A 144179-nucleotide genomic window follows, 5' to 3' on the forward strand; every position below is an offset into this window, starting at 1 on the left:
TCTGTGTAGTGTGTGTGTAGGGTAATAGGGTAATATGTGGGGGGGTGGGTTGTAGGTCTCAGTGCAGGACAGTGTTGTTTCTGGGTTAATCAGTGAGCCGTCAGCTCTCATTACAGCGGTACGCGGGACACGTCCTCGGTCCTGCAGCGTTACAGGAATCAGTCCGGGTTTAAAACCCCACTGACCGGAGAAATCACACTCCTTTATTCCTCCATTTAACAGGATTTGTGGTGCTGGAATTGGGAAAGAGTTCAGGGTTCAGGGAGCATGAGATCATCATATTTATCATTTTCACACATGGATTGAGAGAGTTTACCACAGAGTTCAGACCTTAAACCTCATTGAGAATCTTTGCCTAATTGAAAAGCTCTGGAATATAATCAAGAGGAAGATGGATGATCACAAACCATCAAACCAAATTGAACTGCTTTAATTTTTGCACGAGGAGAAAAAGGCATAAAGTTATCCAAAAGCAGTGTGTAAGACTGGTGGAGGAGAACATGATGCCAAGATGAATGAAAAAAAAAAAACTGTGATTAAAAACCACCAGGGTTATTCCACCAAATATTGATTTCTGAACACAGGTCTAAAGTGACTAGACAAGCTGTGAGTGTGTGTGTGTGTGTGTGCATTTGCACATCTTTATCAGCAACTGATGACACCTTAAACTACAGCTGGGTACAATGCATTTGTTAGAATGGGTGTCCACAAACATTTGGACGCTTTATAGCATCGCTTAAAGAACAACATCCCACATTTTTAGGTGTGATGCTTCCCTCTACAGTCTGACAGAGGTAACACACACACACACACACACACACACAATACACACTCTTTTCGTCTCTCTTTCTGATTTCACTTTCACTCACTTAAACACTTTCGCACACACACTCACACACACTTTCTCTCTCTATCTCTCTCTCTTTCTCAGAAACGCAGTCCCTCACTTTTTTCAACAATCACACGCTCACACTTACACACACCTTCTCACCAACACACACACACACACACACACAAAACACACACACACTCTTTTTGTCTCTTTCTGGCTTGTGTAAACACACTTTCACTCCCTTTTACTCTTTCTCTCTCTCTCTCTCTCTCTCTCTCTCTTTTACAAACTCAGACCCTCACTTTCTCAAACACTCACACACACTTTCTTACCAACACACACACACACACACACACAGAAAATACACACTCTTTTCGTCTCTTTCCGATTTGTTTAAACTCACTTTCACTTTTTTTAACACTCTCGCACATGCACACTCGCACACCTCTCTTTCTCTCTCTATCAGAAACACAGTCCCTCACTTCTTCCAACACTCACACACACTTTTTCACCAATACACAAATACACAGACACACACACACACTTTTTGTCTCTTTCCGGCTTGTGTAAACACACTTTTACTCCCTTTTACTCTCTCTCTCTCTCTCCCAGAAACACAGACCCTCACTTTTTCCAACACTCACACTTACACTTTCTTACACACAAATACACACACACACACTTTTTGTCTTTTTCTTGCTGGTGTAAACACACTTTCACTCCCTTTTACTCTCTCTCTCTCTCCTAGAAAAACAGACCCTCACTTTCTCCAACACTCACACACTTACACACACTTTCTCACCAACACACACACACACACACACACACACACTCTTTTTGTCTCTTTCTGGCTTGTGTAAACACACTCTTTCTCTCTCTCTCTCTCTCTCCCAGAAACACAGACCCTCACTTTCTCCAACACTCACAATTACACACACTTTCTCACCAACACACACACACACACTCTTTTTGTCTCTTTTCGGCTGGTGTAAACACACTTTCACTCTTTTTAACCCTTTTTCCTCCTTAAACTCACTTTCTCCCACACTCACACTTACACACACTTTCTCACCAACACATAAATACACACACACACACACACACACACACACACTCTTTTTGTCTCTTTCTTTCTCTCTCTCTCTCTCTCTCTCTCTCTCTCTCTCCCAGAAACACAGACCCTCACTTTCTCCAACACTCACAATTACACACACTTTCTCATCAACACACACACACACACACACACACACACACACAAAATACACTCTCTTTTCGTCTCTTTCTGATTTTTTACTTTAACTCCCTTTTACTCTCTCTCTCTCTCTTTTAGAAACACAGACCCTCACTTTCTCCAACACTCACACACTTACACACACTTTCTCACCAACACACAAACACACACACACACTTATTGTCTTATTCCGGCTTGTGAAAACACACTTTCACCCTCTTTAACCCTTTTTCATCTTTAACTCACTTTCTCCCACACTCACACTCTCACACTTACACACACCTTCTCACCAACACACACACTCTTTTTGTCTCTTTCTGGCTTGTGTAAACACACTCTTTCTCTCTTTCTCTTTCTCTCAGAAACACAGACCCTCACTTTCTCCAACACTCACACACTTACACACACTTCCACACACTTTCTCACCAACACACACACACACACACACTCTTATTGTCTCTTTTCGGCTGGTGTAAACACACTTTCACTCTCTTTAACCCTTTTTCTCCTTTAACTCACTTTCTCCCACTCTCACACTTACACACACCTTCTCACCAACCCACACACACACACACACACACACACACACACAATCATAAATCCTGAATGGGTAAGTGGATTATTAGATAATGTGGTTTATTCCCCACCCTGAGCGACGGAACAAACTGGTGCAATAAAGCGCTTTAGCCGGCGCTGTATCTAATAAGAGCGTGATGTTTAACTGGGCGTCCAGAGTGATGACACAATCTCGCCCAAACTTGCGCCAATTACAGCCTAATGAATCAGTTCACATTACAGAGAAATAACACACATTTATCACACAGAGCGCCGCAAAAAACACCGCACATAAAACCAGCACACCATACACACAGATATACAGTCCAGGAACAGCCATTAGACTGGGTGATTGGCTTTTCTTTTTTTTTTATAAAACGGGCAATTAAAGATATTTTATCGTATTTTGGATAAATCATAAATGTTCTGATTGGATTGTAGTTTAATGCTAAAGTCATCCAAACTATGAAAAACAAACAAACAAATGGAATAAACAAAATAAATGTGTTAAATAATCAAGAATATGCAAATATGTCTGTGGCCTGTCTCCTCATTAATTATGTTTATTTATTTTTTTATTTTAATATAATACGGGACATTTACGTGAAAATACTAATACATGAAAATGGCGGAAAAGACGGGTAAAATACGGAGACTTTACACATATACTAAAAATTACTTTAAGACAAAATGAAAGTAATATAATCCGAAAAGAATGAGGATTTTAAGAACTTTGAAAGTATCCTCATGTACCATGTCACCATCAAGACCATCAAAAACATTACGATGATGAAACTGGCACTCATCAGGACCGCCTACTTTAGACAGATCTGGAAAAGTTAAGAGAGCACTTCAGCTTCTAAATCAATCCGTTTCTCTGATTTTTATATTTTTATAGTTTTATGTTTGAGTTAAATGAACATTGTTGTTTTATTCTATAAACTACAGACAAATTTTCTCTTAAATTCCAAATTAAAAAATTGTCATTTAGAGCATTTATTTGCAGAAAATGAGAAATGGCTGAAATAACAAAAAAAAGACGCAGAGCTTTCAGACCTCAAATAATGCAAAGAAAAGAAAAGTTCATATTCATAAAGTTTTAAGAGTTCAGAAATCAATATTTGGTGGAATAACCCCAGTGTTTTTTTTTTCCATTCATCTTGGCATCATATTCTCCTCCACCAGTCTTACACACTGCTTTTGGATAACTTTATGCTGCTTTACTCCTGGTGCAAAAATTCAAGCAGTTCAGTTTGGTTTAGTTTAATGGTTTGTGATCATCCATCTTCCTCTTGATTATTTTATTCCAGATGTATTCAATTTGGTAAAATTAAAGAAACTCATCATTTTTAAGCTAATTGTAAATTCTATTCTATTTCTTAGTGTGATAATTAAAAGAATGCATTTATTTGATGGTATATAGAATTATAGTGTATTATACAACAGTAAGTTCCGACCTCACAATCTGATTGGTTGAGAAGTGATCTAGCCGTGATGATATTTCGTGATAACATCACAACCTTCTCAAACTAAACTTGTATCACTCCGCCGACGCGTTGCCAAGTAACGGCGTATATACACAGTACAGTTTTGAATCATCGCCTCCACCGGCACCAACAGCAGCGTTAGCTTAGCACAGGCTAGCGCTCAGCCACGGCACGCTCGCCCGCAGGAAAAAAGGGATGGAAAATCGCTCGGCTAATTCCATCTGACAGCCAGAACGATAACTTAACCAGCCAGGCTAGGCTAAGCTAAGTTAATGCTGAGCTAAAGCAAGCTACGCTGACTGGGAATTTCCGAAGCGCGGATAGCTTGACTCCGGTCACCTAACCACAGTCCAGCCACACCGGCAAGCTAACCAACACCACCCAGCAAAACAAACAGAAATGCTCAAAAAATGCGCAGCGTTCACCTGAAGACGACTCCACGGAGCAGGAGAGGAGAGTATTAGCGTTATTTCACCCTCCTAACGTTACCATCTTCACTTTTCACTTATTCACAAGTTTGATTTCAAGCTAACTTTCATGGTGTTACTCTGTATGAACCAAACACTGTTTTGTAGTTAAGTTTCAGTTCTGTTACAGTTGTGGTGGAACTACTTTTTGGCGGAAGGCACAGTCCATAATAAAGCATATTCAAACTGAATTTCTTAACCCTTTCATGCAAAGAGGTCACTACAGTGTACAGCTGTTTAAAGTGTTTTTTTCTCTATATATGCATCATCCTTTAGCAAAAAATTCTATTGGTTGGTCATTGTGCCGACAGACAGGGAGAAACTGTTTCTCTTTTAATTAAAAATATATATATATATATAATTACTTCAAATAACATCTAAGGTGACATGTTATGTAAAGATTTTCATTTTTTTATTTTGAACTGCTTGAATTTTGCACCAGGAGTAAAGGAATAAAGTTATCCAAAAGCAGTGTGTAAGACTGGTGGAGGGAAAACATGCCAAGATGCATGAAAACTGTGATTAAAACTCGGGATTTTTAACCAAATATTGATTTCTGAACTCTTCATTTGTTATTACCGCCATTTCTCATTTTCTGCAAATAAATACTTTAAATTACTTTTTTTTTTTTTTTGAATTTGGGAGAAACGTTGTCAGCATTAAATATTTATTTATCGAATAAAGATAGAATATATATTTTTTTCAAACCTTGTTTTACATCCCTAAGGATGTATAAAACACTTAGTAAAAAAATCCTGACTGAGTTTATTATAATTTATGCATGAGAGGGTTAAAGTTCTTTGATTTATTTTGTTTATTCATTTTGTAAAAAAGAAACTGTTGTATAAAAGCAATAGAACACTCGAGGTCGTGTGTTATCACGAATAACATCACAGCTGTGATGATCTGCGACCGGATCACAGCCGTGATGTTTTTCGTGATAACACACTCCCCCTTGTGTTCTATTGCTTAATTGAAAACAGCAGGCAGCAGCATTTATTAAAACACAAGTTAAACAGTTTTATTTTTATTTAAAATATATAAATATATTAATTTACAACACATTTTTAAAAGTGACGATATTCAATTTTATGATGGGAAGTCTCTTCTCCGCGTCCTCACAAGTTCTCTGTTAGTTTCTCTTTTACCTTCTCCTCCAGATTAGCGAAATACTTCATTCTGGCCAAAAGTTCTCTGGCGGACTGGAGGTCTCCTGTGCAGAGAAATAAAAAAATAATAATAATAAAAAAAGAAGAAAAAAAAAATATATATATATATATTAAAAAACAGGGTCGGAAGATTGCCACGGAAAAAAAATAAACTAAATAAGCACCATTTTTACCTCCGCTGAGTCAAGGAAACGCGGGGAAGCGCCTCCTCAAACACTTAACAGTGACCTTGGCACAGTGTACCGGTGTCAAATTTGAGGGGAGCGCGGAATAAAAGAGGGAGATACCTTTGTTCAGAGCTGTATTCATCTGTTCCGTCAGGTCTTTCAGCGTCTCTGGAGGAGGGAAAAAAAAAGGATGACATGTATTTACAGCAGGAAACGGGCCCGCGCTTTTAAACAGATGAAAATAGAAGGTGCCAAAGCTCCTCACGAAGGAGCGCAACCTGTGCAAATTAATAACGGAACAGCGCGGAAAGGAACAAAACGCAGGAACAAACTGAAAACATGACCAAACGTAGCCTTGAGCTTTTCTACAGCGCGTGCTTCAGGCCACAGGAAGTCAAACAAGCAAGGTTGACGGGTGAAAGACACGAGCGCTCTGGATATACCCGGAGTGGTAGTTTCTGTCGAGTTTCTACAACCACAATCAGGAAAAAAAGGTCGGAACTGTATGGAAAATGATCAAACTTAAATTTACTTTAGGTTTTATTTGACTAAAGACATGTTTTTCTGATTAATTTAAGCATTTGTGGTAGTGCTGGATGACACGGCCAAGATTACTTTTTATATTATTATTTTTATTCTAATGTTTATATTTTGATTATCTCCTTAGGTCATTATTATATTATATTATTCATTTTATTATCATTCTTATCATTTTACTTTACTTTTACTATTAATCTTTTTCTTTATTTTATATTTTATCAATTTGTTTTTATGGTCTTTTAATTGTTTAGTATATATGTTTTTTATTCATATATATACACTTTTTTATTTTATTTTTATTTTTCCCTTATTATTCCCAATTTCTTATTAAGCATTTTCAATACCTTTTATACTGTAAATGCTCTGCACAATGTAAATGAGGGTCGCCCTCAATGCATTGCAGAGTGAAAATAAAGGTTGATTGATTGAAGATGTGTTTGTAAAAGTCTTATATTGTATTAGACTTCTTAAACATTTAAAACGTTCCTCGTTAACGAGTGGTCCAGCAGTATAAAGTGCTGCCATTATGATCGGGAGATATCTAGTTCGAATCCCGGTCCCGGTTAAACGTTTGGTGAAATAAATCAAATGGTAGAAAAACAACACTAGAACTCAGGGATACCTCTAATAGTGAAAGTAAGAGCTTTTCCACATCCACAATGCAGTGAAGGAAATTAAAGGGACTAAACAGCTGTGTAGCTTTAAGGCAGGGGCGTCCAAACTACGGCCCGTGGGCCATTTGCGGCCCGTTTCCTTTTTTGGAGCGTCCCGCGAGGTATTTTAGAAATAGAACGAAAGTTGGCCCGCTGTTAAGCAGGTTTTTATAATGTGAGATTCAAAGTTTGAACGCTAGGTGTCAGAAACGGGCCAAAGAGTCTAAAAGCGGAGAGAGTGCGCATTTCTAGTGCAGAAAAACGGGGCAAAGAGTCTAAAAGCGGAGAGAGTGCGCATTTCTAGTGCAGAAAAACGGGCCAAAGAGTCTAAAAGCGGAGAGAGTGCGCATTTCTAGCGCAGAAAAATGGGGCAAAGAGTCTAAAAGCGGAGAGAGTGCGCATTTCTAGTGCAGAAAAACAGAGCAAAAGAGTCTAAAAGTTGCCGTTAAGGAGTTTAATATTAAGAGACATCATGAAATGAAACATCAATTTGAAAAATCTTAGTTTACACAACACTGTCAAAGATAAAGATAGTTAGTCAAGTAAAATGGTGTGTAAATGAAAGTAATCAGGAAAAAGTATTATTTAAAGTGGTATATTTCATTATTTGTTTTATTATAGAGTCTGTGGCCCATGACTTCAAATGTATTTCTCCTTCTGGCCCCCAAACAAAAAAAGTTTGGACACCCCTGCTTTAAGGAAACCACTTATTAGTGAGGCTAACCAGCAACCACCTTAAATGCTGCCTTTTTATTCTCACAATCACACTTACAACACCGGGCTTATTTGATGTTTTACTGTAGTTACACCTTAAACAGTAAAGATGCCTAAAACACTGATGCACTTTATTTATTATTTATTTTACCTTTTTATTTTATTTCTACCATTTTACTTATTCTTTGTGATTCGTATTATTTATCTCTTTATTTGACTGCTTTAAAATGTTAGCCTTTTATTCTGAAAGATTTTTTTTAATTAAATCATAATTTAAATCATAATTATAATGCTTTTCCCATTTAATTTGTATTGTTCTGTTTATGAAATTCCTTTTTTAGCTTAACCTGATCAAAAATGTACTATTTTAATTTTATTTTATAGTGTTATTTTATTCAGTTCCTTTAAGTTGTAAATGCTCAGCTACATTAAAAGTATGTTGCATTGAAACAAATAATAAAGGCGTCTAATTTTAGGGCTATAACTTGGATTCTTACTCTTACAGTTATTCCACCTTAAATTCTACATCTGCACAATTAAATGTGCTTTAACTACATTTGAACTGCAATTTCAGCTTCAAAACCTGGTTCACACAGTATCGGACCCAGGTACATTACCGTATACTAATTGCACACACCTCGCACTGCCTGCCCGATGTCGTCCACCTCCTCCGGGCTCCGGCTCTCCGCCAGCTTCTCGTTGGTCTCCATGACCTCCAGCAGGAAGTTTGGGTCGGCCGTGGCGTCGGTTCCCTCCTGGAGCCGGACTCCGTGTAGCTGCAGCTGGGGTTAATCACGTGGGCGACAGGGGAGAGTTATTATATCCTTAACAACAGACCACCTTAACCACAGACCACCTTAACCACAGACCACCTCGACCACAGACCACCTCGACCACAGACCACCTCGACCACAGACCACCTTTAAAACAGACCACCTTAACCACAGACCACCTTGACCACAGACCACCTTGACCACAGACCACCTTGACCACAGACCACCTTGACCACAGACCACCTTGACCACATACTATTAAGTTTTAAGATGGTTATTATGGCATTGTTAGGTGGTTGACATAATATTGCCAAGTGGCTGTTATGCAGGTTGACGCTATAGTGTTGCTTAGTGGTTGATATGGTGTTGCTATGAGGTTGCTTGGTTATAGATATGATGCTGCTTAGTGGCTGTTGATGGACGCTATAGTGTAGGTGGTTATTATGATGTTGTTAAATGGTCGATATGTTGGCTGCTAGATGGATCCTATAGTGTTGCTAGGTGGTCGATATAGTGTTGGTTAGTGGTTGTTACAATGTTGCTATAAGGTTGCTTAGTGATTAAAATTATGCTGCCTAGTAGCTACTAGATGGATGCTATGTGTTGCTAGGTGGTTTATATGATATGGTGTTGCTTAGTGGCTGCTAGATGGACGCTACAGTGTTGCTAGGTGGTCTATATGGTGATTCTTAGTGGTCGATATGCTGTTGCCAAATGGCTGCTAGATGGAGGCCAAAGTGTTGCTAGGTGGTTATTATGGTGTTGCTTTGTGGTCGATGTGATGTTGCCAAGTGGCTGCTAGATGGACGCTATGGTGTTACTTGGTGGTTAATAAAGTGCTGATAAGGTGTTGCTTAGTGGTTCATATGGTGTTGCTCAGTGGTTAATAAGGTATTGCTTGGTGGTCGATACGATGTTGCCAAGTGGCTGCTAGATGGACGCTATAGTGTTGCTAGGTGGTTAATATAGTGTTTTTGAGTGGTTGAGAAGGTGTTGCTTGGTGGTTGATAAGGTGTTGCAAAGTGGCTTCTAGACAGATGCTATAGCGTCACTAGGTGGTCTAAATGGTGTTGCTTAGTGATTGTTATGAGGTTGCTATGAGGTTGCTTAGTGATTGATATGATGCTGCTTAGTGGCTGCTACATGAACGCCAGTGTGGCTAGGTGGTTAATATGATATGTTGTTGCTTAGTGGATTACATGGTTTTGCTTAGTGGTTTATATGGTGTTCCTAGCAGATGTTACGGTAACCCAGGTGGTGGCTATGGGGTTGCTAGTGTAGTTGCTTGGTGGATGCTCTTTTGTTGCTTGGTTGTTGCTATGTGAGTCTTGCCAGCTAGACACTATGGTATCCCAGGTGGTTGATATAGTGTTGCTAAGTGGGTGCAACAGTATTGCTAGGTGAATGCAAAAAAAGTTGCAATTTTATAATATCTCAGGTTGCTATGGTGTTGCTAGGGAGATGCTATGGGGTTTAAAACATTGCAATGGTAGTAAACATGGTTATACATGTGGAAATTCATTAAACGAACATTCATCCTTCTTTGTAAGTTATCTTACCATGTACACGGCACGTGGAACGGGTTTCTGCAAGGTCCTGTAGGCTTTGTTAACCAGCGCCGACTGCTTCTCTGAATATTCCTGTTCCGTCTGGAATGAAAGAGCACAAACCCACGCAAATTAATGAACCGTTTCTCAAAGCGGCGCTCAAAAATAACCCTCCCTCGCCGGCAACAGGCGATCTTAAAAATAGCCGACATTACAGTAAATGGCAGGACGTGAGCGGGGAGCGGCTGTTCGGTGGGCCGGCTGTCATAATGAGTGAAGAAAGGAGCGTCTTTTTATAAAAATCCTCAAATTTCAACTTCACTGAAAGTGTGATTCAGCCTGCAGTCAGTCACTTCCCAATATCACACCAGGCTGACTCGGCTCAGTTCGGGAAGAATCCCCACGGCACGCAGCTGCTTCCCTGAATCATGGCTTCTCCGCAATGCTGATAATTGGATTTAGAACACCCCACCCGCCGCCATCTTTCTCGGGGGTCCCGGTGTTGGGTATCAGTGCAGAGACGGGATGTTAGTTAGCTCTCGGAGGGAGAGAGCGTCGGGTAGAATAACAGGAGAGGAGTGGAGGGGAAGCAGCAGTGAGGAACATTTTCAGCCATTAGGCTGTCAAACTGAAGACCATCAATACCCACCTGCCACGGCGTGAGGGGCATCGCTGCCAGAGACATGCTGCCACCAGACACACTGGCCACACTAATATACACTAGGGCTGCACGATATTGGAAACATTTTTAATTGCAAATGTTTTTGGACCAATCAAGAGCTGGACCAATCAAGAGCTGAGTCAGCGCTGAGCTCTCAAAACCTGAGGAAAACAGCTAAACAACAGTAATCGGCCCTTTAATCAGGCATTTAAATGGACTTTAAAAAGGTAAATAAGAGCGTTTTCTGTTTTTCTGGTATTAAAAGCGTGAATTCAGCTGTAACTGGAAACATCTGCACTTTTATAAAACTGCGCTGGACTGAGCTGCACAGCTTTCCACACGTGCTCACGTTTACAAGCACGTACCCAACCATGTGGATAGAGGCCATGCGTGCGGTTACCTCCTGTTTACTCCTGCCCCCCTCCCCCTCACACTTCTCAGGCAGCAGCAGCCTGTCACTCACACAGACACAGAGACAGCGCTGTGTATCTACATCCTGTGTCAAGTATCAAAACATTGCAACATGATGTGTTTGATTTAATTGCCTTAAGTGACATAACAAGTCCTGCAATGTGACTACTGTGCATGCGCACATCGCGATGACTATGCTTAAATGATGTATCGTGCAGCCCTAGTTTGCATGCTAAAGAAATGCAACCTCTAGCAGTTACCTATAAACACTTATAGAATTCAACTTGCAAAGATTAGCTACTCTGAGAATCAGCTCGTATTAGTTTATCAGTCACTACCTGTGTTAGACTTTGCAGTTTTGATAGCTGCAGTGGACCAGTGTGATATGTTAATCCCCGAAGGAGGTTAACCCAAAGCTTTTCTTTACACAGCTCTCTATATGATAGAGTTATCAACTCTATTGATCATGTGAAGTCTGTCAATCAAACAGTTCAGTTTAAGATTTATAGCTTTTCTATACCTCTCCAGAACAAATGTTGCTTATTCTTCAGCCAGCATTTCTCACCCATTTTACTTGTATTAATTCACTCCATTTTGGAAAAGCACTTCAAAATGTTAATTCCTGTTTAGAACGTTCCTTGTTGTGCCTTCTTTTTGCTAGGATTGCATGCTTTTAGCCATAGGGATGCTGGGCATTTTAGTGGCTTCTTCCATGTGGATTAGCCTAACATGCAGAGATAAAGATGGAGATATAGGATGATGAGTTGATATGTGGCTTTAAGTATGTCTTATAATTAATGAACTAATTTGTGGACAAATTCTAATAAAAACAGCCTCGATTTTATATAGTGTATACGTTTTTACACGTATAAAACACACACTGGAACATTTTACACACAAGAAACACCACCCAGAGGTCACCAGGTCAAGCAAACCATGTCCAGGATATGCTGTTAATTTCTCTGCTGAGGCTCTAAGATGCATAACTCATCCTGAGGGAGGGATGTGGGCATCTGATCATATTTTTATTTTTTTTTTGGTTGGTGGAAACGACCCTCGGGGGCACTCTCCTGCCCGCTGAGGAGCAGCTTGTGGACCACGCAGAAATGCTGTATCTCAGCGCACTCTGGATACAGCAGCTGCTTCTCAGCCAGGTGGTTAACGACTCCAGACCTTCTCAAACTTCTCTTTATTCATGATTATCCACCAGCGAGGCAGAACTCTGCAGCAGAACTGCTGAGTGAGACGTTTATGTTTTAACCCTTAGCGTGCCAAACTGTTCTCAGATACACAAATGCAGGAAGGAAGGAGAAGAAAGTGTGGGAATGTAATGCTGCACTGATGCAGGACAAAAGTTACCAGGAGCAATACATTATGAAACATTTCATTATTTACATTAAATTGTATTTAAAATTAGTGTAGTGTTGCTAGCTGGAGGCAGGGGAGTTCCTTAGTGATTGATAAGGTGTTGCTTGATATGGTGTTGCTTAGTGGTTGATATGGTGTTGCTTAGTGGTTGATATGGTGTTGCTTAGTGGTTGATATGGTGTTGCTTAGTGGTTGATATGGTGTTGCTTGATATGGTGTTGCTTAGTGGTTGATATGGTGTTGCTTAGTGGTTGATGAGGTGTTGCTTGATATGGTGTTGCTTAGTGGTTGATATGGTGTTGCTTAGTGGTTGATATGGTGTTGCTTAGTGGTTGATATGGTGTTGCTTGATATGGTGTTGCTTAGTGGTTGATATGGTGTTGCTTAGTGGTTGATGAGGTGTTGCTTGATATGGTGTTGCTTAGTGGTTGATATGGTGTTGCTTAGTGGTTGATATGGTGTTGCTTAGTGGTTGATATGGTGTTGCTTGATATGGTGTTGCTTAGTGGTTGATATGGTGTTGCTTAGTGGTTGATGAGGTGTTGCTTGATATGGTGTTGCTTAGTGGTTGATATGGTGTTGCTTAGTGGTTGATATGGTGTTGCTTGATATGGTGTTGCTTAGTGGTTGATATGGTGTTGCTTAGTGGTTGATGAGGTGTTGCTTGATATGGTGTTGCTTAGTGGTTGATATGGTGTTGCTTAGTGGTTGATAAGGTGTTGCTTGATATGGTGTTGCTTAGTGGTTGATAAGGTGTTGCTTGATATGGTGTTGCTTAGTGGTTGATATGGTGTTGCTTAGTGGTTGATAAGGTGTTGCTTGATATGGTGTTGCTTGATATGGTGTTGCTTAGTGGTTGATATGGTGTTGCTTAGTGGTTGATAAGGTGTTGCCTAGTGGTTGATATGGTGTTGCTTAGAGGTTGCTTAATGGATGCTCTAGTGTTGCTAGGTGGAAGCAGCGGAGTTCCTTAGTGGTTGATCTGGTGTTGCATAGTGGTTGATATGGGGTTGCAGGATGGATGCTGTAGTGTTGCTAGGTGGAGGCAGGGGAGTTCCTTTGTGGATGACATGGTGTTGCTAAGTGGTCGATATGGTGTTCCTTAGTGGTTGATATGGTTTTGATAAGTGGTTGATATGGTATTGCTTAGTTGCTGCTAAATGGATGCTACAGTGTTGCTAGGTGGAGGGAAGGTGGTTCCTTAGTGGTTAATATGGTGTTCCTTAGTGGTTGCTATGGTGTTGCTTAGTGGTTGCTGGATAGATGCTGTAGTGTTGCTAGTTGGAGGCGATTGCTATTGGACACTTTATCAACACTCTATCAATACATCTTGGGATGCTCTCCTCCACCAGTCTTATACACTGGTTTTGGGTGACCTTTAAAATTCAAGCAGTTCAGCTTTGTTTGATGGTTTGTGCCCCTTCACATTGTTTATAAATAAATATGCATTATTTGAGCACTAAAAGCTCTGCATTTCATATTTTTTTGTATTTGGCAGAAGTGTTTTCACTAGTTTATAGAATAAAACAACAATGTTAATTTTACTCAGAAATGCACTTATAAATAGTGAAATCAGGTAAACTGATTAATTTTTTCAGAGCTCTAATAGTGCACAGAGCTTGTTCTAAAAGAGCTGTGATTCAGGCATTGCACCACCAGAGGTCCCTGTTGTTCTATTTTATTATTACTACATCTGAGTGGTAGTTTATCATACAGGCTTCAAATCTGCTCTGGATGAAAAGGTTCTGGTCTCGGGATGAGTGTGAATACTCCTGTAAGAGAGCGACACAGAGCAATAGAGTTATCTGTACAGAGCAGTACCGGTGATTTGAGGCTGAAGTTGTCTGGATGTAGAGATCTCTGCAGCTCTAGGTATCTCCTCTGAAGCTCTGGAACGTCCACAGCAAACGTCTGATCACTAAAGAGAAGAAACTGTACTGTTACAGTGCATCAGTGAATTATTTCACATACATTATAATATAGTAAAATCTGCCATAACATAAATACCACTGACAAATGTAGTGTTTTTTATTTCTTTTTTAGACTTTTAATATCGTCCCTTTTCATTTGTTACTTCTTTCATTGTGTCCCCTTTGTTATTTGTCTGTACTGTAAAGATGCTGCTGGAATATTAATTTAATTCCCTAATGTAACCCACTTAAAGGGATCAATAAAGATCGATCTATCTGAAAACCATTTCTTGGCTGGGTCAGAGCATCTCCAAAATATATAACTAGTCTTGTGAAGTTTTTCTGAGCATTTATTGGTCAGTATATATCAAAACTGCCCTTACAGTATCTTGGTTAAAGATTCCACTGAACTCCTTCAGTAGTGTTGGGGAATCCAATATTAAAGACATATGGGACTATGTAAACAGTTTAAAAAATATAAAAAAATAAAAAATAAACCTTTTGTCCTCCACAGCACCGTGTGATTATTTCATAATATTTTTTAAATGAATCATAATACCTTGTGAATAAAATTACAATATATTTTGAGAATAAAGTCATAATATGAAACTAGGAACTATTCGACTCTACTTCATGAAGACACTGAGAAAATACAAAAAAAAAAAAAACATTGAATGAGAAGAGGTGTGTCCAAACTTTTGGCTGGTACTGTATATATAGGACTATTCGAAGTGGATTTATGGATTTATATCTCTATATATCTTATAATATTACTAGAAAGTTACGAAGGCAAGCGCTGATCGGTCTGCGCAGCACTGCGTGAAGTCGAGCAAGCCTAATATATTTTGTAATTAAACTTATATTACTTTGAGGAAAAAAGTCTGAATATTTTTTCAATTATGCTGTAATATCTCATTAAATAAATGTGTAATATTTTGCAAATTAAGTCTGAATATTTTATGAATTAAGTCATATAAAGCTATAATATATTTTGTGATTAAAGTCATAATCATATGAAAATAAAGTTGTAATATTTTAAGAATAAGTCATAACATTTTTTTGGACCTGTCCTCAAAAATAAATGTGATACTTTAGAAGAATCTAAAGTATAAAACATATTCTGGTTTATTTAACACTTTTTCTTTAAAAAATAGCAATTCTACATGTATTCACCAGTATAGCTTTAATATAGTCTTCAATATTCAATTTACAATGTTTAATAAATCATAAAAATAAATAAAAAACACATTGAATGAGAAGAGGCGTGTCCAAACTTATGACTAATATTGTTTATATAAGACTATGCAGAGTGGATTTACAGATCTGTAGATCTGATATTAGTACTAGAAAGTTATAACAACAATATAGACAACTGTAATTTTAGGTTTTTATCAGTATAAACTGAGTTAAAGCTAAAAACGATTCGGTGGTGTCATGAGATGAATCGACACAGCCAGAAACTGAACCGACTCACCAGTTGAGTATCTGAAAGTAGGTGGCTCCGTGGTTTGGAGGCTGGATGATTTTACAGGCTGAGCAGAAAAAAAGCTGGGCAGGAGATCCGCAGCTCCAGCAGCTCCTCATTTCAGCTGAGGAGGAGCAGAAGTTGCTGGTTGGATGCTGAAGCTTTAGGATTCGGTTCGGGATTCGGTTCGTGTGAACTTGTAGATAGTCCCGGTTGTTTTTAGCGCTGTTTGAGATAAAGCGCGCTCTCGCAGCGGCGCACGAGCCCACGCTGAGGCTCTGCAGCGAAGGTACATATCTATGAACCCCGTGAGAAACGCAGAAACTCCGGATAGAGTTCATATTCCCTTTAATTCGGATTAAAACCGGCTTTACACCACATTCAGGAATGACAGGAGTAGCTACGACTCCAAAGCGGAAGCTGCTTCAGTGTGTACATCCGGTTCTCTCTCCTCCGGCGGTGTCCCATTTAGCGCACTAGCACACTCTGCATGTACACTCGTTCACTGTAAACACTGAATAGCAGAAGTAATAGCATACTGCAATCACACTAACTATATAAATAATAAAATTAAACAGTATAATAAATAATAATTCAAACTACAACAGTTGACTTTCAGAATAAACTACATACAAAACAATAAAATACACACGATATGGCATTTTACAAATAAAGTAAAATTTTAATATGTTGTGAATAAGTCGTAATATTTCAAAAGAAATACGGACAGTATGGAATTTTGAGAATTAACCTGTAATATTTCGAGATTACAGTCGTACTTTTTCGTAAATAAATCTTTATCTTGACATAATATTTTGTTATTAAAGTCTGTTAAAAAAAAATATTTACCGAAAAATGTCGCATTATTTCGAAAAAAAAAAAAAATACAATATGGCATTTTAAAAATAATATAAGAGTAATATAAGTAATATAAGAATAAAGTTGTAATATGTCATGAACAAAAAATTATATTTTATGATTAAAGTCGTAACATTTTGTGATTATAGTTGTATGATTTTAAGAAAATTATGTACAGTGTGCCATTTTGAGAATTAAGATAAGTTACTTTTTCATAAGTAAAGTCATAAAGACATAATATTTTGTGACTAAAGTAAAAAAAAAAAACTCTATTGTACCTCAATATAGGTACCCATGGTTTTATAGCATTAAAGGTTATTAAGATTATGAACATTATCATCAACTGAATTATGTGTTAAAAACGTGATGATCCAAAATATATATATATATATATATATATATATATATATATATATATATATATATATATATAATTATTATTATTATTATTATACAATTATACAATTTTGTATAATCTATATAATTTATATATATCCTCTTGAGGCCCTTTGTCCTTATATGAGGACATTACATTTCTGCATGTCTGCATCATGATTGAACATTTTTTTAAATGCTAACCCTTTGTCCTCATATGGACATATTACCTATACCATCTGGTGGTCACATAACAACATTATTACTCTTAAGCAATTAAAAATAAGATGGTGGGAATCCCAGTCACGTGTTTTTACAGCCAGTCCAGACAGAAACATGTGCCAGATAAAATTTCTCATGCATTTTTATGTTTGAAACTACTTTATTTACTTACTATAGAAAGTAAAAATGTTGTACTTTTAAACATGCACTTTGGTGCAGTCTCATTTCAGAGATCTCTTCAATGCAGAAAAGTACATTTAAAACATGACTTTTGGTGCAGCCAAATGCACACATTTTGGTGCAGCCTCCTTTTAGAAATCTCTACAATGCAGAAAAGGGATTTAAAAATGTGCATTTTGGTACAGAGATCTTGTAGAGATCTCTATAATGCATAAAAGTACTTTTAAACATGAATTTTGATGTAGGCTCCTTTTGAGATCTGAAGTTGACAGCATAGCAATTGCAGCCCATGTGATTTTATTTTTATATATATATAATTACTAATCTCTTGGGTGATTTTTGTTTTGATGTGTTTGTGTATTCTGTGAACTTTTCTACCCAATCTACCAATTTATGCCCGATTTTCACACGGTTTGGTTTGTTAAACATGCATTTTGGTGCAGTCTCATTTCAGAGATCTCTTCAATGCAGAAAAGTACATTTAAAACAGGAATTTTGGTGCAACCAAATGCACATACACATACTACACATGCTTTTTGGTGCAGCCTCCTTTTAGAAATCTCTACAATTCAGAAACGTGTTTTAAAAACATGCATTTTGGTACAGAGATCTTGTAGAGATCGCTACAATGCAGAAAAGTTTTATTTTATTTTTTTTACCCGCCACCACCCCCCCTCTCCGGAGGACCAATAAAACTTTATTAGGGGCTATAAAACTTTGCCCCCCACCCCCAAATGTATTAGGGGCTATTTATTTATTATTATTTATTTTATTGATTGATTAATTTATTTTTTTTTGCCAGCCCCCACCAAATTTGTAAATGTATTATTTAATTATTGATTATTATTCTTAATTAATAATTATTATTTAGTTTTTTTCTTCTTCGTTTTAGCCGCTGCGGTTTTATTCGGCTTCTTTACAGGCGGCGCTGTTCCGGGAAAACGCTTCTTTTGTGCGTCGGTGCGAGGCTCGATCAGAATGCGGCGGCACGAGGTCTTGAAAGTCACCTTCTTTTTTTTTACTGCCTTAACCATTGTGGCTGAGCTCGTTGTGGTGCTGTGCTGAAAGCTGTCCTCTGCGCGCTAAGGCACCGCTATATATATATATATATACATATATACCTCGGCCGATGACGTCATCGCGCGTGTCGCTCGCGAACAGTTAGCAGTGTTCGAGAGTCAGCTGCGCAATATACACTATACAATATGTGTGTGCGTGCGCGTGCGCCTGCGTGCGCGTGTGTGTGAAAAAAAAGAAAATAAAATGTAAAAAAAAAGGTTATAAATTAATGAAAAGATCTTTGAAAAATAAATTGAAAAAAAAAACGAAAAAAAAACTAAAGTACGTAATTGTGTATTAAACAAAAATGGGTATAATGTAAGTCAATTTATCCTGAATATTTATCATTACTATATAAAAGTATAGCATTGCTCACATGCAAATATGCTACCATTTGCATTATTTTTCATTATTTAAACACATAAATATTCAAACACATTTAATCAAATTCTTTCAAAATACTTTAAATTATTTTAGGAATACCCTTTTATAAAAGTACCAAAATTCTTGTAACCTTTGCTGCCACTATTCCCCATCTGTCATATTAATGATTTAGCTTTGAGGGCTTATACAAACAATTAATTTTATTATGGTTACATTACTCATACATAAAGCATACTATAAAGCATCTAATCAAAAATAAATTAAATAACCTTCCTGTTTAGCTTAGCTTACTACTAGCTTCTGTTTTGCTTATAATTAAAAAAAATTATTTGATTGATTTTGTTGTTCTTATTTTTATTTTTACTTTTTTATTATTTTTCTATCTATAATATGTTCTATACTTTATTTTAATATGAATTACTTATTTCCTACTATTTTATTAAATATTAAATTTGTATTAAATGTAATTGTTTTATTTGTTTTATATTACTTTAAAATTTTTCTGTTTTATTAAATTTTATTGTAAAGCACTTTGAGCTATATATTTATGTATGAAAGGTGCTATATAAAAAAAGTGTATTACTGTACCGGGCGGAGCCCCGCCCCCACCTCGCTTTCTCGGACCACATGTGTGTGTGGCTGACTCCAACAGGACTGTTTTGAGTGCACTGCATGGGACATGTTTAGGGAGGCTGCTACTGAAGGCGATTCTGTTGATTTGGAGGAGTATGCAGCATCAGTCACTGGCTACATCAGCAAGTGTATTGATGATGTCACTGTCTCCAAGACCATCACCACACGCCCAAACCTTCTGGTCACTGCCCTCTTCACTGGTCTCCTTCAGTTTGCGTATCGTCCCAATCGCTCCACGGACGATGCCATTACCACCACCCTTCATCTCTCCCTCACCCACCTGGAGAAGAAGGACACTTACGTCAGAATGCTGTTTATAGACTTCAGTTCAGCATTCAACACCATCATCCCACAGAACCTCATCAGGAAGCTAAACTCGCTCGGCCTCAACACCCCCCTCTGCAACTGGATCCTGGACTTTCTGACGGGGAGACCCCAGTCAGTCCGGTTCGGGGGCAGCACCTCCAGCACCATCACACTGAACACTGGGGCCCCCCAAGGCAGTGTCCTGAGTCCTCTGCTGTTCACCCTGCTGACTCATGACTGTGCAGTTCTAACAGCTTTATCAAGTTCGCCGATGATACAACCGTGCTGGGTCTCATCACCAAAGGCGACGAGTCAGCACACAGAGAGGAGGTGCAGCGGCTGACAGACTGGTGTACAGTCAACAACCTTCACCTGAATGTGGACAAGACAAAGGAAATGGTTGTTGACTTCAGGAGAGCACAACACACCCACTCTCCACTCAACATCGACGGGTCCTCTGTGGAGATTGTTAAGAGCACCAAGTTCCTTGGTGTCCACTTAGCAGATAACCTCACCTGGACCCTGAACACCAGCTCTACAGCCAAGAAAGCCCAACAGCGTCTCTACTTCCTCCGGAAGCTGAGAAAGGCCCGTCTCCCACCACCCATCCTCACACTCTTCTATAGAGGGACCATTGAGAGCATCCTGAGCAGCTGCATCACTGCCTGGTTTGGGACCTGCACCGTCTCTGACCACAAGACCCTCCAGCGTATTGTGAGGACAGCTGAGAGGATCATCGGCGTCTCTCTCCCCTCCATCATGGACATTAACACCACCCGCAGCATCCGCAAAGCAACCAGCATTGTGAATGACCCCACCCATCCCTCACACGAACTGTTCTCCCTCCTGCCTTCGGGAAGAAGGTACCGCAGCATCCGGTCCAGCACCCTGAACACCAGCTCCAGTGCGGGACCGGATGCTGCGGTACCTTCTTCCCGAAGGCAGGAGGGAGAACAGTTCGTGTGAGGGATGGGTGGGGTCATTCACAATGCTGGTTGCTTTGCGGATGCTGCGGGTGGTGTTAATGTCCATGATGGAGGGGAGAGGCCTCTCTCCCCTCCATCATGGACATTAACACCACCCGCAGCATCCGCAAAGCAACCAGAATGACCCCACCCATCCCTCACACGAACTGTTCTCCCTCCTGCCTTCGGGAAGAAGGTACCGCAGCATCCGGTCCAGCACCCTGAACACCAGCTCCAGTGCGGGACCGGATGCTGCGGTACCTTCTTCCTGAAGGCAGGAGGGAGAACAGTTCGTGTGAGGGATGGGTGGGGTCATTCACAATGCTGGTTGCTTTGCGGATGCTGCGGGTGGTGTTAATGTCCATGATGGAGGGGAGAGAGAGATGCCTCTCTCCCCTCCATCATGGACATTAACACCACCCGCAGCATCCGCAAAGCAATCAGAATGACCCTACCCATCCCTCACACGAACTGTTCTCCCTTCCTGCCTTCGGGAAGAAGGTACCGCAGCATCCGGTCCAGCACCCTGAACACCAGCTCCAGTGCGGGACCGGATGCTGCGGTACCTTCTTCCCGAAGGCAGGAGGGAGAACAGTTCGTGTGAGGGATGGGTGGGGTCATTCACAATGCTGGTTGCTTTGCGGATGCTGCGGGTGGTGTAAATGTCCATGATGGAGGGGAGAGAGACGCCGATGATCCTCTCAGCTGTCCTCACAATACGCTGGAGGGTCTTGTGGTCAGAGACGGTGCAGGTCCCAAACCAGGCAGTGATGCAGCTGCTCAGGATGCTCTCAATGGTCCCTCTATAGAAGAGTGTGAGGATGGGTGGAGGGAGACGGGCCTTTCTCAGCTTCCGGAGGAAGTAGAGACGCTGTTGGGCTTTCTTAGCTGTAGAGCTGGTGTTCAGGGTCCAGGTGAGGTTATCTGCTAAGTGGACACCAAGGAACTTGGTGCTCTTAACAATCTCCACAGAGGACCCGTCGATGTTGAGTGGAGAGTGGGTGTGTTGTGCTCTTCTGAAGTCAACAACAATTTCCTTTGTCTTGTCCACATTCAGGTGAAGGTTGTTGACTGTACACCAGTCTGTCAGCCGCTGCACCTCCTCTCTGTGTGCTGACTCGTCGCCTTTGGTGATGAGACCCAGCACGGTTGTATCATCGGCGAACTTGACAAAGCTGTTAGAACTGTGTTTTGCAGCACAGTCATGAGTCAAAGTTTTATAGCCCCTAATAATATATATAATATATATATATATATAATATATATTATTAGGGGCTATAAAACTTTGCCCCCCACCCCCAAATTTATTAGGGGCTATTTATTTATTATTATTTATTTTATTGATTGATTGATTGTTTTTTTTTTGCCAGCCCCCACCAAATTTGTAAATGTATTATTTAATTATTGATTATTATTAATACTTAATAATTATTAATTAGTTTTTCTTCTTCATCTTAGCCGCGCTATGCTGCTCCTTTACAGGCGGCGCTGTTCCGGGAAAACGCTGCGCGCTAAGGCACCTATATATATATAAATATACTCTCGGTCGATGACGTCACAGTCACTGGTGACGTCATCGCACGTGTCGCTCGCGAACGGTTAGCAGTGTTCGAGAGCCAGCTGCGCAATATACATTATACAATATGTGTGTGTGTGCGTGCGCGTGCGCCTGCGTGCGCGCGCGTGTGTGTGAAAAAAAGAAAAAAAAGTTTATAAACTAATGAAAAGATCTTTGAAAAATAAATTGAAAAAAAAAACGAAAAAATAAATAAGTAGTAGTACTACTATTTTTTATTTATTGATTTAATTATTTTATTTATTTTTTTATTTATATATATTTTTAATTAATTCATTAAATTTTCTTCTTTTTCAATTTTCTTTTTTTTTGATAATCACGTGGCCTTAGTGTTTTATATCTACTTGCCATGACACATTAAAGGCTTTTAGTTATTTTTCCTAACAGTGTGTTTTAATGTGTTTGTGATGTTAGTTGTATATGCACTGAATTTGACTTGTTATTGTGTCTATTACATGCTGTTGGATTGTTGGTGCTGCTAACATAAAAGGATATATGATATATGATAATAATACTATAGCATGAAACTGCATGGATATAGGCTAGAATAACAGCTGTGGATAACAGTACTGTGTATTATTTATATGTGAGGAAATTATATCCCCCCCCTAACTACAAATCCACCCCATAACTACACCTCTATAGACGATTTTATATTGACAATTATTACATTTTGTATTTTATAGTCAATTTAAATTTGTATATTAACTTACATAAGTTGTGTTTATGTCCACAATTGTTATAGCATATTTTCTTTTATATAAATTTTTTGTGTGCTAATTTTATTTTTTATATCTGCTGTTTTAATTAAGTTCAACGTGCTGTTCTTTGTAATCTTCTTCTCATTATTATTATTCCACACTTTTAGCTGTTAATATTTGCACTTATTGATTTTAAACACATTTATTATTTTATACCCACTATTATTGCTTTATATCGGCTGCATTTGTTTTATATCTGCTTTTTGTTGTTTATATTTTCAGTTATTATTTTTATATCTGTTTATTTTTATTTTTTATCCACTGTTCTATTTTTTGCTGTTAGTGTTAAGTACATATTTGGGACACAACCTAGGCTTAATCCTTGTATTGGAAACTAATAAAACCTTAAAATGTACAGTTTTCCCTTTTAATTATTAAACATAAAAATACTGAAATACCAGATATTTTATTATAGATTGTGTATTTAGAAAAAATACCACAAAGCGGCGCTGTTTAGACATATTTATTCATTCATTTATTTATTAATACAAGAAAACTACATTTCCCAGCAGTCTTGTCTCCTACATCTCCCAGTTCTGTGATCTGATTGGTTGCCGCGCTGCAGAGTCCGGCACATGTGTTTCGGCTGCGAGCTGGAGTCCGGATCACCCCGCTGAAGTTCTGCAGGTTCGGTATGGCGGTAATAACGCGTGTGTACGGGCTGAGTCTGGCTGTGTTTTTAGGGTCCTGCTGGTTCTGAGGGTTCTCTGTTCTTGTATTATTAGTTTAACCCGGGTTTTCTCAGGTAGGCGAGCTGCTGCTTTAGCCCGGAGCTTCACAACCCGCCTAAACGCGCCGGTTCCGGATCCGATTTAACTCTGATTCAGGATAATATTCTTTTATTTATTTAAATGTTTAGGGTTTTAGTGTTTTTTAGCTTCTCTGTCAGGAATATTTTCTATTTATTTCTATTTACCACGTTAGCTACCACGTTAGCTATGAACTCGTGACTCTGATTTATTTATTTATTTATTTGGATTTGGACCTGATATAGAAAAAAACAAGTTAAAATGGGTGTGAATCCGATTTAGAATGCGGATTGTTTAGGATAGGAGTTCAGACAAACATGCTAATCCGGTTTAATCCTGGGTTTAGGTCTGGCTTTTTTTTTTTTTTGCTTTCTGGGAAAAAAAAGTGGGAGGAGCCTTTTTGTAGCTACAGGTGCCACCCTCTTTCTTTGACCAATCAGATCCCTTCATGTTATATATGCAAATACATGTATATGTATATTATTGGTGTACACAGTAATTTCACCAACAATCTTTGAACATAGTAAATTATATCATACCCTGAAATATGGTGCCATATCACCTGTTAACTCTTGCTCTTTTATGGGGAGGTCCTGATGAGTGCCAGTTCCATCGTTCAGCGTTTTTGATTGCCTTTGAAGATACTTTTTTTTAAAGAGCTTTTTCGGTTTGACTGACCGTTTTTTTTTTTTTTTTTCATTTTTGTCCTTACTTAGCCATAATCTAGATTAGAACATTACTCAAATATTCACTATTTACTGTATACCTGTAACTCTACCTCTTCACTACTTTACAACTGATGCTCTCAAACACTTTATTAAGAGGCAAGAAATTCAAGTAATTAACTCTTGACGAGTTCAGCACAGCTGTTAACTGAAAGCCATAAAGCTTGTTACTTTAGTATTAATTTACAATGCAGATTTTTGTTTTAAATACCCTGGATTTCAGGTGTGTCCGAACTTGTGATTGGTACTGTACCTGGAGTGATCTAATGTTCCTGTGTGTGCATACCATGACTAGGCCTGTCACGATTTTTTGTGGACGATATATTGTCCCAAAATTTTTTACGATACATGATATTTTTGTAATTTTAATTTTATTGAATAAAATGCCACTGACATAATGATAAAAGAATAGCATAAAAAACAATTTATCACTTTTTAAAAGACATCAACAATTTAATTAATCATTTATTATAATTAGTTTGGAAATTATATGCTTATTTCTTTACCTACTTTAGTCCACACTGTGGTATTGAGTATTGTGACTGGCTAAAATACTGTATACTGTTATATATGTGAACAAACATACAAATAAACACAATAGACGATATCATGATTATTGAAAAAGATTGAAGTCCTGTTCATTTATTGTACGATAAATCAATGTTGCAAATATTGTGACAGGCCTAATAAAATGACTTTTATTGTAATTTGTCATGATAATCGTAACACATCATCGTTTCGTTCACCTCCTACAGAGCAGCATGTCGGAGGAGGCAGGACCAAGTGGGCACTCCCAGTCCCAGACCCAGTCTCAGCCTCAGTCCAGCTCATCCTCCGGACCCACCTCGGCCAGCCAGTCCTCCTCAGGCTCTGGAACATTGAGTTCTGTGGACACCGTTCCTGTGGCAGACCTTTCCTCCATCCCTGAGGAACCTGAAGAACCTGAGCCCAAGTACTGGGGGCGCATGGTTCCGCTAATCAGGGGATTCAACCTTCTGAGTAAGTCTGCTGTCCACCACAATACCACTATACTGACATTTATGCTGGGCGATATGGTCAAAATTGGTTTATATCAGGATATTTATTAATTGTGTTTGATACTAGGACTGCACAATATTGAAAAATTGTTTTTGGCGATATATATATATATATATATATATATATATATATATATATATATATATATATATATATATATATATATATATATATATATATATTGCAATATTAGACAATTTAGGGCCCATGACGTTGCCAGCCCCGCCCCAACCCGCGTGCTCAAAACTCAAAACCCAAAACCCGAGCACAACAACAGTAATCTACCCTTTAATCAGGCATTTAAATGTTTTTTTAAAGGTAAATAAGAGGGTTTTTCTGGGATTACAAGCTTAAATTCTGCTATAACTGGAAATATCTGCCCTGCAAAACTGTGCTTCTCAGGCAGCAGCAGCCTGTCACTCACACAGACACAGAGACAGCGCTGTGTATCGACTTCCTGTGGCAAGAATTAAAATATTGCAGCATGAGGTGTTTAATTTAATTGTCCATTTTTCTGGAATTGCAAGCATGAAATCAACTGTAACTGGAAATATCTGCGCTGCAAAACTGTACTTTTCAGGCAGCAGTAGCCTGTCACTCACACAGACACAGAGACAGCGCTGTGTATCTACTTCCGATATATTGTGCGGCTCTATTTAATTCGATTTAATCCCGATATCGAAATGAACAGTATAAAAACCTGTGAAGTACAACATTGTGTACTGACACTGCTGGAAGTATTGTTGTACAAATTAAATCCTATTGTATTGATCTTACATTGATTTATTTCATTAACGTTTGAATATATCGGTTAATAAAAGTTTCAGTGAAGGAAATGAAAAAAAGAAAAATGTTTAATTTTTATTAATTACAGCAAATTTTGTGATACATGTTTTGTCCTGCAGTGTGACTGTTGTGCATTTTGCAATATTGATGCTAAAACGGCCAATGATGCTGAAACTACCACCACCATGTTTAGAAGCAGCTATACTTTAGGCAGGCTAGTTCTCAGTGTGTGCTGTATATTGCCAAGGGCTTTCTAAATGTTTATAAATGGTGTTTTTAGTTAAGAGTAAAGGCCAATTTATACTTCTGTGTCAAACCTACACTGTAGCCCACACTGCCCTGGTGAAAAAAATATAAATACATAAAAAACAGTACTTAAAACATATTGAGAAATGTCTTTAGTTTGCTGTAAATATACTAAAAGATTTATGTACTTCCTTAAAATATATTAAAAGTACATTAATATTATGCTTTTATCAAATGTTTGAAAGTCAAAACTGTGATTATACTTTTTAAAAAGTACAATATAGTGTATTAAAAAAAATACACTACTTTGAAATACAGTTTTAGTTTAATGTAGTTCATTATACTTCTAATATACGTATTTCCAAATATACTTTTGTACATTTTTAGCAAAGTTTGTTAAAACCAGCTGTTACAGCAGTTAGCTTTTTAGAAAGTAAATCAAGTTACTACATTCATAAAAATTAAAGTAAAAAAAAAATGTAAAATGCTAAAAACTGTAGTACAGTATATTAAAATATATTTTTTACCCAGCAAAGTATACTAGAAGTGTGCTACCTACAAAAGACAGGAACAAGAAGCATATTTGTTCTCTTATTTGTAAATAGATCACATATATTTAACATCAAATTTTAGTACATTTCTAATATACCTGGTGTATATTAAATAGTGATAGGCTTACCTTTTTAAAAGGTAAAAGGAAATTACAAGCGTAAATTCATCTGTAACTGGAAATACCTGCACTGCAAAACTGTGGTTCTCAGGCAGCAGCAGCCTGTCACTCACACAGAGACGGAGACAGCGCTGTGTATCTACTTCCTGTGTCAAGGATCAAAACATTGCAGCATGACGTGTTTACTTTAATTGCACGTCCTGCGATGTATACTAGAAGTGTGCTTCCTACAAAAGACAGAAACAAGAAGCATATTTGTTCTTTTAATAAATAGTGATACAGTTTTTAAAACATGCATTACATACATTTAATAAGTAATATGTTTAAATGTTACATTTGGTATATTTGAAATAGTTCACCACTGTGCTCTTTTTTTCCACCAGAATATACCACACTGTTAATTTCACCACTTGTAGCATTTTCACTACTTTATTTGATCGATTACTCCTTTTTTTAGCCTAATTATGAGTCCACAGTAACAGCTTTCAAATGCAAGTGCCACACCTGGAATAATCTGCAGACCTTTTACCTGAATAAATGAAGAATTAACGAGGGAATAGTCCATAAAGCTCATAAAATAGCTTTTGAGATCATTTTTCCAATTACTTTTCCAATTATTTTTGAGCCGTTGAAATGACGAGGCTTTGTCTTTTGACTGGTACTGTATTAAAATGGTGAGTTATCCATTTTTTTTTCTTTTCTCTGCAGATTGTGTGGATAACGTGTACTGTTTCGGAAGGGACAGCCGATGCGACTATGCTTTTAAAGATCCAGCCATTCTCAATTCTCCACGCTATAAAACCTATAGCAAAAGACATTTTAAAATATTTCGGGTGCTGTGTTTAAATGAGTAGATTTCTTACATTGAATATTTCATGTTGAAGAAATTGAATGATTTCATAACAGAATGTTCTGGTTTTATTATTTTATTACTACAGGACGGGGATTTAGCTTATTTGCAGGACCTCAGTGGGAATGGTACATGGGTAGATGACACTGAAGTGGGAAAAGGGAAAAAAATCCCTCTTAATAACAACTCTGTTGTTTCTCTCGCCGACCCGAAGCATAAAGGTAGGAATTAATGAGAAAATTAGAATATTATATACGACCAATTGGTACTTTATGATTGTGGCTTACAGTCAATGAAAACCAAAAAATCAGTCTCTCAGAAAATTTTAATATTATATAAGAACAGTTGGAACTTTTGGCAGTGTGGGCAGTGTACCAAATCCTGCTGGAAAATGAAATCCACATCCCAGTCATGGCACCAGCAGAAGACATGTCTCTCCAAACTAGGGGTGGGCGATATGGGGCTAAAATAATATCACGGGTATTTCAGGGTATTTTTGCGATAACGATATACTTGGCGATATAGGAAAACTAAAATAATTCATTAATTTCAGGAATATAGTATAATAGTATAACAGTATAATCATAATGTGGCAAAATAAATAATATAGAATAAAATAATATAATGCAGCAAAAAATATTGCAGAATATTTAGTGCATGCATATAAACTGCAAACTAAAACAATAATACAATAAATACACCTAAAGCTTCACAGTAAATAATAGACTACTTTTAAGACAGAACAGCCCTTTTATCACGATATGGATTTTTAATATCACGATATTTCTGTGTCACGATATATTGTATACGATATAATATTGCCCACCCCTACTCCAAACCATCACTGATCATCAGTAAATTTTGCATTTCATTTATAAATCAAGGGAGCAGAGTCTGGAGGAAGAGTGGAGAGACACACAGTCCAAACTGCTCGAGGTCTAGTGTGAAGTTTCCACCAATCAGTGATGGTTTGTTTGGAGAGCCATGTCTGTCATCTGCTGGTGTTGATCCACTGTGTTTTATTATCAAGTCTAAAGTCAGTGCAGTTTTTTTTTTCCCACAAAATCTTACAGCACTTGCTTCCCTCTGCTACTGACAACTTTTATGGAGATGCAGATTTCATTTTCCAGCAGGACTTGGCACACTGCCCACACTGCCAAAAGTACCAATTGGTCTTATTTAATATTCTAATTTTCTGAGACACTGAGTTTTGGGTTTTCATTGGTTGTAAGCCATAATCATCAGCAATAAAAAATAAATACTTAAAATAGATCTCTCTGTGTTTAATACATCTATATAATATATTATATTTCACATTTTATATTATGTTTCACATTATGAACTGAATTACTGAAATAGAGTATCTTCTTAATGATATTCTAATATTTTGAGATTCTCTAGTGTGTATATATAAATATATATTTATAGATATAAAAATACAGGAGTTAAAAACACTCACTGACAGATATCTGATCTTAACAATATTAATTAAAAATAATAAAAATCATTTTTTCTCTCTCTCTTTTTTTTTTTTACCAGTTTTTATGTATGTAGACATGAACCACGATGAGCAGCCGAATTTCCCCAAAGAGTTCAGAGAGAAATATCACGTCACACGGAAGATCGGCTCGTAAGTGCTCTCTCTGTTATCTGATCAGATGAGCGTCTGAAGTGGATTATGTGAGATAGAGAAGTAGAGATTTGGTCAATGTTTGATTTCTTCTTTAGAATCAACGTCATCTGCCTGATGCCTAGATGTAGACGATATTTTAAAATGATACTTGCTGATAAGTTTATTTAAAGTATAAAAAAAGTGTCTGCAACATAATAAATATTACATTTGTTTCTAAAGTTTTACTAATGTGTCTGTCTGTTAGCTATAAATGTACATTTTTCTGCTTTATAGATTAACACTTAAATCATCCAAACTATAAAGAAAAACATATGGAATTATTTAGTGACCAAACAAATTATTATACAAACCAGGATATGTTTTAGATTTTAGATTCTTTAAATTAACACCGCTTGAGTTTTTCACATCTCTGCTGGATTTTCTCAGTCAGTTTTATGAGGTAGAGTCACCTGGAATTCAGGCTTTCAGTTAACAGCTGTGCTGAACTCATCAAGAGTTAATTACTTGAATTTCTTGTCTCTTAATAAAGTGTTTGAGAGCATCAGTTAAAGTAAAGTAGTGAAGAGGTAGAGTTACAGGTATACAGTGAATAGTGAATATTTGAGTAATGTTCTAATCCAGATTATGAGAAGCAAGAACTACTCAACTAAGTAAAGAATAAAACAACTTAGAATTATACGAAAGAAGAATTATAAGAACTTTAAAAGTATTCTCAAGTGCAGTTACTGCAAAGACAATCAAAAATATTATAATGATGAAACTGGCACTCATTAGGACCGCCCCAGGAAAGGAAGAGCAAGAGTTTCCTCTGTTGTACAGGATAAGTTCATCAGAGTAATAACAGAGTATTTTAGTTTATAATTTTTAAGTTACTACTTGATTCCTCATGTGTTCCTTCATAGTCTGGATCACTTCACTATTCATTTACTTACAATGTAGGAAAAAAATACAAAAATAAAAAATTGAATGAGAAGGTGTGTCCAAACTTTTGACCGGTACTGTATGTGAGCATGAAGTATGGTGGATATATCGGGACCTAATTTGCATATATTTTCTTTGTCCACAGTGGGGTGTGCGGGGAGGTGAGGCTAGCGATCGAAAGAGAGACGTGCAAAAAAGTCGCTTTAAAGACGATCAACAAAAACGACTTTCCTTCAGTTGGGGTAGGAGTTCATTTATTCATTAATAAATACACAAATATCTCAGGGATCCGAGTGGTCAAGCGGGCTAAGAATCCACCTATTCCACTATGATCAAGAGATTGCTGGTTCGAATCCCAGTTATGCAACTTGCCATCAGCTGCCGGAGCCCTGAGAGAGCACAATTGGTCTTGCTGTCTCTGGGTGGGTACAGTACAGTAGATGGCGATCTTTCCCCTCATCACTCCTAGGGTGATGTGGATCAGCACAAAGCTGCGTCTGTGAGCTGATGTATCAGAACCGAGTCGCTGCGCTTTCCTCCAAACGTTAGCACTGTGATGCTACGCTGTAATGCTGCATTCTCATCAGTTAAAAAAAAGAGGTGGAGTCTGATTCACATGTATTGAAGGAGGCGTGTGCTAGTCTTTACACTAGCACACGGGGGGGGGGATTTGAACTTTTCCACATTTTGTCACTTTATAGCCACAAACCTATGTATTTTACTGAGATTTTATATAGATTTATATAAATGTGATAGACAAACACAAAGTATTGCATACGTGTGAAGTGGAAAGAAAATTATGCATGGTTTTCAAAATTTTTATCAAATAAAAATCTGAGAAGTGTGACGTGCAAAATTATTCAGTCCCCTAAGTATATTAATACTTAGAGCCACCATTCGCTCGCACCGTTTCTCTTTATAAAACAGCTGAAGCTCAGAGTCAAGTTGGATGGAGAGCGTCTGTGAAAAACAGCAGTTTACATGTCTTTCCACAGAAGCTCAATGCGATTTAGGTCGGGCCATTCTAACACAAGTCAAGTCAAGTCAAGTCAGCTTTATTTATAAAGCACATTTAAAAGACACAAAGTGCCGACCAAAGTGCTGTACAATAAGATCAAATAACACAACCTAATTTAAAAACCAAGATAGACCAAGACAGAACAACAACTAACATCATCAAACTCCGCTCAGGATCCAAATGCCTGAGAGAACAAATAGGTTTTCAAATTAGACTTAAAAATATCCACTGTGGCCGATTCTTTTATAAAAAGTGGAAGATTATTCCAAAGTCTTGGAGCGGCTATAGAAAACGCCCGGTCACCTTTGAATTTCAGCCGAGACCGAGGAACATCTAGACACAACTGGTTGGAGGAGCGTAAAACACGAGGGGTCGAGCGAAGGAAAAGGAGGTCAGAAATGTAACTCGGAGCCAAACCATGAAGAGCTTTAAAAACAAACAATAAAACTTTGAAATCCACCCGGTATTTTACTGGAAGCCAGTGCAATGAAGCCAGTACAGGGGTGATGCTCTCCCTTTTCTTGGTACCAGTCAGGAGCCGTGCAGCTGCATTTTGGACCAACTGCAGACGTGACAGGCTCGACTGACAGATACCCAGGTACAGTGAGTTACAATAGTCGACACGAGAGGAGATAAAAGCATGTATAATTGTTTCCAAGTCCCTAAAAGACAGAATGCTTTTGAGCTTAGCTATGTTTCTAAGGTGATAAAAACTACCTCGAACAACTGTGCTAATTTGTTTGTCGAAATTTAGGTTGGTATCAAAAACGAAACCAAGGTTTCTTACATGGTCATGTACATTGGTACTCAAAGGCCCCAGATCATTAGCTATAACACTAGCCGCGTCAGGATTTCCAAAGATAATAATGTCAGTTTTGTCTTGGTTTAGCTTGAGGAAATTTTTTGACATCCAGCATTCAACATCCCTCAAACAATCAAATATGAGACGCAAAGAACAGTTTTTTCTTGGATTAAGTGGAAGATAAATTTGTGTATCATCTGCATAGCAATGGTATGAGATGTTGTACTTCTGGAAAATAGATCCCAGAGGAAGCATATACAGGGAAAAAAGGATAGGTCCCAGAATGGATCCCTGGGGAACACCACAGGTGATAGGTGCAGAAAAGGAAGAGAACGATTGACCCAACTTAACAGAGAAAGTGCGATTTTCTAAATATGAGGCGAACCACTTTAATGCTACACCCTGAAGGCCGACACCAAACTTCAGACGATCTAGCAGGATGGTATGGTCGATAGTGTCAAAGGCTGCGCTTAGATCTAAAAGAATAAGAACAGCACAATTCCCAGAATCCACAGCTAAAAGAAGGTCATTTAAAACCTTAAGAAGAGCAGACTCTGTACTATGCTGAGCTCTAAAACCTGACTGAAATTTGTCCTGGATGTTAAATTGGCTAAGATAAGAGCACAGTTGATGAAAGACAACTTTCTCTAAAACTTTTGCCAAGAAAGGAAGCTTAGAAATTGGTCTAAAATTCCCCAAAATTGTTAGATCTAGGCCAGGTTTTTTTAAAAGAGGGTGAACAACTGCATGTTTAAAGGAGGAAGGGACGACACCACTGGTAAGACTGCTATTTATTACGGACTGAATGCTGGGGCCGAGAGATGACAAAACATCTTTAAATATAAAGAATATAAAATATTCTTATATAGAATATAAGAATATAAGAAATATAAATATTATGTGTTTAATATAAATATTAAACACATAAATATTTGTCTTTGATCTAAACCATTCCACTGTAGCTCTGGCTGTATGTTTAGGGTCATCGTCTTGCTGGAAGGTCTGGAAGTCTTTTACAGCCTCCACCAGGTTTGCTTTTTCCAGGATTGCCCTGTATTTAGCTCCATCCATCTTTCTACTAACTCTGACCCAGCTTCCCTGTCCCTGCTGAAGAAAAGCATCCTTACACCATGATGCTGCCACCACCATGTTTCACAGTGAAGATGGTGTGTTCAGGGTGATGAATTTAACAATGGATTTTTCTCTGGATTTTTACACTATTACATGAAGGCCTTATTTGTGGAGCGCATGACTTATGATAGTTGTCCTGTAAACATTGTTACACTGGCATGGCAAAAGTCATGGGACAGCAGTATTGTGACTGAGATGTCAGAGGCATGTATTATAGAAATATGAAGGTTAATGAATTGTTAAAGGTTCTTACATGTTGTATGTTGTTTTTTCAGACTGCCACGAGGAATGCGGAACGGGAGATCGAGATACTAAAAAAAATTGATCACGTGAGTGTTTTTCCGATTTCTATCGATAGCAAACTGAGAGACACTAAAAACTAATTCAGCTTCATCAACTAATCAAATTTCCCTTTTTTTTATTTTATTTTACAGCCTTGTCTGATTCGTACCGAAGATTTTTACCAGACAGAGGAGTCGTATTACATCGTTTTGGAGTAGTGAGTGTTAATCAGCTCTGCGGTTCAGTGATGATTGTAGTTTAAGCAGTTCTGGAAGTGAAGCATTACATTAAATATGTTTTAGAAAAAAAAAAACAATAGCTGTGTAAAAAGAAACCCTTATAATCCCACTATAAAGCGCTTAAAATCCTTTAACTTTCCCAAAAATCATTAGTGTGCCTTATAATTTGGTGCATTTTAAGAATAACTTATGAATTATATCAGTCAGGTATTAAGGAGCAGTAAAGCTACTCCACTGAAGTACAGAGTTACACAGTAGTATTAGCATTAGCCGCTGACCGTGCTAAGAAGAAAGGTTAGTTCGCTGTTTAGAGGTAAGTATTATTGACCTGTAAACTGCTTCTAACCCTGGCTGCCACTGCTGGAGCAGCATTAGCATTAGCCGCTAGCCACGCTAAGCGCTAGATCTTTCTCCATTCAGAGGCGAGTATATTCAGACTGTAGTCTGCTCATTAACTGTGTTAAAACAAGCTACGTGGAAAAAAAACTCCTCAGTTTAGCGATGTCGGGTGCTGCAAACGCTAGCAGTTAGCTGCTAATGCTAATGGATCTGCTAATGCTAATGCTGCTGCACCCAGCCTTCTAAGCTTAATCTAAGTTTACTGTAAAAAACTTAAGCCCTGTCAGGAAATGATTAATCAGGCACTGAAGAACCTGATGTCCTGTTTTAATGTGTTTAATTATTTTTGTCTCTATGGTCTCTCTCTCTCTCTCTCTCTCTCTCTCTCTCAGCGTAGAAGGTGGGGAACTCTTCACAAAAATTAAGACAGAAAAGCAGCTGAAGGAGGAAATTGCCAAGTTATATTTTTATCAGATGCTGAAGGCTGTAGAGGTGAGTCAGATCTTTTATCATTGTCTTAAAGCTGTTCTTTCATAGGACATGTGCTCTGTGTAGAGGCTTATGTAATATTTGAATCAACTGTACTATATCTACGCATTTAAAACCAAGTGTATGCCACAAATAGCCAAATTTGTGCTGGAGTGGTAATAAAACCCCAACAACCAACAAACCTTGAGGGCACGGCCATATTCCAAAATGACAATGACAAAGCCCTATTCTGAAAGGATTAGTTTCTCCTGGGGTAATTTTCTCTTTTATGGGGGGGGGGGTCTATCCTCTGTGATTTTATTCCCGTCCAGAACGACCATGTGTGTGTTTTTCTCAGACGTCCTCTGAGAAAATTACAGGCTGAATATCTACTGTTTTTCGCTGAGCTCTTTTCGTGGTCCTCAGGTAATTTTAGTCCTGTCCGGATTCACATCTCTGAGTTTCGTCTCCTCACGTTTAATAAAATAGGTATTTGTCCACTGCTGCACACCGTAATTACTAGGGGTGTGACAAGACACTAATATCACAAACAGAGACAGAACATGTTTTAAATACAGTACAGAGCTAAGGGATTAGTACAGCTGCCTATGAAACAGTCACGTGTAGGATTTACTTACAGTATTTATATATGGTTTGTGTCTTGTTGGTCACTCTGTTACCGTTTATTGTTTCCACTGGAGCCAAAATGCAGCCAGATATACAACTTAAAAGTGGGTATGCAGCCTATCGACGCATAGGGGCGCTGCACTAAAGAGGGCACCAAATGAAAGCCCCAAATAAATTCAGCTTGCTGGTTTTGCGGAGCGCGGTGGGCTAGTAATGACAGAACGTATCTCCTCCACCCCCTCCCCCCCGGGGGCGCTGATACTACGTTTGCATACACCACAAACAGTACTGCTGTGTTGCCAGATCCTGCTTAAAAATTCCACACTAAACTATTTTTTTCCACGAGATCTCGTCACACCCCTAGTAATTACAGTTTGGGCGCTTTGGCGTTTCCACGGAGATCAACGTCAAAAACACAACAGTGAGTGGAAATGGAGGAGCTACTGAACGCCGTGATGTCATGTGACAGAGAAAAAAGCCTAAAAACTCACTGGTCCTCCTGTTTTTTTAATTGCAGTCCGGATGCAGGAGTTTTATCACTCTAGAGTAGAAGTGTGAAATATTTTTCACAGACGCCCCCATGAGAAAATAAACTCGTTCGGATAGTGCTAAAGAGTGCAGGGTTCCAAATCTCCCATCATCCATACAAGATCTTGGGTGAAAATGAATGCAATACTGGACAGAAATGAATGTTAAATGTGAAAAATGTTGTCCATCTAAATATATGACCAGGCAATGTACTGTATGTGTTAATGTTCTGCATTATTATTCTGTAGTATCTACACGAAAATGGAATCATCCATCGGGATCTAAAACCTGAGAATGTCCTGCTGACCTCTCATGAGGACGAGTGCCTGATCAAGGTCAGTTTTTCTTTTTTTTTTCTTTTATTTTATTTTTTAGTAGTTCATAGTGGTCTTAATGTTTTGGCTGATGGGTCTAACTGAATCTAATGGTTCCAGATTACGGATTTTAACCAGTCCAAGATCCTGGAGGAGTCGTCTCTGATGAAGACGCTGTGCGGGACTCCCACGTATTTAGCTCCTGAGGTTTTCACCGCAGCTTCCACAGGCGGCTACACGCGAGCGGTGGACTGCTGGAGCCTGGGAGTTCTCCTCTTCATCTGGTCAGCCTTCACATCTATATGTGGGATTATTTATTGTATTTTTTGCACTATAAGCTGCAAAAAAATATGCTTTAATTTTCCCAAAAATCGTAAGTGTGCCTTATAATCGGGTGAGCCTTATGTATGAATTTTACAAGTCAGGTATTAAGGAGCAGTAAAGCCACTGTGCAGAATAACACTGTTATACAAGAGAGTTTCAGTTTAGTTGTCCAGCAGTATTAGCATTAGTCGCTAACTGCGCTAAGCACTAGCTCTTTCGCCGTTCAGAGGCGAGTATTGTATCGGCATGTAGCCTGCTTCTAACTCTGGCTAGCACTGCTGGAGCAGCATTAGCATTAGCGCTAACTGCGCTAAAATATTTTCACGATAACGATACTTTTGGCAATGTTACAAAACACTAGAATACACTAGTAAAAAAAAAATTAATTTTATTATTGAATACGATATGATATGGCACACCCCTAACTGGGAGATTAAAAAAATATGTCATGATACTAATAATGCTAATAATAATGATAATAATATCCAGGATTAAAGTAAAATAAATGACACTGGACAGATATAATCTGTCTCTAGTAGATATATAATGGGAAATGAGAACAGTGTGAATTTTTATTTTTTTTGTTGTTGCTAAAAACAGGAAAAAAATAGTATCCTGATTTAAAAATTATGGGCAGATAATGTGCCACGATAATTCAAGATATAATATTGTTCACGATATTCAAAAATATTGGCACACATGTATTATTGCGCACGATACGATATGGCACACCCCTAGTGAGTATATCACAGTGTAGCCTGCATGTTTACCACGGCTGCACCCAGCCTTAGTGGAAATCTAAGCTTGCTGTAAACAAATTAAAGCACTTTACTCACTCAAATAAACAGTTTTCAGGAGAGGAATCTGTGTTGATTAACATCTAGTGCTCGTTTATCTTTAAAAGAAAATGTTTTTCTTAAGAATTACAGTTTTGTTTATTTAGCTTAGCTTTACAGCTGAGCTTTACCACTGGGTGGCGAGACCTGCTGAATAGACATTTATTGAAAGTGCACCGTACAATCTAGCGCACTTTATAGTCCGCAAAAATACGATATCTAAATATCTCTCTCTCTTTCTCTTATTCTCTCTTTTCCCCAGTTTGGGCGGGTATCCCCCTTTTAATACGGAGAGCAGCCCCCTCCCCGTCCGGGAGCAGATAATAAATGGACAGTACTGTTTTATTCGCTCTCAGTGGAAGTCTGTGTCTAACGCGGGTAATGCAATACACACACTCTGCATAGTTCTGTAATATTAATTTAAATATATATATTTTGTATTATATGTATGGAAGTGCTGTAGTTCTGGGCAAAAATTGAGACCACTTCAGTTTCTGAATCAGTTTCTCTGATTTTGCTATTTATAGGTTTATGTTTGAGTAAAATAAACAAAATGTTGTTTTATTCTATAAACTACAGACAACATTTCTCCCAAATTCCAAATAAAAATATTATTATTTAAAGCATTTATTTGCAGAAAATAGATGAATAGATGCAGAGCTTTCAGACCTCAAATAATGCAAATAAAACAAGTTCATATTCATAGATTTAACATTTTTAAGAGTTCAGAAATCATCAGTATTTGGTGGAATAACCCTGGTGGTTTTTAATCACAGTTTTTTTTCATGCATCTTGGCATCATTTTCTCCTCCACCAGTCTTACACACTGCTTTTGATTAACTTTATGCCTTTACTCCTTAAAATTATACAAGCAGTTCAGTTTGGTGGTTTGATGGTTCTTAATCATCCATCTTCCTCTTGATTATATTCCAGAGGTTTTTAATTTGATAAAATCAAAGAAACTCATCATTTTAAGTGGTATATTACATTTTAATGGGGTTATATGAATGCTATGGAATGGTTATGGCAAGGTTATACACCTTTTTAAAGGGTTTAGTCATGCCAGGGTTATGGAATGTAGTAAAGTAGGAATATGTTGGGCTTATAGTAGAGTTATGGATGGGTTATATATGGGATCTGTCAGAATTATACAGATGTTATTGGAGGGTAATAGCAGGGTTATTGTGGGTATATGGCATGATTATGGTGAGTATATATATAAAAGCAAGGGTTATAGCAGCGTTATAAGGTAGGGTTATAGCAGATATTGATTTTATTGATTGATTTATAGTGGGGTTGCACTGGATTGTTATAGGGTTATGCTAGGGTTATATCAGGATAATAATAATAATTTAGTAATTTTATTTGATGAATTTGTCTGTTTGTTTGTTCATCTTCAGCTAAAGACTTGGTGAAGAAGCTGCTGGTTGTGGATCCTGTGAAGAGGATCAGTATATCAGAAGCTCTGCAGCATCCGTGGCTGAACGTAAGAATGTTTTTTTTAAGCCATATTAACCAGAGTAACTGGACCAGGATTAGTAATTGTTTTTATTTATTTATTTTTATTTCTTTAGAAAAATAATAAAAATGGATTGTTTTGGCTCGTATTCTGCAGGACGTGGAGATGAGAAGAACGGCACACACACTGATGAACCTTGAAAACACCACCCAGGCCACCAATCCAGCCACGGCAGCTACGGCAGCATCTGTAGAACCCACACGACCAGCTAGAGTGAGATATTAATGTTATTTAATAGGGGCTATCAACATTAACATCAAGTGTTAATGCATGCAATTAATTAATTTGAAATCAGTAATGCATTACTATTATTTTTTTAATGCCAATTAATTACGTCCCCAAGTTTGACCCCAAATTTCGGTGCCCAGGAGCAGGTCTCGGTTCAGACTTACAGCTCCGACCCAGATAGATAGCTTTGGGGAAGGTGAAACATGAAGCACACGGAGCAGCTAGGACACGCAGGCTCAATCTGGGCGTATTACACTTTCTTATTTATTAACCCTTTCAGACCTGAATTACGTTCCACCGATGAGAAAAATATATGAATATAAGCAGTGATGTCAGTAACGCGTTACTTAGTAACGCGTTACTCTAATCTGACCCTTTTTTTCAGTAACGAGTAATCTAACGCGTTACTATTTCCAATCCAGTAATCAGATTAAAGTTACTTATTTAAGTCACTGTGCATTACTCTCTCTCTCTCTCTCTCTCTCCCTCTCCCTCTCTCCCCGCTCCCTTACCCATTCCCCCTCCGCTCTTCCCCAATCACACGCGTCTCACTTTCTCCCCTGTCTCTCTCTCTCTCGCGCTCGGCGTGTCTTTAGTTTCCGCCCTTTTTTCGTTTTTCGCCAGTTCTCGGGTTTCGCCAGTATCTCTTTATAAAGGCGTTTTTTTTGCGGCCGCGTCCCAATTCACTAGCCAGGGCAGCGGTCTGCCACAAAGTTCCGGTGCTTTAAATGAACACTGTCAGAATTAAATCTTTCTCAGTAGTTGGGTCCGGTATGGGTCCGTATTGGACAACGTCTGAAAATATGTGATCCCTGGTCTAGACCATATACACGGTTCTGTTTTATAAAACCACTCCTTGCTGCCCTGCAGAGAACAACAAGTTCAATGTTCAGTTTTACTGTGTTAAATATGTCAGCTCAAAAAAGACTTTCTTTATTTTATATATTTTTTATAAAAACAAGTATTTATGTTTAGTAAAATCAAGAAAGACCATATATATATATATTTTTTTTTTATATGTTAAGTTAATTTTTTTTTTTTTTTTTTTTTTTTAACTTATTTTTTAGGAAATAGTTCAACTTAATAGAGATAAATTGTTGCTGTTAAAAATGCATTTTCCAATAAAGGGAGTTTTGGCAAAACTGGTTATAGTTTTTAAGTTAAGGCGGCGGGAGGTGGTGTCTGCAGCTGCTGAAAGTAACTAATAAAGTAACTTGTAAAGTAACTTAGTTACTTTTAAAATTAAGTAATCCATGAAGTAAGTAAGTTACTTTTTAAAGGAGTAATCAGTAATCAGTAATCGGATTACTTTTTCAAAGTAACTATACCATCACTGAATATAAGATATATAGAATATATGAATGCTGTCTGTAGTGCCGACTCGAATATTCAAAAAAAAAAAAATAAAATAAAATTTGGTTGCTTCTTATTGGAAGCCTTTTTATTTCACAAACCATCTCTAAACAGTAAAATAAAAATGGTTAAATGTGTTTTAAATCACATACATTTGGTACATTTAGTTAAATTTGGCTCAAGTCCTGCCATGCTCTACTTTGTGGTCTGTTCTGCACTGTAAAAAAGTTTTTTGTAAATCTTGACAGCAAGTTAACAGCCAAAACGTTGTTAGTAAAGATTGTAAAATTACAAAAAGATTATTAGAATATTAAACATATTATTGTATAATAAGAATAGTAATTAATGCATTATTAGAGATTATTACAGCTTTTGTAGAGTAAGCTTTGGCCTAAATATATATATATATATATATATACCAAAGCACATTTATGTTGTTACTTATTACAGAAATAAAATAAATAAAAGAAAGGAGCTCAGTCCAAGTAAGGGGCTTTTAAAGGGACAGTGTACAAATTACTCAATTCTGGCCGTTACATACAGTATCTCCCCCAGGCCATTTAAATGGTCATCCCCCATATTGTGGGCATGTTTGCAATTATTTATACTTTTTTTTTATACTTAGCAAATTAAATTGTAATTTAGAAATCCTTAAAGATGTTTACAATAAATTTAATAAAGGGTACCTCTATACATTTGATCATGTATTCTTTATTCCAGTTCCCCATGTCCAGGGCTTTATCTCCCCTTAAACATACAAACACAGTATATACTAGTATTTTAATTGACAACACTAATGTAATTAATTACAGAATATTGTTGTGATTAATCTGATATTAAATATTATAAATATTATGTATTTATGAATGAAGAGAGAGGTTATAAAACTCAGTAAAGCTTTATTAAATTTCTCTCAGCTGGATAAACCAATTTGTGTGTGTGTGTGTGTGTGTGTGTTTTATAGGCTTCTAAACGAAAAGCAGAAGGAGGAGCAGAAGGAGGAGACACTAAAAGGCGTCCAGCTCCAGACTCTGCACCATAACCGTCCTAAAACTTCTTATGTATAAATGTAAATACGTCTCTGTGTATTTAGTGTTTTTCCAATAAACTTTTTACACATTTATTATTTTCTGTATTTATTGTCTGAAAAAAATCACTTAATTCATTTAATTTTTTTGTTTAAGTCCAAACAGAATATGCTGTTCTCATTCAATTACAGTCTTTTTTTAGTTACTGTTAGCTGCTATTAGGCTGGTAACACTAAAGAGTTCTTGCTCTTCCTTTCCATGGGCGGTCCTGATGAGTGCCAGTTTCATCATTATAACAATTTTGATGGTTCTTTTTTTTTTTTTTTTTCTTCTTTTTTTTAGAACATTACTTAAATATTCACTATTCACTTTATACCTGTAACTCTACCTCTTCACTACTTTACTTTACAACTGATGCTCTCAAACACTTTATTAAGAGACAAGAAATTCAAGTTTAATTAACTCTTGATGAGTTCAGCACAGCTGTTAACTGAAAGCCTGAATTCTAGGTGAATTCCAGCCAATATGCACTAATTTGAGGAATTTCTAAAATATTAAACAATTCCATATGGTTTTCTTCATAGTATTATTTTACAATGTTAAACATGTTAAAATAATGAAAAAACACTCAGGTAAATCAAAGACTTGTCAGTTTAGCATTTTATTAACAATTAATTAGTTATTTCAGTCATTTTAGGCCATTGTGACAAAAAAAATCACATTCAGTAGTGATCAATTTGAACCTCATTCTAAATAAACATAGAACAGTTCTAAAGGCACACCAGAACCACTGCAGTGTCAGCTCAATTCCTCAGCTCAAACCGAACAGAACCGGCTGCTTTATAAAACCAGCCCATCAGTACTGAATTAAAAGCTTTATAGAAGCTGCTAGCTCTGCTAGACGCAAAGCGCCTACAGTAATTCTTGCTCCACCATAACTGTAACTGAAGCCCAGTCCCAAATGGCGCTCAGGTCCCCTTACATTGCTACTTATACGTTCACAAATAGGTGGAAATAAGTAAAGTCATGATTTACTCAATGAAAGTCACGTTATAAAAGGAACCAATCACCCAACCGCACACATGGCACAGGGAGCAGATAGCTTCAGGTATATTCCACTTAAGCAATTATTCCACAAAACCAATTATTTCAGTATTTGCTACTCCAGACCACTACCAGACATGAAAACAGCGTTCACACATGATCATACCTTCCCAGATCTAAACCAAACCCAGTCCCAAGTGGTGCTCAGGATCTCGAATCTGGACCTTAAATCCAGTTTCTAGTCTTGGATCTTGTTCTCGCTGGAATTTAATAGAACTATTAACGTAACTGATTGGTCAGTGTCACAAACACCAACACAAGCTTGCTGAAAACTCAAGAGCCTATGCTGTAGCATGTCCCAATTCTTCATTCTGCCAATATAAATTGTGTACACTAGCGCCCTCTAGGTGCCCTTTTTAAGCTTTTCAGCAAGGGTCACTATCAAGTGAACTTGACTTAACAGGTACATCACCTGAGTGCATACGTAGGGTGTTTGCACGCTTGTATAAAAATATTAATTATTCGCACCAAGGACAGAATCTTGCGCTTATTATCAGTCTTTATCACGGATCGAATGCGCAATTCTATTAGTTAAATTGCTACTTGTATGTTCACAGTACGATGGAAATAATTAAAGTGATGATTCACTCAATGAAACTTTGTCTTGTTATAAAAGTAACCAATCACCCAACCACACACATGGCACAGGGAGCGGATAGCTTCAGATATAGGCTACTTAAGCAAACTCCAAACCAATTTTTTCAGTACTTGACCACTACCAGACTCGAAAACATCTTTCACATTTTTTAATTTGTGGTGCAAACACTCCAATTAAAACAGAAAAAAACACTAGTGTGTGTGTATGCTCTTGGTGTACGACCACAGGTTATATAGGGCACCAATTGGGACCAGGCTTGCTTTTAATTCTTTTCTTGATTCGCTCTAGAATCAGTCCAGGATTCCTTTTAAAGGCTTCATATCCCACTTTTTCCTCAACCCATATTTTATTGAAGTTTAGTTGCTGTATTATAGATGCATGGTCTTATCTGAAGATTGTATATTTTGCATGTAAACACAAAGCATTAAACAGAGCACCCTACAGATGCATCAATCACGGTGTAGACGCCACTGTTCAGTAGAAGAAACACCAGATAGAAATGAAGAATACAAAACAGTTTTAAACTAATGAATAATGATCACACTGAGTAAATAAAGTAATAAAGTTGAGTGATTAAACCCAAATTAACATGAAAAGGTGCTTTCTGGGGCATTCCCTGGGATTAGTCAGTTAGCCAGATAACCTGAACCTAAACTCCGACTGTTCCAAAACAGGACAGGTTCACTGTGTTATCGGAGACCCTGTTCACACTGATCACTTCGCTCAAAATCGTATCAGACCACCTCCTAAAGTGCTTTAACCACAGAATGGTATTTGGGAAGTAACCACATTGAGAGTACTGACTTTGGGTTCAAGTTATCCAGCTTTACTGAGAAATGCGCTTTTACTAAACTGGTTTATTTTACAGCTTTGGCTTTTTCGCCCCGAGTTTGAACAGGAAACTGTGAGCTTCGTTAAACGGCTCCCCCAGAGCCGACTGCACTCTGGACTTCCAGTTCTGGAGCTGCTCATGATTCTTCAGGACGTCCCGACCAGCGCCGAGAGGCTGGAAAACACAATGGAAATCATTAATATTATCATCAATTAACATACAACATAAATTATGCACTATGATTAAAAAATATAATAAAAAAATAGTCATAGTAAAATATTGCTTTGCATAGTATATCTGTGCAGTGTGAAGCTGTTTTAACACAGAACGCTGACATTTTTTCTCCTGCACTTTCAAACTGTTTTAAAGGGATGTGCAGAGCAGATTTGAGCAGTGAACGCTGCACAGACTGTGCGTGTAAACAGCATGGAGCAGCAGAGACGGCGTTTGTTCATAGCAGTATATCATCTGGCTTATGCACCTTATCAGCAGTTTAGCTTAATTAAAAAGAAGTATATTTGATAGCTGGGTCAGATCGAGAACCAGATTACGTTCCGACCACAAGCGAACCGCTCCAGATTTTTTTTGGGACCGGTCCCGAGACCAAAATCCAATTACCAAATAATTAATTTGCGTAAAAAGTAAAAAACAACAACAACAACAAAAAAAAAAACGCATTACTGATTCCAAATGAATTCGCGTGTTAATGCTTTAACATTTACAGTCCTAACATTTATCTAACTATTATCCACTATAGTGATGAAAAAAGTGATAATAAAATATTGCCTAATATAATATGTACATTACAAACAGTGCTATAATGGTGATAAACAGCTATTTCTATGACTACTAATAGTAATTTATAAATTTTAATAGAGATGTATATCCAAATCAATCAATCAACCTTTTTTATAACTCTGATGTACATTAAGGGCAACTCTCATTTTCAATGTAGCCGAGCATTTACAGATAAAGGGATTGACATGACATATAAATAATTTTCTCTATATTTAATTATTTTAAAATAACAGTAAAAAATAAAAATAGAATAAAATAGAAAAAAAAAATAAAATTAACGATTATAATAAAGTAGGCCTGGACAATAATTCGATATCGGTATTTATCGCGATAAGAAATGTTTCAATAACGGTGATATCACTTTTGTGGTATATCGATATGTATTATGTACAGAATCTGTCACGGACAGGCGTTTTTTACTGGCGTCAGCTCGCCGCAGAGCCAAACACATTCAGCCCCCATAGCCAATAGTATAAAGCTGCAGACCCGGAGACTGCAGTTTTAGGACCGCTGCAGATTCAGGACCGCTGCAGTTCTAGGACCCTACTCTGCCGCCTAGCGACATAAGCGAAATGAATGACTTAAAGGCTTATTTCAATGTTTATTTCACCCAAATATCACCAATTCAGCTATTTACACTTTATAATGTTTATTTCACCCAAATATCACCAATTCAGCTATTTACACTTTATAATGTTTAACGTTGTTTTTTTTATCCAGGGACTTGGATCGCAACGACTTCTGTAAGAGAGAGAAAGAAAGAAGAGATAGAGAAAGAGATACAAAAGGTGTTAGTAGTGTTAGGTGCTTGTAATTGATTTAGGCTACATATACACTCACATCCTGTGTAGATTACATTGATATCTAATTCAAAACATCGGAATATTTTAATACATTTAGGCTATAAAACTTGATTCAAATTCCGAACTCACATTCCGACTGTACTCCATCGTGCACCAAACTGTGCCACACAATTCGACGACGACAACAGCTATGAGGAGAAAAGCCTTTAGCATACACCTGCACCCCACTCACTCCCTCTCTCGCTGGTCCCGCCTACTGTGTAATAATCACTCATGTCGCTAGGCGGCAGAGTAGGGTCCTAGAACTGCAGCGGTCCTGAATCTGCAGCGGTCCTAAAACTGCAGTCTCCGGGTCTGCAGCTTTACCCTACTCCCCATAGCTGTGCTACCTCAGTGCGTGATGACGCAATCACACAGGCACGTAGCCAGATAGGCTAGGCTAGGCTAGGTTAAAATGGCTAGGCTAGGCTAGGCTAGGTTAGGTTCAGGTCCGCTCCGCTACGCATCTAAAATGTCTCGAAACGGAGCCGGGACGAGCGGATCCAAGGCTAGGGTAGACTCGGTTCGGTCAGCCGCTGTTTCGCTGGCCCATTCGCGCGTCCGCTCGCTCATCCGCGGCTCCGCTCGCTCGTCCGCTCGCTCATCCGCGGCTCCGCTGGCCCAGCCGCGGGTCCGCTCGCTCATCCGCGCCTCCGCTCGCTCATCCGCGGCTCCGCTCGCCCAGCCGCGGGTCCGCTCGCTCATCCGCGCCTCCGCTCGCCCAGCCGCGGGTCCGCTCGCTCATCCGCGCCTCCGCTCGCTCATCCGCGCCTCCGCTCGCTCATCCGCGGCTCCGCTCGCCCAGCCGCGGGTCCGCTCGCCCAGCCGCGGGTCCGCTCGCTTGCCGCTTTGCTGCAAATTGTGCCGGTGAGTGGAGCCGACAAGCAGCGTAACGTTAATACATCTATTCTGTTCCACCACCTCAAGCATCTTCACTACATACAATATTTTCCTTATACTGACTGAAGCACTTTAATAGATTATGTTGAAACTAAGTTATTTAAAGTTTATGAATCCTTTAGGTTTGTTTATTTGCCGTTGATATCATGTTGAATACCTCTTGTATTCTGGCTGAAGCACTTTAATAGATTATGTTGTCACTAAGTTATTTATAGTTGAAAAATCCTATAGGTTTGTTTATTTGACGGGAAAATCTTGTTGCTTTTATGTATATAAAGGCTTCTTGTATTATATATCCTAGTTAAAACACTTTTGTTTTAATCTGTTAATTTGTTTACAATGAATAAGAAGCTCTGCCTCTGTTGTCATTTAAAGTTATTTTTATTTGTAATAGTTATATAGGCTTATGTTTGACAGGGATGTCATGTTATTATTTTGCTATATGCAAATAAAATTGAGCATTGATTTATTTTGACTACTTTTATTTCTAAAGTATTAAAGTTTTTGTGAAAGGAGGTTTCAAAGACTTAAAAAACATTTTCATACAGTAGTAGGTACAGATTTCCATTAGATAGATTGATACAAAAAGTGCAAATACACAGTTAAATAATAATTTAAATTCGCAGTGCTGCAGAGATTGCAGGGATTCTTTTTCTGAGGCCTTCAAAGTATTTATCGATATCGAAATTATATCGTATCGACCGAAATTTAAGGAATATATCGTGATATAAATTTTGGCCATATCGTCCAGCACTATAATAAAGTATGGTTTAATTGATAAAACAATTAAGATCAAAAGAAAATAAGACTAGTTCGACAAAAAGGAGTTAAAATTAGCTAAAACTAACTTTTACATAATACAATAAAAATACAAATAAATAAATAAATAAACTAAAAAAAAATAAAAATCAGCAACGTTACAGGAGTAAGATAAAATTGTCTTAACCTTTAAGGAAATACAATGTAAGTTTACTTCAGGTCATTGTAATTGGTCCATTATTCAATATTAAAGTAATTAAATTATGTAGTAAAAAATGACTAAAATTTGACATTAACTGAGATTAGTTTTGATTGGATGGCAACGATATGAATCATGATACAGGGCTTATAATATATTGCAATTAATTCAAGAAGAAGTTTAGTTTTTAATCCAATCAGAACTGGGGGATTTGAAGACTAGTAGGTCTAGTAGGCAGGGTTTTAACAAAACACTAAATAAAGCACTTTTGACACCATCGATACAGTTTTACTAAACAAAATATTGCGATATGACACAACATTGATACAATTTTTTTATATTTTATTTAATATTGCATTTTTAGTACTAATAGTAATTGATTATTATTTATGTATTTGAATCAGTTTGAATTATATAAATACAATTATTAAAGTCCATAAAGAACCATACCTGCATGACCTCACACACTGCCAGCAGGTCAGCGATGGTGATGTCATCTCCACAAAGGAAGGCCTGCCTTTTGAGGAACATCTCCTCCATCTTCCTCAGCGTCTGATCCAGTTCCTGCAGAGCTTGCTCCAGCTTCTTCTGCTCAGCAGGCTGACCGGTCATCATTGGCAGCAACACCTGACCAGGTAAAAACACACACCTTTACTTCACTTACACTGACCGCTAACAACCAGCCCTTCATCATCACCTACATGGGTGGAGTCTCACCCTATCCTCGACACTGATTGGTTGGATACAGAATCACCAGCACCGTAATCTGTTGTACCCGTACTACTCTGTAATTAACCTACAGTTACAGTAGATACAGAATCACCAGCACTGTAATCTGTTGTACCCGTACTGCTCTGTAATTAATCTACAGTTACAGTAGATACAGAATCACCAGCACTGTAATCTGTTGTACCCATACTACTCTGTAATTAACCTACAGTTACAGTAGATACAGAATCACCAGCACTGTAATCTGTTGTACCCGTACTACTCTGTAATTAACCTACAGTTACAGTAGATACAGAATCACCAGCACTGTAATCTGTTGTACCCGTACTGCTCTGTAATTAATCTACAGTTACAGTAGATACAGAATCACCAGCACTGTAATCTGTTGTACCCATACTACTCTGTAATTAACCTACAGTTACAGTAGATACAGAATCACCAGCACTGTAATCTGCTGTACCTGTACTGCTCTGTAATTAATCTACAGTTACAGTAGATACAGAATCACCAGAACTGTAATCTGTTGTACCCGTACTGCTCTGTAATTAATCTACAGTTACAGTAGATACAGAATCACCAGCACTGTAATCTGTTGTATCCATACTACTCTGTAATTAACCTACAGTTACAGTAGATACAGAATCACCAGCACTGTAATCTGTTGTACCCGTACTGCTCTGTAATTAATCTACAGTTACAGTAGATACAGAATCACCAGAACTGTAATCTGTTGTACCCGTACTGCTCTGTAATTAATCTACAGTTACAGTAGATACAGAATCACCAGCACTGTAATCTGTTGTACCCATACTACTCTGTAATTAACCTACAGTTACAGTAGATACAGAATCACCAGAACTGTAATCTGTTGTACCCGTACTGCTCTGTAATTAACCTACAGTTACAGTAGATACAGAATCACCAGAACTGTAATCTGTTGTACTCATACTGCTCTGTAATTAATCTACAGTTACAGTAGATACAGAATCACAAACACTGTAATCTGTTGTACCTGTACTGCTCTGTAATTAATCTACAGTTACAGTAGATACAGAATCACCAGCGCTGTAATCTGCTGTACCCGTACTGCTGCGTAACGCATCTACAAGCCAACTGAAGTCAGATTTCTGCAAAACACACCTTTTTCTTCTTCTATTGTTTAATGGATGATGACAGACGGCCATGTCTTGTTGTAATTGGTCCAAATTATGTCTAAACCATCTAGAAAAGTGTTTTCACAGTGCAGACGAACCAGACCATGGTTCAGCTGATCTATACAAAGACTAAATCTTTTGGTCAGACCAAATTTTGCAGCACATTCCACAACTTCTACTTTGATACAAATCAAAATGAACATTTTAAAAAAACTGTTTAAAAGTGAAAGCTGACCTCGGTCATGAAGACCTTGACGACATTCAGGCGCGTGTTGGCGTGGTGCCAGGCTGTGTACTCGTCCACCCGGGCGCGGCGCTTAGGGTCGCGGGGGTACCAGTGCTCCGCAACATCGTACGTATTCGCCAGATACTTTAGTATAGCATCACTGAGGAACACAGAACCAGGGAATATCAGGATTTAACACGTAAATACAAGACCCACCCTAGTGGACAATACACCTGCAGAATGGACCTGGACTGGTGGAATGCATTTTTTACTGTAGAGCTGTAACAATTCAATATCTGGGGTTCTGTTAACTTGTGCTTTCTGAGGCTGGTAACTCTGATAAACTTATCCTGTACAACAGAGGTAACGCTTGCTCTTTCTTCCCTAGAGCGGTCCTGATGAGTGCCAGTTCTATCATTATAACATGTTTGATGCAAAAGCACTTGAGGATACTTTCAGAACCAAGTTTCTCAGTAGGACGTCTATGGAAAACTATTTCACACTTCTACTCAGAGAAAGAAAAAAAACTCTTGCATCTGGACTGCAATTGAAAAAAACAGAAGGATCAGGGAGGGGTTTTTTTTGTAAGGCTTTCTTGGTCGCGTAGCTTCTTAATTTCCACTCGCTATTGTGTTTATATGTGGATCTCCATGAAAACGTGCGCCCAAAGTGTAATTATGGTGCACGGCAGTGGACAAATAGCTATTTTATTAAACGATAAGAGACGAAACTCAGAAATTCCCGGAGGACCATGGAGTTCCGCGAAAAACAGTAGATAATTCAGCCTGTAATTTTCTTAGAGAATGTCTGAGAAGAACACATACATGGTTGTTTTGGATGGAAATAAAATCACAGAGGACCCCTCCATAAAAAAGAAAATTACCCCAGGACCCCCTGAGAAACTAATCCCATCCGGACAGGGCTTTAGTTGAGTAGTTCTTGCCATAATCTGGATTAGAACATTACTCAAATAGAGATATTCACTGTATACCTGTAACTCTTCCTCTTCACTACTTTACAACTGATGCTCTCAAGCACTTTATTAAGAGACAAGAAATTCAAGTCATTAACTCTTGACGAGTTTCAGCACAGCTGTTAACTGAAAACCTGAATTCCAGGTGACTTCACCTCAAAGCATATTCTAGTTTGTTTTTATTGCTTGCTAAATAATTCCATGTTTTTCTTCATAGTTTGAATGAATGACTTTAGTAATAATATACAATGCAAAACACTGAATTTAAGGTGTGTCCAACCTGATACTGTATATTGGTAGTACTGGTTGAATGTGTGTGCACTGGTATAACTGTATTTACTTCTTCGCAGCACTGTGTACAAAGGTAAAACCTGTTGTTTACTTCCTTAAACTGCAGCCAATTTACTGTGTAAAGCCACACCCACCTCTCAGTCAGGACGAACTTGTCATGTTCCATCACTGGGACCCTCTGCATGGGGTTAAGGCGTGTAAAATCAGGACTCTTGTGCTCTCCTGCACAGATAAAAAAACAGATAAACACAAATAAATATCACTTTATCAACTCATATACAATCTACAGCAGGGTCAAGATCAATATGCATTATAAAGCTGCTCTTTCCACAAGGAGGAGAAGCATGTCTGACACCAACCTTTACATGGAAGCTGTTAATGAAATAAAAATCTGTGTTTTGATACAGTGAGGCCTGATACACTATTTAAGGTGGAACGGACAGTTCTTAAACACAACACCAAATGACACCAATTGTTACATGTAAACTAATAAACATTATCAACACAGTATTTCAAAACATAATATCACCATACGATAAGTTATCAACATCAAATCAGCTAATGGGATAAGGAAATACTGCATTTTTAAGGTGGAGTTAAGAATTCTTAAACACTAAATTAATCACTTCAGGGTAAAGATTAGTGTGCATTGCAAATCTGATGTATTTCCAGCATGTTTATATTGGAACTCTCCGGTCCACCTTAAATAGTGCGGCGGATACCTTTTTTAAGGTGGAATAGAAAGTTCTTAAACAACACTAAATAAAGTACATTTACATTGAAATCCCTTTTTAAGGTGGAATGCAAAGTTCTTAAACACAACACTAACTAAAGCATTTCAGAGTAAAGTTCTCTTATTTCCATGATTACATTGAAACTTCGAGTTCCACCTTACACAGTGCAGCAGTCACTATTTAAGGTGGAATACAGAGTTCTTAAACAACACTAAATGAACCACTTCAGGGTTAAGTTCAGTGTGCATTGCAATTCTGCTCTTATTTCCACCATTGTTTACATTGCAACTCGCCGTTCCACCTTAAACAGTGCAGCAGTTACCTTTTAAGGTGGAATAGAGAGTTCTTTAATTAAAAATTTCAGGGTAAAGGTTAGTAGTGTGCATTGCAAATCTGATTTCCAGCATGTTTATATTGGAACGCTCAGTTCCACCTTAAACTGTGCCGTAGTTACCTTTTAAGGTGGAATAGAGAGTTTTTAAACGCAACATTAAATAAACCACTTTAGGATAAAGATCAGCGTGCATTGCAAATACGCTCTTATTTCCAGCATGTTTATATTGGAACTCTACGTTCCACCTTAAGTAGTGCAGCAGTCACTATTTAAGGTGGAACGGAGAGTTCCTAAACACAATACTAAATGAATCACTTTAGGGTAAATATCACTGTTTACATTGGAACTCTCCGTTCCACCTTAAACAGTGCAGTCACAATTTAAGGTGGAACTGGGTGGAACAACACTAAATGAATCACTTCAGGGTAAATATCACTGTTTACATTGGAACTCTCCATTCCACCTTAAATAGTGCAGCAGTCACATTGTGGCGTTGCTGCACTCATTAAGGTGGAACGGAAAGTTATTTCTTAAATAAAGCAGAAAATCTGCTTAAATGCAATGCACATGAACCTAAACGGATTAATATTGCATTTAATGACTAGTATTTATTAAAATAACACTAAAACAAGGTTTAAAATGAACAGAAAAATAAACCCACCTTTTCGTAAGGCCACTAGCTGCACGGTGTGCGGGATTTTATTGTGTTTCAGGAAGATATAAAGAGCTCTGCAGGGCTGAGACAGAAAATCCAGATACACCTTTACAGGTCCGCCAGCCATTGTTGCACACTTTTACAGAAATGCCCCAAAACACACAACACAGAAAATAGGCTGCGCACTTAAGCGTGGCGGGTGACGCGCTCTGAAGGCCCGCCCCTCCTGCACTGTGATTGGTCAGTTCGCATCAAGCAATCCGCTGATTGGCTGGTTGCAACCGAAACGGGCACCTGTCCTGAGTTTACTGGGTGAAAGGTGAATCTGGATTATTTTTGAAGGACAAGATAATATAAACACTAAATGAAAATGTTTTCCTTTTAATTTAGCAAGTCTTGTTGCTGGGTGGGGGTAACTAAAAGCTAAGTTAAGTCAACAAAACTGTAATTCTTAAAAAAAAAAAAACTTTTAAAGTTCAACAAGTGCTAGATGTTTGTTTACACAGATTTCTCACCTGAAAACTGTTTATTTGGGTGCGTAAAGCGCTTCCATTTATTTACAGTAAGCTTAGATTTCCAGATTTCCACTAATTAGCAGCCCTCAAATAATGCAATGAAAACAAGTTCATATTCATAAAGAGTTTTAAGAGTTCAGAAATCAATATTTGGTGGAATAACCATGGTGGTTTTTAATCACAGTTTTTTTTTCATGCATCTTGGCATCATGTTCTCCTCCTCCACCAGTCTTACACACTGCTTTTGGATAACTTTATTCCACTCTTGGTGTAAAAATTCAAGCAGTTTAGCTTGGATGTTTGATGGCTTGTGATCATCCATCTTCCTCTTGATTGTATTTCAGAGGTTTTTAAATCGATAAAATAAAAAATAAAACAACTACAGAGCTGTATATATGTACAGTATATACAACCAGATAAGTCACATATTCCTCTTCAGACTGGAGTCATTTCAGCATTTTATTATAATACTTTTTTTCTTATAAAAATCGAAACCACAAACAAAAACATGACAGTGGCATATTCTGATATTCTGCAATAGATGTACACCAAAGGTCAAGAGTTTTATAACACCCCCTGTGTATTTTTAACATATAAGCTCATCAGGTGCTGCGAATAACCTGAAATAGTACCAAATCCAGTAAACTTCAATGGTACAAAAGTTTGCAGTGAACTTTTAAGGACCCTTTAGAAGGGCTTTAAGGCCACAGCACATACACACTTTCATCAAAATAACTAGAAAAAGATACAGATAAACACAGAGAACTCTGTAACTATTAAAAGTAGAAGTTCTTTTCTTTAGAGAAATTAAAGATGAAGCCAGAGAGTGGTGAGTACTGTTTTCTAAACCTCCAAAAGACTCTTGGAAACTGGAGAAAACTACTACAGGAAGACGTCTGGCTGACCCACATGGAAACAGCAGCTTTAGCCTTTAGCTCAGATTAACATGATTAAGGACTGAGTCTCAGTTTCAGCAGAAGAAGAATGTCTGCCAGGTGAAGAACTGCAGTAATAAAGTCAATGAAAGATAAAGTTAAATAATAAAAGCAGCTTATTTGGGCCGTACAGCACTGCAGTCACTGGACTACTAAACAATAGGGGTGTTCTAAAACATTTGACTGATAGTGTCTGTCAAATAATAACAATAATAGCACCAGTATGAACAGTACAGGATGATTAATTACTGTTGAATTATTTGTATGACAAAAAAATGCATCTAAAATTTACCAAACCATGAAAAAAACAGTCCCTCATGATGTCATAATAGTAATATGAGGTCTATGTCAAAACACTGATATCAGTGGACTTTCTATTATTCTAACACTGCATTTGAATTAACTCTTGGAAATGATGTCTATATAAGCAAGAGCAGACTGTAGTTTTATATATTTCTGTCTACAATTGAACTATAACCTATAATAAGAATGTATATAAACTTTGTGAAACTGAGTGAAAGTGCAGATTGTAAATGTTTAATCCCAGATCAGTGTGTGGGTAGAACAGGAAATGTTTATTATAATGTGTTTGTTGACTTCCTGTTGTGCTTGTGTCCATTTCCTGTAAATTAACATACTTTACAAACCGCTCCGCCCAAACAAGACACTTTTACAAAATTATTTAATTAATAACATTTAAAAAAAAAACATAAAAAGTGGCTTCTAAGAGTTGCAGGACTCTTATTTTGTAAAGTGTTAATTGTAACAGTAACAGACAGTGAGGATTAAGCAGTTGGACTTTATGGGGACGTGGGGAGCAGTGGGCCGTCCTGTCCTTTAGCGGCGCTGCTCTTGTTCCGCTCTCCGCTCTGGAACTCGTTCTGAATTTCTAAAAACGTTTTATTTTTAGTTTCCGGGACAACAAAGAAAATAAAGGAGGCAACAAGGCAGCAGACCACGAGGAAGACCAGGAAACAGTACTGCTGCAGACCGTTCTGAGAGAGAGAGAGAGAGAGAGAGAGAGAGAGAGAGAGAAAGAGAGAGAGAGTTAGTCTTTCAGATCATTAGACAAACAAATCAGTAAAATTGTTACACTGTCACATGATAACATAACACACTAAGAGTTTTACGCTGTCACACACTAAAACTGTTATACTACAACACTAATACTGTAACACACTAACACTGTTACACTGTAACACTAATACTGTAACATGCTAAGTGTTACACTGTTACACATATACTGTTACACACTAACACTGTTACACTCTAACACTAATACTGTAATACACTAACACTTACACTGTAACACTAATACTGTAACACGCTAAGTGTTACACTGTTACACATACTGCTACACACTTACACTGTAACAAAGACATACTGTAACACACTAACACTGTTACACTCTAACACTAATACTGTAACACACTAACACTGTTACACTGTTACACTAATACTGTAACACACTAACATTGTTACACTGTAACACTAATACTGTAACACACTAACACTGTTACACTCTAACACTAATACTGTAACACACTAACACTGTTACACTCTAACACTAATACTGTAACACACTGACATTGTTACACTGTAACACTAATACTGTAACACACTAACACTGTTACACTCTAACACTAATACTGTAATACACTAACACTGTTACACTCTAACACTAATACTGTAACACACTAACACTGTTACACTCTAACACTAATACTGTAATACACTAACACTTACACTGTAACACTAATACTGTAACACGCTAAGTGTTACACTGTTACACATACTGCTACACACTTACACTGTAACAAAGACATACTGTAACACACTAACACTGTTACACTCTAACACTAATACTGTAACACACTAACACTGTTACACTGTTACACTAATACTGTAACACACTAACATTGTTACACTGTAACACTAATACTGTAACACACTAACACTGTTACACTCTAACACTAATACTGTAATACACTAACACTGTTACACTCTAACACTAATACTGTAACACACTAACACTGTTACACTGTAACACTAATACTGTAATACACTAACACTATTACACTCTAACACTAATACTGTAATACACTAACACTGTTACACTCTAACACTAATACTGTAACACACTAACACGGTTACACTGTATCACTAATACTGTAACACACTAACACGGTTACACTATAACACTAATACTATGTAACACGCTAAGTGTTACACTGTTACACATATACTGCTACACACTAACACTGTTAGAACACAGAAATACTGTAACCCACTTACACTGTTACACTGTAACACAAATACTGTAACACACTAAGAGTGTTGCATTGTTACACACTAAGACTACACACTAAGTGTTACACTGTAACACAGTAACACTGTTACACTGTAACACATACTGTAACACACACAAGTGTTACAAGACTGTTGTACTACAATACAGAAATGCTGTAACACACATACATTGTTACACTGTAACACTAATACTGTAACAGTAACACAGTAAAAGTGTTACATAGTTACACACTAACACTGTAACGCACTAAGAGTGTTACACTATTACACAGTAACACTATTATTATTATTATTATTATTATTATTATTATTATTATTATTATTATTATTATTATTATATTATAACACAGTTGTTACTGCAACACACTTGTTGACTCTTGCTTGTGAAAATATCTGTGCAGATGGGTGTGGTGGTCTGGAAATGAGAAGTGTTCAAGTAAATTTCTGATGTATTGCTATCTTAGCAATGGAAAACACAGGTGCACCACTGACTGATTAAAACCCTGACAAAAGTCAAGAGTCAGCCCTAAATCAAGTTGCACAGTGGAACGACCAATAGATCACTAAAATATGGCCCTAACATGCTTATACTGGAGTGTGTGTGTGGGTGTGTGTATTTACCACTATGAAGGGGAAGACCATGCCAATAATGAAGAAGCTGAGCCAATTCACTGATCCTGCAATCATATAGGCCGCTGGTCTGGCAGTCTGAGTGAACAGCTCCGTGGTCAGGATGTTGGTGACGCCCCCTACAGGCACAGAACACACAGTGCACATAAACATATTACTGATATATGCTTCTTATCCAGTATATGGACCAGGATTTCACAGTAACTGAAATTAATACAGAGATTTTTAGCCAAAAAAAAAAAAAAAAAAAAATATATATATATATATATATATATGTATGTGTGTATATATATATATATATATATGTACAAAAAATATATATATATATTAATTTCATAAATATCTTCACCTGGTCCGAGGCCGAAGCTGAGGATGAAGAGGAAGACGCAGGCCATGCTGAGATACGGCATCCAGGGGCTGTAGTTCTGCAGCAGGGAAACAGGAGCATATGGAATACAGGGTTTTGATATGGATTTTATTTGCGTTTACACCTGGTCACTTCACGCATCAGTATTTTAAGAATCAGGATTATATCTCTGATCATAAAACTGCAGTTGTAAAGACACCCAAGACACATTTAAACTAGAAAAAAATATGATCTTACACAAGTTATAGAAGTGTACACACACCCAGTACAACCAAACCACATTTAAGGTGGCACAAAGATAAAATCTGCGGAGTAAACAACTATGTTGGCTGCTTTTTTGTTTCTATTCCACCTTAAGAGCTGCAGCTGTTGCATAATTAGTGTTTGAGGCGCCAACTACTTATTTGATTTTTCTGTTCCACCTTAAATACAACTTGTTTTTTTTCTGTTATAATTATTCCACCTTATATTCTACATCTGCAGTGTTACGTGTTCATATTTGTATAAAACTTCGGCTCTTTAAAGCAGTAATTCTGCAGGAAACAGTTTAGAGGCAGTACTAGTACATCTAAAAAAAACTGAATATCATAAAAAAGTTACTTTATTTCAGAATTTCAGTTCAAAATGTGATTTTTTTATTATTTTATTTTTGATGAGTATGGCGTATAGACAATGAAAACCCAAAAATCAGTGTCTCAGAAAATTTGAGTATAATAAAAGACCAATTAGTACTTTGTGCAGTGTGGGCAGTGTTCCAAGTCCTGCTGGAAAATGAAAGCCGCATCTTCATAAAAGTTCTCAGCAGAGTAAATCATGAAAAACTGTACTGTTTAAGCAGATGTCAAGACTCTTCAGACCATAGAATAGATCACTTTGTGTGTAATACATCTATATATAAATAACATTTTAATGATATTCAAAAAATTGTACATTTTAACTCCTATATGAGCTTCAAAATGGTCAGATTTAGTCTAGACAGAACTGTAAACGAATCCGAACGGAATCTTAAAAACCATGTGATCATGTGTGCTTTAACTTTACCTGGAAGGTGAGGGTAATGGTGAAGCAGATGCACCACAAAGCCATGAGAGAATATCCTCCAATAATCAATACCCTCCGACCCAGAGACTCAATGAGCAAGCCCTGTAAAACACACACACACACACACACATACACTTTAGTTCGAAGATTCAAAGAAAACAATTCAAAATTTTATAATATATAATGAAAAGCTCAATCAGCCGTAACATTAAATCCACCTGAAGTGAAAATCAATAATAAACCAGTCCTAAGACCACCTGTCAAGTACCATTGTGCTAAATTATAGAGCACCTTTCAAGGAACCAATCACAAACAGCATACTCTCAACCAGAAATAACCTTCAGTCCCCAGGGGAAACTCATGCAGACAGGGGAAGAACAGTGTGTGTGTTGATCTTGAGTGTGTATTAGTGCAGAGTGTGTATTATTGTTATGTGTGTGTTGATGTTGAGTGTGAGTTGATGTTGAGTGTGTGTTAATGTTGAGTGTGTGATGATGTTGAGTGTGTGATGATGTTGAGTGTGTGTTGATGTTGAGTTTGTGTTGATGTTGAGTGTGTGTTAATGTTGAGTGTGTGTTGATGTTGAGTGTGTGTTAATGTTGAGTTTGTGTTGATGTTCAGTGTGAGTTGATGTTGAGTGTGTGTTGATGTTGAGTGTGTGTTAATGTTGAGTGTGTGTTGATGTTGAGTGTGTGTTAATGTTGAGTGTGTGTTGATGTTGAGTGTGTGTTGATGTTGAGTGTGTGTTGATGTTGAGTGTGTGTTGATGTTGAGTGTGTGTTAATGTTGAGTGTGTGTTGATGTTGAGTGTGTGTTAATGTTGAGTGTGTGTTGATGTTGAGTGTGTGTTGATGTTGAGTGTGAGTTGATGTTGAGTGTGTGTTAATAATGACTTACACAGGTTAGTGCTGTGAGACACTCGCACGCTCCCGTTCCCACTGTAGCGTACGGGATCTTCTCAAAGGGAATTCCAGCCTCAGCAAAAACATAATCTGCATAGAAATAGATCTGAAGAGAGAAAAAACTTAGCATTAGCATTAGCATGTATACACATCAATGTGAACGGAAATGTGAATCTAAATATGATTTTGAATCTGATACTAAATCAGACTCAAATTTTGACTGTGATTTAAAGCTGGACTTTGAGTTAAAATCTAAATCTGAATTGGAATCTGACTCAATATTCAATAGGAAATATGAATGTGACTGTGACTTACAATCCAATTGTGAAGGATCTGATTCTAAATCTAAATTCAAATCTGAATTTAAACCTGTTTTTATGAATCTTAATCTGATTGTACAATAAAAAGCTTTTTGCCTTTTGCACGTTTCAAATAGCGCATAGTGAATCAAAATCCTAATCTGAATTGGAATCTGATTTTGTATCAGAATTTGATTCAGAATATGACTTGAAATCTGATTATGTATCAGAATTTGATTCTGAATATGACTGAATCTAAATGTGATAGTGACTCAGAATCTAATTCTGAATCTAATATCAAAATAAAAAAATAAAAAGCTGTCTCTGAAAATAATTTTAAATCTAAATTTGACTGTGAATCAAAATCTTAATCTGAATTGGAATTTGATTCTGTATATGAGTGAATATAAATATGATAGTGAATCAGAATCTGATTCTGAATCAAAATTTGACTGTGAAGTAAAAGCAGAATCTGGCTGTGAAATGAAATCTGATTAGGAATTAGAACCTGATTCTAAATTTGGTTGCAAATTGTACTTGTGAATTGCAATCTGATTTTGAATCTAAGAGCTCTATTTTTGTGATGTACAGACGAGCCATCAACCGTGCACTGTGCAACTTGATTTAGAGCGTGTCAGTGTGTCTTTGCTATCGTAATGACGGGAAAAGTACGCCTTGTATGATTCGAAATGGATTTGCATAGATGTATTCAGGAGCACCGTTGCTATTTAATCGATGCAAGCAGACGGAGTGAAAATAGACTGTTGTCGGGGTGTAAGATAGCAATGAGCATCGCTAATATGATAGGGCCATAAATCAGATGATCTGTGATATGATGCATTGTGTCGTGTACCGCGTTGATGCCGTTGAGCTGCTGGGCGATGCCGATGGTGATGATGGTGAGGAGGGGCCAGCGCAGGCTGCGGTCGGCAAAGACCTCCCACGGCTTCAGGGGTTTAATCCCTGTGGAGCTCGCTCTCTCGCGCTGCATGTCCTCTCTCTCCCCGTAATAATTATCCCCACCGTGGAGCTGCTTCAGGGCTGAGGACCAAACACACACCACCAAACACACACCACCAAACACACACACACCACCAAACACATACCAAACACAAGACCCAGATCAGAGCATTCCTCAGCTCATAAGACAATCCTGCTCATCACGCTTCAGTGAATCTGCAGAATCCAGACAGATCACACGGGGCGTCTTCTTCTCCACATCACGCTTTAAACACACACACTACACCCTGTCTAATCCCATACTGACCTTCACTGACCTTCACTGACCTCTACTGACCGACAGTCATGCATGTAACATTGAGGAGATGCACATGATGCACGTGATGCCCATGAAACATGAACAGAGCATCACTATTCCTCTACTGATTATCCCTGACCAAGCATGACTATAGTATGAACATATCTAGTCATATATTTTCTTTATTCTCTAAACATGTTTATTCATCTAAATGTTTAAATAACTTTACTGTTCGCTCATTGTCTGCACGGTAAACTCTATTAAAACAATACTGTAAACCAGGGATGGGCAACTTCCATGATGGAGAGGGCCACATTTTTTTCAGCATGACCATTGGAGGGCCACATGACCTCGCACTTCAAATAATTGAATATGAAAAACGCTACAAATGATTTTCAATAAGAACAAATTTTATATGAATTTATATCTGTATGTTTACAGCACCAACATTTATCAACAACTATTTTCTGCATATTAATGCATTTTAATACGGCAAAAGACAAACCGTTTGCTTAAAAAAAGTGCAAAAAGGAAGTCCTTCATATCAAAGAACAAAAGGTTTGCTTAAAAAACTGATTGCAAATACAGTAGTTCCTCTGTGTAAAATAAGTTCATTATAACAAGTCCTTCATAAGCAACAAGGACAAAACATTTGCTTATAAAAGTGCAAAAGGCATTTGAACTCATTTATAACAAAGAACAAAAAAGATTTAAAAACTGATTGCAAATAGCTCATTCAATAATAGCAGAAAACTAGACCACAGAGGCCCAACATTTATTGAAGCTAATGAGAGAGCTGTGGTTTGGCCTGCTGGCTCACAATGGACTGGATGTCAATGTCAATTTTCGTGGTTGTTTGGCAGCGCCCTCTAGCGGTCAAAAGTAGAAATACGTTTTTTTTTTTTGTTTTTTTTTTTGTTTTTTTTTTAATTATGAAATTATGAAATTATTTTTGATCTATTCACGGGCCGCACTGAGTGATGACGAGGGCCGTGTGCGGCCCCCGGGCCGCCAGTTGCCCATCCCTGCTGTAAACTGTAGCAAGAACTTTACAGTAAAATGCTGTAAAGTGAAGTCTGAAAACTGTACTGTGAACTCTAGCATAAAGGTTTAAGTGTACTGTAAACTATTGTAAGCTGTACTGTATGACAAATTATACTGTAAACTATATCATATTGTAAAAACATACATTTTGCTGTAAACTATTGTAAACCCGACTGTGCGATGTAATGTATTACTGTAAAACTGTACTACACTACATGAATATACTATAAATTGTATTATAAACTACTGTAAACTGGTACCTAAATGATTCTGTAAAGTCTGCTGTAAATTTTACTGTAAATGGTACTGTACTCTACAAAAAATACTATACTTTACTGTAAACTTTACTGTGAACTATGGTACACTTTACTGTAACTACTGTGAACTTTACTATAACTCTAATATAAGCTTTGCTGTAACTCTACTGTAAGCTTGACTGTAATTCTGCTATAAGCCTTACAGCAACTATACTGTAAACTTTTTCTGTAAAATACTGTAAACTTTACTGTAAACTACGGTAAACTTTACTGTTATTCCACTAAAATCTTTACTGTAACTCTACTGTAAACTTTACTGTAAGTCTACTGTAGGTTTACTCTAACTGTAGAGCAAACTTTACTTTTAGCTCTATTGAAAGATTTTACTGCAACTCTACTGTAAACTACTCTAACTCTGCTATAAACTTCACTCTATCTCTACTATAAACTTTACTGTAACTCTACTGTAAACTTTACTCTAACTACTATAAACTGTATTGTAACTCTATTGTGCATTTTACCATAACTCTACTGTAAACTTTACTGTAACTCTGCTGTAACTTTTACTGTAAACCTACTGTAACTCAACTGTAAACTTCAGTAACTCTACTGTACATTTTACTGTAACTCTATTGTAAGGATTACTGTATTTCTAGTGTAAACTTTACTTTTTAGCTCTATTGTAAATTTCACTGTGACCCTATTGTAAACTTTACTGTAACTTTCCTGCATGGTTTACTTTAACTCAACTGTAAACTTTATAGTAACTCTATTGTGAACAATTACAGTAACTCTGCTATATACTTTACTCTAACTCTACTGTAAAATTTACAGTAACTCTATTGTGAACTTTACTGTGACTATTTCTGTAAACTTTACTCTAACTCTACTGTACACTTTACTGTAACTCTACTATAAGCTTTACTGTAACTCTACCGTAACCTTTGCTGTAACTCTACTGTAAGCTTTACTCTAACTCTACTGTAAACTTTACTGTAAACTGTATGATAAGCAGCAGCGAGTACCGAGGGTGCAGGCGTGGTCGTCGCTGCGGTCGATGAGGAGATAGCGGGGGCTCTCGGGGAACCAGGGCAGGATCATCAGCTGCAGCAGGGCAGGTATACAGGTGGTGGAGAGGAGGAGGGGCCAGTGCTCCTCTTGACCCAACACCTCACTACACAACAATTATAATCAATTATTATGGATAGTGAATAATTCATACAGGACACTGAACAATTCAATAATTGATACAGAAAACCATAACAAATACTGAACAACTGAACAGTGCTAAGGAATTAAGAGTTACTCTTTATTTTTAATTGAAAATAAATTTTACTGACTTGAGTCCCATCACCTGTCCCGTTAGAATCCCCCCTGTGATGAATATGGATGTGCCCATTGCCATGGCGCCCCTCAGGGCACGAGGGGCAATCTCACCCAGGTAAAGGGGCTGCACACAGATCCCTACACCTGTCAATCAGACACAACCAACCAGTCCATTATCTGTTAGTGTTCAGGTGTGTGTGGGCTTTAATCTTTGGGCCTTATCATACACCCTGCAGGATGCTCATTACTATCTCACACCCTGTCAACAGTCTATTTTCACGCCCTGCGCTCACGCTGTTAAAATAGCCTCAGAGTTTTGGAATAAATCTACACTGATGGTTTGGCATGAGGGTCTGGAAGTGAGGTGTGTTCAGATAAATTTCTCACATGTTTCTATCTTTGAGGTGGAAAATACAGGAGCCACTGACTGATTAAAACCCTGACAACAGTCAACAGTCAGCCACCCAATCATATCGTAACCATGCAGGAGCGCCGTGCACACAAACTTAGCTTTTAACTCAACAATAATGAATGAATGAATAAAGTTACACTTATATACTGCTTTTCTAGAAACCCAAGGATGCTTTACAATTTATCCATTTTCACACACAAGCATTCATACTCAGCACTCTTATCCACACACTGGTGGAAGCAACAGCCAACAGCCAACAGCCAATCGCACACAGCTTACTCTCAACCGGAAACCACTGTTAACCTGGTGGACACAAATCAGCCACTACAGCATTTACCCAGCACAGAGTGCCAATCCATATCTGGGCACACAGTCATACATACATTTACACACACACTTACACACACACAATCCTATACAAATATATATATATATATATATATATATATATATATACAGTGCAAATCAGTTTAGTTATGAAATTTTTCTGGGCGAATTAGAGTATCCAATTAACCTGATCTCCATGTTTTTGGATTGTGGGAGTCCCCGGAGGAAATCCACACAGACATATGGGGAATAACATGGAAACTTCACCCAGATAGGGACTTGGACCCAATACCCCAGTGCTGGGAGGCGAACACGCTAACCACTAAGCCAACATGCTGGCAGCTACTGTTGTGCAGTTTAAAAATATGCATTGACCCTTTGCTGATTCAAACTTTTTGAATGGAATGCAACTATTATTAGATGAGCTCTAATCATATTAGCATTTAGGTTTTTACCTGCATTCACTCCAGACAAGAAGCGTCCAATGATGAGCAGCTCAAACGCACTGGCGAAGAAACTCATCCCCATCAGCAGAGCGGCCATCAGAGCAAAACTGTTATTAATCAATAACGTCCCCTTCCTACAGAGAGAGAGAGAGAGAGAGAGAGAGAGAGAGATTTGCAATCCAATTCTGATCAGTGGAGACCAGAGACGGCGCCATACATTCCTCAGGCTTTCCCCAGACCAAGTGTCTCAGACTGTCTATATTGAGTTATAATGCAGCTCACGTATTTTATTAACAAACTATTTACATTTACCTCAAATTACAGAAAAGTAACAGTACCAGAGCTTAGCTCGGTTTACTGCTGAGATGAGATAAAAAGATAAAAAGATAAAAAATAATGTGTTAAACGCTATTTAGACTCGATCCAGACCAGAACATAAATGTGATAAGGTCGAAAGTACAAAAACTACCAGCACGAGTTCAGCAAGTCTATGTTACATTGAGTTACATTGTGATACAGTACCTACATGGTTGTTATAGTAGAGTTAATGCTCTTTTATTTGAGTAAGAGTGTAATACAGGGCACATACTTTCACTATAATGCAGTTTTTTTATCTTTTTAATATTTTGTTTGAGTAAGAATGTGATGTAGTACCTACCCTCGGTATGGTACCGTTTATGCTATTCTAATTGAGTTAGTATAATGTAGTACTGTTGGTATAGTAGAGTTTCTGATCTTTTTGCCATTTTTTTCTGATCTTTTTGCCATCAGTTAGACTGTGATATATTACCTTTACTGTTGCTATAGTACAGTATAGAACACTGTAGAACATAAATCTGATTAGACCGCACACTGTGGCAAAGTACAAACACTGCCAGCCTAAGTCCAGCGAGTGTAAGTCTTTGTTAAGTTAGATAAGGATACAGTGCCTTTTTCCACTTTTCTAATTGAGTTAAATTGGGATAGAGTACCCGCATTTACACTACAGTACAGTTCCTTCTTTTCTAATTGAGTTAGATTGGGATAGAGTACCCAGATTTACACTACAGTACAGTTCCTTCTTTTCTAATTGAGTTAGATTGGGATAGAGTACCCAGATTTACACTATAGTACAGTTCCTTCTTTTCTAATTGAGTTAGATTGGGATAGAGTACCCACATTTACACTATAGTACAGTTCCTGCTTTTCTAATTGAGTTAGATTTGGCATTTTCATATTGTACAGTTTATGCTTTTCTAATTGAGTTAGATTGGGCATTTTCTTATTGTACAGTTTATGCTTTTCTAATTGAGTTAGATTGGGATACAGAACTAGTATTTTCACTATATGCAATTCCAGCAAGTGTAAGTCCTTGTTGAGTTACATTGTGATACAGTACCTATATGGTTGCTATAGTACAGTTTCTGCTCTTTTAATTGAGTTTTAATTGAGTGTAGTACCCATACTTTAACTGTATTGCAGTTTCTCATCTTTTAATTGAGTTAGAGTGTAATATAGTACCCATACTTTCACTATAGTGCAGTTTCGGATCTTTTTAACATTTCATTCGAGTTAGATTGTGATATAGTACCTACACTGTTGATAAAGTATAGAATATGTGTCCTCACCTCCCGAACCTGATGGCGAGCGTTCCCCCGACAGAGGCCCCAATCAGTCCACCAATAGTGAATATGGAGACGATGGAGGACCAGAGGAAGGTCAGGAGCTGAGGTGGGATCTCCTCTTCATAACGCTCCATCCACGTCTCATTAATAAACGTCTGCACTGCCTGAAAATACAATCATCATCATCATCAATTTATAAATAGTATAATACTGAATAATAGTCTAGTATATAGTTACAATATAGTACAGTACTCATTTTTTCAGTATGGTACAGTTTAACTGAGTTAGACTGTCATACAACACCTGTATGTACCTGTACCAAGTACCTATTCAATCACTTTAGTGCAGTTTCGATCTTTTTGACATTTCATTTAAGTTAGATTGTAATACAGTACCTACACTGTCGCTATAGTACAGTTTCTACTATTTTAATTGAGTTAGATTGTGACTAACCAGTATTTTCACTATATACAATTTCTGCTCTTTTAATTAAGTTTGTGATACAGTACCTATCTTTTCACTGTAGTGCACTTTCTCATGTTTTTTTTTTTGAGTTACTATGTGATAGAGTGCCCATACTTTAAATCAGGTACTGTTGCTTTAGATTTTAATGCCAAATGTTTATGCACATGTAATTTCTCTCTCTCTCTCTCTCTCTCTCTATATATATATATATATATATATATATATATATATATATATATATATATATATATATATATATACTTTCACTATAGTGCAGTTTCTGCTTTTTTAATTGAGTTAGAGTGTAATACAGTACCCATAATTTCACTATAGTGCAGTTTCTGCTCTTTATGAAATTGATTGAGTTATATTGTGAAATAGTGTGATATTCATTATAGTGCAGTTTCTGCCCTTTTTGCAGATTTGTTGAGTTAGATTGTGATACAGTACCTATATGGTTGCTATAGTGCAGTTTCTGCTCTTTTAATTGAGTTAGAGTGTATTATAGCAGCAATATTTTCATTATAGTGCTGATTCTGATCGTTTTAACATTTTGTTTGAGTTAAAATGTGATACAGTAACAATACTGTTGCTATAATACAGTTTCTGCTCTTTAAATTGAGTTAAATGGTAACTTATATCCATACTATAATGCAGTTTCTGATCTTTTTGATCTTTCGTGTGAGGTAGATTGTGATACAGTACCTATATGGTTGCTATAGTACAGTTTTTGCTATTTTAGTTGAGTTGAGTGTAATACAGCACCGATACTTTCACTATAGTGCAGTTTCTGCTTTTTTTGACATTTTGTTTGAGTTAGATTATAATATAGTACCTACACTGTTGCTATAATTTAAAATTTTGTTTGAGTTATATTTTGATATAGTGTGATATTCATTATAGTGCAGTTTCTGCTCTTTTTGCCGATTTGTTGAGTTAGATTGTGATACAGTACCTATATGATTGCTATAGTACAGTTTCTGCTCTTTTAATTGAGTTAGAGTGTATTATAGCAGCAATATTTTCACTATAGTGCAGATTCTGATTTTCTTTTTGAGTTTGAGTTAGAATGTGATACAGTAACAATACTGTTGCTACAGTACAATTTCTGCTCTTTAAATTGAGTTAAAGTGTAACTTATACCCATACTATAATGCAGTTTCTGACATTTTTTACCTTTCGTTTGAGTTAGGCTTGTGATATAGTACCTTTACTGTTGCTATAGTCCAGTATAGTACTGCTATTTTAGTTGAGTTAGAGTTTAATACAGTACTCAAACTTTCACCATACTGAAATTTCTGATATTTTTAAACTTTTGTTTGAGTTAAATTGTGTTATAGAACATATACTATGGCTCTGGTACAGTTTATGTTCTTTTAATTGAGTTATAGTCTAAAACAGTACCTATACTTTCACTATAGTGCAGAGTTCAATTGTTCAGGCATTTCTTTGAGTTAGATTGTGATATAGTACCTACATTGTTGCTGTAGTTTCTAGTCTTTTAATTGAGTTAGAGTGTAATACAGTACTCATACTTTTATTACAGTGCAGTTTCTTCTCTTTTTGCCCTTTTTTTTAGTTAAATCGTGATACTGTACCTATATGGTTTCTATAGTACTGCTGTTTCTGCTATTTTAATTCAGTTAGATTGTAATACAGTATTAAAACGTTTACTATAGTACAGTTTCTGCTATTTTAATTGAGTTAGAGTGTAATATCTTTTTGACATTTTATATGAGTTACAATGTGATATAGTACCTATACTTTTGCTATAGTACAGTTTCTGCGATTTGAATTGAGTTAGAGTGTAAAACAGTACCCATATTTTCACTAGAGAGCAGTTTTGGCCTCTTTTTTTACCTTTTGTTTGAGTTAGATTATGATATAGTATCAATACTGTTGATATAGTACAGTTTCTGCTCTTTAATTGAGTTACAGTACAATATAGTACCCATACTTTTACTATAGTGCAGTTTCTGATCTTTTTGACATTTTATTTAGTTTTATTTGAGTTAGATTTTGAGTTTTAATTGTAAAGAAGTTGGATTTGTGGGAGGTTTAGTACAGTCGCAGCACATGTGTGTCACATTGGGCCCACTATGTTTGTAAGTGTGGATAATTACAGTAAAAATGTTAATAATGCTCAGATTTATAATACTGTGTGTGTGTTTGTGTGAGTGTGTAACTCATGCCAAATTTTAGCTGGTCACACTCGGGGAGTGTGACGGAGCAGCAGATCCAGCCTGAGATTAGAACTCATGTGATCATTTGGCATAAAAGCTCTGAAACCAGAGAGTTCACCACACCGCCCCTTTGTGCTCCTAATCCACGCACTGCCTTCTGGGTAAACCTCACCACGGGCATATTCCCATTCTCCTTTACTATCACGCGGCACGGACCCCAGAACCGCTCCAAACGGAGCTGAATCAAATCATTAATAGAATTTCTCATAGACGAGTACTACAAGAAACTCGAATAGCCCCATAATCTCTATCCACTACAGTATCTAGTGTGTAATTTAGTGAACAGGGTGTGATTTGGAACACAGCCGGAGTGAATAAGTCTTGCCTTGGTGGGAGCGTTTATAATGGACACGTTGTAGCCGTACTGAAACGTTCCTCCAATACATGCCGCCCACACCGCCATCAGCAGGGTCTTACTGGGAACCTGCAAACACACACACACACACACACACACACACACACACACACACACACACCTGAGATTAGACCATAGGCCATAGCATGAGTGTGAACATGCTGAATGGCTGGATTAAAGGATGAGCAGACAGACAGACAGACTGACCCACAGACCAGCCAACTCTGAATGTCTGACTACCTGAGTAACTGACTAAATAACAGACTGACTTAGAAACTAAGAAACTGGTTGACTGAGTTACTGACCAGCTAATTGATCACCTGACCTTTTGACTGACTACCTAATTGGCTGATTAATTAAAAAAAACTGAATAACTGACAAACTTATTGATCAACTGGCTAATGGATTGACCAAATCATTGAATGTCTGCATGGTCGACTGACTGAACGAACAATTGAATAATGACTGACTGATTGATTGACTGAGTACCTACCTCTCTGAGTAACTGACTAACTGAGTAATTGAATAACTGACTAATTGACAGGCTTATTGACCAACTGGCTGATGGACTGACTATCTGACTGATGGACTAACTAACCAAGTAACTGACGGACTAAATAATTGAAGGTCTGCCTGGTCAACTAACTAAATTACCAGTTGAATAAGTGACTGACTGATTGATTGATTGAGTCATTAAAAGACTGAATAATTGACAGATTTACTGACCAACTGGCTGATGCACTGACTAACTGACTGACTTGCTGATTAACTAACTAATTAACTGACTGACCAAATAATTGAATGTCTGCCTGGTCGACTAAATGAATGACACATTGAATAAGTGACTGACTAATTGACTGAGTACCTAACTCTTTGATTAACTGACTAATTTGCTGACTAATTAAAAAACTGACAGGCTTACTGACCAAATGGCTGACAGACTGACTATCTGACTGACTGACCAACTAACCAAGTAACTGACTGACTAAATAATTGAAGGTCTGCCTGGTCAACAGACTAAATTACCAGTTAATAAGTGACTGAGTGATTGATTGACTGAGTACCTAACTGCCTGATTAACTCACTAATTGGCTGAGTAATTGAAAGACTGAAACTGACAGATTTACTGACCAACTGGCTGAAGGACTGACTAACTAACTGATTAACTAACTAATTAACTGACTGACTAAATAATTGAATGTTTGCCTGGTCGACTAAATGAATGACCAGTTGAATAAGTGACTGACTGATTGATTGACTGAGTACCAAACTCTCAGAGTAACTGACTAATTGGCTAATTAAAAACAGTCTACAGCCTTATCCAGATGGGATTAGTTTCTCGGGGGGACGTCTGTGAAAAATATTTCACACTTCTACTCAGTGATTAAACTCCTGCATCCGGATTGCAATTGAAAAATCAGGAGGACCAGTGAGTTTTTTTGTGAGGCTTTCTCGGTCACATGACATCGAGTTCAGTAGCTCCTCCATTTCCACTAGCTGTTGTGTTTTACATGGATCTCCGTGGAAACGCAGCGCCCAAAGTGTACTTACGGTGCGCGGCAGTGAACAAATAGCTATTTTATTAAAAACGAGGAGACGAAACTAAGACATGTGCGTCCGGACGGGACAAAAATTACCAGAGGACCACTGGAAGAGTTCAGCCTGTAATTTTCTCAGAGGACATCTGAGAAAAACACGTACATGGTCCAGTTTAGAAATGTTTTGCTCATCACAGGGTGAGACGGATGTGATTTCCCATTACCCTTTACCTTGGCCATTGGGAAATTTGAATTAAGACCAAGTTTAGGCCTAGTTCAGAATTAGTTTAGATGTCTTAACTTGGGCATGAACCCTAACTACAGAATTTCAAACAACTTCAGAGGTCTATACTATTCACCAGATTGCTTGGTTTAATTGCTGGAACGTTGGTCTATCAGTGCCAGACAAGTATAAACCAGATTAGACCAGCAAGAATATCTGGGTCTGACTCACCAACTAACTGACTGTCTGACCATCTGATCAACCAATTGATCAGTTGACTGACTGACAAACTGATTTACTGACTTACTGACTGAATGACCAACAGATTAGTTAGAGTAATCCAGTTATTTATGTATTTTTATGACTACTTATTACTACTTTTTTAACTTGAACTGAACTCTGCATCCAGGAAATCACCTTATAGTTTTAAAGGTGTGTAACATGAAGAGTGGAGGGTGCTGTTGCTGTATGTATACTGCATATTTATTCTGTATATAGCTACGGTATATAACTACTACATATTCATTTTGATAACAGCACCACCAGGAAACTAGGAACATAATACTGATTTAGGGAATAAAATATACATTATCTACAGTTTAAAGGTGCAGTATTGCTATTATTATCATTAATACTACTATTATAATTTGTTTCCTACCTTGATCTGGTGAATTTGCTCAGCTTCTTTGATGTCTTTTAGTAAAGGCTGGTATTCCGACACGGTCCCGTTCTCTTTACCCATCTTTAGTTTAGATCTATAGACAGCCAGGCAGAAGAACGGAGGAACGGAGAGCTCTGCAGGGAGCGGTTTAAGACCGGCTGCTGAATTAGACCCTGACTGTAGGCTGCAGGAGGAGGACCAGGGAATTTAAGAGCATAAAGTGTAGAAACACAATCGAGGGGTTTGTTCTGATGACCCGAGTTCATCAGCTTCAGCCCAGAGCTTCAGCTCAGCATGACGATCCGGTTTATTCAGGCTGATGATGCTGCTGCTGCTGCTGCTGCATGACCATTTACCCTGGATAAAGGATCGGACCCGCCTGGGCTGGAACTAACCCCAATTCTGCATGCATACACAATCACACACTCGCACGAACAGTCAGCCGTACGCTCTCACACTCACGTTTCAGGCTTACCTTCAGACTCACATGTGGAGAATCCTCAGCTTCACCCATTCTGGCTGAAGAACGGCGCTCTGATACAGCTTTGGCAGGAGGACAGGTGCCACCTCTGCCCCTGCTTTATGTAATCCAGCCTGAGAATGGCAAACTTCATAGAAAGAAAAGGGAGAGGGGAGGTGTGTGTGAGAGTGTGTGTGAGTTTGTGTGTGTGAGTGAGTGAGTTCATGCATGATTAACCTGCAGCTGATTAACTTTGATCTTAACCATCCGGCCTTTGCTCGAGGCCTGCAGTGTTGCAGAGTGTGTGTGAGTGTGTGTGTGTGTGTGTGTGTTACTGGTTATTTATTTGGTTATGAACTATTCATATTCATTTATACTGTTAAACCTCAGAGTTATCTTACTTTGTATTTTCCATCAGTCATCATTAACATATCAATTCTAGAATTTCCCCTCGGGGATCAAACAAGTATCTATCTATCTATCTATCTATCTATCTATCTATCTATCTATCTATCTATCTATCTATCTGTCTGTCTGTCTGTCTGTCTGTCTGTCTATCTAAGTTATCTGTTAATAACTTTATTCATTTAACTATAATAATAAATACTAAATTACTAAACTGACTTTATATATTATTTTATTATTTATGTTAAACATAAAAGTCATTTTCAATGTTGTTCTTTTTTTATTTATGTGTTTAATAAGTGCTTATTAATCTTTTTTTTATATTCACAAATTAATTAATAACCATTAATAAACTCATTTATAAGCTATTTATAAAGCCTTTATAAGCTTTATTATAAAGTGGTATAGAATTACTGTTTGTTCTCTGTGAAACTTTTCATAAAATACCATAAATCTTTATATTTCAACACCCACTATTCACCGATTCAGTGTGTGTGTGTGTGTGTGTGTGTGTGTGTGTGTGCAAGGGTGTAGGAGCGGGCTTGATATTGGGGGGGGACACATTTGCCAATATGAACCCAAGCCCTCCCTATAGTTTTTAGAACAACATTTGTGGAAATTATAAATAATTTTCTGTATTTTGTTTATTATTACACTTATATACACATGACAAAAACAGTTATCACCTAATATTTAAAATAATATAACACATTGGGTTACATTTTCTCCACTCTTTAAAAAAAATTGTGTCCTGCGCTTTTATTATTTTTCTACTGAGAGCTCTTTTTAAGATGGTGTCATTTTCTTTTAAAGAATGTAACTTTACGTTTCATAGAGATTTTTATAAACGTCAGGACATGTGGTCTTACTGTGTACTACAAATGAACAGAAGTCACGTTACAGCAGTGTTTCTAAACCCTGTTCTTACATATTCTACTGCATATTAACACTGTTCTGCATATTCTAGAGCAGGGGTCGGCAACCTTTGACACATGGAGTGCCAACTTTAACATTTCTAGTCAATGAGTGTGCCACTATCAACAATAATAAATAATAAAAAAACACACACAAACTAAGGGAATGTGTTCTACAAATTTGGATTTTTTTTACATAGAAAATGTGCTTTAAAAATAAAATTATTATTATTATTATTTTTTTTTTTTTTGTGTAATCAGAATAACAGTGAGTCCAGCTCTGAATTAACGTGGCTTTATAGATAAGCGTAACTTGCACTGAATGAATGCCTTGCCTACCAGCGAGTGTGATCCCTGTCCTTGCTTTCCTTGGCTGAGCTTTCTTATCTGGGGGTTGTAGTTTGTCACTTTTAATCGTAAACATGACTCGAAATTGTCCGTCGTCAAACAGCTGCGGATAGGGTTGAGCACACTTTTCATGTGCGAAAATACCTGCTCACACAGGTAGGTTGAGCCGAACACTGACACAAGGCCAATGCAATGCTCTTGAGACAGCCGAACTTTTCTGGTGCAGATGTCCAGCGTGCCCACAGTGGCGAGCTCTTCAGCTGCATCTTCACGTCCTGTCCATCCATCCAGTTGATCAGAGCTGTGATACACAAAACCATAGTGTTCCATCCAGGAGCGCTGAAATGCCCTAGCTTTGTTTTTTTAAGCCGGAGGCTCTATCATCTCTTGTAACGCTATTAGGTGGGCTAATTACGGTGGCCGAGAAAGCCCAGCGCAGTGCACATTGAAAAGCGCTGCAAAAGCACAAAACACATCCATCAAAATTACAACACAGGCGCAGCAAATAGAAAAACGCGCTGCAAAAAGAAAAACGCGCTGCAAATAGAACCACAACACAACGGAAGTGAGTCACAACACAACGGAATTTTCCCGGGGGACCTTAAAAGATGCTGTACCAGCTGTGTACAAAGGACAATAAGTGGCAAACAAGCTTCTGAAAAGTAAGTTATGTTTATTACCTGTGATTACCACGGTTGTGTGCATATTATTAAAAGTTCTGCTTCACAAAACGCCTTGTTTGCCACTTATTGTCCTTTGTACACATAGTGAAGTCCGAGACGTTACTGAAGACGCAGCTTAGCTGGTACACTATCTTTTAAGGTCCCCCGGGAAAATTCCGTTGTGTTGTGACTCACTTCCGTTGTGTTGTGGTTCTATTTGCAGCACGTTTTTCTAGTTGCAGCGCGTTTTTCTAGTTGCAGCGCGTTTTTCTATTTGCTGCGCCTGTGTTGTAATTTTGATGGATGTGTTTTGTGCTTTTGCAGCGCTTTTCAATTTGCACTGCGTTGGGCTTTCTCGGCCACCGTAGCTAACTGACTTTGATTAGGCTAAATTTAAATATGGGTCTGTGGGAAAGTGGGCGGGAGCTGAGTGCAGAGCGTTGAGGAGCAAATTCGATTGGAGGATTGTGCTGTCAGTCTGATTTTTTTTTTTGCTGATGCTGGTCCAGCGTGTCGCGTGCCAGTGATTATGCCTTGGCGTGCCAGCAGTGGCACGCGTGCCATAGGTTGCCGACCCCTGTTCTAGAGCTTCCTCTGCTTTAAATGCACGTAATAAAGTAAGTGATGGTATGATGTGTCTAATACACTGCTGGATATACATAATGATTAATTTAGGCTCTATAGCGGGCTAAAGGATTTTACCAGGTAACCTCAGTAAAGGACTGTTTATTAGCTGATCAGCTGGATCAGGTGGAAAACACAATTTTAGGGCAGTGATCCGGGTTAAGAAACTGCTTTAAACTACCAACATAAAGTACTGCACTAAATTCTGGCTATCCTCTACATCCAGCTTCTAGATAACAAGTTAGCTAAATTAATTATTGTAAATTAAGTCCTGTAATCCTAAATTAATAAACAGTTTGAAAATAAAACCGTGATTAGCTGATCAGGAACAGGTCAAGTAAAACATCACATATATAGTTTTTTTTTCTTTAACCTTGACTCCCAATCTATCTAATTCCAAAGTTAAGCTAACTCACTAACACAGCTGCAGTTTATTAATCACAGTGGGTTTAATCTGTGTGTTTTGATTCAGAGACGTGTATTTTTAACTAGCTATCAGAAACATATCACAGTTTACGTGGTTAGCCTACCGTTACCTTTCTTTTAGTAAAATCTCCCCAGATCCAGATCTGTTTTAAAATCAGCTGAAGCTGCTGCATCCCCATCCCGCTGCTAAATCTTACAGCGAGGGGGAGTGGCTTCCTCCACCATCAAACTGACTCTCCTCCGCGCGCCGCAAAACCAGCAAGTTGATTGGCTGTTTCTATTGAGAGGCGGGAATTAATACCTGAACCGGCTCCGTGATTGGTCCGGTCTGTCTCCTCATTAATAGTACAGCTGATCTGAGCGAAACGATATCATTTTTGGGGGGGACAAATCCACCTGTTTCTAATATTGAGTGGGACATAGAATATAAGCCAAACAAATGTATTTTTTTTAAATTGGGGCTGCTTTGCTGCCATCAATGGAAAAAATAATTTCCAAGTTTACCAAGACATTTTTCAGGAAAACGTAAGACCATCTGTCTGCCAACTGAAGCTCAACAGAGGAAATGGTAACGGCGTTATAGTTACAGTCAGAGTAATTAGTTAGATTACTCCTTACTGAAAAAAGTTTTTACTTCTATCACTGGTTATTAAATCCAAAGGTTCACATACTTCCCCCCCCTCACTGTGAATGTTAACATGTTTTGTTCAATAAAACTATTTAAACATATATATAATGTTTTGTGTGGTATCAGTTTAAGCAGACTGTGTTTGTCTATTGTTGTGACTTAGATGAAGATCAGAACACATTTAATGACCAATTTAATGCAGAAATCCAAGTATAATCCCAAAGAGTTCACAAAAACTTTTTCTTGGAACTGTATATCAGCACCTTTCATACACAATGGTTATTCAAAATACTTCACAAACTAGAAAATACAAAGAGGACTACAGACTTACAATAATTACAATTATAGGTCCACAAAGTTTCCTATATGTTCAGTGGAGCTGATAACAGCTAACAGATAACAGGTGTCAAAACAAGGAGGTGGTCTCAATGTTAAGCTTGATCAATATTCAAATAAACATCAAATAAACAAATAGGCACATTAAAACTATTAGCTTTTTACGTTTTGACTGGATTTCCGGATTAACACAAAGCTTTCATTGTAGCTGAAGTCAAGTGATCAGCAAAACGTCAGTGGAGCCTGCAGTAGAACACAGTGAGAAACTGTGAAAGTGGTGAATGTAATTAATGCAATCAAATCCTCACAGCAAATGTGAGCCTACAGTCTAGTAGAAAGCAGGAAAAACACCTTTTAATGCATTCCCATCTAACAGAGAATGCTGTATTAATGCTTTACTAGTTTTTTAAAAGGTTCCAGGAAGGTTAGCCTGTATTGTTAAAGAAATAATGTTCCAGGAATTTTCTAAAAATGTTTGCTGTAAAATAATGTGTTGCATTACAACTTTATTAGAACATTTTTCACATAATGTTCCCAGCTAGGCGAATAGTAACAATAAAGAAAATTAACCCTTTCAGACCTGAATCATGTTCCACTGATGAGAAAAAAAATATATGAATATAAGAAAATATAAAAAATGCTGTCTGTAATGCCGGCTCGAATGTTCTAAAAATATATATATATATATATATATATTTAATTACTTTTTTTTGACTGGAAGCCTGTTTATTTCACAAACCATCCATAAACAGTAAAATAAACATGGTTAAATTTGTTCTAAAACACATATATTTATATATATTTTTTTTTCCAGTGCAGTGGGTGGTTTGTGGTCTATTCTGCACTGTAAGAAGTTTCTTGTAAATCTTTACTGCTGTAAAATTAACAGCAAAAAAATGTTGTCAGTAAAGGATTGTAAAATTACAGAAAGATCACAATATATTATTGTAAAGTAAGAATAGCAATTAATTTGTAGAGAAAGCTTTGGCCTAAATAAATACAATACAATACAATACAATACAATAACACTGCAAATATTATGTACAATAACCATACTGTACATTCTTTAAAGTTTTTGGGGAAATATATATATAAATATACATGATGTCCACTGTAATGAGAGCAGGGTCTGAATGGGTTAAAAGCAGCATTCATAAAACAAACAAAAAAAAACATTAAAACACTGACATGTTGCAACAGTGTTAAAAACGATAAATTTAAATGTTTTAAGAACATCCAAAAAACTTGACAGATTGAACGTTAAGCGTAGAATTTAGAAAACATTTGAGAACATCCGACAGTACACAGCAGGATTAGTCAGTAGACTTCGTCTGAGGGAGGGATCTGTAAACGGCTCATTCTGAAAGGGACTAAAACTGGTAAGAATAGTGCTGGTGAGATCTTAATCTTTATGTAAGAGTGATTTTGTGTAAAGAACTTCATGAACATGTTTTGTGTAGACCACAGACCTATTTTAACTTGTAAAACATGCGTAAAAAGAGGTAGAATAAACCAAATCCAACTGGTGTTCACTGTCTATTGTGTTCAACTGCACTACCTCCATTCTACATTACATACACACTAAAGACTGTACTTTTACATTATACATTCTATTTTTTATTTGATTGTATTTCTATCTATCTATCTAAATCCAAAAGTAGAGCTGCAGTCAATCCCATTTTTGTTGGGTCTAAGGCTTTTAAATTAAGTATTTTTTGATGTTGTCCCTACTTTTCTGAAGTTGAAAGATTTTGAACTGTCCCAATTAAAAACTCAAAAACTAGCATTGCTTACAAGTATGCGATTTTGGATAGCCTTAGTATCTCTTAAGATTTTACATGCTCTTGCAATGAGGCTGTTTACCTGGCCTTTATCACTGTTTGGATCTCTGTAAAGTGTGATTTAATACATATAAAACAAGTGAATTGGATCTTGATTATGGTTTATTGTGTAAACAGTAAGTCACTATTGAACAGAGCGTCAATGTTTTAACATTAAAACAAATCTAAAAATATGTCAGATGTTCTTTTGGTGTACTCCACCAAGCTGCAGGATGTTTCTGACAGTGGGACGTTCTGTTTTGATCACAAACATCTTCAGTACATACTGCTCAAGTTGTTTTGATGAGCAGTCAAAGATTAGCCAGTTTTCGTACTGTTTTGACCCAGTTAGAACTGTTAGCACTGTTGATGTTCGTCTCCTGAAGTTACAGCAGCTTTTGAATTAAGTTTTTCCACCACTGTACACAAATCTGACCTTTATACTAAAATCATGCTTATGACTAATCTCCTCCTGAGCACTAGAGTACTAGAGTGGAGGTCCTGGCGAATCTGTTGCTGTTCACAGTTTCGAGATTACAAACACACTTAATTCAGCTAATTTTGGTGGAGATGACCAACAAATTGTCTCCTTTTCTAGAGGCAATGTGGTCAAGACCAATATCAGCAGTTTGTTCTCATGCATTACACATCTAGAAGGTCTGGTTGCCACTATGGTGTTGGGTGCAAATACTGTACGTACAATACCAGATTTACCACCTTATGTCTTTATTACTGCACTTTTTAGCCCAAAGTTACTTTAATGAGGTTCCTACTGTCTAAAACTTGCTTTGAAGACACTAGAAGATACTATACCATGCCCAGCTGCATCTTTAGACCTAACCTTGATAGAAAATGTGTAGGATGTGTTTCTATTGGACATACTAGCATGGACCTGCTAGCATAGAAAGCCAACATTAGCCTTGCTTTCTAGGCAATATAACTTCTTGTTTTAATCGAAATATACAGCAAATGTAGATGATATTTAGATGATACTGTCTTTTATTGCTAATTAGCTTTAGCTTCTCAGGGGACCCAAACAAATTGAGCTACGTCAGAAGGTGACCTGCTAGCAAAAGAAGCTAACACTCGCTGGACTGGATTTCTAAGTAATAGCACTTTTTCAACATTAGCGCTGAGTTGCTGTGTTCCATTCAGTGTTGCAAAATCACAAAAGAATGAAATAAAAAAATCGTATTGATAGAAAGCATTAGCTCATATGGCTAACTGAGTGATGCTAAGATGCTACAAGTAAACATTAACCAGACTTTCTTTGAATCTTTAAGGCTAATTAGCTTTAGCCTCTTAGAGGAGCTAACGTTGAAAAGGTGACCTGCTAACATAGAAAGCCAACGTGAGCCTTGCTTTCTAGGCATTATAATTTCTTTTTTTATCTAAATTTACCACAAATGTAGAGGATATTTAGATGATACTGCTTAGCTTTAGCTTCTCAGAGGACCCAAACAAGTTGAACTAACGTCAGAAGGTGACCTGCTAGCAAAAGAAGCTAACACTCGGCTAACACTGGACTTGATTTCTAAGTAATAGCACTATTTCAATGCTAGTTAGCGCTGAGTTGCTGTGTTCCATTCAGTATCACAAAAGAATTAAATTAAAAAGTTAACGTATTATAATATTTGACAAAATTTAAGTTAGTATTGATAGAAAGCATGAGCTCATATGGTTAACTGAGTGATGCTAAGATGCTACAAGTAATGTAAACATTAGCCAGACATTTTTTGAATCTTTAGGGCTAATTAGCTTTAGCCTCTTTGAGGAACTAATGTTGAAAGGTGGCCTGTTAGCATAAAAAGCTGATATTAGCCACAAGAACTTCTTTAAAAATGTTTATTGATGCTAAAAGTATCTTACAAACAAAGCTGATCATAGCCTTGACAGTTAATTAGCACACATAATTAATGCTAAAAAATACTATAAAATAGTGTAAACACTAGCCAGACTGACTTTTCAGGACTAATTAGCTTTAGCTTCTTTGTGGACCAAAACAACTGAGGAAGAAATAAGGGCAAATTGTGCTAACATCAGAAAGTGACCTTCTAGCATAGAAAGCTGACATAAACATAGTTTTAATTGTTATATTGTGTATACTGTAAAGTTATCTGTGTATTCTATTTTATTTCATTATCCTACTTGTTGTAAAAACTGTTCTTCACATTAGTGGGAACCTGCACCCAAGTTTTTTACTCATATGTACACCTGTACTCTGTGATGTGACAATAAAAATCTTCAATCTTGAATCTTGAATCCCTACCACAAAATCTACAGGAACTGTTTGAGAATATCAATGTATAGCTTATTATACCAGTTGGAACCAGTAGAACTAGTTAAGATCTATCAGCACTGCAAGGAAAGCCACCTGCAAACACGTTGAACCTTCACACAAAAGATTGGTGACTGGTGAGGTCACCAGTTCACCAGCAATGAAAGCCGATTTTGTTGGTCACCAGTAAACCAACTGTCTGTAGGGTTTTTTGTGTGTTGTGAGCATGATGGGGCACTGGCTGCACCAGTACCAGACCAGCTTAGCCCAGCTCAGACCAGTAAGGAATTTATGCTTTTTGGCAGGAAAGTCGAATAAACTGCTTGAAAATGGTGAAAATATTCTAGATATTCCAGATAAACCACCCTGCAAAAAGCAAGACCAGATATTCCAGATTGGAAGCAGTAGAACCAGTTAAGATCCATCAGAACTGCAAGGAAAGCCACATGCAGACACATTGAACCTTCACACAAAGGATTGGTGACTGGGAGGTCACCAGTTCACCAGCAATAAAAGCCGATTTTGTTGGTCACCAGTAAATCCACTGTCTGTAGTTTTTTTTTATGTTCTGAGCAGAATGGGGCTCTGGCTACACCAGTACCAGACCAGCTTAGCCCAGTAAGGAATTTATACTGGTCTGATCTGTGTTTTTCAGCTCTAAAAAGTGGAATAAACTGCTTTAAAATGAAAATATTCTAGATATTCCAGATAAACCACCCTGCAAAAAAAAGCAAGACCAAGTTGCCAAGTTGGTTGACCAACAAGAACAACAAGACCAAACATCACCAAAACCAAACATGCAACATATAATATTCACTATGGTTAAAAATCTAGCTATTTTACCAACATAAGGTACGTTTACTCATGAATGACCAGCCAATTTTGTTCGTCACCAGTAAACCCACTGTCTCTAGGGAATTTTTTTTGTGTGTGTTTAGAACATAATGGGGCTCTGGCTACACCAGTACCAGACCGGTTTATCCCAGCTTAGACCAGTAAGGAATTTTATATATTTGTTAGCAGTAAATGGGAATAAACTGCTTTAAAATGGTAAAAATGTTCTAGATATTCTAAATAAACCACCCTGGAAAAAAAAAACCCAACCAGAACAGCAAAATCAAGCGTCAATAAAACCAAACATACAACATACAATATGCACTATCGTAACAAATCTAGCTAGTTTACCAGCATAAGATACATTTTCACTTAAATTACCAGCTTTTCAGCTTTTTAACTACATTGGCCATCAAATACCAGCATAAACTAGTAAGTTTTGTATTCCCTGGTTGTGTACTTTCAGAATGGCAACTAGGATATTTTTATTCACCATAAAGAGTTCTTTGTTTAGCCCAGTTTCACCATATTCTCTTTCAGTATGCTCACGGAAACAGTAAAAAAATATGTTTACCTTTTGGGCAGTTATCTTTTTAGATTAGATTAGATTAGTTTAGCATAGCTCCCAGCATAACAAGAGCAGCCAGGGAATTTAAAATAGAGAAGAGAAAACCCACATAAGTTCACAGTCGCTAATTTGGCATTTCTGGGTCTAAATATATTCCCCTATCCATTGTTTTTGACTGTAGGGGTTAAAGGTATCATTATGCTAAAATTCAGTAGATCTCTCTGAGTGGCAATAAAAAAAAATAAAAAAAAAATCTGTTATTTTCAGATTTTTCTTACTGCAAAAAAATGTTTTATTTAGTCTTTTTATTTAGTCGTTTTATTTAGTACTAATTTAGTAAAATGACAAAAAGAATAATAATGGTATGGTAAGAAAAAAAAAAGATAAAATGTATAATAATGAACTACAAACATAAGAATCAAAATATAAAAATATAATCAAAAATCAAAAATAAACTAATAAAAAAAAAACAATAAAAATGAAAATTATAATAGAAATTTTAAACTTAGTAAAAACAGTCACAGGCTTTCTGATGGTGATAAAAAAAATATCTCATAGTACTGCTAGCTCATATTTATTCTGCTACTAATCATAAACACTAAACTTACACTTGGGTCTTAAATAGTAGTAACTTTATTATTAATATAATAATGTCTGTAAACCTTAATAATTCACAATAAAATAAATAAACGCTTAAAATAGATAAAATAGATCACTCTGTGTGTAATACATCGTTATAATATATGAGTTTTACATTTTAAACTGAATTAAAGTGCACTAGTGTAGTGAGTAAGTGAATAAGTGTATAAGTGGATTAGTGGTCAGGGCTGCAGTATCAGCGCCAGGGCGGAGGGGGGCAGCACCGGCCGGGCTCCACCAAACCCGGCTGATCCCGCCGCCGCGGGGCCGTTGAGAGCCCGTGTTTCCGGAGGGAAGAGGCGGAGATGGAGGTCTGTGTGTTTTGATGAAACAAAGCGGATTAAAATCAGCAGAAACTTCACGAGCTGCAGCCCGAGTCCGCGTACAATCAAACCCGGGGGAGAGCCACTCCAGCGGCGGGGCGCCGAGCTCCACCCGAGCCGGAGATGAAGCTGCTGAAGCCGAGCTGGGTCTCCCACAATGGTAACCCCAGCTACCGTTCACTAATATTCACTTTATCACCACTGATATTCACTTTATTACACTGTAAACTGCAGTTATTCACTCCTCCTGCAGCTCCTGTAACCCTAATAATATAATAACATGTGCAAACTTTTATTTTACAGTATTTATCACTTATATTTCTGCGTTAGATGCATCAGAAATAAATAAAATGGATATTTTTTTAAAAAACTTCTGCATCATCTAATGTTATTCAGTTGTGCACTCTCAAAAAGTCTTTAATTATGATAAAACTATGATAAAATACAGAATAATACAGAATGCTTTGGCATAATCCTGCAAAATATTTTCTGCAACTTTTTGTGCTTTTTTTTTGTGATTTTTGTTATGCACATATTGATTAAAATTATTATTTCTAAGTCATGAAAACTAGTTTCTTTAACCGATATATTAATAATGGTAATATATATAATGATACATTATATTTTATATAATAATAGTATTAATATTAATGCACAATAATACAGTTGCACCCATTTGTAATATCTGCTTTTATTTATGGATGCACCGATGCAGATATCTGATATTTACACATAAAATGTACACATAAAAAGTAAAGAATTAAAAAATATAAAATCACAAAACATATAATAATATTAAATGATAAAGATTAAATGATAAGAATGATTAAAATGAATAATAATGAACTAAGAACATAATCAAAATATAAAAACATAAGAATAAAAAATTTAAATCAAACTTTAAAAATTAAAATAATAACAGGAAAGATTTAAAGATCAGTTTAATCAATCACAGTATTTCCGATGGTGATTTAAAAAATATATATTATCGACAGATTCGGATGTAATGCCAATGTGCATCCCTAGCTTATTGTATTGCTAGCTCATATTTATTCTGCTACTAATCAAAATAAACACTAAACTTACACTTGGATCTTAAATAGTAGTAACTTTATTTTTACTAAAACAATATTATTATTATTATTATTATTGATAGGAATGGTCTGTTTTTATATTAAGTTTGTACATACATACAGAAACTATTATTAAAGTAAAACCACGATGAAATCATAAATGCATTGAAATAGAGCATTTACACTACTGACATAATATTATTGATAATAAATTACAAACAAATGATAATTAATCACAAGTTAATTCATGCACATTTCATTTGCAGCCTTAAGTAACTTCAAGCTGCTGTTCATTCCTGTGTTTATTATAATACGATGGTAATGTGTGGTGTTTAGTGTGATGATAAGTGTGTGATGATTTGGTGATGATTTAGTGAATTCTGTTTTTCAGGAAAGGCGATATTTTCAGTCGACATCCATCCGGATGGAACCAAGTTCGCCACCGGAGGCCAAGGTCAGACACTGGCTTTCATTTAATTATTGCATTTATTTACATTTATTAATAGATTTTATAAAAGTGTGTGTTTGTGTGTGTGTGTGTGTGTGTGTGTGTGTGTTACAGGTGAGGACTCGGGGAAAGTGGTTATCTGGAACATGGCTCCGGTTCTCAGAGATGAGGATGAGAAGAACGAGAACATTCCCAAACTGCTTTGCCAGATGGACAATCACTTAGGTACCGCTTCTCACAAAGCTCCGCCCCTTTAACGTTCTTACCTGTAGAGTTATCACACCTGAAAATTTTATCAATTAATTAACCTTTGTTTAAACTCGGAGTACATTGAGGGTTGCCATTATTTACAATGTTGCCGAGCCAATACACAGGGAACGGATTGTCAAAGAAAAAGAATGAATAAATAGAGAAAACCAGCATTTTAATAAGATATATAAGACATTTAAAATAAGATATAATCCAAGTAAGATAAAACTAATAATTTAGGAGAAATAAAACAGTAATATATAAGAAAATAAAAGGTAATAAAAATGATGAGTGCAACTACAGATTAATAAAGAGAAATAGAGCTGAAGCACAATAAAGGCTAGGCTACCGGTACCGACTTTACTCTCACAACTTTTCCAGATAGAATGTATTTTTTAAAGCAGCATTGTTCGCTGTACATAGTGTTATTTATGTACATTATGTTATTTAGTCTGTATATTTACAATTTCCTTTTTTTCTCTCTAAAATGTTTGGGTGCAGTTTGCCTCAGGTGTGCTCAACAGCCTAAAAATGATGGTACCTAACTGTGTCTGTCTTTTTTTCCAGCATGTGTGAACTGCGTGCGCTGGTCTAATAACGGACTGTGTTTGGCCTCGGGTGGAGATGACAAACTGGTCATGGTGTGGAAGAAAGCAGCGTGAGTCTCTCTCTTTCTCTCTCTCTCTCTCTCTCTCTCTCTCTCTTTCACACATGAACACACACAGTATCGACAGAAATCTGTATTATGACCTATACCGATTTATTTCAATCCAGTGCTGCATTAATTAATTCATTTTTACCAAGATCTTGCAGCAGCATTGATGATGGTAGAGTCTGACCGCTGCACAAAGCAGCTCTTCTCCATCCAGCACATCCCAAAGATTCTCAATGAGGTTAAGGTCTGGACTCTGTGGTGAACTCTCTTAATCCATGTGTGAAAATGATCATTATGATGATCTCATGCTCCCTGAACCCTGAACTCTTTCACAATTCCAGCCCCATGAATCCTGAAATTGTCATCTTGGAATATGGCCGTGATCATCAGGGAAGAAAAAATGGATCCATTGATGGAATAATCTGGTCTATATTCAGTATATTCAGGTAGCCAGCTGGCCTCATTCTTTCAGCACATACTGTTGCTGAACCTAAACCTGCAGACCAACTGCAGCATCAACCAACCCCAGATCATTTACTTACTTAAATCCAGGTGGAGACTTTTTTTTTTTGGCCAGGTAGTGTATTAGTATACTCTTGCGTGTTGCAGGTTAGCAAACTACACGTTTTGTGGCCAGTTTAGAAGAATACTGATGCGCACACACAATTCAATTCAATTAAATTTTATTTATATAGCGCTTTTTACAACAAAGGTTGTCACAAAGCCGCTTTACAGGAAAAACAGGTCCACACCTCTTATGAGCAGCACCACAGAGATGCCAATTTTATGGTGACACAGTGGCAAGGAGCAAAAAACTCCCTTTAAGAGGAAGAAACCTTGGAAGGAACCAAGACTCAGTCCGAGGAACCCATCCTACTCGGGTCGACCCGCTCAGTACAAACAAACAACAAACAAATAACAGAACAAAACAACAGTACAGAGAGTTAATGTGAACTATGGCTAATATAACAGGTACTAATTTATGAATATAAAATGTGATGGGCACAAACTATAGAGCTATGGCTAATACAGAAACAGATACTGAGTGTGTTAATGGTAATCAGTGCAGGGCTGCAGAGCCGGAGAACAACACAGCGGGCAGTGGAGAGCCAGGCTGGGAACATCAGGAACAGGGCATCTCCATACATGTAAAAGAGATAGATAGAGAAAACAGAAAGGAAAGGAAGAGAAACAAAAAGCAGGAGTTAGAAGGGTTGTGAAATAATTCTGAGTAGAAGGACAGGGCTGATTCCTGAAAGCTGGAACCACAGACGGACGCATCCAGGCTGACCGGCCGGCCAGGCGTCTCAGCACATGTGAGAAAGATAGAGAGAGAGAACAGAGAGGGGAGGGAAGAGAAAGGGGTTAGAATGGTTTTATAAAACTCTGCTGGAGTGGGATGGGCACTGGTAGCAGCAGCTCAGGACATGGGGAGAGAAAGAGAAAGCAGATGATTAGGACAGGGTTTATATTTGCTGGATAAGCTGTAAGAGGAAGAAAATTGTAATGAGACATTACTCAAAAGCTTGAGCAAATAGAAATGTTTTGAGTCTAGATTTAAAGATTGGGAGTGTGTCTGAGTCCCGTATATTAATAGGGAGGCTATTCCAAAGTTGGGGAGCTTTATAAAAGAACGCTCTTCCTCCTGCATAGTTTTTTCTAATACGCGGGACTAATAACAGGCCAGCGTCTTGGGAGCGGAGTGAACGCGGCGGATTGTAAGGAGTAAGGAGTTCCTGTAGATAATGCGGGGCCAGACCATTGAGGGATTTATACGTCAGGAGAAGTATTTTATAATCTATACGAAATCTAACAGGTAGCCAATGTAGGGATGAAATAATAGGTGTAATTTGATGGAACTTTCTGGTTCTAGTAAGCACTCTTGTTGCTGCATTCTGAACTAGCTGGAGTTTATGGAGTACTTTATGTGGACTTCCAGCCAACAACGCGTTGCAGTAGTCCAGCCTGGAGGTTATGAATGCATGTACCAGCTTCTCAGCATCTTCCAGAGAGAGTATACTGCAGATTTTAGCTATATTTCTTAAATGGAAGAATGCAGTTTTGACTATGCTACATATGTGAGCATCAAACGAAAGAATTGGGTCAAAGATGACCCCAAGGTTTCTCACAGTTTTACCAGGTATAATTAAGTGACCGTCTATGTCTGCAGTATTAACATTTATGTTTTTATCAATATTAGGACCTAATAGAAGGACCTCAGTCTTATCAGAATTAAGTAAGAGAAAGTTGTGTCTCATCCAATTTTTAATGTCTTTAATACAGTCTGTTATTTGATTTAGGCACAGGTCCTCGTTGGGTTTAGCAGATATGTAAAGTTGCGTGTCATCAGCATAGCAGTGAAAGTTAATACCATGCCTACGGATAATTTTACCCAGCGGTAACATATAAAGAGTAGAGAGTATTGGACCCAGTATTGATCCTTGAGGGACACCATATTTTACTCTAGACTGATAAGAGCATTCATTATTTAAATAAACACACTGGAAACAATCTCTCAGATAAGATCTGAACCAGGTGAGGGCTGATCCTTTCATTCCTATAAGATTTTCTAACCTATCAAGTAGAATAGCGTGATCTATGGTGTCAAAGGCAGCACTAAGATCTAGCAGTACAAGGATGGCATTACTGCCCCTATCAAGAGCTGAAAGTAAATCATTAGTTACTCTAAGTAGAGCTGTTTCAGTACTATGGTTTTGTCTAAATCCAGGTTGAAAAACCTCATGCATACTATTACTTTGTAGATACAAGCGCAGCTGGTTAAACACAATTTTTTCTAGGATTTTGGCTATAAAGGGAAGATTGGAAATTGGTCTATAATTAGCAAGCTCGCGGGGGTCCAGATTTGGCTTTTTGATAATGGGCTTAATGACCGCCAATTTAAGAGAATTGGGTACGTAGCCCATGCTAAGGGATGAATTTACTATTTCTAGTAATGATTTTCCCACCTTTGGCAGTGCCTGTTTCAATAATTGTGTGGGTACTGGATCTAATATACATGATGTTGATTTTGATGAGTTAATTACACTAAGTAAATCTTTTTCTGTAACCGGGCTGAAACACTCTAGGTGTGTCTCAGAGCTGGAGCAGCATTCATCGATATCTATAAGTAAATTTTGGGGGTGATACTGAATTTTTTGTCTAATGCTATTAATTTTATCATCAAAGAACTTCATGAAATCATTACTATTAATGTCGACAGGGATAACGGAGCTAGTTTGTTTTTGACTGCCGGTGAGTTTAGCCACAGTAGTGAAACGGAATCTAGGATTGTCTCTATTTTTCTCAATAAGCGATGAAATATACTGGGATTTTGTTTTAATTAGGGCTTTTTTGTAGTGTGTGAGACTATGCTGCCATGCTAGCCGGAAAAATTCTAGTTTTGTGTGTCGCCATTTACGTTCAAAGTTACGAGCGGTTTGTTTTAAGGTGCGTGTGTGGTCGTTATACCACGGTGCTACGCGGTCTAAGTTAGAGCGGAGGACAGTTTGTAAGTTTTCTGTTATGTGCTCGAGATCATGCTCATAGGACAGAAGGGAGATCTGTAAGAAGCTTCTGCAGATGTTCTACCAATCAATCGTGGCCAGCATTCTCTTCTACGCTGTGGTGTGCTGGGGAGGCAACGTGAAGAGGAGAGATGCATCACGGCTGGACAAGCCGGTCAGGAGGGCCGGGGCAGTGGTTGGAATGGAGCTGGACTCTCTGGTTACAATAGCTGAGAGAAGGACTTTGGATAAACTGCTTTCTATCATGAACAATGATAGTCACCCACTTCACACCACCATCATGAAGCAGAGGAGAGTGTTCAGTGGCAGACTGCTGTCACAGAGCTGCACAACAGACAGACTCAGAAAATCCTTCATTCCGAGAGCCATCAGACTCTTTAACTCCTCCCATCGGGGACAGGATGCTGCTGACGACTGAGTTTAATCCAGGCACACCACATGGACTTTATTACTCCACCACTTAATTATTTATATTAACACTTCCCCAACCTCACTTACATTTAAGTATACCTTACTCATGATTGGGTATTCACATTTTCACATTCTCTTTTTAGAACTGTCTTTATTGCACTTTACTCTGTTAATTATTTAAGTATTTATGACCATTAGCAACATCTACTGCACTGCTCCGTTTACAGATAGATCCTTACCTTGTATAGTTAGTTTTTTTTTTTTTTTTTATAGCCTTATATATTTTCTATTCTTCTGTGTTTTGATTTGTCTGAGTATGTTTCTTATTGTATTGTGTTGTTGCTGCTGGATGCCTAAATGTCCTTCGGGATAAATAAAGTATCTATCTATCTATCTATCTATCTATCTATCTATCTATCTATCTATCTATCTATCTATCTATCTATCTATCTATCTATCTATCTATCTATCTATCTATCTATCTATCTATCTATCTATCTATCTATCTATCTATCTATCTATCTATCTATCTATCTATCTATCTATCTATCTATCTATCTATCTATCTATCTATCTATCTATCTATCTATCTATCTGGTTAAGTCGGGGAGTTTATTTACAAATTCATTAGCAATTGAGGTTGTTATTTTACGCTTGCTGATATAGCGGGGCGGGAGGAGGATATTTTGATTAAAAACTATTTCAAACATAATTAGATAATGATCGGATATTGAGTCATGTTGAGAAAGAGTAACTATATTCTCAGCCTCAATACCCAGTGTCAAAACTAAGTCTAATGTATGACTACATCGGTGAGTGGGGCCAATTACATTTTGTTTAAAGCCTAGAGCATCTAAAACTGATTTAAATGCAATTTTTAGTGGATCCTGGTCCTTTTCAAAGTGGATATTAAAGTCTCCAACAATTATGATCTTATCAGAAAGAAGAATTACTGCTGCTAGAAAGTCAGCAAATTCACTAATAAAATTTGAGTATGGTCCAGGAGGACGATACAGTGTTATAAGCAGAAATGAATCCTGCGTTTTGGAAGCAGGAGATGGGCCTGCTACTTTAAGACTAAGAACTTCAAACGACTTAGCATCCAATCGTGAGTTTTGAGATATACCTAATATACCTAACACACACACACACACAAGTTCCATATTAATGTGGGTTTATATCCTGTTGCAGGTTCATCGGTCCCAGCACAGTGTTTGGATCGAGCAGTAAGCTTGCTAACGTGGAACAGTGGAGGTGTGTGACCATCCTGAGAAGCCACACAGGAGGTGAGGAGGGGTGTGTGTGCTGGGGGTTTGGATAAACAAAGCTATTGGCACCATATGTGTTGCCAGATATGGGCTAGAGGGGATTACCAGAATTGAGACCACTGTGGACACTGAAGGAGTGTGGTGGAGTGGTGATAAATCATCCAACTACTCCAATTTCTAGTTAAATTTAAACTCCAATTTAAAGTTACTAAATGCCTTTTTATAGGGGGTGTGCATGACTATTCGGAAGTGTGTGTACACTAGGGGTGTGCCATACTTTAGGGGTGTCACAATTTCGAGGGACAGAGTCTTATTTTTCATGTTTAACTGTTATAGTAGGATAGAGTTCAGTTTGTTAAGGCTCTAATTGTTCTATTATTTTGTACATGACTGTTCCTGTATTTGTTTTATTATTTATTTTGTTATGTTGCACATTGCTGTTTTAATAGCGCACACTGCTGCTACCAAAACAAAGCCACTAGATGGCATTACATATATATCTTAATTAAATTATTTAAATTTGACCGTTAGTGCCTAAAGTGGTGTATTACAGATCACTTGTATCTAGGGTTGTCACGATACCAAAATTTTGACTTCGATACCGATACCAACTGTAGTATCACGATTCTCGATACCAAAACGATACTTGGAAGAAAAAAAAACAATAAAAATATCTGAACATAAAATGTTTATTTTTGACTGAACTGGATTGAACACTGAACAATCGGTGCAAACATTTTTATTCTAAAATGAAACATTTGTACAAAAAACAAGTTTCGTTATTATAACCTTAACTATAACATAATTATCTAAACACTTCCTAAAAACTAAAACTAAAACCAGAGGTAATGGTAGCCTGACTATGTCAGCCTGACGGGCGGGCAGAAGTTAAGTTCTGAATAAGGAAAATAAAGAGACAGAAGAACATTACAATGTTATGTTCATTTTAACACTCACTGCTCCGTTTTATTAATCAACAGTTTACCGTTTTTAATAAGCCCATGTTCAGTGTAACGAGCAAGCAGGCTACGTGCCTGACCACAGATTTGCGATGGAAACGCGAAAACGTGAACATCTTGAGTTCATGTTTCACAGCCAATGGGATAATGGAGAAATAGAGAAAACCACGGGTCCAAAACAAAACTCCTGCACACTCCTCTCCGTGTTAACGTGATTTACTAGCAGTCGCTAGTAAATCTTAGTAAAGCTACAGACAGAGTGTATCTTGACTAACTCCACTAACCTGTCGACTTCTCAGCTCTTTGTAGAGATCAGGGTGCTTGTCTGCTAAATGAGCGAAATATGATCAGCATTATGTTAAATAACACTGTATCATAGAAGCATAGAACTATTATTTAATTAAAATGATTTTTAAGAACAGCTAAACACAGTGCTGCAGGTCAAACGCGGAGGGGTTCACGTGCGAGAGAGAGAGACACAGAGAAAGAGTGAGAGAGTGAGAGAGCGAGAGTGAGAGAGAGAGAGATTTGTGTGTTCTGGTGTATGAGCTACTCACAGGTAAAGGTTCTCTTTGATCTCCTCGTGCTCATATTCTAGTCCCATACATAATTCTGCAGCTCCCTCAGTGTTTTCTGTCGTATTTTGCGGCTAGCGCGAGCGCTTACAACTAACACCGCGGAGCGCGAGGTGCCGCCGCCCTTGTGCCGAATCCGCTACTGAATCCGACTCCCGCTTCGCGGACAGAATCGGCACAACACCCCCCGCTGTACAACTGCGGTAGTGAAAACAGCGCTAATAAAGTAGTTTAGTTTCACTTTCAGTTTTCGTTATTTTATTTAAAAATAAAAATATCAATAAAAAACAGATGCCTACATCTCAGACTATTTTCCCACACTTCACTCCTCGCGCCCGTTTTGTCCACAAGTCGCGGACGAGAGACATCTGTTATTTTAGCCGTCGCCATTCTACACTCGCTGCTGCTCTGCTGGCTTGCGCGTGAATCGATTCATTTGTTCAGAACACTAAGTTTATCTGAATCCTGCCACACCGACTGCTGCGGTGTGAATCAGTTTTCTTATGAACTGAATCAAATCGCGCCTACTAATTTGACTCATTTGAAGCTAGTGACTGGGCTATATACAGTATCGAAAGCATCGAACGCTAAAGAACCGAATCGTTTGTGATGACGTAGTATCGAAAAAGAATCGAACCTTCGGTACACCGTGCAACTCTACTTGTATCACTTTGCATCACTTATATCAAGCCCACCTTTTGAAATAAGATATTGTAAATTTGATTAATCAAACCAATGACTGATCATAGACTAATCTAAAACTGGTATAGGCCTCTCTGCTGTAAAAAAAAAAAGAACAAATAAAATCGAGAATCAAATCGAATCGTGACCCTAAAATAAAATAAATAATTAAAAAATACAATAAATAAATAAAATCGAATCGAGTATTTAGAGAATCGTGACACCCCTACCATATTGTATCAAACTCAATAATATTGCCAGCATTTTTGAATATGGTGAACGATATTATACCCTAAAATATGGTGCCATATCACCCACCCCTAATTATCACATCAGGGTACCACTTTTTTTTACTGTTTTTATCAAAAGAAAAGTTCCCACTGTTGTCATTTCCTTTTATTTATCTTCTAGAGACTATAGATTATATCTGTCCAGTATCATTTATTTTACTTTAATCCTGGATATATAGAGATAATTTATGTTTGAATCTGTTTCTATCTATCTATCTATCTATCTATCTATCTATCTATCTATCTAGTATTATGACATTCTGCATCATTGACTTCTGTTACAAATCTGATAAAATTCTTGTATTTTTTTATATCTCAATAAGTTATGGGTGTGCCATATCATATCATATGCAATAATAAAATGTAATTTATATTTTGTTGCAGTAGTGTATTCTTGAAATATTTGTGTGTTCTTGAATATATTTTTCTTAATTCAATGTTTTATCATATCACCAAGAGCTTTGTTATCGCATAAATACCATGAAATATTGTGATATTATTTTAGGGCGATATCGCCCAATTTTACAGTGTAACAATGTCCTGATTTCTGGTTTTATTGTGTGTCTGTGTGTTTCAGATGTCATGGATGTAGCCTGGTCTCCTCATGATCTGTGGTTGGCCTCCTGCAGTGTGGATAACACTATCGTCATCTGGAACGCTCGCAAGTTCCCAGGTTTGTACTGTAGATAAAAGAACTTTACACTGACTCAAAACTGTAAATCTATAATATGTAGTAATTCTGTTAACCTGTGTGTGTGTGTGTGTGTGTGTGTGTTTCTGTATAGAGATTGTGACGACTCTGAAAGGTCACACCGGTCTGGTGAAGGGGTTAACGTGGGATCCTGTAGGGAAGTACATCGCCTCCCAGGCTGATGACCACAGTCTGAAGGTGTGGAGGACCATGGACTGGCAGATGGACACCAACATCACCAAGCCCTTCAATGAGGTCAGTATCCTCAGCAGTAGCACATTTTTCTAGACATTCAAGGATGTTTTACAATCATGTTTTACACTCAGCACTCAACAAAACACACTGGTGAGAAGCAGCAGCCAATCCCACACAGCCTACTCTCAACCAGAAACCACCGTCCACCTAGAGGACTGCATCAAGCAATAAGGAACTGACCCCGTACAGAGTACCAATCCATATCTGGGCATACAGTTATACATAGACATTCGTACACATATATACTTATACAATACTTATACCCCACACACATTTCTTGGCAATTTAGAGTATCCAACTGACATGATCTCCATGTTTTTGGACTGTGGGAGGAAACCAGAATCCCCAGAGGAAACCCACACAGACAAGAGAAAACCATGGCATCTCCATCCAGAAAGGGACTTGAACCCTAGACCCCAGTGCTAGGAGGTGAACGTGCCAATCACTAAACCACTGTGCAAAACATGAAATATCTTGACCCTCAATGGCATGAATTACATTTTCAGAGTCCCTGTGGACATAGCAAATTTAACATTTAGATTTTTACTTTTGATAAGCTCATAAATTTAATCAGGCGTTTTAGAGAAAGCTGGCATCTAAAACATGCAAGCTTGAAGGAGATGCTCTTTATGTATGAATTCTACCCATAGACTGTGTATAGCTGGACAAAGCATTGTCTCTCTAAAGTGAAGCCACCACAGGTCGGGCGCCCCCTGCTGTTCGGTTGCAGAAAGCTGTGTAACCCCACCCATCCCCATAGGTTTCAATGACAAAACAGACAACTTTCAATCACGTTTTTTTCTAATATACTGTAATTCTACCTCCATTATTTAAATGTAACAGCTAGAGTAACCTCTGCTTATATTGTTACATTTTTATATCCCCACAGAATTCGTTTTTTAAAAAATTATTCAACTCTATTCAAATCAGGTGTGGTTATTGTAAAAGGGCTGGGTATGGGCGGGACCAATACCAGATAGTCAACTCTGCTCTACTGCGCAGACTCGGGTATCAGGATCGCCAACATGGAGGAAGATTTTGGCTTCGTTTTCATTGAATGAAGGGGAACAGCGACACGGCGTCCATCTTTTTTACAGCCTCTGATTCTACCAGTGAGGTGTTAAGGAGCAGTAAAGTCACTCTGCTTAAGAACAGCTTTATACTGGAGTTTTAGTTTAGTTCTCCAGCAGTTTTAGCATTAGCCGCTAAGCGCTAGCTCTTTTACCGCTCAGGGGTTACCCAGCTAGTGCTGTTGGAGCAGCATTAACACTAACCACTAGCCGTGCTTTTACCAATGGTACCATTTTACCATTCAAAGGTAAATATACAAAGACCTGCTGAATTACAAAAGAAACATGGCGACACCCCTGCTCCTTACTAGTGTCGCATTGAGCGCATTATAGTGTGAAAAACATGCAATGTGACATTTAATATTCATCATAAATAGATGAACAAACATGCATTAATACAAGTAAAAAAAAAAGGTGTAATAGCCAAAAATATGAAATAAATCTCTCTCTCCCTCTCTTTCTCTCTCTCTCTCTTTCTCTTTCTTTCTCTCTCTTTCTGTCTGTCTCTTAGTGCGGTGGTACCACTCATGTTCTTCGACTCAGCTGGTCTCCTGATGGTCAGTACTTGGTTTCTGCTCATGCCATGAACAACTCCGGGCCGACGGCTCAGATCATCGAGAGGGACGGCTGGAAGACCAACATGGATTTCGTGGGTCATCGTAAGGCCGTCACTGTAGTGGTGAGTAATGATCTGCGCAGCCTTTAGTCTCTGGTTTTAGTGCTGCAGGGCTTCAGCGTGGGTCACTGTTAGATAGAAGCTGTAGATCAAAACAAAAACATCAATTATTGAGGTGACCCAGATCACCAGAGCACCTGCGACACCACCTGCATGCTGGGGGCGGGCTTAATGCATTATGTATTAAAGACATTACAATACGTAGAATAGCGACCACTGACTAGCCATATATTTGTTTTTAAATTTCTGTAAATACACGAACAGCCAAAACATTAAGACCAGGGACTGACAGGACTAAAGTGAATCAGTTCACAACTTACAGGTTTAATGCTAATATAGTCTGTAGCTTTAAAGTGAACTGACTCCACACTAATGACTATATTGATGTTATACGATTCTTATGTCCATATAGTGTATTTATGACTGCTGATAACTGCTGACAACTTTTATGGGGACGCAGATTTCATTTTCCAGCAGGACTTGGCACACTGCCCACTCACACTGCCAAAAGTAACAATTGGTCTTATATAATATTCTAATTTTGTGCCATATTGTATCATAACTCCATAATATCTCCAACATTTTTAAATATCATGTGCGATATTATACCCTGAAATATGGTACCATATCATCCACACTTTTTTTTAATATATAAACTGTTTTTAGCAACAAAAAAAAAAAAAGAATAACACTGGTTTCGTTTCCCATCATATATCTACTAGAGACTACAGATTGTATCTGTCCAGTATCATTTATTTTACTTTAATCCTGGATAAATGGAGATGTTTTGAGTGCATTATTGTTAGTATTATTACATTCTGGATCATTGACTTCTGTTACAAATCTGATAAAGTTCTTGTATTTTTTTTAATATCTCAGTTAGGGGTGTGCCATATCATATTGTATGCAATAATAACTAAAACTAGAATAACATTTTTAAGACGCACTAGTGTACTAGGCGGGTGGTTATAATTTTTTGGCTAACTTTTTTTTTTTTGTTTGTTTTTTTCTTTCCCAAAACACAAAGGCAGTATTTTGTGTCCAGTAAAATATATATATTTTATTTATTTAAATAAGTGATATAAAAAAAATATGCAGGTTAAGGCTAAAATATGATTATCTCATCTTTAGAAATTCAACCCAAAGATTTTTAAGAAGAAGCAGCGGAACGGCAGCGCCCCCAAACCCAGCTGCCCGTACTGCTGCTGCGCCGTGGGCAGCAAGGACCGCTCTCTGTCCGTCTGGGTGAGAAACACAGCTTTTTACCTCCTTTACTGTTACAGAAATATTTCTGTTGATGTACAGAAGGATCTGTGGGTGTCAGAATACTTTTATCTCTATAGTGTAGCTGCAAAGGGGGACCGACTACACACTAATGACAGTAGATGTAATTGACCATAGATGTGAAATTGTGTCTACATGTAGGTATTTATTGTCTATTATACTGTATAGTTTACACGCTGCTGTTGTAAGTTAAACTGATATCACTCTGTGGAATCTGCAGACCAGCAGATTGTTTTCCAATGTGACCAAAAAAATCTACTTTTAAAAACCCACAATTTTAAGAAATGGTAATAATGGTGAACTTGCTAAAATATTTAAATATAAATCTTTAATGTTTTTTTTTTCTTTCTTTTTTTGCAGCTCACTTCACTGAAGCGCCCTCTAGTGGTCATTCATGATTTGTTTGATAAATCCATCATGGATATTACTTGGTAAGAGAATTATTTGTGGTCAAATAGTTTTTGGTTTTAATATATTTTATGTATTTTGCACTGCAAGGCGCACCTAAAATCCTTTAATTTCCCCAAAAATCATCAGAGCGCCTTATAATCCGGTGCTCCTTATGTATGAATACTATCAGTCAGGTATTAAGGAGCAGTAAAGCCACTCTGTTGAAGTACAGAGTTATACAGGAGTTTCAGTTTAGTTTCTTCACTTTAGCACAGATGCTAGAGCAGTATTAGCATTAGCTGCTAACTGCGCTAAGCGTTAGCTCTTTCGACGTTCAGAGGTGAGTATATCGATCTGTAGTCTGCGTGTTTGTCGTGTTAAGACAATCTACGTGAGACGAACCGTTAGCTGATAGCGCACTGGCTTACTGGAACACTAAAGAATCCTCAGTGTATTGCTGTCGGGCGCAAGCAGTTAGCGGCTAATGCTAATGCTCCAGCCTTAGTGTTGGAGAAATTTGGGAATCTAAGCTTACTGTAAATAAAAAGTGTTTTACTCACCCAAATAAACAATTTTCAGGAAAGAAATCTGTGTAGATTATCCTTTTAATTACGGTAATTACGGTTTTGTTTACTTAGCTTTGCTTTACTTAGTAAACCCCCACCACCACCCAGCAGTGAGACTTGCTAAGTTCCTTACTAGCTTCGCATAAAATGCGCCTTATAATCCATTGTGCCTTATGGTGCAAAAAGTACAGTATTTATATTTATGTAGAGCACATGCTTTAATATATTCTAGTTCTTTATAATTAAAACGTATTGTATTGGGTATTGTTATGTTATATGTAGTTTGGATGTTCAGAGCGCGTGAAATAGGATGCAATGTTATTTTCTGTTTTCTCTCCTGCAGGACTCTGAATGGTCTGGGAATGCTGGTTTGTTCCATGGATGGAACGGTGGCATTCCTGGACTTTTCCCAGGATGAGCTGGGAGATCCTTTAAATGAGGAGGAAAAGGTTTGGAATTATTCATTTACACACTTTCACTCTCTTTATTACTGCACATCTTCAACTGTCAGATGAATAATAAAACACAGTGGATAACATGTTTCTCCAAACCATCACTGATCATCAGTAAATTTTACATTTCATTTGTAAATCAAGGGAGCAGAGTCTGGAGGAAGAGTGGAGAGACACACAGTCCAAACTGCTCGAGGTCTAGTGTGAAGTTTCCACCAATCAGTGATGGTTTGGAGAGTCATGTCTGTCATCTGCTGGTGTTGATCCACTGTGTTTTATTATCAAGTCTAAAGTCAGTGCAGTTTTGTTTTTCCACAAAATCTTACAGCACTTCATGCTTCCCTCTGCTGACAACTTTTATGGAGATGCGGATTTCATTTCCCAGCAGGACTTGGCACACTGCCCACACTGCTAAAAGTACCACTTGACCTTAGAATATAGTAATTTTCTTAGACACTGATTTTTGGGTTTTTATGTAAGCCATAATCATCAACAATAAATTGTTTTGAGATGCACTAGTATGATTTTTTTTTTGTCAGGTTTACTTACAATATCCTTATAAAATTACTACTTTTCAGTTTTTAGTTCATTTGTTTTCCTTATAAAGGCCTTGGCAGTTTATTGTAATGTATTGTACACTGGATTTTGTACCATTTCTGATTATTTGCCAGACCTGAAGAGCTTAAATACCAAATTAAATGAAAAAATTGTGGTATTCTTAAACAGTAGTGGTAGTATTTGTCCTCTATACTTAATAAAGCTTGCTTAAACAGATTTTATCGATTATATCAATTATAAGAAGCTTTATCTTTTATATAAAAGGTATGAGTTAAATCTCATCAGATGTTCATTCTAGGATCTGTCGGTTTTATTTTTCCGATCTCCTTCGTTCAGAACGCCATTCACCAGAACATTTACGGGAAGAGCCTGGCCGTCACTATGGACACGCAGCTCTCCTCCACCATCATCGAGAACCCGGAGATGCTGAAGTATCAGCAGGAGCGACGGGCGGCTCCAACCTCCAGCGGTGCTCAGGGAGCCAGCCTGGAGAACCAAACGCCTAAACTGACCAACGTGGTGAACGGAGAGTCTCTGGAGGACATCCGCAAGGTGGGAAATACTCTATACACTGTACTGTATACTGTATGTACAAAAGTTTGTAGGCACCCCGTCTAGTTGAGGGCATTCAGCTATTTTTAAGTTGGACCCATTGCTGACATGGATGTGCAAATGTTCAGATGCACATAGATGACTTATCTAGTCTCTTTAGGGAAGTAAGGTTGTTTTCACACCTGTAGTTGTAAAAGTTTCTATGGTCTGGATCACTTGAGTTAGTTTCTTTTGAACCTTTCTCCCTCTATTTGGTTTGTTTTCACACAGGCACAAACCTAAACGCACCAAAATGCGCGCCAATAAACCATGTGAGCACATCATCTCCTCTGATTGGTCAGAGCTGTCTGGTGCGGGAGCAAGAAAGTAAATATAGTGTTGTATAATATATCCTCTAGGTGGGTAGATGGCACTCTCCCCCCACATCACTTCTAGGGTGATGTCTGCAGCACATGGCGTCTGTGAGCTGATGTATCAGAACCAAGTCGCTGCGCTTTCCTCCAAGCGTTAGCACTGTGATGCTACTCGGCAATGTTACATCAGCAGCAGCAGTTCAAAAAGAAGCGGTGGCTGACTTCACATGTATCGGAGGAAGCATGTACTAGTCTTCACCCTCCTGGTGTGTTTGGGCATTACTAGTGATAGGCGGAGTCCTAATGAGTGGGTTGGGTAGTTGGCCGTTTAAATTGGGGAGAAAATGGGAAAAATTAGAAATAAAATTGTATAAAAAAAAAAAACGATGTGTAGCTGCGAGCAGTGAATGCTGCACATACTGCGCTTAGTGTGTAAACAGCCTGGAGCAGCAGAGACGGTGTTTGCTGTTCATAGCTGTGGTAATTGGCGTTATCTGGCAAATATATCAGATTAAGCTGCGACTTATCAGCAGTTCAGCTGAAATAAATGGACTATAATTAATAGCTGGGTCAGATCAAAACCGGATTACGTTCTCACCACAAACAAACCGCTTCAGAATTTGTTTGGGACGGAACAGAGATCACCTCCTCTAGCTGGTCTCAGTCCGATTGTTTAGATTGTTTGGATTAGTGTTTTCACACCTGCTCAATTAAATCACACTACAAACGAACCTGAGTCCGATTTAACCGGATCAAATAGTTCTGGTGTAAAAACGCCCTTAAAGTTTTACACTGCACATTCTGTAACACAGAATCTGCTCACTATATTTGCTTTCTTGCTCCCGGTCTAGACAGCTCTGACCAATCAGAGGAGACTATATGCTTGCATGGTTTATTGGTGCGCATTTTGGTGCCATTAGGTTTATCGCATATGAAAGCAAACAAAATACTGCCGTGCAACGCCCTCTGTTGGTGACGTATGATGTGATGTTTTGGCGGTTCCACTAAAACTGGTGGAAACGCGGACTGTTTCCCTTTAAAGCACCACGGTTCTTAAAAGCCCGAATAGAACTGGTTCAAGAACCAGAGTTCTCCACGCTTCATATAATTATCTTCTCAATTCCACAAGATACTCATTGTGATCACAGACCACTGTTCTGAAAGCTCTCCTCATGTCTCTTCATGAGGTTTTAGTTCAGCTTCACCATAAGATTCCCTTTGACTTCCTCTTTCTTTAGTGGATATGTTTTATGTTCTGCAGAATCTGTTGAAGAAGCAGGTGGAGACCAGGACAGCAGACGGCCGGAGGAGGATCACACCACTCTGCATCGCACAGCTAGATACTGGGTACTACACACTTCCGCACACACAATGAAAAAGACCTATTACACTATTTTGGCACCTCCAAACTTCATGTAGCTTCAGATTAGATCAAGAACTATAGAGTGTCTGTGTATTGTATGTGTAATATATATTTTTTAATCAGTCTGTGATTGATTGTTTAATGTTTATTGATTGATTGTGTGTTTGCAGGGATTTCTCTCCTGCACTGTTTAACAGCGTGCCCATCCTGCCCGGCTCCTCGGTCGCCCCTCAGCTCACCCCCCAGCTCTCTTCTGATTCGAACACAGCAAACTCTCTCTGCCTGAAAGCCAATCAGGAGCCTGCAGCATCCCCCACGAAAACCACAGACGACAAGGACAGGTGTGTGTGACTGACAGTCATTATAAAGCGTTGTAGAGCACACTCTCTAAGCTCCCTGTAGTGTATTACAGTCTGTCAGAATGAGATTGTGGATCATATGGACATTATGGAGCATTATAGAGCACCCTCTATGGTTTCTGTGGTGTATTACAGTCTTTCAGAATGAGTGTGCGGAACATTATAGAGCATTATAGAGGGCCCCCTATGGTTTCTGTACTGTGTTACAGTTTGTCAGGATGAATGTGTGGATCATATGAATATTATTAAGCATTATAGAGCACCACTGTGCGTCTTGTAGTGTATTACAGTCTGTCAGAAAGACAGTGTGGATCATATGGACATTATAGAGCACCGTCTATGGTTCCTGTAGTGTATTACAGTCTGCCAGAATGAGTGTGTGGATCATATGAATATTATAGAGCATTATAGAGTGCCACTATGAGTCTTGTAGTGTGTTACAATCTATTAGAAAGACATTGTGGATCATATGAACATTATAGAGCACCCCCGATGCTTCTTGTTGTGTATTACAGTCTGTCAGAATAAGTGTGTGGAACATATGGACATTATAGAGCATTATAGAGCTCTCCCTGTGGTTTCTGTGGTGTATTACAGTCTTTCAGAATGAGTGTGTGGAACATATGGACATTATAGAGCATTATAGAGCTCTCCCTGTGGTTTCTGTGGTGTATTACAGTCTCTCAGAATGAGTGTGTGGATTATATGGACATTATAAAGCATTTTAGAGCATTATAGAACGCCCTCTATGCTTCCTGTAGTGTATTACAGTCTGTCAGAAAGACAATGTCGATCATATGAACACTATAGAGCCTTATAAAGCACCCCCTGTCTTTCCTTTAGTGTATTACAGTCTGTCAGAATGCGTGTGTGGAACATATGAACATTACAGACCATTATATAGCACCCTCTATGCTTCATGTACTGTATTACAGTCTGTCAGAGTGAGACTGTAGATCATATGAACGTTTTAGAGCATTATAGAGTGCCCCCTATGCCTCCTGTAGTGTATTACAGTCTGTCAGAAAGACAATGTGGATCATATAAACATTATAGAGCATTATAGAGCGCCACCTTCGCTTCCTGTAGTGTATTACACTCTGTCAAAATGAATGTGTGGATCATATAAATATTATAGAGCATTATGGAGTGCCCACTAGGCTTCTTGTAGTGTACTGCAGTCTATCAGAAAGACAATGAGGCTCATATGAACGTTATAAAATGCCCCATGTGGTTCATGTAGTGTATTACAGTCTACCAGAAAGACAATGCGGATCATATGAGCATTATAGAGCGCTCCCTATGGTTTCTGTGGTGTATTACAGTCTTTCAGAAGAAGTATGTGGAACATATTAACATTATAGAGGGCCCCCTATGCTTCATATAGTGTTTTACAGTCTACCATATTGAAAAAATGGTCATATAAAGTTTTTTTCTATTTTTATTTTATTTTGTAAAGTGGTACTCCGGCCGTAAACTCAGCTAGTCTGAAATCCAACCTGCTGCTGACCACTGCTTCAAAGATTGAGCCAATGAAAGCCCTGGATTCACGGTTCACAGAAAGGTCGAAGCCCACGCCTGGAGTCACCAGTTCCCCCGCCGCTGCCGCCGCCATGCCGGTTTCCACAGTCGACAGGTGGTGATTTTTCTGCTTTCTGTTTGGTCAGAATGATGAAGTATGCAGAGCTTTGGTTTAAATGATTTCTGTGTTTTCTCTGTGGGTCAGGGTGAAGGACACCAGCGTCCTGAAGGACTGGAAGATGAAGGAGGAGACGAGCAGCGACAGTGAGGATAAGGTGCAGAAGGTGCCCCCTCTGGTCAAACGCAAGCCTGAAATGGAGGGAGCGGAGGTGGTGGAGAAGAGGAAAAAGGGACGACCCAGGAAAGACGCTAAACTGATGATGGCTGTACCTCAGGCCTTCCCACAGGTACACAACCCCAGATCAATATGGATTAAACTAGCATTATAGAGTGCCCCCTATGTTTCCTGTAGTGTATTACAGTCGGTCAGAATGAGACTGTGGCTCATATATACATTATAGTGTATTCTAGAGCGCCCCTATGTTTCCTGTAGTGCAGGGGTGTCCAAACTTTTTTTGTTGGGGGCCAGAAGGAGAAATATATTTGAAGTCACGGGCCACAGACTCTGTAATGAAACAAATAATGAAATATACCACTTTAAAAAATACTTTTTTCCTAATTATTTCATTTACACACCATTTTACTTGATTTACTATCTTTATCTTTGACAGTGTTGTGTAAACTGAGATTTTTCAAATTGATGTTTAATTTCATGATGTCTCTTAATATTAAACTCTTTAATTACGGCAACTTTTAGACTCTTTGGCCCGTTTTTCTGCGCTAGAAATGTGCACCCTCTCCGCTTTTAGACTCTTTGGCCCGTTTTTCTGCGCTAGAAATGCGCACCCTCTCCGCTTTTAGACTCTTTTGCCCTGTTTTTCTGCGCTAGAAATGCGCACCCTCTCCGCTTTTAGACTCTTTGGCCCGTTTTTCTGCACTAGAAATGCGCACCCTCTCCGCTTTTAGAGTCTTTGGCCCGTTTTTCTGCACTAGAAATGCGCACCCTCTCCGCTTTTAGACTCTTTGGCCCGTTTTTCTGTGCTAGAAAGGCGCACCCTCTCCGCTTTTAGACTCTTTGGCCCGTTTTTCTGCGCTAGAAAGGCGCACCCTCTCCGCTTTTAGACTCTTTGGCCCGTTTTTCTGTACTAGAAATGCGCACCCTCTCCGCTTTTAGACTCTTTTGCCCTGTTTTTCTGCGCTAGAAAGGTTCACCCTCTCCGCTTTTAGACTCTTTGGCCATTTTTTTTCTGCGCTAGAAAGGCGCACCCTCTCCGCTTTTAGACTCTTTGGCCCGTTTCTGACACCTAGCGTTCAAACTTTGAATCTCACATTATAAAAACCTGCTTAACAGCGGGCCAACTTTCATTCTATTTCTAAAATACCTCGCGGGCCGCTCCACAAAAGGAAACGGGCCGCAAATGGCCCGCAGGCCGTAGTTTGGACACCCCTGCTGTAGTGTATTACAGTCTAACCCCCTGTGTTTCCTGCACTGTGTTAGTCTGTCAGAATGAGACTGTGGATCATACAAGCATTGTGGAGCATCATGTAGCGCCCCCTAGTGTTCCTGTAGTGTATTACAGACTGTCAGAAATGAGATTGTGGATCATATAAATCTTATAGAGCATTATAGAGTGCCCCCTATGGTTCCTGCAATGTATTACAGTGTATTATTATGAGTGTTTGGAGCTTATGGATATTAAAGAATATAATTTTTTCTTGTTTGTTTGTATTACAGACTCCAGTCTCAGTGGAGAAGGAAACTGTGAGGGTCTCGGCTCCAGCAGTGACATTAAAACTTCCTACACCTGCAGTACAGAAATCTTTCAGCTCACAGGTATACACACACACACACACACACACATTTTACACACACACAAACCCTAACATTAATTCTGTCCATTAACTCAAACCCACAGTTTAACCCTAAACTCTAATGCTATCTATAAACCCAAACCCTTCTTTAACACTAAACCCTAAACATTATACACAGACTCTGAACCCTAAACACCAACTGTAAGCCTTAATCCTAATATTTAACTTTAAACCCTAACTATGTACATAAACCCTACCCCTAAACATGAACTCTCAAACCTGACCCTGACACTAAGCCCTAAACATTAACTGTAAACCCTAACCCTAATCTTTAACCCTAAACCCTTACTGTAAACCCTAACCCTAAACATGAACTCTAAACATTGACTCTAAACCCTATCCTGAAACCATAGTCCTACTAATTAACTTTAAAACCAACCTCTAAAGTCTGACCCTAAACTCTAAATCCTGTCCTTAAACCCTAAACCTGAACATTAACTCTTAAACCTGTCTCTAACTTGACCCCGACCCTAAACTCTAACTGTAAACCCTAATCCTAATCTTTAACCATAAACCCTACCTCTGTCCTTTAACCCTACCACTACACTTTAAACCTAAACTCTGACTCTAAACTCTTAACTATATACCCTAACTCTGACCTCATTTGTTAACCCTAAACCTGAAACGTATATAAAAAACCCTGATGTAAAAACTTACCTCTAACTTTAAACTCTAAATCTACTACTCCTAAAACACTAATTCTGAACCTAAGCCTTAATTTTAAAGCCTAACTATAATCCTAAACCCTCATCTAAAACCTATTTCTCTCTCTTTCTTTCTTGTCTCACGTTTTTGCTTTACACACTTACTACCTACCCAGTCTGGGACTTGATTTGAGACTGGACCATCTTGCTATAGAACTATAGAACTAGCTTGTCCTGATTGGAGATCTTACTGACCAGTACACAAGACTTTTAACTGTGGCAGCTGCCCGCCAGCTCTTAATAAAGTGTCAAGACTCTCACTGTGACGGCATATGGACTTTTTCTGATCTGTAGAGATGTTATTTTTAATAATGTGTGTGTGTGTGTGTGTCTGCAGGTGGGTACGGACTCTGTGTTGTACCTAGAGGTGGAGAACGAGGTGTCGGTTGTAGCTGGAGCTCGGCTCAGTCAGCTCAAGTGTAGCAGAGACGGGAGAGAGTGGGATGCGGTGCTGCCTAGTCGCATCGCCGTGGTGACGGGGAGCAGGTAAAATCCCATAATCGCGTAACATCCTCATCATCCCGATCGTACACAATCAGGCTTATCTTCTCCTGATGTTTACTAACAGTTTAACCTGCAGGGCACAGTGCAGTTGCTGATTCATGACCAATTGGGTGCATACAGTGGGGAGAACAAGTATTTGATACACTGCTGATTTTTCAGGCTTTCCCACTTGCAAAATCATGTGGAAGACTGTAATTTTTATCATAGGTACTCTTCAACTGTGAGTGATGGAATCTAAAACAAAAATCCAGAAAAATACATTGTATGATTTTTAAATAATTAATTTCCATTTTATTGTGGGAAATAAGTATTTGATCATCTATCAACCAGTAAGAATTTTGGTTACTTCTTCTTTAAAAAGCCCTCCTGTTCTCCACTCATTACCTGTATTAACTGCACCTGTTGGAACTCGTTACCTGTATAAAAGACACCTGTCCACACACTCAATCAGTCAGACTCCAGCATCTCCACAATGCCCAAGACCAGAGAGCTGTGTAAGGACATCAGGGATAAAATTGTAGACCTGCACAAGGCTGGGATGGGCTACAGGACAATAGGCAAGCAGCTTGGTGAGAAGGCAACAACTGTTGGTGCAATTATTAGAAAATGGAAGAAATGCAAAATAACGGATAATCTCCCTCGGTCTGGGGCGCCATGCAAGATCTCACCTCGTGGAGCATCAATGATCTTGAGGAAGGTGAGGAATGAGCCCAGAATTACACGGCAGAACCTGGTCAATGACCTGAATAGAGCTGGGACCACAGTCTCAAAGAAAACAATCAGGAACACTCTACGCCGTCAAGGATTAAAATCCTGCAGTGCACGCAAGGTGCCCTTCCTCAAGCCAACGCATGTCAAAGCCCTTCTGAAGTTTGCAAATGACCATCTGAATGATCCAGAGGAGGAATGGGAGAAGGTCATGTGGTCTGATGAGACAAAAATAGAACTTTTTGGTTTAAACTCCACTCGTCATGTTTGGAGGAAGAAGAATGATGGGTACAACCCCAAGAACACCATCCCAACCGTGAAGCATGGCGGTGGAAACATCATTCTTTGGGGATGCTTTTCTGCAAAGGGGACAGGACGACTGCACCGTATTGTGGGAAGGATGGATGGGGCCATGTATCGTGAGATTTTGGCCAACAACCTCCTTCCCTCAGTAAGAGCGCTGAAGATGGGTCGTGGCTGGGTCTTCCAGCATGATAACGACCCCAAAACACACAGCCAGGGCAACTAAAGAGTGGCTCCGTAGGAAACATCTTAAGGTCCTGGAGTGGCCTAGCCAGTCTCCAGACCTGAATCCAATAGAAAATCTTTGGAGGGAGCTTAAAGTCCGTGTGGCCCAGCGACAGCCACGAAACCTGAAGGCTCTGGAGGAGATCTGTATGGAGGAGTGGGCCAAAATCCCTGCTGCAGTGTGTGCAAACCTTGTCAAGAACTACAGGAAACGTCTCATCTCTGTAATTGCAAACAAAGGTTTCTGTACCAAATATTAAGTTTCTTTTTCTGGTGTATCAAATACTTATTTCCCACAATAAAATGGAAATTAACTATTTAAAAATCACACAATGTATTTTTCTGGATTTTTGTTTTAGATTCCATCACTCACAGTTGAAGAGTACCTATGATAAAAATTACAGTCTTCCACATGCTTTGCAAGTGGGAAAACCTGAAAAATCAGCAGTGTATCAAATACTTGTTCTCCCCACTGTATAGTGAATTTTTCTTCTCTATTGTTCTTATTCTAAGTGTTTTCTACAACATAATACAGCTAGCTAAAAAAATATTTCTGATATTAATTATGTTTGAAGAGTGAATGTGCACTTCATCTGGATGATGCAATGTTTCCCAGCAAATGGAAGCGCTGCACTGACTTTAGACTTGATAATAAAACACAGTGGATCAACACCAGCAGATGACATGTCTCTCCAAACCATCACTGATCATCAGTAAATTTTACATTTCATTTAAAGTAAATCAAGGGAGCAGAGTCTGGAGGACGAGTGGAGAGACACACAGTCCACAGTCCTGCTTGAGGTCTAGTGTGAAGTTTCCACCAATCAGTGATGGTTTGGAGAGTCATGTCTGTCATCTGCTGGTGTTGATCCACTGTGTTTTATTATCAAGTCTAAAGTCAGTGCAGTTTAGTTTTCCCACAAAATCTTACAGCACTTCATGCTTTTTCTCTCTGCTGACAACTTTTATGGAGATGCAGATTTCATTTTCCAGCAGGACTTGGCACACTGCCCACACTGCCTAAAGTACCAATTGGTCTTATAATATAATAATCTAATTTTCTGAGACACTGAGTAATGGGTTTTTATTGGCTGTAAGCCATAATAATCAACAATAAAAGAAATAAACGCTTAAAATAGATCACTCTGTGTGCAATGCATCTATATAATATTTTTTAATGAATTACTGAAATAAAGAAACTTTTTAATAATATTTATTTATTAAAGATGCACTATTATTTTAATCTGTTTTAATGACTACAAAGCTTTTGCCAGAATTTTTTATTTATTTATTTATTTTTGCTCCCATACTGCAATTCCTGTATATATAATCGGCCCCTACTCTCTCTCTGTCTCCGTAGTGACGTGGTTGCCGTGGCGTGTGAGGACCGGACGCTGTCGATATACTCATCCTGTGGGCGGAGACTTCTCCCGTCAATCATGCTGCCCACCCCCATATCAGCACTACACTGCTCCGGCTTTTTTGTGATGGCACTAACGGCATCAGCCACGCTGTCTGTCTGGTACTGACCTCCTCCCTATATTGATTTTAAATGCCTTTATTAACTGTGTGTGCCACTATGATCGGGAGATTGCTGGTTCGAATCCCAGTCATGCAGCTTGCCATCAGCTGCCGGAGCCCTGAGAGAGCACAATTGTCCTTGCTCTCTCTGGGTGGGTACAGTACAGTAGATGGTGCTCTCTTTTCCCTCATCACTCCTAGGGTGATGTGGATCAGCACTAGGCTGCATCTGTGAGCTGATGTATCAGAACCAAGTCGCTGTGCTTTCCTCAGAGCGTTAGCGCGGTTATGCTACTTAGCAATGCTGCATCAGCAGCAGTTCAAAAAGAGGCAGAGTCTGAATTCACATGTATCGGAGGAGACGTGTGCTAGTCTTCACCCTCCTGGTGATGGGGGGGGGGGGGATATACAGCTGACTAGCAGTTGAATGGGTGGGATAATTGGAAAAGATAAATTTATAAAAAAAAAAAAAAAAAAAACTGTATTGTATGTGTGTTTTAGCCTGATCTCTCTCTTACTTCTAAATACATTTTAAATGCCTTTATAAATTGCATATATGGTATGTATGGAAGTATGAATATATGTATGTTGTTTATGCCTGCAGGAATGTTCAGAAACTGACGGCTGTGGTGAAGAACGAATCACTAAACTCCATCTTATTAGGTGAGCTGAAGAGTTTCTTTCTTTCTTCTTTTTTACTTTCTCACAATTCTTTCTCTATCCATCTGTTAAGGTTGCCATATTTGTATATAATCACAAACATTATATTTAACATATTTGATACAACTAGACTTAGATCACAGTTCGTTCCGACCCTGCAATGTGATTGGCTAAGAGGTGTTCTATGAGTACCGTTATCAGCCGGTAATGCACTGTAACCGAAGCACTCCATGTATTACTCCGCCACACAGGTAACCTAGCAACGATGCAGCGCTTACAAGCCAAACAGCGCAGATACAAACAGCTGTTTGTAACCAAATAGATACATCCTCTTTAACTCAAAATATTTCAATGATCAGCGATAATGGAATTGTGGTATAATCACAATAGAACACTTGAGGTTCATGTAAAATTGTCACTGTTATAATAAAAACCAACAAATAAAGAAAGTAAAATAAATTGTTAAACCTTATTTCTTTAAAGTATATATCTATAATAATAGTACTAGCAGTAAAAAATAAACGTATAATATCTTTCTCGCTCTTTCTTTCACTCTCTCTCCCTCTCTAGGTTCTGATGCTACAGTCAGTAGCTCTATGTTGACGGATCAGGGGGTTCCTGTGGTCGGTCTCTCCAATGGGAAATCCTTCTGCTTCAGCTCCTCTATGGAGACATGGTGAGAATCTCACACACTAAAGTACAGCTTCCAAACATGGTGGAGGTTGTTTCACACACTGTTACTGTAACAAAGAACATTCTTATCAAGTTCAAGGCCATCACTTCACTGGAACCCTACACAGCAACCACTTAGCAACACCACAGCAATCGTCTAGCAAGTCCAAGGTCATCCCCTAGCAACCATCTAGCAATCCCCTGTTAACACCACAGCAACTGACTAGCAACACCTTTGCCAACCCTTAGCAAGAACTTAAACACTTAAAGGCCATCACCTATCAATCAATTAGCAACCCCCTAGGATTCTACACATCAATAATCTGTCAACACCATAGCAACCTCTTGGGATAACCCAGCTAACCCTTGTTTGGTATTCAGTGGAATGTTTTTTAAGCACTTTTGGTTCTTTGCTCTCTCTCGCTCTCTCACTCTCTCACTCTCTACACCTCTACCTTTCTCTCTCCACCCCTCTCTCTCTACCACTATCTCTCTCTCTTTCCCTCTCTCTTTCCCTCTATATCTCTTTACTTCTCTCTGTACCACTGTCTCTCTCTCTTTTCACCTCTTCCTCTCTACCCCTCTCTCTTACCTCTCTCTCTACCACTGTCTCTCTCTCTCTCTCTCTCTCTCAACCCCTCTCTCTCTACCACTGTCTCTCTCTTTTTACCTCTTCCTCTCTACCCCTCTCTCTTACCCTTCTCTACCACTGTCTCTCTCTCTATCTCTCTCTCTCTCTCTACCACTGTCTCCCTCTCTCTCTACCACCCCTCTCTCTCTACCACTGTCTCCCTCTTTCTCTCTCTCCCTCTCTCTCTACCACGGTCTCTCTCTCTTTTTACCTCTTCCTCTCTACCCCTCTCTCTTACCTCTCTCTACCACTGTCTCTCTCTCTCGCTTTCGCTCTCTCGCTTTCTGCCTCTCTCTCTACCTCTCCCTCCCTCCCTCTCTACACCTCTACCTTTCTCTCTCCACCCCTCTTTCTCTCTCTACCATTATCTCTCTCTCTTTCCCTCTCTCTTTCCCTCTATATCTCTTTATCTCTCTCTCTACCACTGTCTCTCTCTCTCTCTCTCTCTCTTTTTACCTCTTCCTCTCTAACCCTCTCTCTCTCTCTCTCTACCCCTCTCTCTCTACCATTGTCTCTCTCTCTTTTTACCTCTTCCTCTCTACCCCTCTCTCTCTTACCTCTCTCTACCACTGTCTCTATCTCTCTCTCTCTATCTCTCTCTCTCTCTCTCTCTCTCTCTCTCTCTCTCTCTACCACCCCTCTCTCTCTACCACTGTCTCCCTCTTTCTCTCTCTCCCTCTCTCTCTACCACTGTCTCTCTCTCTTTTTACCTCTTCCTCTCTACCCCTCTCTCTTACCTCTCTCTACCACTGTCTCGCTCTCTCGCTTTTTGCCTCTCTCTCTACCTCTCCCTCCCTCCCTCTCTACACCTCTACCTTTCTCTCTCCACCCCTCTTTCTCTCTCTACCATTATCTCTCTCTCTTTTTACCTCTTCCTCTCTACCCCTCTCTACTCCTCTCTACCTCTATCTGTACCTCTCTTTACCTCACTCTCTCTACCACTCTCTCTCTCTCTCTCTCTCTGTCAGGAATCTGATAGCGGATAAGCAGGATGCTCTGGTTCAGTGTGCCGACTTCAGGAACTGTGTTTCGGCTCAGGACGCTCTGGGCTCTGTCGGACCCCTGGCCACGACTCAGGGGCGGAGTCTGAGGTGAGAGCAGTGATAAATGCCACAGTCTTACACAGAGCAGAATCATTTAGATACACCATTTAAAAGAGTTCTTCTCTGTGTAGGATCTATATACAACTTTAATGACTCAAAGTACAGCTTTGTCATAAATTAATCATAATTACTTTTAATCTGTTTTATGAACCTTTTATTAAAGCACGGCTGTGTAACACACAAAATACTGTGTTTTACCCCTTTAATATTAACCCCCACCCCTTCCTCTCCCCCAGTGCGGGCCGGCTGGCGTCCCGTCTGTCCTCCACTCCCCACCACCTACAGCAGGGCATGACCCTCGCCTTCCTGGAACAGCAGCTCTCCTCCGCTCTCGTCCTGCGCTCGTCCTCCGAGTACCGCCACTGGCTGCTCATCTACACCCGCTTTATAGTTAATGAAGGTAATATTATTAATGTATAGAAAGAAAAGTGCGTTAAACAAACCAGAATATGTTTCATATTTTAGATTCACTTGGCTGGGTTTTATAAAGTAGAGTCACCTGGAATTCAGGCTTTCAGTTAACAGCTGTGCTGAACTCATCAAGAGTTAATTACTTGAATTTCTTGTCTCTTAATAAAGTGTTTGAGAGCATCAGTTAAAGTAAAGTAGTGAAGAGGTAGAGTTACAGGTATACAGTGAATAGTGAATATTTGAGTAATGTTCTAATCCTGATTATGAGCAGCAAGAACTACTCAACTAAGTAAAGAAAACAATAACTTTAAGAAAAAATGTCAATCAGTCGATCTGAAAGTCTATTTCAAGAATTTTGAAAGTATGCTAAAGTGGAGTCATTGCAAAGACCAGTAAAATGTGATGTAAAAAAAACTATGATGAAATTCAATTCAATTCAATTTTATTTATATAGCGCTTTTTACAACAAAGGTTGTCACAAAGCCGCTTTACAGGAAAAACAGGTCCACGCCTCTTATGAGCAGCACCACAGAGATGCCAATTTTATGGTGACACAGTGGCAAGGAGCAAAAAACTCCCTTTAAGAGGAAGAAACCTTGGAAGGAACCAAGACTCAGTCCGAGGAACCCATCCTACTCGGGTTGACCCGCTCAGTACAAACAAACAACAAACAAATAACAGAACAAAACAACAGTACAGAGAGTTAATGTGAACTATGGCTAATATAACAGGTACTAATTTATGAATATAAGAATGTGATGGGCACAAACTATAGAGCTATGGCTAATACAGAAACAGATACTGAGTGTGTTAATGGTAATCAGTGCAGGGCTGCAGAGCCGGAGAACAACACAGCGGGCAGTGGAGAGCCAGGCTAGGAACATCAGGAACAGGGCATCTCCATACATGTAAAAGAGATAGATAGAGACAACAGAAAGGAAAGGAAGAGAGAAAAAAAAGCAGGAGTTAGAAGGGTTGTGTAATAATTCTGATGAGTAGAAGGACAGGGCTGATTCCTGAAAGCTGGAACCACAGACGGACACATCCAGGAAGACCGGCCGGCCAGGCGTCTCAGCACATGTGAGAAAGATAGAGAGAGAGAACAGAGAGGGGAGGGAAGAGAAAGGGGTTAGAATGGTTTTATAAAACTCTGCTGGAGTGGGATGGGCACTGGTAGCAGCAGCTCAGGACATGGGGAGAGAAAGAGAAAGCAGATGATTAGGACAGGGTTTATATATGCTGGAAATTGGCACTCATCAAGAGAGCCACAGGAAAGCAAGATCAAGAGTTACTTCTGTTTAACAGGATAAGTTCAGCAGAGTTACCAGCATCAGAAACTGAAAATTAGCAGCTTCCTCAAGTATTTTAGTTTTTAGTTATTACATGATTCCTTTAGTGTTTAATTTTGACTTGTAGTGAGAGACTATAGCCCCGCCCATTCAGTGTAAATATCACCAATACCTTCATCTCTCTCACTGTGTGTGTCTGTGTAGGTTATGAACATCGTTTACGGGAGTTGTGTAAGGATTTACTGGGACCAGTACACAAATCCAGCACCAGCTCTTGGGAACCGACAGTATTGGTGAGAACTGGGCACTTGTTTAAAAAATATATATACTGTATTTTTTGCACTATAAGGCGCACTTCAAATCCTTTAATTTTCCCAAAAATCATCAGTGCACCTTACAATCCGGTGCTTCTTATGTATAAATTCTACCAGTCAGGTATTAAGGAGCAGTAAAGCCACTCCGCTGAAGTACAGAGTTATACAGGAGTTTCAGTTTAGTTTTCCAGCACCGAGAGTGGAGCAGTATTAGCATTAGCCGCTAACCGTGCTAAGTGCTAGCTCTTTCACCGTTCAGAGGCAAGTATATTGGACTGTAATCTGTGCTGTCGGGTGTCATTTACGTTCGCTAGCGCTGCAGTTAGCTGCTTATGCTAATGCTAATGCTGCTGCACCCAGCCTTAGTGGAAATCTGGAAATGTAAGCTTACTGTAAATAAATGTAAGCACTTTATTCACCCAAATAAACTTCTTTTCAGGTGGGAAATCTGTGTAGATTAACATCCAGCGCTGGTTTGACTGGCTAAATAAGAAGGGAAACATGGCAACACCTCTGTTCCTTACTAGTGTCACATAATGTGCCTTCTAATCCATGAAAAGTGCAAAAAATACTATAATTTTGAATACATAAATATGCTATTATTTAATAATAACTTATTAATGTAACTTCTGTTCAGGGTCTGAGGAAGAGGGATGTGTTGGCTGAGGTCTTGCCTGTGATTGGTCAGAATTTGCGTTTTCAGAGGCTCTTCACGGAGTACCAGGATCAGCTGGAGCTGCTCCGCCTCAAATAGCACTTCACCCCTGTCTGTGAAGCCCCTCCCCCCGTGTCAGACCCTCGTCCCGGTCGCACTAACAGCCTTAGTCCTCCATACGCAGAGACAGTAAAAACTCCCACAATCCTCTCTGAGGAGCCAGACTCTGTCTGTGTAACAGACCATAGAAATATACTGACGAAAAACACACTGATGTATTAAGGTTGAATGAATTTGGTTATTATTAATATTAATAATAATAATAACAGTAATTATGTTGATGATGATGAGTTATGAGTGAATCGCTGGAATCTCCTGGTGTTGATTCAGAGAACAGAACCTCTCTCGCTATGAAGCTTTCTGTGAACACCTGTATGAATACTGAATCACTGGAGTCGACACTGAATCATATTGAATCGGTATGAATGAAGCTTGATAACTGAAAGCAATATTGAATCATACTCGAATCAGCGGAACCAAAACTGGGCTGAATCAGTAACACTGATATTGATTCAGCAAATCTGATACTGGATCATATTGAATCAGTATGAATGATGCTTGATCAATGAAAGCAGTACTGAATCATCCTGAATCCGTATGAATCGTTTTAACATAGATGGCGATACTGAAGCACACTGATTCAGTGGAGCCAAAAATGAATTAGTGGAGCCAACATCAAATAATGTTGAATCAATATGAATGATACTCAGCCAATGAAGGCAATACTGAATAATATTGATTCATTGTCCCTGGTATTAAATCACTGAAAGCATCATTGAATCACAGTAAATCAGTGAAGCCAAAACTGAATCATTTAACACGAATATTGGTTCAGCAAAGCTAATACTGATTCACATTTAATGTTCATCTGAATGATGAATCATTGACACTAATATTGAGTTGTTGGAGGCAATACCAAACCATTCTGAATCAATATGCACAAGACTCAGTGAAGCCAAAAGTGAATCATCAATATTGGTTCAGCAAAGCTGATACTGCATCACATTGAATGTTATCTAATAAGTGATGCTTAATAACTCTTGAGGGTTCAGAAGATCTAGAGCTGAATAAGTGAAGGTAATACTAAAGTGAATCACTTGGTCTGAATCAATCTTGATTCTGTGAAGTCAATATTGATTTAGTTTGATCCAGTACCTGTATGAAAATTACTCAGCCGATGAAGGCAATACTGAATCAAACTGAGAATTCATTGATACTGATTCCTTGATTCAGTTTGATTCAGTACCTGATTCAGTGTCTCTTTCTATCATGAAATTAGTGGAGTCAACACTGAATAGGCAGTTCTGAATAGTGAACCAGTGGATTAGACCCAGAGTTAGTATGAATTGATACTGATTCACTGATTCAGTAGGATCCAGAGCTAAATTAGTGAAGGTGATACCGCATCACTTAATACCAATCTCGATTCTGTGAAATCGATATGGACTCTGTTTGATCCAGTAATTGTATGAAAATTGTTCAGCCGATGAAGGCAATACTGAATCAGTGTGATTTATAATTAGCCGATGAAGACAATACTTAATCATACTGAATTAATAAGAATCATACTCAGCTGATGAAGGCAATACTGAATCAATATGAATCATAGTCGATAAAGGCAATACTGAATCAAATTGAGTCAATATGAATCATATTCAGCTGCTGAAGGCAATACTAAATCAATATAAATCATACTCAGCCAATAAAGGCAATACAGAATCAATTTAAATCAATATGAATCAGACTCAGCCAATGAAGGCAATACTGAATCATACTGAATCAATATGAATCGTACTCAGCCGATAAAGACAATAATGAGTCATACTGATTCAGTGGCCCAGCTATTAAGTTAGTTTGAATAGACACTGATTCATTGGTTCATTTTGATCCAGTCCCTGATTCAGTGTCTCTTTCTATTATGAAATTAGTAGACAACTGAATAGAGAGCCAGTGCATAAGACACTGAATTACTATGAATTGATTCTGATTCAGTAGGATTCAGTGGATCTAGACCTGAATTGGTGAAGGCAATACTTAACTGAATCACTTCTAACGTTATGGATTCAGTTTAATCTAAAACTCAGCCGATGAAGGCAATAATGAATCATACTGATTCAGTGGCCCCAAAATTTCATTAGTATGAAAAGACACTGATTCATTGATTTGTTGATTTAGTTTGATCCAATAACAGATTCAGATGATAATAGGCAGTACTGAATTGATACTGATTCACTGATTCAGTTTGATTCAGTGGATCTAGATATGAATTGGTGAAGGCGATACTGAACTGAACTGATTCACTTTTACCAACTTGATTCTGTGAAGCCGATATTGACTCAACTGATTCAGCACCTGATTCAGTATCACACACACACACACTCATCATGTTTTTGGATCAGAACCAAGCCAGACACGGCAGCCATTTTCCAGCTGGAGTGGACATTTTGCAGTTGTCGTTAGTCCAGATAAAGCGAGGGATGAGTCTGTGAGGGGGCGGGGTTTGTGAGGAGGGGGAGGCGGAGTCATGGTGGGATTAAATACCTGCCTCCTCTGCTGCCCCCTGCTGGTGGGAAGCCTGTGGGTTGTTTGTGTTTGTAAATGTTTGTACACATTTTGCCCTTTTTCTAGAAAATGACATGAAAGAAAAAAAATAAAGAACTGAGACTGAGCTACGACTGTGTGAGCGCCCTCTACTGGTCGGTGAGGGGTGTGGTCTTGTTGGGGGATGGGCGTGGTCACTGGATTAATGTGCAATATCCTATTGAACAGTGTTTTTAGTTCTGGTTTATTGGGTGGATGCAGTTCTGCGTTGCGGACACTGGATGGCAGCATAGTGCTGTTTTATGGATCTATTGAGTTTCTCAGTACAGAGTTGCTCAGATTTGATATACATACTGTGTGTGTGTGTGTGTGTGTGTGTGTGTGTGTGTACCGAACGTTGATTGACAGGAGCTGAATTAATCATCTTAAATCACCGTGCCAAAAACGAATGAGAAGTTAGATAAACGCCTGTCTGTCTTAAGATTAAAAAACATATATATTTAATTTTCAGCACCTCAACAAACCTCTCCATCTGTCCCGAGAGCAGCTTCCTGTCTTCCTCTGTCTGCTGTAATTTTCATTTTTTGTAGAAATTGGTAGATCCACCACTTCTCTTTAATACCTTTATCAATCCTCTTCGCATAAATTAGTATCATTATGAATTTCTACTTGTTTCTACACCCATTATCCAAAAGCAGCTATTACAGTATTTGGGTGGTGGGTCTGTCTCAGCCCTGCAGTGTGTTTGGCCCAATCCCATTTCACCCCTTGGCCCTACCACTTAGAAGGGTGTCCTGATAACTTGATAGAGGCACATGCGTAACAGAGGGATATGAGAATCACTGGCAACATGCTACTTGTTTCCCCAGGGTTCGTACAGTCATGAAAAACCTGGATAAGTCATGGAATATGAAAACAGCAGTTTCCAGGCCTGGATAAGTTTTGGAAAAGCCATGGAAATTTGGTGTTTCCTTGTGTTTCCATATATCGATGGAAAAAAATCTGTTTTGAGCTAACAAATACGTCAATCAGCTCAGAGTTAATTCAGTAATTTAGCCCTACACAATGGAGCCCTCAGAATCTGACACACATTTTATTATTAAAGACTGTGTGTCAGATTAATTTTAGGCCTACTATAACCAGCCTTGATTATACGGGAACACTAAAATAACACATCCTAGATCTCAATTAATACAATATTCCAGTTAAAAATCTTTATTTATTCCACAGTGGAATGAGAACAAGATAACATTAAAGTTCTGGATTTGGAATCATACTCAAAATCAAAGTGGAAAATCAAATGACAGGCTGATCCAACTTCAGTGGGAAATCCTCAAGACAAGATAAAATGAGGCTCAGTAGTGGGTGTGGCCTCCACGTGCCTGTATGACCTCTCTATGACGCCTGGGCAGCTCCTGATGATGCGGCGGATGTTCTCCTGAGGAATCTCCTCCCAGGCCTGGATTACAGTGTCAGTAAACTCATGGACAGTCTGTGGTGCAGTGTGGTGGTGTTGGTGGATGGAGTGAGTCATGATGTTCCAGATGTGCTGGATTGGATTCAGGTCTGGGGAATGTTCAGGACAGTCCATGCTCTTACTCACCGTCACCTCCTGGTTGGCGAACAGACTCCAGCCTGCCAGTTCTGTGATACTCCTCAAACTATTGAACATATCTTAGTAGACTGCCCTGCACTTTTAACCACCAGAAATGACTTTTATAGGGTTACAAACGTGAAAGAACTGCTTGAAAAGATTCCACCAGCTAAAATACTTAATTTTCTGGAAGTCCTTCATATGAAGACACTGATTTAAGTCTGTGATGCTTAAGATATTAACTTTGTTGATGCCATAAAATAGCCAACATGTTGCTGATATGGCACAAAACCCAAACGAACAAACAGGACAGTCCATAGCATCAATGTATTCATCATGCAGGAACTGCTGACACACTTCAGCCACATGAGGGCTAGCATTGTCCTGCATCAGAAGGACTTGTGGACGTCGGGCCCTCATACCACCCTCATGGAGTCTGTTTCTGACTGTTTGAGCAGAAACATGGATATTAGTGGTCTGCTGGAGGTCATTTTGCAGGGTTCTTGCACTGCTCCTCCTGTTACTCCTTGCACAAAGGAGGAGGTAGTGGTCCTGCTGCTGGGTTGTTGCCCTCCTATGGCCCCCTCCATGTCTCCTGGTGTACTGGCCTGTCTCCTGGACACTGTGCTGCTGACAGACACAGCAAACCTTCTCGCCACAGCTAGCATTAATGTGACATCCTGGATGAGCTGCACTACCTGAGCAACTTCTGTGGGTTGTAGACTCCACCTCGTGCTACCGCTATGGTGAGTGAACTGAAAAATCAAAAATGCAAAATTGATCAAAACATCAGCCAGATACAAATACTCTGTTCCAAGGGGAACAGAAGGAATACGCTCGAAAACAATAGGTAAGGGTACAAATTAGAAATGTACTGATGGTACAGTGAGTGGATCAGACACAGCAGCAGTGCTGCTGGAGTTTCTAAACACTGTGTTTAATCATCACTCACTGTCCTCCACTCTATTAGACACTCCTACCTACATCTGCTCTAGCTTATAGATAAAGCAAAGTCCGAGACAGAAGCTCTGAATCCGTTGCTGCACAGTTTACAGTAGTGATCATCCTCTAGTCCTTCTTGGCCGTGACCCCAGATGGTCGTTTTTCTGTGCCATATTAAATTAAAAGGGCTTGATGTACCGTTTTCCCTGGATGAACTAAATAAAGTGTGTGTCTGTAGAGAATGAGACTTCAGAGTGTGGCAGCTCTGGGGCCATAAATGTTTCCCCTGGTGTGGAAACAGGACAGAGCCCACCTTTACCCTGCAGGGCTGAGGGTAAAACGAGGGAGCAGAGCTGGTATTGGGACGTGCCCACGGCCTTCAGCTGAGCTTCAGTGAATGAACAGAACCACAGGTCACCGCAGGGAAACACACACACTTTTAATGGAGTAAAAGACCATGTTCTTTCCACTCATTTCTCTTTAGATGTTCAGGTGTTGTCCCTGTGGTGTTAAAAGTGTCTGTGTGTGTGTTGCTTGATGGTCAGGGTTACTATGAAGTGTTCATTAGTTAAACAGTGGTTTTCGGTCACACCTGTGGCTTCATCCTTCATTCTTACTGCTTCAGTACACAGGTGAGCATAAGAGCACCCCTCAGGTGTGTGTGTGTGTAAATGTAGGATTGGAAGTTGGTGATGATGTTTTTCATAAATTCTAAGGCTAGGGGACTCATAACGTCTCATAAAGCCCCTCAACTTTGGAATAGTCCAGAGTTGCCAGATTTTTTCCCACCAAATTGGGCTTGTTTGAATATCTTGTCCCGGGTAAAAATTCAGGGGTGGTTGACCACATTTTTTGGGCTACTTTTAAAAGTTACCGCTGCTGCCTAAAAAATAAATAATAAAAAATAATAAAAAATTAAAAAATGGGTGTTGTGACAATGTAACCAGCATTCACAGGGTGATGACATTTTCTTTTTAAGAGGAGCGAAGAAAGTTCAGAAGGTGCAAGAACAAAAATAAGAAAGTAAAAGTCAGTTCTTTTTCTATTTTCTTTGGTACTAATTATGCTACTATTGAATGATCTTAATTGGAATATAAAACTGTTATAAAGAAGAACAAATACAACACTAATGTTACAACTTTATTAATGACTTTAAAATAAATATCAATACCAATAATAAATCCCTTATAAAATATATATATATACTAAGTCGTACACTTAGTTGTTTTGCCACTTGCTTCAAATGTGTGACAGACTGATATTTTGGGTTAGATTAAGCTTCTAAATGGCGGGTTTTAGACTCGCTTTGACTGGATATAACTTTGTTGGACCTGGCAACCCTGGAATAGAATAGAATATTATACCTCTTTTTTTTACACAAGTTAGAATAGGTCAATGGGCTATAAAACGTGTTGATGAATGTATGAGTGAGCCGTTTAAGGGCTCTGTCACTTTCATGCAAATAAGCTCTGATGTTGGCTATGCCATTTGTGACTTTCCTAAGCCTGTAGTCATAATATTTGGATGAGGGGTGGAGCCATTGATTCAGGGGTGATTTCATGCAGGTTTCCTTATTGTGGCGTCATCCAAACAGCTCATAGAAGCAAATTATTCATGACGTCAAACTCTTTTAACTGATTTAAAGAAAAACGGATGGACACACTTTTGTAATTAAGGTTTCAGTTTGGAAAATGGCTAAAGGTCCAGAGGTTCATGAACATAGGCAATAGTTGTGTGGATTGATGCCGATGTTTCAGGGTGTCTCTGTGTCTATGTTACCTTCTGGCTCTCTACCTTCAGGGGTTGGACAATGAAACTAAAACTCCTGGTTTTAGACCCAAATAATTGATTGTGGTGACGGACAGTTCTGGTGGAAACAGGAGAGTTGAGGTGCACATTGAATTCTGCCGTGATTTGATCAGCCGTGGTTTTATGTTTTTTGGATACAATCCGGGTTAGCACCCGAACATCCCTTTCAGACAGCTTCCTCTTACAGCGTCCACAGTTAATCCAGTTGGATGTGGTTGGTCCTTCTTGGTGGTATGCTGACATTACCCTGGATACCGTGGCTCTTGATGCATCACAAAGACTTGCTGTCTTGGTCACAGATGCTCCAGCAAGACGTGCACAAACAATTTGTCCTCTTTTGAACTCTGGTATGTCACCCATAATGTTGTGTGCATTGCAATATTTAGAGCAGAACTGTGCTCTTACCCTGCTAATTGAACCTTCACACTCTGCTCTTACTGGTGCAATAATGTGCAATTAATGAAGATTGGCCACCAGTCTGCTTCAATTTAGCCATGAAACCTCCCAAATAAATTTACTAAAATTACAGGTGTTTCAGTTTTATTGTCCAACCCCTGTTTAGTTAGGCTGTTATATTCAGATCTGCTGGAGTCATTTAATGGCAAATGTTGCCATTTGTCAGTTTTCCATAAATCCAGTCAAAACTAATTCCATCTAGCAGTCTTCCTGTACAGCATTAGGCCACACCTACTGACACTAAACCACACCCATCCATACCTTCCCACACTACGTCTCTTCAGGGTAGTTAAATCTCGTGGTGTGATTTATTGTTGAGGTGATGCTTTAGAAAGAAAGGTGGAGGTCAAAGATCAGGTGGTCCATCAGAAGATGATGTTCAGGATGGTCTGGAAGGTTGTCAAGTCAACTCTCTCTGGAGACCCAACATAGCGAGGATGGCCAGCTATTCACAATCACTCATCTCCCTGTCTCTTCTTCACTGTCTCTCATTCTTTTTCTCTTCTCTCTCTTTCTCTCTCTCTCCCTCTCTTTCACACACATTCTCACTTCTCTCTCTCATTCACACACTTACACGCATCCTCTTTCTCTCTCTCTCGCTCTCTCTCTCTCTCTTTCTTGTGCACTCACATTTTCTCACACTGATTCTCTCTTTCTCTGTCTGTCTGTCTTACACTCCTTCTCTTTTTTCTTTCTTTCTTTCTCTAGTTCTCTCTTTTTATCTCTCTTTGTCACACACATTCTCACTTCTCTCTCTAGTTCTCTCCTTCTGTTTCTTCCTTCGTTCTCTTTCACACTCTCTCTCAACACTCTCTCTCTACCACTCTCTCTCTCTACCTCTCTTTCTCTCTCTTGCTCTCTCTTTTGCTCTCTCTCTCTCTCTCTTTTTCTTGCTCTCTCTCTCACTCACTCATACTCTCTCGACCTCTCTCTCTTACACACATGTTCACTTCTCTCTTTCATTCTCTCTCTCTCTTTCACACACACTTACACGCATCCTCTTTCTCTCTCTCTCTCTCTCTCTCTCTCTCTTTCTTGTGCACACACTTTCTCACACTGATTCTCTCTCTCTGTCTTACACTCCTTCTCTTTCTTTCTTTCTTTCTCTAGTTCTATCTTTCTATCTCTCTTTGTCACACACATTCTCACTTCTCTCTCTAGTTCTCTCCTTCTATTTCTTCCTTCGTTCTCTTTCTCACTCTCTCTCTCACACTCTCATTCTCTCTCTTTCCCGCCTCTCTCGCTTTTTCTCTCTCTCTCTTCTCTCTGTCACACACACACACTCTCTCCCTCTCTCTATCTTTCAAACACTCCTTCACACACTTATACTCTCTCTATTCCTCTCACCCACTCATACCCTCTTTACCACTCTCTCTCTACCACTCTCTCTCTCTCTCTTGCTCTCTCTCTCTCTCGCTCTCTCTCTCTTTTTCTTGCTCTCTCACTCACTCATACTCTCTCTACCACTCTCATCCTCTCTCTCTGGGTTGTTTCTCTCAAGGTTGAGTCTGGGTGTTGGATCCTCTTTAATACTCAGTATAAATCCTCAAAGGGGAAAAGGCTTAGGGTAATATATAACACACACACACACTCACACACACACACACACACCGGTCACTCTGCTTTCTCAGGATCACACAGAGAAACTTTACAGCAGGGTCAGACTGCTGAGTCCTGTTTGTGCTAATGTGCTGGAAGAAATACACTAATAATGCAGTAATAATACAGTAATAAGGTGACTGTAGTAATAATGGAGTTCAAATACACTGATAATGCTTTTAGTACAGTCATAACAGAGGTATTCCTGAGATAAATAGATAGATAGTGTTAGTATTAAGAGAATACAATAATATGATGATAATGTGATATGATAATACAGTAATAAATTGAGACAATATGGTAAAAATACAGCAATAGCATTGTCTAGTATTAACCTAGTGATAATGCAATACTAATACAATATATATTAATGATCATCAGTGGAATGCAGTAATGACACAGTAATTGTACAGTACTACAGGTAGACAATGTTATAATGCAGTATCAATGCAGTGCTAAAACTGTAATATTATGTATAATATATTACCACGATTAAGTAATAATAATATAGTAGTTAATACAGCAATAATACAGTAATTACACAGTAATTATACGATAATAATACAGTAATAAAAAGGAAAATCGTGAGCTAAAACAGTAATAAGTGGGGCAAGAGTGGGGCAGTTGTGGTCTAATTTTTATTTATTTTTTTATATTTGAAACCAGAAGGTCACTGGTGGAAGATGAGCTTCTACACACATATGGCTCTGGAGAAAATGAAGAGACCACTGCATTTATTTGCAGAAAACAAGAAATGGCTGAAATAACAAAAAAAAATGCAGAGCTTTTAGACCTTAAATAATGCAAAGAAAACAAGTTCATATTCATAAAGTTTTAGGAGTTTAGAAATCAATCTTTTTTTCATGCATCATGTTCTCCTCCACCAGTCTTACACACTGCTTTTGTATAACTTTATGCTGCTTTACTCCTGGTGCAAAAATTCAAGCAGTTCAGTTTGGTGGTTTGATGGTTTGTGATCATCCATCTTCATCTTGATTATATTCCAGAGGTTTTTAATTTGAAAAATTCAAAGAAACTCATCATTTTTAAAAGGACTGTTATTTTTTTCCGGAGCTGTATGTGATGTTGGGGGTTCAGCTAAACTGGTTTTGGATTTTTTCCACAGCTCTTGAAGTGTGACTGTCAAAACTGCCTAATTTAAAATAGAAGCTCCTCCTGATTCCAATAGACCTGCTCAGTGTGTGTGTGTGTGTGTGTGTGTGTGTGTGTGTATGGCATGTGGCCGAGTGTGTGTTTGGCACAGTTCTGGTCGCTGTCTCTGAGGATTCTCTGCAGGACGTTCACACACACTTATTTTCAGAACCGGCGTGTCATCAGCGCCAGACGGCCAAACAGGCTGCTGTCAATCAAACGACTGTTGGATCTGGTTAACCCGCCAATGTGGGCTTCCTCAGGAACACATATCATGTAGTATAACTGATTTACACACGACACAGAACCTAAATTTGGTTCTAGACAGGGTTCTGTACACTGGAACTTTCATACATATCTGCACATATTCCACCAACACCTGCAACACCATGGCCAACATGTAGCAAACACTCAGCAAGTCCATGCCCATCTCCTAGCAACTCTCTCGCAACACCATAGCAACCACATGGGATACCAGCAACCACAGAGCAAGAGAATTGCCAGTCCATAGCAAGCACTTATCAAGTTCAAGATTCCTTAAAATGGCTCAGACTATATTATACTTGACAACCAAAGAGTTAGCAAAAGTGATTCAGGCCAAGCATGGCACCCCAAAGTTGGTAAAAGCGTTTCGGGCCAAATTATATATCAAACACAGGAAACAGATAATAGGCAAAAAGCAACTCTGGCCAGCTCCCATACTATACTCTGTATTCAGAGAGTTGGCAAAAGTGGCTTGGGCCGATTCTCATAATATTCTTGACAGGCGAAGGAATGAGGGGCTCGGGCTGATTCCCATATTATACTCAGCAACTGGAGAGTTGGAACGAGTGGCTTGGGCCAATTTCCATATTATACTCAACAACTGGAGAGTTGGAACGAGCGGCTTAGGCCAATTTCCATATTATACTCGGCAACTGGAGAGTTGGAACGAGTGGCTTGGGCCAATTTCCATATTATACTCGGCAACTGGAGAGTTGGAATGAATGGCTTGGGCCAATTCCCATATTATACTCAACAACTGGAGAGTTGGAACGAGGGGCTCGGGACGATTCCCATATTATACTCAGCAACTGGAGAGTTGGAACGAGGGGCTCGGGCCGATTTCCATATTATACTCAGCAACTGGAGACTTGGAGTGAGTGGCTTGGGCCAATTCCCATATTATACTCAGCAACTGGAGAGTTGGAACGAGGGGCTCGGGCCAATTCCCATATTATACTCAGCAACTGGAGAGTTGGAACGAGGGGCTTGGGCCAATTCCCATATTATACTCAGCAACTGGCGAGTTGGAACGAGGGGCTCGGGCCAATTCCCATATTATACTCAGCAACTGGAGAGTTGGAACGAGGGGCTCGGGCCAATCCCCAAATGTACTCAGCAACTGGAGAGTTGGAACGAGGGGCTCGGGCCAATTCCCATATTATACTCAGCAACTGGAGAGTTGGAACGAGGGGCTTGGGCCAATTTCCATATTATACTCAGAAACCAGAGAGTTGATAAAAGCGGCTCTGGACGATTCCCATATTATATTTGCCAATTGGAGAGTTGCTTTTCGGAGAGAAAGCAGCTTAGGCCAATTAACGTATTATACTTAGCAATTGGAGAGTTGATAAAGGCAGCTTGAGCCAATTCCCATATTATACGCAGCTACAGAAGAGTTGGAACGAGGGGCTTGGGCCAATTCCCATTTTATATTTCTCAATTGGAATGTTCAGGCCGATTCCTATATTATACTCAGTAACCAGAGAGCTAACAAAAGCAGCCCAGGACGGTTCTGATATTATACCCACCAATCACAGAGTTGGAACAAAAGGTTTGGGCCGATTCTCATATTATACTCATCAACCGGAGAGTTGAAACGAGTGGCTCGGGCCAATTCCTATAATCCCTTTAGTGATTCCAAAGAATGTCAGTAGTAGAGGCAGTTTAGGTACTGTGGTTTGAACTGAAGTGGTAAAGCCGATCATAAAGTGATTGACATTATGATCTGATTGATTATCAAGACTCCATCCACTTCATGCCCACAGCAGCTTTATCAGGTCATACTGAAGTGTAGCTACACATCGCCTCTCACTGCCTTTCTGAAACACGCAGTTCATTGTGGGAAGACTCGGGGAGGCGAGTGCTAATCAGACAAAAGTGTGTGTGTTCTTGTGTGTTTGTGTGTGTGTGTGAGACGCAGTATTCTAATGCAATCACTCTGAATTACAGGCTGCAGAACTGCAGTTTTACTGATGAGCAGAAAAGCGAAACAACAAACAAGCAACAAACAAACGAACAACAAACAAATAAACAAACAGACCCTTCTATTATACTTTCAAAAGGACAAAAGTTTTTTGGACGTCTGCTGGGAGTTGCTGCTTCATTGCTTTACTGCCATTTGATTGCATCCAGCCTCCAATCTCTCACAATCTGATCTCTCCCTTTTTTGTACAGTAATTGTACAAATGTTCCAACAGTAAAAGTATTTTAAATGTATTTTATTACAAAACCATTTCAATTTCCATTAAATTACAGCAAGTTACAGAATCGAAGCTCAGTTCTGTTTGCTTCAGTGTGTTATGTATGTATGTATGTATGTATTTATTTGTTTGATTATCTATTTATTCATTTATTATTTCATCCTGTTTTCTTTGATGTAATTGGCCATTGTCAGTTGCCGCCCACATGCTAGCTGTCCCTCTGTCGCACGATGGCGAGCAGCCCTGCGAGAGGTCAGGTTTGTGAGTGATGTCCAGCATGGTGCGCCATCCTGCCTTTCGCTAGCGGTGCTTCTTCTGGAGAGCTCCCAGTTTTCCCAGTTGGGTGAGTTGCCCCACTTTGACTTTGTGTTTGATTGCATTTGATTGCAGACAGTTTGAACCCGAGATATTTCATGTTTTGTCTGATCAATTTTTTTTATTTTTTATTAATATACAGAACCAGTCAACAAGTACCAGGTCTTATAAAGTACCTGCATAATCAGTAAAAAGCTAATTATGCTAACTAATGGTGACCAATACTAGTTCTGATCCTAGTTCTGATTCCAGGTTTAATCTTAGATCTGACCTATTCCAGGTTTAATATTAGATCTGATCTTATCTGATCCTAGGTCTGATTCCAGGTTTAAGCTTAGATCTGATCTAATCTAATCCTAGGTCTGATTAGAGTTTAATATTAGATTTGATCTAATCTGATCCTAGGTCTGATTCCAGGTTTAATCTTAGATCTGATCTATTCTAGGTTTAATATTAGATTTAATATTATTTGATCCTAGGTCTGATTCCAGGTTTAATCTTGGATCTGATCATATGTCTAATTACACTTTTTAATATTAGATTTGATCTAATCTGATCCTAGGTCTGATTCCAGAATTAATCTTAGATCTAATCTTATTTGAACCTAGGTTTGACCTGACTTCAGATTTCAGGTCTGGTTCTAGGTTTAATCTTAGATCTGATCTTAAATGATCTCAGGTCTAATTCCAGGTTTAATCTTAGATCCCAGGCCTGATTTCAAGTTCAAGTTTAATCTTAGATCTGATCTCATCTGATCCTAGGTCTGAGTCCAGGTTTAATCTTATCAGATCCTAGGTTTATTTCCAGATTTATTTCCAGATCAAATCTTATCTGATCCTAGGTCTGATTCCAGGTTTAATCTTGGATCTGATCATATGTCTAATTACACTTTTTAATATTAGATTTGATCTAATCTGATCCTAGGTCTGATTCCAGGATTAATCTTAGATATAATCTTATCTGACCCTAGGTTTGACCTGAGTTCAGATTTCAGGTCTGGTTCTAGGTTTAATCTTAGATCTGATCTCATATGATCTCAGGTCTAATTCCAGGTTTAATCTTAGATCCTAGGCCTGATTTCAAGTTCAAGTTTAATCTTAGATCTGATCTTATCTGATCCTAGGTGTGATTTCAGGTTTATTCTTATATCTGATATTATCTGATCCTAGGTCTGAGTACAGGTTTAATCTTATCAGATCCTAGGTTTATTTCCAGATCTAATCTTTTCAGATCCTAGGTCTGATTCCACGATTAATCTTAGATCTGAGCTCATCTGATCCTAGGTCTGAGTCCAGGTTTAATCTTATCAGATCCTAGGTTTATTTCCAGGTCTAATCTTTTCAGATCCCAGGTCTGAGTCCAGGTTTAATCTTAGATCTGATCTTATCTGATCCTAGGTCTGATTTCAGGTTTATTCTTATATCTGATATTATCCAATCCTAGGTCTGATTCTAGGTTTAATCTTATATCTCATTTTATCCTTGGTCTGATTCCAGGATTAATTTTAGATCTGATCTTATCTGATCCTAGGTCTGATTTCAGGTTTAATCTTAGATTCTAGGTCTGATTTCAAGTTCAAGATTAATTTTAGATCTGATCTTATCTGATCCTAGGTCTGATTTCAGGTTTTTCTTATATCTGATATTATCCGATCCTAGGGCTGATTCTAGGTTTAATCTTATACCTAATTTTATCCTTGGTCTGTTTCCAGGATTAATTTTAGATCTGAACTTATCTGACCCTAGGTCTGATTTCAAGTTCAAGTTTAATCTTAGATCCGATTTTAACTAATCCTAGGTCTGGTTCCAGGTTTGATCTTAGATCTGATCTTATTTCATCCCAGGGTTGGTCTTAGAGCCCAGGTCTGATTTCAATTTCAAATGTTATCTTAGATTTGATCTTAGATCCCAGGTCTGATGCTAGGCTAGATCTTTGATCTTTTTACAGGGGTGATTGTAAACCAATTCCCAGGTTTTATCTCAGGTTTTGATCTCAAGTCTGATCTTAGGTTTAATCTTACATCTGTTCTTACACCTGGTCCCTGGTCTGACCCCAGATATAATCCCTGGGCTGATCCCTGCCCTGATCCCAGGTCTGATCTGTGTAGTTCCCTGGGGGTGTAGCGGAGGTGCAGTGTATTGTGTAATTGGAATGAGTGCAGGTCTCGGATCAGTGATTAAAGCAGCTGTAGGTGTAGAACAGCCCCAGTGGGGAATGGGTAATGAGGTCGGACGAGCAGGGGGGCCGAACAGCACTCCACCGCTAACATTAGCATGCTAACACACACATCACTCACCACGTCTACTCAGCAAGAGACAGTGCTCTCATCAATCAGAGAGAGAGAGAGAGGGGGGGGAGGGGGTAATAGAGAATGACAAGGCCATTAAAAAAAACAATTCTATAATTAAAAAAAAAAAAAATTTGGCCTAAACTTACAACTTTAGTGTGGAAAACAGTTATTTAATTTTTTTGGCATTTAAGATTAATACTAAAGTCATCCAAACTATGAAGAAAAACAAAAAAAAAAACAGAATATATTGTAGATTCTAGATTCTTAGTATGATGGACAGTGCTGTACCGCAGGCTGCCAGCGGGGGGGCTGATAGACATAGGGGAGGAAATGGTAGAGTTGGAGCCCAAAAAACTCCCAGAATCCCCGGCAGTGATTAGCATCAACCAGCTGCACCTGTGCACTACCCTATATAAACCCCAGTCAATCCACACTTCTCTGTCGCACCTTTGTAGAGGGATGATCGTCAACAGTGGGTATAAGAAAAGAAAAGAAAAGAAAAAAGAAAAGAAGATCTTAAAAGAAGGAAAGAGTCCTCAAAAGAAATCCACAAAAAAGAAAAGAAAATAACTGAACTGTGCTTAGCCAGTTTTGAGTTTGGTTACATTTTAGTCAGTTTTATTTGAAGTTGAAAGCTGTCTTTTGTTGGTACATGCCATTTTGTGGCATTTCCCGCCTTTTTTCCACACCTCTTGTGAGTTTTTTCACCTCCCATTTTCTAGTTTCCTTGGAGAAACAGTTGCTTAAGCACATTACTTATAACGTTATAATTTCCAAACCATTAATAATATTTGTTCACTGCCGCGCACCGTAATTACACTTTGGACTCCCGTTTCCATGGAGATTCATGTTAAAAACACAACAATGAGTGGAAATGGAGGAGCTACTGAACACAATGTCACGCGACCGAGAAAGTCTCACAAAAAACTCACTGGTCTTCCTGTTTTTTTCAATTGCATTCCGAATGCAGGAGTTTTATCACTAGAAGTGGAACTGTGAACTATTTTTCACAGACACCCCCCTGAGAAACTAATTCCAAAATTACTTTGAGAAAAGAACTTTTGCAGTCGCAAAGACCATCAAAAACATTATAATGATGATGGAACTGGCACTCATCAGGAAAACCCCAGGAAAGAAAGAACAAGAGTTTCTAAAAAGTAAGCCTAAGAAACTGATAAGAGATAAGAGCACCTTAATGCTTCTTCACAGAGTATAAATTTGGTTAAGTTACTACATGATTCCTTATGTGTTCCTTCATAATCTGGATAACTTCACTATTCATTTATAATATATATGTATATATATATATATATTTAAACACTATTATACATGCACTCAGGGTATGCCAGTGAATGCCAGTGAGCTAATTGGTTGGCGTGTATGTCTGTGGCTGCTCTCTGTTTGACAGTCGGAACACGTTTAGTTCTGTTCCATCATAAAAAAGATTTCTTTCTGATGAAGAATCTCATTGGCGGATTGGCCCGGCGGGCTGAGTTATAATTATGAGGAAACGATGGAGACGGAAATAGCAGGGTGGGCCGGCGGGGTTTATGGGGGCGGGCGCGGAGGGCCGTGCTGATGGGACAGCGCCGTTCGTCTCAGCGTTACTCACATATTAATAATTACTGGTTGTTTTAAATCTATTTCCACAGAATGAATAATGTATGAGGGGATGTGGGTGGGCGGGGCCAGAGCAGCAGATGATGGACAGTGTTGGTATAGCCAATGATAGAGAACATCTCATTCTGACTGTTTTCAGTAAGTGGTGTGTCATTGCTTTGACTGATGTGTGATTTTGTGTTATTGAGGCATATTAAAGTGACGGTTTGGCAAAAAGTCAAATTTCTTCAGTTTATTCTGTTATTAAACATTACGTGTTCAATGTCTGCATGCCCTGGTGAATTTTATATATATATATATATATATATATATATATATATATATATATATATATATATATATATACTTAATTGTACTTAAAACATATTGAGAAATGTCTAAATATGCTGTAAATTATATTAAAAGTATATAAATATTATGCTTTCATCAGATGTTTGAAAGTAAAATTTGCTTATACTTTTTAAAAAGTACAATATTGTGTATTTAAAATTTGTACATTTTTTTAATTAAATAGACTACCACAAAATACACTTTTAGTTAATCCTATATATTTCTAAAATATTTCTTTTCAAATATACTTGTTTTGTATTTTTGAACAACTTTTTAGAATGTAAATAAAATTACTACATTGGTATTTAAAAAAAAAAAATATATATATATATATATATATATATATATATATATATATATATATATATATATATATATTACAGTGTTAAATAATACATTTAAATGTCAAATAATTTTTTTACGCAAATTTGCAACACGCTAACAATTGTAGTATAGTATGTTAAAATATATTTTTATACCCAACATGTATAGTATAGAAGTGTGCTACTTCTACTCTAATATAAATAGATCACATATATTTAACATCAATTCTTAGTACATTTCTAATATACCTGGTGTATAATAAATAGTGATACAGTTGTAATACTCTGTAATTAAATTTATTTAATTTTACTGTTAACATATTTAAAATATGGGGTTTCGTACATGAAGTAGTTTAGATGTTTAAATGTTATTTAAGTATATTTAAAATAGTTTTATTTTAGCACAGTTAAGTACACTTAGCACAATTTAAGTAAAACGTTTGTACTATTTTTATACTGTAATTAAAGTTTAATAAGTACAAAAAAAAGTTGTTCCATTTTATCACTCTTTAAATATACTGATTAATAATAATGTGGCTACAGGAACACTTTAGTGCACTATAGCATAATAAAGCTTATTTATTATATATATATAAGTAAAATGATCATTGTTGTTTTATTGTATAAACTATGTTAAGCAAAGTTTAAGCAAAGTTTTTTTTCATGCATCTTAGCATCGTGTTCTCCTCCACCAGTCTTACACACTGCTTTTTGATAACTTTATGTTGCTTTACTCCTGGTGCAAAAATTCAAGCAGTTCAGTTTGGTTGGATGGATTCAATTTGGTAAAATTAAGTGCTCTTTTATTTTTTTGCCATAGCTGTATATATGTATCTTTTAAATAAATTGATAAATAGCTTATAAACAGTGATGCATAACCAATGAAAAACAATATTTCAGACTAATAATATTTTACTGTCATAATAATATTTTGTCTGTGTTAGTCTAGGTCAAAATGATCCTAACAGAAACTCACAGCCGTGTAAAGAGTTGTTTTTTTAGAGTTTGTCTATTTAGTTTGGGTCAAATCAATTTTATCATTAATATTTTACAACCTGATGTCACAGAACGTGTTTTTATGAATTATTATTATTATGATTAATATTAATATTCTCATTGTTTCTCTTTGCTCTCGACTCGTCCTCCGGCCTTCAGCTCTCAGTGGAGGATTTTTAAAGTGCAGTGTGCAGCAAACACACACACACACACACACACACACACACACACACACACACTAAAACACACACACACACTAATATAACAGAGAACAATGCTAATAATCAGTTCTGTGTTTGAACAGTGAAGTGAAGCGACCTTGTCGGGTTTGTTGCTCTGAGCCTCATCATCTCCACTGATCTCACACAGGAACACACACACACACACACATGTGCACACACACACACACACACACACGTGCACACACACACACACACGGGCACACACAGCACCTATGGCATTACTAACAGAAGCATGCAAAGAGCAGAGCAGTGTGTGCAAATGATGAATGCATGTATGTGTTTTTGAATGTGTTTGAGTATGTGTTTTGTGTTTGAGTGTGTGATTGTGTGTGTGTGTGTGTGTGTGTGTGTGTGTGCGCCCTTGAGCTTTGAGGATCCAGGTGCTGAACATCGTTCACACTCTGTGGGTAAAAACATCTTCAGGAGAAACTCAAACTTTACACACCTGAACACACATATTATTCTCTCCCGCTGCGGGCAGAGTGTGTGTGTATGTATGTGTGTGTGTGTGTGTGTGTGTGTGTGTGTGTGTGTGTGTGTGTGTGTGTGTGTGCATTTCAACAGTAGTGAAATTCCCTATTAATCTAACAATGCTTTTGTTGAAGTGATTCATTTTAATTTATTAACAGAAATAAAGAACAAGCCATTTAATTTATTGAAAATAACTGAAACAAATAGATTTCTATTAAAATGCAAAAGCAATTAAAAGTAATTTTACAACAACAAATTACAACAAAAAACGAAGGCACCCTGGGATGTGCCCTTCCCCCGCTGCCCTTTTAAAAGAAATAAGGGTCTTAAGCTCTATTTGGATGGGATTAGTTTCTCAAGGGGACGTCTATAAAAAAAATATTTCACTCTTCTACTCTACAGTGATAAAACTCCTGCATCTGGACTGCAATTGAATAAACAGGAGGACCAGTGACTATTTTTGTGAGGCTTTCTCGGTCACATTACATCACGGCGTTCAGTAGCTCCTCCATTTCCACTCGCTGTTGTGTTTTTTTTACATAGATCTCCTTGGAAACACGAGCCCAAAGTGTAATTAGTGCTATTTTATTAAACGTGAGGAGACGAAACTCAGAGATGTGTGTCCAGACGAGACTAAAATAACCGGAGGACCACGAAAAGAGTTCAGTGTGTAACAGTAGATAATTCAGCCTGTATTTTTTTTTTAGAGGATGTCTGAGAAAAACACGTACATGGTCGTTCTGGACGGGAATAAAATGACAGAGGACCCCCATAAAAGAGAAAATTACCCCAGGACCCCCTGAGAAACTAATCACATTCCGGATAGGGCATTAGAGGATAATTATGGGTAGTGTACCTCCTGGTGAGAGATAAATATGCCCCTATGATGCACTCGAAAATATATTTTGCTAATTGGACAGATTTTTAAAAGGGGGCGCTTGATCATTGACTAATAGAAGCACAATGGCTGTTTCTCTATTGCCTGATCTCTTTTTACAGAGACCTTGTGACGAACATTTTTTTAAGAAATTCAAGTAATTAACTCTTGACGAGTTCAGCACAGCTGTTAACTGAAAGTTTCTCTGATTTTGCTATTTATAGGTATATATTTGAGGAAAATGAACATTTTTGTTTTATTCTATAAACTACAGACAACATTTCTCCCAAATTCCTAATAAAAATATCGGCATTTATTTGCAGAAAATGAGAAATGGCTGAAATAACAAAAAAGGATTCAGAGCTTTCAGACCTCAAATAATGCAAAGAAAACAAGTTCATATACATAAAGTGTTAAGAAGAGTTTAGAAATCAAAACCCACATTTTTCATGCATCTTAACATGTTCTCCTCCACCAGTCTTACACACTGCTTTTGGATAACTTTATGACTTTACTCCTGGTGCAAAAATTCAAGCAGTTCAGTTTAGTTTGATGGTTTGTGATCATCCATCTTCCTCTTGATTATATTCCAGAGGTTTTCAATTTGGTAAAATCAAAGAAACTCATCATTTTTAAGTGCTCTCTTATTTTTTTCCAGAGTTGTATATTGTATATAGTGTATTTAGTTATAGTGTTTAGTGTTAGATACTGTATTGTTATAGTTGCTGTGGTTTCATACTACTGTATATCAGCAAGAACCAGGATTTCATCATCATCTGAAGAACACCCCTCCCCCTCCACCACTCTTCTCCAGATTGTCTGGGTAATTCTCAATCTACTGTTCAGACAATATAAGAGGGTAAAAGCTTCAGAAATGCTGGAAATCTTCTGCTGCTGTAAACTCCTTATTTCTCATTACAGAGAGTGACCCAACTGCTACAGTATAGTATATACACTACTGTATATCACCAACTGTAAAAAAAAACAAGCAGCTAGGCATGCTGGGATTGCTTCTACAAACATTAGTGAAAGAACGGGTCTCAGGCTCTCAGTGAACCTCAGCACTGATAGGATGCAGCGCCTGTGCAACAACAATTCCAGTCGTGAAATTTCACTATTCACTACTAAAGATTCCACAGCCAACTGTCAGTGATATTATAACACACTGTGATCTGTCAGTGTGAAATAACAGAGTGTGAGTATAAAGTGTTAACTCAGGGGAAAGCTTGGAAACCCCCCACACTTGTATAGGTTGTGAGGTGTTATCTTGTGAGTGAGGTTTTATACTGGCAAGTGTGCTCACTGCAAAGGGGACGTAAAGTGTAGTTGTTATAAGTAGGTGGTGGGAGGTGTTTCCAAAAAAGTGGCCACGGTAAATGAAAGAACAAAGTAGACTAAGTGTTTCCAATAAAGTGGCCACACTGAACGAAAGCTTAAGGTAGAGTAGGCGTTTTTAATAAAGTGGCCACAGTGAATGAAAGCACAAAATATAGGGGTTAGTAAGTGGTGGAAGGTGTTTCCAATAAAGTGGCCACAGTGAATTAAAACACAAAGTAGAGTAGGTTTTAGTAGGTGGTGGGAGGTGTTTCCAATAAAGTGTCCACAATGAACAGAAGCACAAGGTGGTGGAAGGTGTTTCCAATAAAGTGGCCACAGTGAATAAAAAACACAAGGTAGAGTGGACGTTAGTAGGTGATGAAGGGTGTTTCCAATAAAGTGGCCACAGTGAATGAAAACAAGGTAAAGTAGGCGTTTCTAATAAAAGTGGCGACAATAAATGAAAGAAAAACGTAGAGTGGGTGTTTCTAATAAAGTGGCCACAATAATTTGAAGCATAATGTGGTTGGAGGTGTTTCCAATAAAGTGGCCAAGTAAATAGAAGCACAATGTGGTGAGAGGTGTTTCTAATAAAGTGGCCAAAACGACTGGAAGCACAAAGTGGTGGGAGATGTTTCCAATAAAGTGGCCTCAGTGAATGAAAACAGAAGGTAAAGTAGGCGTTTCTAATAAAGTGGCCACAGTAAATAAAAAAAACAAGGTAGAGTAGGTGTTAGTAGGTGGTGGGAGGTGTTTCCAATAAAGTGGCCTCAGTGAATGAAAACAGAAGGTAAAGTAGGCGTTTCTAATAAAGTGGCCACAGTAAATAAAAAAAACAAGGTAGAGTAGGTGTTAGTAGGTGGTGGGAGGTGTTTCCAATAAAGTGGCCACAATGAATAAAAGACAGGGTAGAGTAGGTGTTAGTAGGTGGTGAAAGGTGTTTCCAATAAAGTGGCCAAAGTTAATGAAAACACAAGGGAGAGGGGGGTGTTTCCAAAAAAATGGCCAAGTGAGTTGAATCACAAGGAAAGGTGTTTCCAATAAAGTGGCCACAGAGTGTGGAAGCACAAGGTAGAAAAGGTATTTCCAATAAAGTGGCCACAGTGAATGAAAGCACATGATAGAGTAGGTGTTTCTAATAAAGTGGCCACAATGAATAAAAGACAAGGTAGAGTAGGTGTTAGTAGGTGGTGAAAGGTGTTTCCAATAAAGTGGCCATAGTGAATTGAAGCACAAGGTAGATGGCAGGTGTTTCTAATAATGTGGCCACGCTGAATAGAAGCGCAAGAAGAGTATCTGTTTCTAATAAAGTGTCCACAGCAAGCGTGAGCACAAGGTTGAAGGCGTTTCCAATAAAGTGGACAGTAAATGGAAGCCCGCGGTCTGTGTTTCCAATAAAGTGGCCGGTGAGTGACAGAGGGGCAGTGGTAAAAGGTGTGTGTAGAGTCGATTACACAGGTGAGCGGGAGGATTCTATTAGTGAGCTGCTGTTTGTTAGAGCAGAATAGAAGCTTCCTCTGCTTTCAAGGACAAGCCAGACACACACACACACACACACACACACTCACACACACACACACACACACACACACTCACACACACAGTTTCTCACACTCACACACTCGGCTGTTCTGCGTCAGGGAAGCAAAAATCAATGGAACAAGTTTTCTGTAATTGGAAGTGTGATTCTCCTCTGAGCTGCAGGTGTGTGTGTGTGTGTGTGTGTGTGTGTAATCAGTGAAAGTGCCTCTACCGAAAGCCATTTAGGTTTGCGTTTGGGGCTCAGGGTCAGCGGGTCATGGCGGGAGCGGTCAGTGTGAAGAGTTTATCCCTCTAACTGGATTTAAAGCGAAACTTTAGGACACTCAATGCACTAAAGACAAACACTCTGTCCCCGTGTCCCTCCCTCTGTACCCCTTTAATACGGCTTCAGTACATTCAGACCACCAGCATATCAAACACTTGTGCATAAACATCACCAGCTTGTCAACAAATGCATGTGAAAATTACCCAACTGTATAATAAACCAAAAAAAGTTCCTCAAAGATACGTAGATTACATGGGTTTTCCATATAGCTCCCTTTACAGCCCATAATAATCCATTGATTAAACCATTCAAGTAATCACCATGCCCAGAAGCTTATGTTCACCATGCCCAGAAGCTCCGCCCACTTCTCTATTATAATACAGAGTTACTATATTCACTAATACCACTTACAACTTACACTTACTGTACACTACACAAGCCTTATGCTCACCATAGTGTATTGTGTTTGGATGAATCAGTATTCCAGATCTTGGTTAGAAGAAAAGACAGAAAAAGACTATCCAGACTGTTATCAGTCCAAAAGCCAGGGTCTGCAATCCCAGGTAATAATTGTTCAGTCAGTCAAGTAATCTGAATGCTCTTAGAACATCTTTATCAACATTTGATTAAATGATCTAGTAACATCACTGCTACAACATGTGTGTTAATGTTCTCATTTATGTTATTTTTAATGTTTCCACAATGTTAGGTAGTATTCACCTTGCTGAGAAACATTCTAGAAACCTTGTAATGCAAACCATTATTAAACACATGTTTTCAAAATGTACTACTGTAACGTGATAGGCTAACCTTCCTGTAACCTTTTTAAATCATTGCTAAACGTTCTAATCATGTTCACACCTTGGCTGTATTTTCTCAGTCAGTTTTATGAGGTAGAGTCACCTGGAATTCAGGCTTTCAGTTAACAGCTGTGCTGAACTCCTCAAGAGTTAATTACTTGAATTTCTTGCCTCTTAATAAAGTGTTTGTACTTACTGTTCTAATGTTCTAATCCGTATTATGAGAAGCAAGAAACACTCAACTTAGTGAAGACAAAATATCATTAAGAAATTAAGGGTTTTGTTTTGCAGCTGACCTCAACAGTATGGATTCTCTAATCGTACTTTATCAAACAAAACAAATACTTCTGAGTTCAGGTTCAGAGAAAAGCAGGTTTATTCGGTTCGATCACTCTTGGCCAGCCATGGATTCACGCACACATATAGTAACAGATGTAATTTTACGCTTACATACGAAACATTACTCTTGATTGTACACAAAAATAAATAAGTTGGATGCCTTGGTAATTCATTTCCTTAATCATTAGGTCAGAAACTATTAAAGTATTAAAGATAAGTATCAAAACTCCCAACAGAAAAAAAGGTCATTCAATACAAAAAGAAGAATTGCAAAAACTTATCCTCAAGTGCTGCCACTGCAAAGACCATCAAAAACATTCTAATGATAAAACTGGCACTCATCAGGACCACCAGTTACCAGCCAGAGATCTCAGCCTCAGAAACCAAACCCCAGATTCAACACTTTAACACTTTTAAGTTACTACATGATTCCTTATGTGTTCCAAACTAGTGGAAGTAATATTATTGGTAGTATTGTTTATTGTTTATTCGATTTTTTATAATTATATGCAATATTAATTTTAAATACTGATGTTTTTTAGAGATATGTACATCTATATATCATTTTTTTTGTAGAAAAATATTAAAGTGTAGTTAATTTGTTTTCTTTTCATTAAAAAGGTGGTGAATTCAGGCAGATGAGTGAATTTGGCAGACCAACCAAAGCTCATCCTTTCAGCTGGCTGAGGTGTGTGTTTTGTACATGTGTGTGTGTGTGTGTGTGTGTATGGTGTGTGTGTGTGTGTGTGTGTTACAGCAGAGCGTAAAAGGTCGTTTATGGCAGAAAGAGCAGATCAGAGGAGATTAGGCCAAAAAATCAGCTGTGCATCACTGGTGTGTGTCCCAGCGGCGAGCGTTTCGCCGGCTTTTCCACTGGTGTGTGTCTTTTCAAGGTGGTTTCAATCGGGTCCTGCTCTCTCTGCTAATCTCCTGATTAAATAGGAGCCTCCGCCAAGCGCCGGTGTTCAATCAGACTGACCTCGCCGAGCAAAACATAGAAAAACAAACATTTTAAGTGGCAGAGAATCAGAGCTGAATGACTGTGGAGCTCCGGAGGGCCGGGCTGGGGTGGAGGTGAGCACTAGAGGGCAGTAGAGAGCTGTGGGACGGCAGAGTGGAGAACACCACCCTGCGCTGATGGAGTCGGGGAGTAATACTATCTATCGTCTGAAAGGGAAAAGTTTTCCTGGGTAAATTGCAGAGCGAGTTTCCGAGCTGCTCCTTCTGCTCTGGTTCTCAGATTTTAAATTGCACTAAATACTAAATGAAAGCGTGCTGTTGCAGATCACAGTGAGAGAGAGTGTGTGTGTGTGTGTAAGTGTGTAAGTGTGTGATTGGAATTAGCATCCACGGCTACAAATCTCCACTTCTGAATCTTCAACCACTTAGTTTGAGATTACGGAAAGAGTTGAGGCGCTTTTTTTAAAGAGTTTTTTAAGTTCTAGCAGCTAAAAACATCATTTAAAGTCCATTTAAACTCATTTCGCTGTTCTTTACGCCATTAAGTTCTCCTGCTGTAATTGCTAATGTGGATGCTAACGTCTGGTGATGCGAAGGAAAACAGTAGATCAAGTAGATCTCTTAAACCAATGGCTAACCTGGAATAACATTGATAAGACTGAACAAAACTACGAGACTAAAGTATTTGAAACACCTCCTCATTCATCTTTCCTCATTCTTCAACTAAAAAATCCGTTAAATACTGTATTAAAAAGAGTTTAGCTGTCTCTACTGTCCAGGGATGGCTTTCTACCTGGTTTATAAGCTCTGTTGTGAAGATTTGATTGCATTTAACAACTACAGAGCATTAATTCACCACATCGCAGAACCCAACCCAAAACTTAGATGCTTCAAATCTCAAGATTAGGGGGAATTTATATACTTCTTGCCCACACTGTTTTCTAAGGTTCTATGTTTTTTCTTAGGTTTTACGTAATTGACAATGTTAAACTTTCTGGTAACATCACTGCATCCTCAAGTTTGTCAAACATTTAAACCATAGACTGTATATAGCTGGACAGAGCATCGTCTCTCAAAAGTGAAGCCACCACAGGTCGGGCGCCCCCTGCTGTTCGGTTTCAGAAAGCTGTGTAACTTCACCCATCCCCATAGGTTTCAATGACAAAACAGACAACTTTCAATCACGTTTTTTTTTCTAATATACTGTAATTCTACCTCCATTATTTAAATGCAGCAGCTAACCGTGTAACCTCTGCTTATATTGTTAAATTTTTATATCCCCATAGAATTCGTTTTTTAAAATGTTATTCAGCTCTATTTAAAAAGGTGTGTTTATTGTAAAAGGGCTGGGCTACACCTAGCTGGGGTGGGGCCGATGGCTGTATGGGCGGGACCATAGACTGTGTATAGCTCTGTGGAGGCGGCCCTCAGGGGCGGGGTTATTCAAATGAGTAGGCTGTCTCTCCACAGTCTTTCTCCCTCCTCTGGTCCCTACTACGCTCTGCAGACTCGGGTTTCGGGATCGCCAACATGGCGGAAGATTTTGGCTTCATTTTCATTTTCACTGTGTCAATCTTTTTTACAGTCTCTGATTTATTCCATGGATTGGGAATATATTTATTTAATGTTTAATATTTAATTTATGTTAGTATTCCTGTAGCAGGAAATGTGTACAAAAATTATTATTATTATTATTATTATTATTATTATTATTATTATTATTATTATTATTATTATTATTATATGGCAAATAACCTTCCTGTAAGCTTTTTAAAACATTGCTACAGGTTCTTAGAATGTTCTCGGTTAGCAGAGATAGATGATCAGATCCTATTATCTTATTAGCTGTGGGAACGTTATCCGATACACATACAGACAGTACTAGTCTAGCACACTAGCTTTAATATAAGTATAATAACATAAAGCAGTCAGATGTATGAACATTTAAAAATGATGGGTTTCTTTGATTTTACCAAATTAAAAACCTCTGGAATATAATCAAGAGGAAGATGGATGATCACAAGCCATCAAACCAAACTGAACTGCTTGAATTTTTGCACCAGGAGTAAAGCAGCATAAAGTTATCCAAAAGCAGTGTGTAAGACTGGTGGAGGAGAACATGATGCCAAGATTCATGAAAAAAACTGTGATTAAAAAACACCAGGCTTACTCCACCAAATATTGATTTCTGAACTCTTAAAACTTTATGAATATGAAATTGTTTTCTTTGCATTATTTGAGGTCTGAAAGCTTTGTATCTTTTTTTTTGTTATTTCAGCCATTTCTCATTTTCTGCAAATAAATGCTCTAAATTACGATATATATATATTTTTTCAGAGCTGTATATTTAATATTATTTCTACTGCACATTTCTCACTTTAAAGAGTCAGCTGGTAATGGTTACTGGAATAGTGAATGCTAGCACTTTATACCACACATTTTATTGCCAATGTAGCAGAGCTTCTTTCCATTTCTTTTACTGATTACTTAGAATATTGCATTTGAACACCTCTCTATCGGACTGTTTGCATATCTTGCAATTAATTACAATTTTATATTTGTTTTATTTTATATTTTATTCATCAGATAAAGTTAAGCACACTGAATCTTGCTATACTTTTGTACTTGTGCAATGACAATAAAGGTATTTGCATTCATTCGTAACTATTTCCATTAAGTTTGGCATGTTTAGTGGATTTGTCAAAATCAGCATCTAATTACAAATAAGCCTAAACCAAAAATGACAAATCATTGTATCACAGTAAATCATTGAAAAAAAACTATCAATCTCTCGGTTAATAACTCTTATATATGTTATAACACTTGTTACTAACGCAGAAACTGCAATTAATCATATGGTAAGAGATATAAAAGACACATAATTGTGGCGTCCCACAGGGTTCTATTGTAGGGTCAATCTAATTGATGTTAAAAATACAAGGCATTGAAGAACTGAAGCCTAGGCCTACATATAGCACAGCGTTTAAGGGGCTAACACAGAATGGGCTTTCTGATCTTGCTAGAATAATTAGCTTCTATCTTAGCCTCTTAAGAGGACTCTTGACACCCTGAAAGTCAGATTAATGTGTTCGGAGTCGCAGATAACCCCCAACACAGTGGAGTAATCCACAAAAAGCCCGTTTCATAATATCCCACTAAATTATAATCAAGCTTCAGATCGCAGGCGTATGATTTTGCGAGCTGTGTTACGCTGAGTGCAATCATAAAGCCATTTCATCCATTAGCGCCCTGCTGTTCCCGCGGCAGCGGCGCCGAGCCGAGAGGTGTTCAAACATTTGCATTGCACGTTTGGGGGTGATTTTGGTTGATTTTACTGTTTGATATTGTAGGTGAGCTCCAGTTAACTGCCTGTTTAAATCAAACGCGAATGCTCTGCCCCGAAGCCCTGGCCTTTTTCCCCTTTCTCTCCAATTTGGCTGCATAATTGAAAAAGGTAGCGCGTGTATTAGCGGTAATCCAGGAGAATTGAAACACACATTACGTGCAGACCGTACCACCAGGGCACCGGCACATGAAACACTCCA

General features: G+C 38.3%; 5 protein-coding genes across 10 annotated transcripts; 2 read left to right on the top strand and 3 right to left on the bottom strand.

Annotated features, from left to right (window-relative positions):
* Positions 1 to 5567: 5567 nt before the first annotated feature.
* On the bottom strand, positions 5568 to 16409 carry hscb (HscB mitochondrial iron-sulfur cluster cochaperone). Its single transcript, XM_022668443.2, has 6 exons — positions 15960 to 16409; positions 14397 to 14493; positions 10148 to 10237; positions 8453 to 8597; positions 6029 to 6076; positions 5568 to 5785 (listed from the first exon to the last, which is right to left on the bottom strand). Exons 1-6 carry the CDS (start codon positions 16289 to 16291, stop codon positions 5691 to 5693), a joined length of 807 nt encoding a protein of 268 aa, XP_022524164.2. The 5' UTR covers positions 16292 to 16409; the 3' UTR covers positions 5568 to 5690.
* Positions 16410 to 23821: 7412 nt separating this feature from the next.
* Positions 23822 to 42018, top strand: chek2 (checkpoint kinase 2). 5 transcript variants are annotated; one of them, XM_022668438.2, is made up of 15 exons: positions 23822 to 23896; positions 25499 to 25742; positions 28192 to 28316; positions 28422 to 28554; positions 29873 to 29963; positions 31033 to 31129; positions 34114 to 34167; positions 34273 to 34337; positions 35091 to 35190; positions 36570 to 36656; positions 36756 to 36919; positions 38058 to 38173; positions 39196 to 39281; positions 39411 to 39527; positions 41860 to 42018. In XM_022668438.2, the coding sequence occupies exons 2-15, from the start codon at positions 25505 to 25507 to the stop codon at positions 41935 to 41937; spliced, it is 1551 nt and encodes a 516-aa protein (XP_022524159.1). In that variant the 5' UTR covers positions 23822 to 23896; positions 25499 to 25504; the 3' UTR covers positions 41938 to 42018. The 5 variants fall into 5 exon arrangements, 4 of the variants coding, with proteins under 4 accessions (XP_022524159.1, XP_022524160.1, XP_049326551.1 ...); XM_022668439.2 differs by having other exon boundaries at positions 23823 to 23901; XR_007428900.1 differs by lacking the exon at positions 23822 to 23896 and adding an exon at positions 23924 to 24014 and having other exon boundaries at positions 39370 to 39527.
* A 550-nt stretch (positions 42019 to 42568) lies between these two features.
* gstt2 (glutathione S-transferase theta 2) lies at positions 42569 to 53254 on the bottom strand. Its single transcript, XM_022668431.2, has 5 exons — positions 53058 to 53254; positions 51463 to 51550; positions 50074 to 50224; positions 48406 to 48582; positions 42569 to 44631 (listed from the first exon to the last, which is right to left on the bottom strand). The coding sequence occupies exons 1-5, from the start codon at positions 53176 to 53178 to the stop codon at positions 44488 to 44490; spliced, it is 681 nt and encodes a 226-aa protein (XP_022524152.2). The 5' UTR covers positions 53179 to 53254; the 3' UTR covers positions 42569 to 44487.
* Positions 53255 to 54012: 758 nt separating this feature from the next.
* On the bottom strand, positions 54013 to 72820 carry slc2a11b (solute carrier family 2 member 11b). 2 transcript variants are annotated; one of them, XM_049470596.1, is made up of 12 exons: positions 72685 to 72820; positions 69758 to 69856; positions 66728 to 66888; positions 65130 to 65254; positions 63950 to 64079; positions 63635 to 63783; positions 60904 to 61091; positions 59747 to 59857; positions 58850 to 58951; positions 57791 to 57866; positions 57433 to 57560; positions 54013 to 55496 (listed from the first exon to the last, which is right to left on the bottom strand). In XM_049470596.1, exons 1-12 carry the CDS (start codon positions 72721 to 72723, stop codon positions 55302 to 55304), a joined length of 1503 nt encoding a protein of 500 aa, XP_049326553.1. In that variant the 5' UTR covers positions 72724 to 72820; the 3' UTR covers positions 54013 to 55301. The 2 variants fall into 2 exon arrangements, with proteins under 2 accessions (XP_049326553.1, XP_049326552.1); XM_049470595.1 differs by lacking the exon at positions 72685 to 72820 and adding an exon at positions 72207 to 72529.
* Positions 72821 to 83402: 10582 nt separating this feature from the next.
* LOC103034314 (protein HIRA) lies at positions 83403 to 118057 on the top strand. Its single transcript, XM_049470574.1, has 25 exons — positions 83403 to 83634; positions 84939 to 85001; positions 85110 to 85220; positions 85812 to 85902; positions 91026 to 91120; positions 94185 to 94280; positions 94393 to 94553; positions 96135 to 96302; positions 97431 to 97544; positions 97944 to 98014; positions 98883 to 98988; positions 99886 to 100101; positions 101716 to 101801; positions 101988 to 102158; positions 103636 to 103812; positions 103903 to 104104; positions 105493 to 105591; positions 106671 to 106819; positions 109434 to 109595; positions 110199 to 110257; positions 110825 to 110930; positions 112526 to 112648; positions 112897 to 113060; positions 114565 to 114653; positions 115312 to 118057. Exons 1-25 carry the CDS (start codon positions 83598 to 83600, stop codon positions 115426 to 115428), a joined length of 3033 nt encoding a protein of 1010 aa, XP_049326531.1. The 5' UTR covers positions 83403 to 83597; the 3' UTR covers positions 115429 to 118057.
* Positions 118058 to 144179: the final 26122 nt, after the last annotated feature.

This window comes from Astyanax mexicanus, chromosome 22, assembly GCF_023375975.1.
Source record: "Astyanax mexicanus isolate ESR-SI-001 chromosome 22, AstMex3_surface, whole genome shotgun sequence".
Classification (NCBI taxonomy): domain Eukaryota; kingdom Metazoa; phylum Chordata; class Actinopteri; order Characiformes; family Acestrorhamphidae; genus Astyanax; species Astyanax mexicanus.

Coding starts and splice junctions, on each gene's coding strand:
- LOC103034314 (XM_049470574.1), top strand. CDS start 83,598: ATGAAGCTGCTGAAGCCGAGCTGGGTCTCCCACAATG. Junction 85,903..91,025: donor ATGGTGTGGAAGAAAGCAGC/GTGAGTCTCTCT, acceptor ATCCTGTTGCAG/GTTCATCGGTCCCAGCACAG. Junction 104,105..105,492: donor TACCTCAGGCCTTCCCACAG/GTACACAACCCC, acceptor TTTGTATTACAG/ACTCCAGTCTCAGTGGAGAA.
- hscb (XM_022668443.2), bottom strand. CDS start 16,291: ATGAACTCTATCCGGAGTTTCTGCGTTTCTCACGGGGTTCATAGATAT. Junction 14,494..15,959: donor TACTTTCAGATACTCAACTG/GTGAGTCGGTTC, acceptor TCTTCTCTTTAG/TGATCAGACGTTTGCTGTGG. Junction 6,077..8,452: donor CATCGGGCAGGCAGTGCGAG/GTGTGTGCAATT, acceptor TCCCTCCTCCAG/AGACGCTGAAAGACCTGACG.
- chek2 (XM_022668438.2), top strand. CDS start 25,505: ATGTCGGAGGAGGCAGGACCAAGTGGGCACTCCCAGTCCCAGACCCAG. Junction 25,743..28,191: donor CAGGGGATTCAACCTTCTGA/GTAAGTCTGCTG, acceptor TTTTCTCTGCAG/ATTGTGTGGATAACGTGTAC. Junction 36,657..36,755: donor AGGACGAGTGCCTGATCAAG/GTCAGTTTTTCT, acceptor TAATGGTTCCAG/ATTACGGATTTTAACCAGTC.
- slc2a11b (XM_049470595.1), bottom strand. CDS start 72,290: ATGGGTAAAGAGAACGGGACCGTGTCGGAATACCAGCCTTTACTAAAA. Junction 59,858..60,903: donor AGCTCAACGGCATCAACGCG/GTACACGACACA, acceptor TTCTCTCTTCAG/ATCTATTTCTATGCAGATTA. Junction 58,952..59,746: donor GTCTCACAGCACTAACCTGT/GTAAGTCATTAT, acceptor TGTGTTTTACAG/GGCTTGCTCATTGAGTCTCT.
- gstt2 (XM_022668431.2), bottom strand. CDS start 53,178: ATGGCTGGCGGACCTGTAAAGGTGTATCTGGATTTTCTGTCTCAGCCC. Junction 51,551..53,057: donor GCTAGTGGCCTTACGAAAAG/GTGGGTTTATTT, acceptor TTATCTGTGCAG/GAGAGCACAAGAGTCCTGAT. Junction 50,225..51,462: donor AAGTTCGTCCTGACTGAGAG/GTGGGTGTGGCT, acceptor TGTGTTCCTCAG/TGATGCTATACTAAAGTATC.